Raw genomic sequence first — 144179 nt, 5'->3', positions numbered from 1 at the left:
CTACAGGAATGTTGAACCAGCACCTCAAACACAAGAGATTGAAAACAAAACTTGTTCTGCTCCATTTACAAGCCTGTTTTAAGTTCACATTCTCCCAATCATACAGGCTAACCATCATATCACCTTATATTCACCTCTTACTTTCCAAATTCCTATTAATTATTTCGGTCTAATGTAATTTAGCAACACTCTATTGCTACCCTCCTAATTCAAATCCTTCACATTCTGACAAAAAACTCTTACACAACTTCTTTATTAATCCTATGATTTCTTTCCAAATTCAATTCATCCTCTAAATCATTGGATATTCAAGCTTTAATTTAACACTGATTATGACCTTTCAAGGAACAAGAACTCCAATTTCATAGCTCCCTAGCACAACCCAAACTCCTGGCCTAGCACTGAAAGTCTTACATGTTCTAAGCCAAACCAAATGTTCCATTCTTTATCTTCCCATTATTCCTCATTATATACACTAGAGCATTCTTTCTACATCTGCCCTTCATCTTACCTGGTAAATATTCTATACTCAACAAAGCTAATTCCCTTCCACATGAGTTAACTATAGTCTGTGTGTCTGTCTGTCTGTCTCCTCTCTCTCTCTTCCATTTCAGTTGACAGAAATCCTATCATTCTATTTATCTGATCTTCACCCAGGAAATTAAAATGTTTGTGGGAAAGCCTATGAAAATCTAGGAAACATATATGGACTAAGGGAGAAGGACAGTATGATTGAGCTCCATTGTCAAAGAAAAAGACAGCAGTAGGCAAAATGTCATAAAGAAGTAAAACATTGAAAACTCAGAATCAATACACCTGAGATGGATCCTAGATGGCTTTCCTAGAATCTAGATTCTCTAGCCTGTCACACAGTAAAGAAAATTAATACAAATGAACTTAACTAACATACAAGGTCTCACCCACGGGATAAGATATAATAGAAGCAACAATGAAAATTTCACCATCTGACAAGAGGTCATGAGGATTTCAACTTTTATAAGGGAAGAGGTCTAGGCAGCAAAAATAGCCTAACCTTATGAATTATTATTACTTTAACTATTTTTATTTCAAATGGCTCCATCATTTTATGTAGTCTTAGTGAATTAATCTTAAAGAAATATTTGAGCTCAGTATTATATTCAGTTAATTCCTGAAAATATACAGATGATTATCTACAAAACAAATTCATGGTTACCAGACAGAATTTTTACAATTCAGTCACACACCAAGCTTATAATTTCCAAGTGTGGCATACACTCAGCTGACCCCCACCCACCCACACACACAGGCTTCCTCTTTAGCATTTCTCCAGCAGAATGATTTGGTGCCCTCCTCGAGTCCCATGAGGGTATTTCACAGTTCTATACACACTGCAACCAAGATGATGCTGTACATTTTAAAGACTAATCACCCCAAAACATAACTGTAAAATTAAAACTCAAATTATCTAAATGGCTGACTACATGGATAACTGTAAAACTGGATGAGACTTTCAAGTAAATGTATCAACCATGCAACTTAAACTATGTATCAGGTCCTTCTTCTCAAGAATGTAGACCAGACACTCAGTTCTTTTGGCTCTCCTCATGCTTGAAACCAAGGGACACTTATGGGCTGCTGAGCAGCCACCTTCAACCTTGAAAAGCAGTAACAACAAAAAAGACAAAAAAAATAAACAGCCATCAAAGAAAACAAAAAGAGGGAGGGCTGGAGAGATGGCTTAGCAGTTAAGCACTTGCCTATGAAGCCTAAGGACCCTGGTTCGAGGCTCGATTCTCCAGGACCCACATTAGCCAGATGCACAAGGGGGAGCATGCATCTGGAGTTCGTTTGCAGTGGCTGGAGGCCCTGGCATGCTCATTCTCTCTTTCTCTCTCTATCTGCCTCTTTCTCTATCACTTTCAAATAAATAAAAATAAACAAAAAAAATTTAAAAAGAGGGAGAGGTGAAGAAAGGGGAGAGAGAGAAGAAAGGAAGGAGGAAAGGAGAAAGGGAAGAAGGGAGGAAGGAGGAAGGGAGAGAGAGAGGAGGGATGGAAAACTAAAGATAAAGAATGTTGGTCTTAGGCCCTGTAAGGTCTATCTGTCCTTGGCTTCCAATGAATTCCTTCCCTCCTTCCTTCTTTTTGCTAAAACACATTCATATTCATTTGTTATTACAACATAAACTTAAATGAGGCAACAATCAAAGTCTTTGATAAAGTCAATAAATTCATTATTGGTCCACTTTTTCAATATTTTTTTATTTCTTTAGTTTTATTTTCTTAACAGCCCCAAATATTACTTCACAATGCAAATAAGCACATGAATAGGGGCCAGGGACTGTGCTGAGCATTTTAAAAGGAAAATGCATGATGCCTATGAAGAAAATATAGAAAATTCAAGGTAAACTCTTGAGAGCTCCATACAGCAATAAGAAATTGTTGATATAATAGTCAATTCAATGGCTGACTACCCAACGATTCAAAGGAAGGTTAATGATAAATAAATAAAACTGATAGATGGGAATTCAGTCTTCCATAAGGTAGAATCATAAAGTGATACCTCAGTCTAGGGAACTTCATTCGGAATGCTTCCAGGTACTAGCCACAGCTTTCCAAACCACAGGGAAGTCTGGGCATTCTGTGGTGTTACTCATAACCCAGGCACTAATACCCAAACTGAACTGCCAGACAGTGTTAGGGCCTGAGCTTAGTTACTCACAGACACCAGCCAAACTTTACATATGACATAACTAGAACTTTCTGCTAGTGAGGAAAACGAAATACATACGCTTAATTTTAAGGAACGCTGTTCAGGTGTGTGACAGGTAGCAATGCAATCCTGAGACAGATGTGGTCACCCTACAGCTGTAGCCACACCCATCAGATCTGACTACACACAGACCTGTTTAACACATGCAGCAAGTCACAAACTGACAGAAGTTTGAAGGAGCAGTAGTAAGTGGCTCTGCCGGGTTATATAAACAAAAACAGTATTATAGGAACATGGAGTTTGAAGGCATTTACAAAAACAGCAGATAAATGTTAGAACCAAATCCCTAACTGTAATATGTCATGCAAATAAGGATAAAGTCAAAGGGATTATAATTTGATTATGATAATTAATGTTTTTTCTTAAAGTTGGTCTTTCATGATTTTTAAGGTGTATGTTTGATTAGTAAGTGATAATTCTATTGGAAAAACTTATGAATCTTAATTTTATTCCTATTACTTAAGCAAAGCAGCACGGATTTCTGATCTAATAGTTTTTGTTGTTGTTGTTGTTGTTTTTTGGTTTTTCGAGGTAGGGTCTCACTCTAGCTCAGGTTGACCTGGAATTCACTATGAAGTCTCAGGGTGGCCTTGAACTCATGGCGATCCTCTTACCTCTGCCTCCCGAGTGCTGGGATTAAAGGAGTGCACCACCATGCCCAGAAGTTTTAACATTTTAAAATACTGGAACAAGCATCTTTAAAAGTTAAAAGGTGTACTGATTCAAAATCTAAATGACATATGTTATAACCTTGGCAAATAGGCATTTCTGGCACTGTGCCAAATTCTAAATGCCAAAAGGCTACTTATTTTAATATAAATATTCCTGATATTCACCTAATAAAATTTACCTAATAAAAATTCACCTAATAAAAGCACCAGATAATAGATTCATACTCATATCGAGATTAATTTTTTTAATTGTGTTTAAATAGTCCAAATATAAACGTAGTGTTCAAAATTACTGGCAAGAGGCAACCATAGAGATGATATTGGTCTTCAAGGGCTCTTTTACCATAAGTATTAGGTAAGTCAGCATATCATTGAGGCAAGGAAAAAAAGTGTACCCTGTAGTCCTTTCAGTACAATCTACGCCTTTATTGGCACTTTTAGAATCCCATTGATAAAATGTGAATTCAGAATCCAGTGTTTGCCAGGAAGGGTTATTAAAGCTACTCCTAGAAACAAGTAGTCTTAGAAAAACAGCATTCAGAAATAAACACAAAACTGGCATTGTTTAAGTTAGTATTATACTCTGGTTTCTCTTCATATCATATGTCTTTAGCCTTTTAAAGTTAGTATTTTCAAAATGCTCATTCAATAAACTTGGGCTGGATGGAAGTCTCAGCGGTTAAGGCTCTTGCCTGCAACGCCAGAGGACCCAGGTTCGATTCCCCAGGACCCACATTAGCCAGATGCACATGGGGGCACTCGCGTCTGGAGTTCCTTTGCAGTGGCTGGAAGCCCTGGTGCGCCCATTGTCGCTCTCTCTCCCTCTCTCTCGGACTCTAATAAATAAAAAGAAAAAGGAGCCGGGCGTGGTGGCGCATGCACTCGGGAGGCAGAGGTAGGAGGATCGCCATGAGTTCAAGGCCACCCTGAGACTACAAAGTTAATTCCAGGTCAGCCTGGACCAGAGTGAGACCCTACCTCGAAAAACCAAATAAAACTAAAAAAAGAAAAAGAAAAAGAAAAAGGAAATCTTTTTTTAAAAAAAATTAAATAACTGCCATTGGTTTCTATCACCTTTGTAAGTTCAGAAGATTTTATTATAGATAAAACAAACTTTAGAATCTAGTTGCCACCTATACTGCAACCGATGCTTAGAAGAATCAGCTGTCAAGTAATTTGAGCATCACAGTTAGCCAGTCTACTGATGGCAAAGACAGCCACCTAAAATCTAAGTAACTCGGCACTTGGTAATTAACAGTTCCAAGAAGTTTTGTTTCTCAGAAACGTAAGCGTCCCATGCAATTTCACAACTTATCTTAAACCCTACACTTGTATTTTCAAGAAACTGCTTTTTTAAAATGACACTCAATTTTTTAGGGGGGAAAAACTCCCTAATATTTTCCACAAGATTGAAAGCTCTTTTTAAAACCTTCCTTGTTCCGAGACTTCAGAATAGCCACACTTACCGCACCAACCTAAAAAGACAGCACCAGCACTTCTCATTCAAATAGCTTTCACTTGAAACAGCCCAGTTCAAAACTTATTTTTAAAAAAAATTTTTTTTCCCTGCTTAAAAACAAAACAAAATTGGTACCTGCTAAACTCAGGTTCTGTTCAATTTTGGCCTATGAGATGCCAGCCAGAGGAGGCACGGGGCGGACGGGCAGCGATGGCTTGTGCCCTGGGGTGCGCACCCCCCACCGCGGGCGCCCCACGACTCTCTCCGTGCACAGGGCGCGGCCGCCCGTTCCCACGCCCCAGACCCGTTATGTGGGCGGGGAGGCCTCCCCGGGGTCGGAGCGAGCCCCGGCTGCGGGGACGTCCGGGCCCGGGGCCCCGCGCGCACGCCCCCTGCCCGGCGACTCCCGCGGGGCCCGGGGCTCCGCCCTCCCCCGGGGACCCCCCCCCCACCCCGCGCCGCGGCCGGCGGGCGCCCGGAGAGAGGCTCCCGCGGGCTCAGGTTCGCTCCGGGGACACGGGATAAGGTGTCAGTGAGACGCGCGGCGGCCAGACGCCTCGGCTCGGCCGGGAGCTGGGGGATGGGGGCCGGGAGCCGGCCGTGACCTCGTTCCACGCGGCCCCCCGCGACGTGGGCCGGCGGGGTGGGGGCATGTCGACTCGGCAGCCCCGGGGTGGGGGGGCGCGCGCCCGACGCCGCCGCCGCCGCGGCCGGGGCCCCGGGTCACACCCTGGCTCGGCGGGGTTCGCAGGGAGGGAGGGAGAGAAAGACGAACTTACCGGAGCGCTCGGCGGTGACAGCGACGGCGACCGCGACGGTGACGGCCGCGGCCAGGCGGAGGCCGAGCGAGAGGGGGCGCGGGAGGGTCCGCCGGGCGCTCATGGAAAAGCGAGCGAGCGAGCGAGCCGCCGCCGTCCACGCTCCCTCCTCCTCCGCCTCCCTCCCGGCTCCGGGCGACGGACGGGGCGGCGGGAGGCATGACGGGAAATTCCTGGGCACGGGCAGCCGAGTCCAAATATGAGCATAGGAGACGAGCGAGGGAGGACCGACCCGGAGAGCGCGGGCCAGCCGCCGACTGGGGGCCCGCTGCCCTGGGCCTCGGAGGCTGCCAGCTCCCGCCTCCCTCCCCCTCCTCCTCCTCCTCCTCCTCCTCCTCTGCCAGCGCCACCGCCGAAATCCCCCTGCCGGAGGGCAATCCCTCTTTTCAGAGAGAAAGGAGACATGACCCCCTAGAGCGTAGGCGGCGTGCAGGAAGACGTGTCGGGGTCCAGAGCTGTGATGCGCGCAGGATAAAAAGTTCTGGCGTGTGCCTCAAAGTTGTGAGCGTGGCCAGTTTAAGTACCAGGGAGCCCTCCGCTCCATCCAGGACAGGCGTTATGAGACAGGAGTGGGTCACAACACCGCCTGCGTGGTGGGGAGTCAGAATGGCCAAAGGGCTTTCTCTGAACTTCTGTTTAAACGCCATATATGGAGTCAAAGCAGACTTGATAAAAAATAATTTTTCCCAACAGCTAAAAGCTGAAGTTTATAGCAGCCATTCTCTTCACCTTCAACCTTTCTTCGTCTCCCTCAACGCACACTCATTTTGTATTCATTGTAACTTGCCTCAAGTTCAACTTGGAAACTGATTCAAAAGGTGCTACCTCTGATGATCAAAATGACAGGGCCAGATGTTTAATTACAGGCTGGAGTTAGTTTCCTGACTTTTCTTTTGGCACTAATTCCATGAGTAATCAAATCCAAATGACCCTTAGCTTGTCAAGACAATGTAATTAAGTCTTAATTACTTTTTTTTTTTACTGAAACAAATGGGACATGACTGCAGATGTATGATGTTATATGATTATTTCTGAACATAGTCCTGCACTACAGAAGTGATTAATTGATGTAAAACACTTAGGGGGTCAATGTCAAACAGATTTAGAGGGTGGATTATTCTAACATGAACTAAAGGGAGGATAATTTGTATATCACACTATGTTTAAAAATAAACAAAGACAGAAACCTTATTTCCAAACAATTTCAATTCTGGCAAAGTACTCAGGCCCATAAGCCAAAATCCAATACATTTGCAAGTGGCTGACGCCAAAACATCTGGTATAGAAAAATATTGTGGCCCATGAATTATGCCCAACAAACTAACGACGATAATCGACATAAAGAACAAATGACTGAAGTACGCTGTCATATACCTAAAAAAGGACTTAAAGGAAGGAGGACAAAGGAGATGGCTCAATGAGCAAAGTACTGGTCATACTAGCATGAAGACCTGAGCCCAGGTCCCCACGTAAAAAGCCAGGCGTGGCTGTGCGCACCTGTAATGCCAGTGTAATGCACTAAGGTGCAAAGTACCTGAAAAAGTCATCCCACATTGATCTCTGGCCTCCTCACATGCACCCACACATGTAAATGCCCTCTCACACACATACAAACACGCATAAATAAAAGATTTAAGAACTCTACAACATTACAATTCAATTAGGTATCTAAAATCTGGGTAGCTGGAAGGAAATACTCAGGAAATTTGCATATTACCTCCTTTCCCTCCTTCCTTACGTTTAACCTCGTTTATATAAGCATTTGGGTATTCTTACTTTCCCAGCAACACCTAGCATAGTTCTTTGCCCATAATCTAAATTTTTAAAACAAAAATAAAATGAGCACATCCAGTTTTAGACTGGAATACAGGAACTCCCTACATAATAGGGAAAAGTATGTTTCCAAGGATAGTAGTATTATGACTATCTTTTAAAGTGTTTCTGTCAAATGATGTTAGGTGAAAAATGGAAAACTGTAAAGAATGCAGCATCATTACAAAGTGCTTCAGGTTGATGTAAATGGAGAATTAGCTGATCATCTTTGCAGAATTACCTGTTAGGGGCTATTCTAAAGGCTTAAGTATATTAAGGAGTTGAGGAAAAAGCTAATGCTCATGGGTGTATAGTAAATATCAGACACTAGGCAAGATGTTCTGTACCTGGTGTTTCATTTGAATCCTTGAAAATATCTGAATACGTAATATTTTTGTCCCCACTCTACAGAGTCTGATGTATAGGTACCTGTGTAGCATGCTACCAGGAAGAAGAGAGGAAGTATCGGAATTCAAACCTCATACTTTTTGCCACATTAATCTGGTTTACACTCTTGACATTAAAAAAAAAAAAAAAGGCATTCAAAAACTGTCCTCCTTGAGCTTTTGTTTCCTTGTGGTTTTAAGTAACTGGTAGGCACTCAGGTTACCTCAAAGAATATGTGTGGAAATAAAACCAGAGGCTTAGCTTGTCAGATTATCCTTTCTGGGCCTGGCATGCTGGTCCTGTAACTTTGATGGCTGGGGGAGGAGGAGAGGTGCCACCTTTAGACCAACATACTATGAGTTTTTTAGATTTGACCACTAATATTTTTTATGAGTGAGAAAGAGAGAGAGAGAGCAAAAGAGAGAGAGAGAGAGAATTGATGCTCCAGAGACTCCAGCCACTGCAATGGAACTCCAGATGAATGCATCACCTTGTGCACATGTGCGACCTTGTGCATGGGTCACCTTGTGCATCTGGCTTATTATGCAGGATCTGAGGAGTCAAAGTGGGTCCTTAGGCTTCACAGGCAAGTGCCATAACCGCTAAGCCATCTCTCCAGCCCTGACCACTGATGCTTTAATCATGTATTTCATGGTGCTTTCTCGTGTGTATCTTATCATAGCCTTAGTGACAATCATTTTAACATATTAAACAGTTTGTTTCATTTTAAGAAAAAGGACCCCATAGAAGTTATTGTTTCCCCTTCTTCCTGTGTCATCTCTCCCATACCCCAAAGGTATGCTGAGAAACAGCTAACATGCAGAGATCTTGATGCAGAAGTCTGGGAGGACCAGAGTGGAAGCATTAGCTAATCTATGTGATGTAACGGTTCCTACTGATGTCTCTGAAGTCAGAGTTGGGAAAGGACAAGATGCATGTAAGCAGCTCTAGGGTAGCAGAGCCAGCTGTAACATGCTGGGCTCTGACTCCTCATGAAATCTAGAACACAAGAATAATTAAGTTGCACAACCATAGATCTTTGTCTCTTTGTCTGCCTTCCCACTTATACTCCCATGACCAGTTGCCAACCTTCCTCATATATCTCAAAATCCAATGTCCCACAGGGAAAAATCTGATTCTATCACCATTCTGTCATAAACCAGTGAACAGCCTACAGACTGACCACTCCTCCTAGTGCTTCATCTGTGGCTCCAGCGGAAGAGTAACATGCCACACAAAATAGTGGGCTAATATTGTAAAGAACAGACTGTGGCTGGGCATGGTGGTGCAAGCTTCTAAGCCATGGAGTTAGGAGAGGAGGATTGTCACAAGTTCAAGGCCAGCCTGGGCCTGGATAGCTAACCCCCATCTCAAAAAAAAAATTTTTTTTAAAGAAAGAAACAGACTTTGGAGTTCTCTTTATATGAGGCAGTGCTTGGGTAGGTTAGGTAGGCATCCAAGCAGGGACCTTGCTAGTATACTATTCTAGGCACCTTAATAAAATTCCCCCAGCCATTGCACAAAGCTTCCCTCTCCACATACCCCAAGGAATTGGATTTGTGCCAACTACTGCAGTGGAAACTGGGCACATTAAGACTTGATATCCCCCAGTCAGAGCAATAATCCCTAAGTTAGTACTTAAGTTCAATGAACTTCTATCAAATGCTATTATTTTAAAATATTTTAGTTAGTTAGTTATTTGAGAGAGAGGGAGAGAGAGAATAGGCATGCTAGGGACTCTAACCACTGCAAACAAATTCCAGGCACATGATTTATTTTTAACTATTTTATTTATTTACTTTAGAGAAAAAAAATGCTATTGTTTAAACCAGTTAGTTTAAATCAGTTGGGAGAGTAGGAGTAATACTTTTATAGATGTAACACTCTCCTGGGGAAGATTTTTCCAAAGTCAAAATTCTATGTTCCATTTTCACTCCTGGTGAGAACAATATTTGATGCTGATCAGGGTGTGCCTCTTGCCCCAGTTTCCTGCAATGGGAATAGGGCTGAAAAGAACTCTTTTCAACAGCATGTAGGACACAGGTCAATACTAACTGGCTAAAGGGAATTTTTGTCTCTGATCCTCAAAAAGAGTACCATTGCCATGATTTTCATCCCCCAGTCACCAAATGACCTAAAACACTGGGAGCAGTCTGCCAGGAAACCAGGTGGGACTTTTAAACACAGACAGATGACTGAACTAAAAGGGAGGCTTTCCTCCTTTTCATGCTGGTACAGTGATTTGCTTGTATCTTGGATGGCACTTGTTATTTTAGAGCTGAAGTCTTCCCTCTCTGTTGATTAATTCTGGAGAGATTTAAAGTGATTGACAGACTGTCTAATTCTAGAAGCTTTGCCTATGGATGTACTACAGCAAGCAATAATATTTAACAAGATTTCCAATGTTGTGAAGAATTATATAACCCTCTCTAAGCCAGCAAAGGTCCTTGACTTTTGATGAGATTTTAAAAATATAAAAAAATATGTGCAAAATCAACTAATACAAACAAGGAATAAGGGGGAACAAGAATTAACTTTTTAAGTGAGCCATGAAAATTCTGATGAGAGACTTCATTCTACTCTTTTTCACTCAGCCTGTTTTTTCCTTGACAATTTTGTTGAGAATTCAGTACATGAACATACTATAATTTGATTGTATTCCTGTCCCATTACTTTCTTTTATCCCCCTTCCTTCACTCCTATTCAGTTGAACACCCTATTCTTTCCAAGTAGTCCTCCTGTTTCGATGTTTCATTCTTTTTATCCTCCATTCTCTATGTCAAAATGTTCATGAGCACAGAATTGTGCAGGTTTTATGAGGGCTAACAACCACTGTAAGGTCATGAATGCACTGGTCAGTTCAGGTCTGGATAACAGTGCCCCAAATTACTCCTTACCACTCTGTGGCTCTAACATTCTTTCCATCCCCTCCTCCACAATGTTTCCTGAGCCTTGGAGGCATGACAGAAATGCCTCATTTAGTGTTGAGCTTTACAGCCTCTGACTTTCTGCTTTGATGAGTTGAGTCTCCTCAGTGTCTACCACTACCTCCATAGAGAAACTTCCCTGGCTAGCAGTAAGAACAGCACTTATATCCTTTTTTGTCATTCTTTTTTTTTTTTTATTTGTTCATTTTTATTTATTTATTTGAGAGTGAGAGAGAATGGGTGTGCCAGGGCCTCCAGCCACTGCAAATGAACTCCAGACACGTGTGACCCCTTATGCATCTGGCTAACATGAGTCCTGGGGAATCAAGCCTCAGACCGGGGTCCTTAGGTTTCACAGGCAAGCACTTAACCGCTAAGCCATCTCTCCAGCCCAGCAATTATATTCTTTCCACCACTTCCCTTGCAATGTTCCCTTAGACTTAAGTTCTTCTCATAGTAGGAGCATCTCACCCATGGTATGTATGCCCAATGTCCCTAGCTGCAAACCAGCTCTGGCACCTGTTGTTTAAAGGGCTTCAATCTGAGCAGGTGGTGGTAAACAATGCCTATGTTGGACTTTCTAGGAAATGGTTTGTTGTTCTCCAAAACTATGACTCCTTCAGAGGTTTTCATAGTTTTATCCCTGCCTTACCTTCACTCTTGTGAGCTGTTGCAGATTCCAATCCAATAAGGATGCAGCTCACTCAAGGTCAGGAACTACGGCTTTGGCACTGTCAAAAACCCAAATATGGGAAAAAGCCAGACGTGGTGGCACATGCCTCTAATCCCAGCATTTGGGAGGCAGAGGTAGGAGGATCACCATGAGTTTGAGGCCACCCTGAGACTACATAGTAAATTCCAGGTCAGCCTGGAACAGAGTGAGACCCTACCTCGGAAAAAAAAAAAAAAAAAAAAAAAACCCTCAAATATGAGGCTGGAGAGATGGCTTAATGATTAAGGCACTTGCCTGTGAAGCCTAAGGACCCAGGTTCTATGTCTCTCCAGATCTCACATAAGCCAGATGCACAAAGGTGACATAAGGGCAAGATATACATGTGCACTAGGTGGCACAAGCATCTGGTGTTCAATTGCAATGTTTAAGGCCCTGGCGCACCAATTCATTCTATCTCTCCCTCTCTCTCTCTCGCTGTCTCCCTAAAATATAATAAAAATAAAAATTCAAGTATGACTTCTACCACCTGGAATGGTGGGCCTTAACCTTGATATTCTTGTCTATAAAATAGAACATAAAGGTTTCCACAACACCTGGTGCTTTGCATTTAGTCCTCTTAGCATTTATTAAGTCCATAATAATTCAATTCAACATTAATATTACTAACTTGTATCATCAATCACTAACTCTCAATCACTACAAAGTCACTCTGCCTTCAAGTCTTATCTGATTTAATTCCCTCAGTCTCCAATGACTCATAGTTTCTCTTCACAGTTCAACATCCTACATTTGTATTCAAAGTCACTGCTTAAGGAAGGCTATTCATATTTAGTAATTGTTGCTACAACTTTTTCAGAATTACTTTTTATATTTATACTCAACATAACAGTGGTTATTTTTGAAATGTTGACTTTCTCAAAGTATTCACATTATAAGGCTACATTCATACTTGAATGATTGTTCAAGCTATTTTGTGAAAACCATTTGCCACCAGAATATATGATGCCAGGTAAAAGACAAATTACAACAAAGGAAATTTACTCTTTGTATTTATCCATTCAAATATTTAGTGAATGTCTGCCATATGTAAAGTAAACCTTTGTGGTGGTTTGATTCAGGTGTCCCCCATAAACTTAGGTTTTCTGAATGCTAGGTTCCCAGCTGATGGATATTTGGGAATTAATGCCTCCTGGAGGGAGTGTATTGTTGGGGGCGGGCTTATGGGTATTAAAGCCAGTTTCCCCTTGCCAGTGTTTGGCACACCCTCCTGTTGCTGTAGTCCACCTTATGTTGGCCAGGGGTGATGTCCACCCTCTGCTCATGCCATCGTTTTTCCCTGCCATCGTGGAACTTCCCCTCGAGCCTGTAAGCCAAAATAAATCTCTTTTTCCCAGAAGCTGCTCTTTGCTGGGTGATTTCTACCAGCAATGTGAACCAGACTGCAACAACCTTAAACAAGATGAGTTGGGAAGATATTTAGTATGTTAAGGAGTTATAACAATTAATATGAAAAATATGGCAAGGGAGGTTGCTGACTCTTGGGGAAGTAACATGAAAGAAGCAAATATTGAGTGAGGAGGCACCAGCCAGTTCAAAGACATGCCCAAGACAGAGGCAGACCTATTCTGCAGAACTATCATTCAGGATGCCAGGTTAGAGAGAAAAAGGTGAAAGCAGGGCAGAGTGGGAGAGCATTAGGAGATATGTCCAGAAAGGCAATCATGTAGGATCTTAAGGATCATTAAAAAGGCTTTCATGGTGAGAGGAGACTCTATCATAGAATATTAAGCAGAGTAACGACATGATCTAACTTAAATTAACAAGAACTCTGACTGCACTGATAAGAAATGTACAGACAGGAAAGACCAGACAGACATCTCTTGACATAATCCATGCTCACTTGATGGTCATCTACAGTAGGGAAGAAGAGGTCAAACTGGTGAGAATGATAAAGCAGATATAATTTGGAAGGAGGGACCCACTAGATTTGCTGACAGGTGAAAGGTGGCATAAGATGTAAAAGTTAAGAAAAATAGCTATACTTTTTACCCTACCTGAACATTATAGAATTGCCCTTTCCTTTGATCAGGGCATAGTTCTTAGGCACTGAAGGTAGTTCAGGCAATTAAATAGAAAACTCTTAACTATAGAATAATGTCTGGGCTTCAGGCAGTGTAAAGATGATATTTAAAAGAGACAACCACATAAACAACAGAAAAAGGATGAGATATGGCTAAAGAAGTAGGGAGAACATCAGGCTTGAAAGGCAGATGAAGTTCTATTTTATTTTATTTACAGATAGGGAGAAAGAGAGAGAGAGAGAGAGAGAGAAGCAGACAGAGAGAGAATGGGTGTGCCATGGCCTCCTAGCCTTGCAAACTAACTCCAAATACACATGCAGCCTTGTACATCTGGCTTACATGAGTCCTAGGGAATTGAACCTGGGTCCTTTGGCTTTGCAGGCAAGCACCTTAACTGCTAACCCATCTCTCCAGCCCCAAATGAAGCTTTGTTTCACATTTTAATAATATATTGGACTTATGTGAAAAGCCAAATTAATACCAAGGTGAATATATATAAATGGCCACATAGGGGCTGGAAAGATGGCTTAGAGGTTAAGCACTTTCCTGTGAAGCCTAAGGACTCCAGTTAGAGGCTTCATGACCCAGGACCCACGTAAGCCAGATGCACAAGGGGACACATGTGTCTGGAGTTCATTTGCAGTGGCTGGAGGCCCTGGTGCACCCATTCTCTCTCTATGCCTCTTTCTCTCTCTCTCTCTGTCACTCTCAAACATATAAACATAAAAAAAATATTTTACAAAGGCCACTTAGTAGTTTTAAAGGAATATAAAATATTAAAATGATTTTATGACTATAATACTACTCAAAAATTTATTCTGAAATATGGCCACTGAAATACATGAGGAATGGCATCCCTGGAATATAATTGTATCTTCCCACTCATTGTACAAGCCTGATGGTCAAATAGTCAATATGTATGGTATGTTTAACAGGAGGAAGTACATCTCTTCCAAGATAGAAGACAGTCTTTGTGAGGTTGAAATATGTATATGAGGGGAGGGGGAAGAGTTAAACCTTTTGCTTAGATATTATTATTAGCTATTTCCTCTAAATTGAAACATTTCCTGCTGGACAAGGAAGGGAGGCTTTGAAGACTTAGGAAGCTATCAGAACTAGAAACTCAGGCAGCTCATGAAATTTACAAGGTTCAGAAAGTTACAAGATCCACAAGGCCCCTCCCCAAGGCTATATAAGGAGTAAACAATTGCTGGGAAGAGAGGGGCTCTCTTGACCAGGTCAATTGTCTGCTCTTGGGCATGGAGCTCCAAAGATATGGTTTAATTAATGGTTACCCATGCTGGGGTTGGATTTTCAGTAATGCAGTTTCCTCTGAGTCACTTTGGCTTCTGTAAGATACCCCTCATCTATACTCTTTTACATAACCCCAATAAACTCATTGCTTCACCAAGCTAGACTTGGGTGGAATTATTTCTTTTGCCTGGCATCAGTGCCTTATCTTGAGTGAACAGACATTTGTTCCTATCTCCCCAGGAAAAGTAATACAGTTTGCACTAAAAGGCAAACTGACAGAGCCAAAGAGAAGTTGGGGAAGGGTTGTTACATGGCCCTGGGATGGTGCATGGAACTCAAACTGATTTATAACCATGAGCTTTCTTCAGGGCCAAATCTAATATGGCTTCTTTTCCCCTTGTGGTGTGGGATGGTATACCTTCTAGTGGCAGTTACATGCTTTCTGCTATAGGCAAGATATGTAGCCAAGGCTGAGTTCTCTCAGAGTGGAATGTCTTTGAGGAGAATCCCAGAGTGGCCATCTTCCTTTCACATGGTACAAGGTGGTATGCCCTTTTGATGAATGGGGGTATGCCATATGAATACAGAGATGCCTCCTAAATAACTGAAGGATTGGAGTCCCTGAAAGTAGCACATGTGGGATGGGATAGTAAGCAGGCTGCGGTGGCAGTTGTGAGGCCTTTGCTGTGGGCACTAAGACACATAACTGCGGCTCAGCTGTCTACCCAGAAAGAACCTGCCTACACAAGGGAGGGATTACAACAAAAGACACTGCAGATTCTGTCCTCAACACTTGTCTCTGATTGGACAGGAAAATGAACCAAAAGAAAGGGGGAGATGGAAGAGTTGGCTTGACATTTCTTAACAGCTAACAGGACACAAAGGTTAAAAAGTACAAATTACATCTATCCTAAAGAGCCTTTCATGAGATCCAAAACTTGGAACCCATAGGAAGAATAAGATAGTAAGGAGACAGGGATGTAGAAGTGACAAGAGACCCCTCTCAAATGACCTTGAATACAGAAGAGTATGATAGTTTGAATGTAAAGTGTCCCCTCAAGTGTTTGTGATTAAGCCTCATCCTCAGTCCCAAGCTGGTGGCACTTTTGGAGGTACAGCCTCATTGGATGAGGTGTGATGCTTGGGGTGGGCCTTGGGGTGTTATAGCCCAAGAACCCCCTTGCCAAAGCTAGCTTATTCTTGCTACTTACCTCCTAGCTGTCGTGGCAACAAGTAATGCCCAGCCTCTGCCCTGCCATGCCATGATGAAACTTGCCCTCAATGCTCTAAGACAAAGTAAACCTTTTCCTTCTGTCCACTACTTCTGGTCAGGTGTGTTGTTCCAGCAACAAGAAGGTAACTGGTATAAAGGGAAAATCCATGAGTCATTCAGTGTGCATGTAGAAGCCTTGACAATAGCCCAGATGAGGAAACTATATTAAGCATGGAATACTCTACATCTGAACTGCTTGAGTTGGGGAAGACTTTTCAATAAGAAATAAAAGAGTCCCTCACAGCTTGGCTGATGAGGCTGAGGGAAATTGGGGGCAAATAGGATCACCTGAGGGAGGGAAATCAGTCTCTGATGTAAGGCATTAGGGACACTTGATTATTGCCAGCTACAGTCCACATGAATCCCAGGGACTAGAATGGCCAGATGTTACTGAAGATGCAAGAGGTGATGTTTGATGCCCACATCACCAGGCCTAATAGGACTGTGTTCACAGGAGAAAAAAAGTTAATTCAGCAGAGAACTCAAGATTGGAATGGGAGAGCTGGAGAGATGGCTTAGTAGTTATTCCGTGTAGGCCAGACACACAGAGGTGAGGCAAGCGCAAGGTCACACATGCCCACTAGGTGGTGGAAGCATCTGGAGTTTGATACCAGTGACTGAGGCCCTTGCATGCCAATTCTCTCACTGCCTCTCTCTCTCTCTCAAAAAAAAAAAAAAAAAAAAAAAGATTAGAATGGAGGTTTAGTGGCTTGGCTTAGCACTTCAGTGGGATCTTTATGAGATGGGAAAGGCTCTGGCAACACTGCAAATTGGGCTCGTGAGTTATGACAGCATTCAAGGGAAGATGAAAAAGGAAAAAACAAACAGAAGATGGGACAGTCAGAAGCTCATATTGCAAGATCTGTGATGAGCTGCATAATTATTTTTTTTTTTAATTTTAAAATATTTTTATTTATTCATTTGAGAAAAAGAGCAAAAGAGGCAGACAGGTAGTGAGTGTGTATGGATGTGTCAGGGCCTCCTGCCACTGCAAACTAACTCCCAATGTATGCATCACTTTATATGAGCACTGGAGTAATGATCGTGGTTGTCAGATTTTGCAAGCAAAAGCCTTTAATGGTTGAGGTATTACTCAAGCCCTCATGGAACACTTTTTAAAATACATATTTTTTATTGGGCTAGAAAGGTGGCTTAGCAGTTAAGGCATTTGCCTGCAAAGCCAAAGGATACCAGGTCAACTCTCCAGGACCCATGTAAGCCAGATGCATAAGGGGGCGTAAGCATCTGGAGTTCATTTGCAGTAGCTGGGGGCCCTGGCATGCCCATTCTCTCTATCTCTCTCAACTAAATAAAAAAATAAATATATTTAATATGTATATATGTGTGTGTGTGTGTGTGTGTGTGTGTGTGTGTGTGTGTGTGTGTACATACACATATAATTCTAGCACTTAGGAAGATTGCCATTAGATCAAGGTCACCCTGTGAGACTACATAGTGAATTCCAGGTCAGCCTCAGCTAGTGTGAGACCCTACCTTGAAAAACTGAAAAATAATACATTGTTTATTTGAGGGACAGACAGAGAGAAAGAAATAGAGAGGAGCTAGACATGTCAAGGTCTCCAGCCACTGCAAATGACCTCCAGACATATTGGCCACCTTGTGCGACTGGCTTTATGTAGGTACTGGGGAATTAAACCCAGGTACTTAAGCTTTGCAGGCAAGTAAGTGCCTTAACTGCTGAGTTATCTCTCCAGCACAAGAAGTTTTGGGTTGTTTTGTTTGTTTGTTGAGGTAGGGTCTTGCTCTAGCAGAGGCTAACCTGGAATTCACTATGTAGTCTCAGGCTGAACTGGAACTCATAGTGATCCTCCTACCTTGGCCTCTCAAGTGCTAGGATTAAAGGCATGTGCCACCAAATGGCTTCTTTCTTCTTTTTTTTCTTTCTTTTTTGATAAGCTATCAGGATTTATAGATGACATGATTTTATACATAAAGGACCCTAAAGACTGTACCAGCAAACTGTTACAGCTGATTAACACCTATATCCATGTAGCAGGATACAAAATAAACACACAGAAATCAGTATATACTAACTACAAACACACAGAGGATGAAATAAGAGAATCACTCCCATTCACAATTGCATCAAAGAAAAACAAAAAGTTCCTTGGAATAAACCTAACCAAGGAAGTGAAGGATCTCTATAATGAAAATTTTAAAACACTCAAGTGAGAAATTGCAGAAGATACTAGAAAATGGAAAGACATCCCTTGTTCTTGGATTAGACGAACCAATATTATGAAAATGGCAATTTTACCAAAAGCAATCTACACCTTTAATGCAATCCCCAGCAAAATTCCAAAGGCATTATTCACAGAAATAGGAAAAACAATCCAAAAATTCACTTGGAAGCACAAAAAAACCTCAAATATCTACAACGATTTTGAGCAACAGAAATAAGACTGTTGGTATCACCAAACCTGATTTTGACCTATACTACGGAGCCATAGTAACAAAAACAGCATGGTACTGGCACAAAAGCAGACATTTAGATCAATGGAACACAACAGAGGACCCAGATGTAAGTCTGGGTAGCTATAGCCAACTCATCTTCGAAAAAAATCCCAAAAATACTCCTTGGAGAAAAAGATAGCCTCTTCAGCAAATGTATCTGTAGAAGAATGAAAATAGATCCTTATCTCTCTCCATGCATAAGAATTAATTCCAAATGAATCAAAGACCTTAACATCAGACCTGAAACTCTGCAACTGCTAGAGTAAAAAGTAAGAGAAACCCTTCAACATATTGGTCTTGGCCAAGACTTTCTGAATATAATCCTAGTTGCTCAGGCAATAAAACCACAGATTAAGCACTGGTACCTCATGTAATTACAAAGCTTTTGTATGGCAAAAGACACTGTGAATAGAGCAAATAGGCAACCTACAGAATGGTAGAAAATCTTTGTCAGCTATACATCTGACAGAGGATTAATATGTAGGATATACAAAGAACCCAAAAAATTAAATAAGAAATCCAACCACCCAATTAAAAAATGGGCTATAGAACTAAATAAAGAGTTCTCAGAAGAAGAAATACAGATGGCATATAAACATCTTCCTTTCTTTCTTTTGTGTGTGTGTGTGTGTGTTTGTGGAAGAAGACCAAGCTTACCCTAGGGGTAGTTACTTCTGCACAGTGTGACCAGTACAGTTCTCTCTCAAAAGTATACTGGGGATGGAGGCTGTTCACCCAGCCCAAGGCCCTTTTAGCAGCCAGGTGTGGCTGATGGAGAAGTGATGGCCACAGCACCGCTCTGAGCCTACCAGAGCCAGAGAGTCTGCAACAGTGGCAGGCAAAGCAGGTGACAGGCAGTGTAGCCTTGCTGCTCTTGACATCTAGCTAAGCTGAGCAGCACAAGCCAGCCCCACCAAGCCCATCACGGGTGGGAAGATGAATGGACATCCTGGGATAAGGAGGCATGTTCATGGAGAATGACTGGATTATGGGAGGCTTGAGAGCAGTGTCCGTCATCCACACCACTGTCCCAACATTGTTCTTTTAAGAAACAACTGATACAAATGATGGGATATTTTCATGATGTATTGGGCATTGGTAATATTTTTCAAGTTATCTCCTTAGCTACTTACACCAAGATAAATTGGGACTTACTGGACATAGATAGGAATGGGTGTTCAGGGATGCTGTTCATCCTTTATTAATAAAAAAAAAAGCTGGGCGTGGTGGCACACGCCTTTAATCCCAGCACTCGGGAGGCAGAGGTAGGAGGATCGCAGTGAGTTCAAGGCCACCCTGAGACTACAGGGTTAATTTCAGATCAGCCTGGACCAAAGTGAGACCCTACCTCGAAAAAACAAACCAACCAAAAAAAAGTTTCAGGCTCACGTGATGGCTTAGGGGTTAAGGCATTTGCCTGCAAAGCCAAAGGACCTAGGTTCAATTCCTCATGACCCACATAAGCCAGATGCATGAGATGGTGCATGCATCTGGAGTTTGTTTGCAGTGGTTGGATGCCCTGGCACACCCATTCTCTCTTTCCCTCTGTCTGACTCTGTCTCTCCCAAATAAATAAATAAAACTAAAATTTTTTTTTAAGTTTCATCATATAATGCTAACCCTTGAGCATCTTAATAGAATTGGAAATACACCTGCAAAAAAACAGTAAAAACGGCAGATAAGGATTATGAGTGAAGGGACCATGCATGGTTGTAAAATGGTACTACCAGGAACCATACGGTTGTTGGGTGAAAATTCCAGTACCAGGGTTACCTCCCAAAGGGCCACACACACTATCAAAGCTATTGCCACTGCTGTTGGTGATATGCCAGAACTAGCTGGTAAGTCCCTATTGCTTAAGATACTATGTACTTTGGCTTCAGGACATGGAGAAATTAGGCTGGTACCAAACTAGAAGTTCTCTCCCTTCTTGCTTTTATAGTTCTGAAAGATTCTATGCAGGCTGCTGAAGAACTGTCACTGTTGGGTTATGGACTCTGTGGTAGTTTGAATCAGTTGTCCCACACAGACTCATGTGTTTTGAATGCTTGGTCCCCACCTGATGGCAATTTGGGAGGTGGAGATTGCTAAAAGAGGTGTATTGTTAGGGGTGGGTTTAGGGATGTTAAGAGCCAGCTACTTTTTTTTTTTATTTTTATTTTTGTTCATTTTTTATTTATTTGAGAGCGACAGACACAGAGAGAAAGACAGATAGAGGGGGAGAGAGAGAATGGGCGCGCCAGGGCTTCCAGCCACTGCAAACGAACTCCAGACGCGTGCGCCCCCTTGTGCATCTGGCTAACGTGGGACCTGGGGAACCGAGCCTCAAACCGGGGTCCTTAGGCTTCACAGGCAAGCGCTTAACCGCTAAGCCATCTCTCCAGCCCCCAGCTACCTTTTGTCAGAGCTTGGCTCACTGTCCTGCTGCTGTTTTCCACCTACTGTGGCAGTTATATATAGTTTCTGCTCATTGCCATACTTTACTCTGCCATCTGAAGTTTCCTCCTAAGACTGTAAGCCAAAATGAACTTTCCTTCCATCAGCTGCCTTTTTACTAACAAAGAGAAGGTAACTATAAAAGACCCTATATGCTCCACTACCAACATGCCAGGAAGATGTACCTGCTTGCTGGTATAATAGGGGCACAACTGCTTTCCAACTAGACTTAAGGCCCATGCCACAGGACCTCATATCTAGTACTATAATCCTGAGCAAATAACTATAGCTAGGGAAGTCATAGGTCTCATTGAAAAAGCATATGTGATGTGCTTACCAAAATGTCATGTAATCATTTGGGTATATGCTCACAGATTATAGCTGCTGCCTACCTCAGTCACACAAGGAAACTTCTTTTTCAATGAGCAGTGACTACTACTACTCAACCAAACAGTATGCTGCTGAGGATAAGTGACTTGCTGTGGCATAGTAGCCCAGTGTTCAGCCACAATAACCAGACATCCATATTAGCCCCTCAAAGGCTATGGGAACATTGTGGAAAAGAGGAAGGGTAGGGAAGGGTGAGAATATTGCTACTTCTTTCAAATTTAATTGCAACACTCCCTTCTGGAGAGAGGGGTTCATAAGACTCTGGAAGCTTACAGAGGTTTAGAGGATCAGAAAGCTTACAAAAGATGTAAGAATCAGAAAGTTACAAGATTCGCCAGGCCTTTCAGCATTGGTTGTGGGGCTAGAGGGTGGGGAAGATCTCATGTAGCCCAGTCTGGCTTTGAATTCCTGATCCTTCTGCTTCGGCCTTCAGAGTGCTGGGCTTACAGACAAGCACCATACACCCAGCACCAATATTATCCAAGCAGCAAACCAACAGGGAGCCAAGAGGCTCTACAAATCTTGAAAACACTTCCTTAAATATCTTATGAAATTAAACACACCCCTAAAGTTGTATATTCACACATACACAGAGAATTTAGTATATAAAGTATGATGACTAAAAATCACTTTGGAGAGCAGTAAGAATCACCATGTTTCTCATATGAAAGGTAAACATAATGAAAATAGCTTCTAAAATGGTTGAGTGTGCAGCAGGCAACAGAGGCAGATGAGTGTGGGGAAGGCCACCCAGGTAGGTGTTGCAGAAACCTGTGCTGGAGGTAATGAGGACCAGGCCTAAAATGGCTCTTAAGACTACAGGTGAACAACAGAAGATATGATAGAAATATAGTTGGCAGATACAAGGTAAGATATGAAAGAAATATGAATCTTAGACACATACCAAACAGTCTTTTGCACAAATATATCTTAATTATTATGTGAGGGATACCTAATTCAGGCTAAAACATTATTCATGGTTTATCTGAAACTCAACTTTCAGCATTAATTTTTATTTGCTAAATCTCACAATCCTATAGACTCCCAGGCCATCTTTGTATTATTCCTATAGATACATTCTGAAACAAGTGTGTGCAGTATGACCACAGTGAAAAATCAGTCACTGCTACAATAATAATGTATTTATATAAGTGCTATAATTATACATAATTTACCAATATCTGCATATGATAGCGTTCTGTTATTTATTTATTTCATTATTTTATTTTGGTTTTTCAAGGCACAGTCTCACTCTAGCCCAGACTGACCTGGAATTTACTATGTAGTCTCTCAAGGTAGCCTCAAACTCATGGCAATCCTCCTACCTCTGCCTCCCGAGTGCTGGGATTAAAGGCATGCGCCACCACGCCCGGCTGTTTTATTTATTTTATAGAGAGAATATGTGCACCAGGGCCTCCTGCCATTGCAAAATCCATTAGACTTCGCAAGCAGTGCCTTTAAACACTGAGAAGCAATCTCCCCAGCCCAAAATTCTGGGGTTTTTTGTTGTTTTGTTTTGTTTTTGTATTTTCAAGGTAGGGTCCCACTCTAGTCCAGGCTGACCTGGATCTCTCTCTAATCACAGGTTGGCCTCAAACTCAGTGATCCTCCTACCTCTGCATCCCTAGTGCTGGGATGAAAGGTATGCACCACCACACTTGTCTATAATTAGTGTTTTAAGTATAGTGACCAAGACTTGGGAAAAACCAAGAAAAGTAATTTTGTTTATTCCATGTAATCAAAGCATAGTAGAAAAAGAAAATAAGTTTGTACAAAATTAGAATGAGTTTAATTTAGATATGAGACAAAGCAACTTTAAAAATTCACTTGTCTTTAATGTAGTATTAAAACACAACAAATTTAAAGGTAAAACAATGTAGAACTTATAACAATGAATAAATGATCAGCCTATCCACAAGTGCTCTAAGGGTAGGATTCCAAGCCCCACACACCTGCTTCTAGAAACAGTAGGTCTTGATCACGTTGGCTTTCCTCTGCTTCCACTGCTCCTTGTAGTCTACAGATGTCCACCGTATAACTGAACAACATTGTTACATGGTGCATGTCATGTAAAATTCATTTTAAGGCTTGTTGATGAAAGGACTATGCCAGCATTATCTGCTTTGAGGGACACTAAGAAATAGTTGAGTAACAGGGCAAATTACAGATAGCCATCGTCAAAGTTGAATGTTTCCTACTGGAATGCACAATTATTTCACCCTGATCAGGCCAACACCTTTCTCATGACTGAAACTAATGATGGTAATTTATTTATTTGAGAGTGACAGAGAAAGAGGCAGATCGAGAGAGTATGGGCGCGCCAGGGCCTCCAGCCACTGCAAATGAACTCCAGACACGTGTGCCCCCTTGTGCATCTGGCTAATGTAGGTCCTGGGGAACTGAATCTCGAACTGGGGTCCTTAGGCTTCACAGGCAAGCGCTTAACCACTGAGCCATCTCTCCAGCCCATGATGGTAATTTTTTGAAAATAGTCATTCTTAGGATCTGATCACTGAGGAACTTATTGAGAATAGCAAAGTGAATAATTAAGATTAAAAATGATGGGCTGGAGAGATGGCTTAGCGGTTAAGCACTTGCCTGTGAAGCCTAAGGACCCCGGTTCGAGGCTCAGTTCCCCAGGTCCCACGTTAGCCAGATGCACAAGGGGGCACACGCATCTGGAGTTCGTTTGCAGAGGCTGGAAGCCCTGGCGCGCCCATTCTCTCTCTCCCTCTATCTGTCTTTCTCTCTGTGTCTGTCGCTTTCAAATAAATTAAAAAAAAAAAAGATTAAAAATGAACAATGCATATAGTTTTTCAAAGCCAAATAAAAAAGAGAACACAACAGTTCCAAAAATAGTTAAGTCAAGAAAAATGGAATATGCCAAACTTCCAAGCAACCAAAATTGTAAAGCCAACTGCAATTCGAATTGTGACAGCAGAAAATTACACACTTGTAGATCTTTTGCTGTTGACTTTTGGTTAAGCTTATATCATTGGATTCTACTGACTAGAACCCTAGTATGCTAAGAGTTCCTTTTGGGAAGGAGTTGCATATATGCAGAGCTTTGCCAGATGCTTGCATTGCATGTATTTAGGATGGCTACTTATTTTTGTAAAATACGTTGAATTATATTAATTTCCTAATGTCAACCTAAATCTATACTCCTGGAATTAATTTAACTTATTTATAATGTGCAATTCGTACAATATACTGCTGGACTTGTTCAGCGATCAATGTGATTTGGGGGAGATGCTGCCATCTCCATTCAATGAGACTGGCCTAAAGATTTTTTCCTTGCTCTTTGGTGCTAGCATCCAGGTGGTGTTAAGTCAGGAGCTTACCCCTTTCCTACTTGCTGCAACAGGGACAATTTCAGGTTTTAAGGAGGCAAAAAAGGAGCTGACACATTTCCAAGTTACTCTCATGTGTGAACCTATGGAGGAGGCCCACGATGGAGGGAAAAAAAGATCAAAAGATTTTATTACAAAGTATTTTCACAGCTCATCTTAGGAAAAGTGATATTATACAGTAGGCATTTTAATGCTTTTGTTAATTTGTGCAAATAGTATGCTCACTGAAACTATGTCAGACTATTTAAATAATGCCTGAAGTCTCACGGTCAGTATGTATCAAAGCTGAAATGTGAACACTGTTCTAACTCCAGAAGCCATGCTCTTAACCATGCCTGCATTGTCTCCCTCTCAAAACAAGAATGAGGGTGTTCAGGAGACTTCTCATATACCTGCTAACCATAACAGCTCCTGGATCCAAAGCCAAAATAAACGTGGCCCTTTTCCAAAGTGCTGAAATGATAAGACTAAATGTCAGAGCATCATTACCACAGGCTGGTGATGATTCATAACACACAGCCAAGAAGGGCAATTTTAAAAATGGAGTAAGACAATTTTAGGAGTCCTCATTAAGGTAAACATTTAAATATATGTAACAAATGCACATGGAGAAATGTTATAAAATAAACATGTAAGCCAACAGATTGCTCTCTACTGTCAAATTTTGGGGGATTTGTTTCTTTTCAGTTTTATATGTCAAATATTATAGTATTCACTCTCGACACAATTTCTCACCCGCAACCACAGATTCAGAAATCCATTTTGTTATTTAGTTTTGCCTCTTTTTTTGGAAATAAGGTCTCACTCTAGCCCAGGCTGACCTGGAATTCACTATGTAGTCTCAGGGTGGCCTTGAACTCAAGGCAATCCTCCTATCTCTGCCTCCCGAGTGCTGGGACTAAAGGCAAGTGCCACCATGCCCGGCCAGAAATCCATTTTGGAACAAATAGTGCCTTAAAATGTTGTCAGTTACAAAAATAAACAAATAAACTATTACCTACTTTAAGGCCCATTTCTGCCAGGGCATTAATGTTTTCTACTTCCTAGGGAATACCCACCAAGAGTGCTTTAACTCAAATCCTCTTCACTTAAATGCTCCAGGACAATGTTCTAAGCAGGAACTGAAACTATAAGACAGGCCTATTTCTCATTTACCCTGACTCTGAGACTCACTGTGCCCACTTAATTACTTAGAATAGTACTTTCCAACCTTTAAAACAAATAATGGCAAAGAAAAGTATAATTGTATAATACATGATGAAGTGGAAAAAGATATACAGGAGGCCAGCACTCCACCACATTCTGCTACTATTCCAAGTATTATGTTGGCATTTCTGTAATACAGCCATGACACAAGTTCCTAAGTTCTGTTCTCTACTGACATGTTATTAGGACATTGTAAGTTATATACTTATAGACTGATGTAGAGGAGACTGTTACATAGAAAACAAAGTATCAACAAACCATCCTCCTGCCCCTTTGCTCCTATAGTTTGCCACAGTAAACAGAAGAGATAGACAAGCACTCTCTCACTCTCTTACCCTTTCCCTGAATACTATGCTATTAATCTTATGTTTAGATCTAGGTTTAAATCATTTAACAAATTCCAACTCTGCTTCATTGTGAAATTCTTTATTGTGGCACAGTGGAGAATCCTGGCTTCACCTAAGTACAGTTATTTGTAAAGAACCCCACAGGTTGCTATAAGCAGCAGCATGGGGCTGTACCTCTGGCTCCCCGCTGGCCCACTGCTGTTCACTAGTCCTAGAAGTAACAGGACATTAAGATTCATCTAATTCAACCTGAAGGGTCTGGACCTCTTCTAAGGACACAGTTCAAAAGACATGGGCCCTGACACTCTAAATACCATAACTCTAATACATTAGGGCCCTTGTCTTTTCCTTAAAAATTATTTTATAAAATGATTTTACTTTTCTTGAACAACCCACCTTCCACACTAGTTTTATACACATACCACCTTCTCCATATATTAAGTTCTGATATAATAGAATGGCCTTATGTTGTTTATAATTTGTTTTTTATGTTGTTTATAGTTTACAAAGTATAATTTATAATTATGAAATACTCTTAAAAGTTCTCTTTAATAGTGAATTCCAGGTCAGCCTGGGCTAGAGCAAGACCCTAACTCAACCAACCAAAAAAAATGTCCTCTTCAAAACGTCAATGTCCCATTGAATGTTCTCTGCCTCATAGTACTATAATCCTGACTACTGTCATCAAAATATTTTTTTCAGGCTGAAGAGATGGCTCAGCAGCTAAAGGCAGTCTGCAATGCCTGCTGGCCAGGGTTCTATTCCTCAGTGCCCATGTAAACTAAGATACACAAAGTGGGGTACCCATGCATCTGGAGTTCATTTGTAGGGGCAAGAGGCCCTGGCATATTCATGTTCTCTCTCACACAAATAATAAAAATATTTTTTAAATGTATTTACACTGTTTTGCAAATTATCATTCAAAAATACAAGTGCAATGGAAATCCACTTACAGAATGAATTCTCCAGCCTCTCAAAATGCATAGGATTTCATGAAGCCAATAAAAATGACAGAAAACGTGAAATTCATGAAGGACAGAAAGTATGTCAAGGTCTGCCTAGGTAGTAATATAAAACTGACAAGGATTAGACAATGAAGCATGAAGTCACATTTGAATAGCATAACTAAGAGACTAACAAAAATGGTTGCAGTCTAGGATAATTAATTGTTCAAAAAAACCAATTAGTTGACTATAGAAAAACACAAGCTGAGGGCCGGGCATGGTGGCACACGCCTTTAATCCCAGCACTTGGGAGGCAAAGATAGGAGGATCGCCAAGAGTTCGAGGCCACCCTAAGACTACATAGTTAATTCCAGGTTAGCCTGGACCAGAATGAGACCCTACCTCGAAAAATAAAAATAAAAATAAAAAAAAGAAAAACACAAGCTGAAAATTATTACATCTTCAAATGATTGACAGAAAAAAGGCAAGAAATTCTGAAAGTTAAAATACATAAAATCTAACTTCTGCTATATACAGAATAATTTATTTAGTTAGTTAGTTAGTTAGTTTTGGTTTTTCGAGGTAGGGTCTTACTCTGGCCTAGGCTGACCTGGAATTGATTAGGTAGGCTCAGGATAGCCTCAAACTCACGGGAATCCTCCTACCTCTGCCTCCCAAGTGCTGGGTTTAAAGGAGTGTACCACCACACCCGGCTTGTTGGTTTTTGTAATTTTAATAGAGTAATTCAAGTTATAAAGTGCTAGTGAAATTATGTACTATCAAAATATGGCCTTACTCTAGCATCAGTTACACCAGCTTTCCCCTTTATCTGCTATGTATTTTTTGATAACAATGTATCAGACTTAATTTGCTGTAACATCAGACAAGCCTTTATTTTGTTTTTTTAATATTTTTGCTTATTTGAGAGACACATAGAATAAATATGGGCATGCAAGGGCCTCCAGCCTCTGTAAATGAAACCACATGCATGTGCCACTTTGTGCATTTAGCTTTAAAATGGGCACTGGGGAATGAAACCAAGGCTATCCGTCTTTGCAAGCTCATGCCTCAAAACACTGAGCTCTCTCTCCAGCCCTTAATCAAATTTTAAAACTTCAACTTGTTAATTCTTCAAGCTGATATTCTAGAGATTCATTTAGAATTCTTAGAAATTAATTGACATCTATGAGAACATTTGCTAGAATTTCATCAAGCCTTTGAATTAAAGAAGAATCAAATCCATTTGCTATATCCATCCTATCAAGGAAAAATGGCATTTGTCTTCCTTGAACACATACGAAGATTTTCTCATACATCTTTTCCATATTTCTTGCTGGACTTATTCCCAGAAATATCTGTGTATCTATCCATCAGCATTTAAACCAGCGTCCCTGTTAAACACTAGGTACTAATCACCAAGAATATAACTGCTTTTCCTTAAAGAAAATGATTTTTGAATGATAGAAAATAGTATACCAGAATATAATGGTATAAAACATCTTCAATGTCTCAGAAAACTAGACTAACCATGAAAATATCTACATGAATTACTGATCTGGCGGTAAAAGGAAATCCTGAAGTAAGAAAATAAACAAAAGGATAAGTCAATGATATAATCAGTCAGTGTAGGCACCAGTGGTGGCCTAAAAGCAAATGCTTATTTCTGGTGACCTGGAGAGTCAACAGGAACATACACATTCTCATGTCCAAATGGAATGTTACTCAGAATGCACAGTGTCTCATGCACCTGGAGTTTATTTGCAGGGGCTGGAGGCCCTAGGGCACCCATTCTCTCTCCCTCCCTCCCTCCCTCTCTCTCTCTCTCCTTGCAAATAAAATACTTTCTCTAATGAATGCAAACAGAGTTATAATGTAGCAAAACACAGAATGCAGCTAAAGGAGAACTTAGAGCTAGGTGTGGTGATGCAAGCCTTTAATCCCAGCACTTGGGGAGGCACAGGTAGGAGGATCACTGAGAGTTCAAGGCCACCCTGAGACAGCAAAGTGAATTCCAGGTCAGCCTGGACTAGATAGAGTGAGACTCTACCTCAAAAAAAAAAAAAAAAAAAAGAGAGAGAGAGAGAGAGAAACAAATGTGTAACTTTAAAATCAAGAATGAAAAAAAGCTGCCATTACTATGACACAGAACATAGAAGTAAGGATTATAAAGAGATTGTGTAAACATTTAATAACCATACCAGAGCTGGACAAGATGGCACACACCCTTTTTATTTTTATTTTTTTAATTTACTTTATTTGAGAGAGAAAGAAGCAGATAGTGAATGGATACACCAGGGCCTCAGTTGCTGCAAACAAACTCCTGAAGCATGCACCACTTTGTGCATCTGGCTTACATGGAGTCCTGGAGAATCAAACCTGGGTCCTTGGGCTTTGCAGGCAAGACCTTAACTGCTAAGCCATTCTCCAGCCTAATGGCACACATCGTTTATTCTAGCACTCAGGAGACTGAGGTAGGTGGACAGTCGTGAGTTCATGTCAGCTTGAGACCACATAGTGAATTCCAGGTCAGCCTGGACTACAAAAAACCAAAATTTTTAAAAACAGAAGACATATGAAATGTAAAATTCCTGGTAGGACACAAACTACTGTGTACGACTCAAGAAGAAATATCTGAAGAGACTCCAACAAGTAAAAAGATTGATTTAGTAACCAGAAAACTGTCCACAAAGGCCCTGACCCTGACGACTATGCTAGTGTATTCTACCAGACATTTTAAAAGTCATGCTGATTTTTCACAGCACTTCCAAAAGATTAAGGAACACATTATTATCCTGATTCCAAATCCAGACAAGACCACACAAGAAAACATTAGTCATCTATCTGTTATGAATATAGAAGCAGAAATACTCAACAAAATACTACCTATATGAATCCAGCAACATATAAAAAGGACTATACAGCATAAGCAGGGAATATTTATCCCAAAAATGCAAGGTAGATTTAGCCCCTGAAAATCAATCCTCATCAATAGACTAAAGGACACAAATCACATCATCTCAATAAAGAAAGAGAAAAACACAAAAGTCCAACATACATTCAGGTTCCACTTGACAAACAGAAAATACCACATGATGAATGAGTACATCCTCACTGCTAAATATTTAATGATCAACACAGATCTACTGGGAAGAAGAGAAAGCTTTGGGGGATGCCTATGGGAGTCTGTACCAAAGGGTTCATGCTCTCATGGGGGCTTTGGAACTCTGGCCTCCTCTTTTCTTTTGCTCTGCTTCCTAACTTGTGAGACAAAAACTTTACTGTCATTGGCTTCCACCATGATGTGCCACTCTTGCCAGAAGTCCAAAGTTATGGTACTGCTTGCTCTATCTTGGACTGGAACCTCTAGATCCATCAACTAAAACAAAACTTCTCTAAGTTAATGGCCTTAGGTATTTTGCTATTGTAACAAGAAGCTATGTTGGTATAAAGTAATTATATCTTTGGATCACATGACAGTTCCATTTTTAAAAGTAGTACATGTATGTCATGATGTGTGTGTGGAAGTCAGAGGGCAACTGGATTAGATTTTTGAGATATGGTCTCTTGCCACTGCAAACAAACTGTCAGCATGAAACAACAAACCAGCTGGTCTGTGAGCTATGGATTCTTCTGGCTTCACCTCCCACTAACATAGTGGAAGCCACTTTGCATCTGACTTTATATAACTGATAGGGAATTGAACCCAAGGCAAGCAAGTGCCTTTACCCACTTATCCATCTCCCCATACCTAATTTTTATAGTATTTTGTATTTTGAGGGACCTTCATATTGTTTTCCATAGTGGCTGTGATGATGTATATTACTATCAACAGTGTATAAGATTCAACATTTCTCTGTATCATTGCTAAAACTTAATGTTAATGGGTTGAGTGAACCTGACTATGATAACTCATTTGCACTTCTCTAGTACACAAGATTTTTGGGGGGGAGGGGTGGGTTTCAAGGTAGGGTCTCACTCTAGCCCAGACTGACCTGGAATTCACTATGTAGTTTCAGGGTGACCTCAAACTCACAGTGATCCTCCTACCTCTGCCTCCCAAGTGCTGGGATTAAAGACATGTGCCACCACGCTCAGCTCAATGTGGAGAATTTTCATACTTGTTCACTACTTGAAGAAGCATTTTTGCTTCTTTGTTATTGTTTGAATTCCTTACACATCGTGGATACAAGATGTATACTTTGAGCTGGGTGTAGTGGTACACACCTATAATACCGGCACTCAAAAGGCTTGGGCAGGGGAATCATGAGTTTGTGGCCAGTCTGGATTGCATTAATACATTGTAGTCCACACCCTGGGCTGCACAGTAAAATCCTGTTTCAGAAAAACAAAGAATGGGGCTAGAGAGGTGTCTTAGCAGTTAAAGACACTTCCCAGGACTCACATAAGCCAGATGCACAAGGTGTCACATGTGTCTGGAATTGATTTGCAGTGGCTGGAGGCCTTGGAGAACCCATTCTCTCTCTCAAAATAAAATATTAAAAATAGAAGAGTCTGCAAGTATTCTTTTCTGAGTGCTTAGGTTTCTTTCTCACCACACCTTTTCTTATCTGAATAAATGCTTACTTTATGTGTCTTTTCACAGCTCCCCAGCCAAACCCATGCAGCTTCTACTCTGTTTGCGTCCAGTATTTTCAGTGGCTTCAATGTTTAATGCACCTTGAATAGTTTTGTACAGTGTGCAGTAAAGGCCTACCTTTTCTACATGTACATGTTGTTTTCCCAACACGATTTATTGAATATATCCTTTCTCCATGATGTACACTTGGGAAACAGCTCTATGCGCCTTTTCACACTAGGCCATGCTATTTTGATTACTAAGGCTTTGAAGTATGTTTTGGTCAGGTAGAGTGATGGCTTCTTGTTTTGGTTTTATTTTGGATTGCTTTGGAGATTCAGGTGTTTGTAGTTCCCCACAAATTTTATAATTTTGTTATTTTGTAAAAACAAATTAAAAAAAAACATTTTATAGAAATTGCGCTGAGCCAATTGTGGTACAGGATTCACTAGACCTAGCATGTGGAAGGTGGAATCAGAAGGATCAGGAATTCAAGGTCATCCTAGAGGTCCTGGCGTGCCCATTCTCACTCACTTACTCTCTGTCTCAAATAAATAAATAAATATAAATTTTAAAAAATAAGGTGAAGAGTGACTAACATTGAGGAAGATACCTGACATGTCCTCTGTGGGCAAGGACACACACACACACACACACACACACACACACACTATACAATATCTACAAAACAACGAAGTGGTCATGTCTGAAATGATAATGTTTAAAATTGGTCATAAGAAAATTCATTATTTTCAACAATGAACATGTTAATGATTATCCTAAATATAAAAATGTAAAGGTGTTACTTTCTTCAATCAAAGGACATATTGGCTAAATGGACAGAAATACAGGACACAATTATATTCTGTCTATAAGACTCACTTTACCGTCCGAAACATATTGAAAGTAATAGGATGGAAAAAAGATATTCCATGCAAATAAAAAAGGGAACATGAATAGCAGCACTTATATAAAATTAAGTCAAAATCTATGAAATGAGCCGGGCGTGGTGGCGCACGCCTTTAATCCCAGCACTCGGGAGGCAGAGGTAGGAGGATTGCCATGAGTTCAAGGCCACCCTGAGATGACAGAGTAAATTCCAGGTCAGCCTGGACCAGAGTGAGACCCTACCTCGAAAAAAAAAAAAAAAAATCTATGAAATGTCCCACTATAAGTAATGTACATATCACCTACAACGGAAATTTTATTCAATAAGTAAGTTTTTCATCAATGAAAAGCCTAGGATCTGATGGCTTTCCTATTGAGTTTTACCATACATTTAAAGATTAACTAATACCAATCTTTCTCAAACAATGAAGATATTGAAGAGGGAAATTTTCTATTGAATTTTATATGATCAGAATTATCCTTATGCCAAAGCCAAACAAGTGCGCTAGTTGAACACAGAGCAAAAATCCTCAAGAAATACCAGCAAACTGAATTCAGCAGCCACCCACCATGATCAAGTGGATTCATCCCAAGAATGCAAGAATACTGGAATATACAAAGGTCTACAAGTGTGACACACATTAACAGAACAAAAAACAGAAAGCATGTGATCATGTCAACGACATAGAAGAAAAAGCATTTGACAAAATTTAACATCCATTCTTACTAAACACTGAACAAATTAAGTATAAAAGAGATGAATCTCAACATAATAAAGGCTACATATGACAAATCCATAGTTTACATTCCCTTTAGCACAGAAAAATATTTAACTCTTCAGGGAAAAAAAAAACCATCTGAAGAATTAATTTTTGAGGTATCAATATTCTCCACAGGGTTTATGGAATCTGTGCTTAATAATTAGTTTGAAAAATTTCTAAAAATTTCACAATCAGCTCATGAAATAGGATAAGCCAGTTCTAGTAAACTACTGATCTAGATTTTCTTTCAGAGAAGGCAGTGGTAGAAAAAGTACAACTAAAAATTTTTCTTAGGCACTCATGTTTTCTCCACTCAAACAGTTTAACAGTAGGTGTCAACTGCATATGCAACTTACAATATGCTCCTAATATAACTCCACCAGGTAACTGCTCAAACTTTAGTCAATAGGGTTGTTCTTAGCCTAAGTTTTAGATAGTAAGACTTTTCATCTTTTATACTATAATATATAAATATATATATATAATACCTTTTGCAGGTGTTTTAGTAAAAGTGCTTGCCACTGTCTTGACCTAGAAACATCAAGATTTTATATATATGTGTGTGTGTGTGTGTGTGTGTGTGTGTGTGTGTGTGTATAGTATGTGTTTTTTTACTATTTCAGTGACTTACATTGCTAACTTGTCAATGTTTTGAGGCAAATAAGAATATTAAATACAATGCACAACTTTCTAAAGTGAATCCCTTTTGTTGCTGTTGATATGCACATCCACTCCTCTACATCTCCCTGCTCCCATGCCCTAATTCTGACATTCTAAGCCTAGCATTTCCCTTCCATTTTCATATTCCTCTCCTTACTCCCTTCCCCTTAAGGTCTTTTCCCCCTTAATGGGCCCCTTTCTAGTTTCCTGACTTCTACCTAAGCATGCTCACTGTCACATAAATACACTCTATGTAATCTTAAAAGCCCTCATGACACTACAGATAGGAAATAATATAGATAGGGACTAAGTATAAAAGGTAAATTAGTGAACATTCTAATCATGTTATGAAGAAAACAAGATTACACATTTTCCAACATGACTGGAACTTCTAATTCCTGCTAAGATGATGTTGCAGAAATGATATTCTCTGAAATAACAAAAACTAAAGAAAATATGTTAAATATTATTTTTCCAAGACAACAAAGGTAAGACTCCTGAGAAACATGAGGTAAATGGATGAGATCTGATTGTCTCAACTTACTGCCTTATGAGCATTTTGAGGCCATGTGGCAAGAAAGGAAAAACACAAGCAGTGTCACAGCAGCTACAGTTCACAGAAGAAAAATGCCCACAAAGGTGAGACTCCTGAGAAACATGAGGTAAATGGATGAGATCTGATTGTCTCAACTTACTGCCTTATGAGCATTATGAGGCCACATGGCAAGAAAAGAAAAACACAAGCAGTGTCACAGCAGCTACAGTTCACAGAAGAAAAATGCCCAAAATGAGAAAGCAACAAAGAACTCCCAAGATTTAAAAAGGATTCTCTCAAGTTTGCAACAGAGTACAGACAAATACACGTGTGAAGAAATTCTAAACTGGAAGAATTAAAAAAAAAAAAAAGACTAATGGTTAAGGAAGAAAACGGGGCTGGGGACATGGTTTAGCATTTAAGGTGATTACTTAAAAAGCCTGATGGTGTGGGTTCAATGCGCCAGTACCCACATAGGCTAGATACATAAGGTGGCACACGTGCCTGGAGTTCGTTTGTCATAGTAGGAAGCCCAGACACACACACTTGTGCATGCATGTGCACACAAAATCTCTCTCAAATAAATAAAAACAAAAATCTTAAAAACAGTGATAGTAGTACCTGCCAAAAGCAACCTCCCAAAATTGTTTTAACACAGTACGGTGGCACCTGCCTAGCACACCCTGGGTAAAAGCATGAGGATTCTAAGTTCAAGGACAGACTGGAATATATAGTAAGTTCCAGGCTAGCCTGGGTAACACAGACCCTGTGTCAGACTTCTTTTGGTTTTTCGAGGTAGTGTCTCACTCTAGCCCAAGTTGACCTGGAATTTACTATGTAGTCTCAGGGGCCTCAAACTCCCAGCGATCCTCCTAACTGCCTCCCAAGCACTGAGATTAAAGGCACGTGTCACCAAACCTGGCTCAGACAATTTTTAAAATAGGATTTCTGAATTAATTCAATAAAAATATAATGAATTTAAAGTCAAGCATTATTCCGGTCGCTAAAAATTGAGTAACCAACACAAATATGACCTATTTTATGAGATTTATAATGCAGAAAGAAAATCGGTATTAAATACAAACAATTTCCATCCAAGTAATAATAAACTACCTTAAAAAATAAAACAGCAATTTGAGAAAGTTCAGAGAAATGCTCTGTGAAGGTACAAGCTAAAACTTTAACAGAAAAGAGCACATCATGTGACCATGAAGGTTCAAAGAAGTGTTTCAGAGGAGTTAGTAGGTGATTCCCCCTAATGTGGGAAGTATATTGGAAGAACACACAGACAAATGTGCTAAGAAAAAAATGAAGTAGGAAAGATGGGAGAAATGTCAGTAGAGACTGAATGGAATAGCATTTAGGTGTGCATAAGAAAGGCAAGCTTGGGCTGGAGCACAGGCAGCTGATGAAGCTGAACTTCACTAAAAGGGGTGGTGGGTTTGTCGAGATTTACACACCCTGATGTTGGCCACTGGCACAAATGACAAGTACCTTAACTTTAGCAAGTACATTTGAGGAAGTCAATTTTGTTTTGACTTATTTTGAATTTAACAATCTATTTCAATAATGATGAGGACTATTTCAAGTATAGATTTAATCTAAATGTAGACTGGTATTTCTAATTTGGTGTTTTACTATATGATATTGTTGGAGGGGCAAAAAGGGATTTTCTTTTTTAATTATTATTTAGAGAGAGAGAGAGAGAATGGGCACACCAGGGCCTTCAGTAGCTGCTAACAAACTCCAGGCGTGTGCACTCCCTTGTGGCACATGTGTGACATTGTGTGCCTGTGTCACAGTGCATATGCTATGTGGGACCTGGAGATTTGAACATGAGGTCTTAGGCTTTGCAGGCAAGTGCCTTAACTGCTAAGCCTTGTCCCTAGCCCAAGAGGGATTATCTTTGAGAACTGCTGTAGTACAAAGTAATTAACTGCATGATGTTCTGTAAACTGTGATTTTCTAATATTGATGAAAAATTTCCCAGATTTATAGAAAATGAGAAATTAAGAGCACAAAACCTGTGATCTCAATGTTTCATAGGCATCTCACACTCAAAATATCAAAAAATGGGGTTGAGAAGATGGCTCAGCAGTTAAAGGTACTTGCTACCAAAGCCTGCCATCCTGGGTTAAATTCCCCAGTGCTCATATAAAGCCAGATGCACATAGGGGCACATGCATCTGGAGTTCACTGTAGCAGCCAAGAGGCCTTGGTATGCCCATACTCATCACCTTGCCTACCCAGCATGCCTCACACAGTCTAAATGTTAGGAATTTAGATTTCTCACACTAGAGAATTAAGACACTAGTTTCTTTTTCAATATCCAATTAATCACCAAATCTTTCCCATTATTCTTTAAATTCTTTATATTTGTATCCCAGTATGTCCTCATTAATTTTGTAACTGAACTCTTATTTAATTGTCAACTCCCAAACTTTGCAAGCTTCAAACATACATTATGAGATTTGCTTTGTTCCCATGTTCTCTATACCTAAATTGCCCTCTTTCCAATTTCAGAAGAGTATGCAAGTCTCTGTCTACTCATGGAAGAAAAATACTTCAAAGTACACAGGCCCTGTTGGTTTTAAAATCCAAGAATCAACAACATGAGTCTATCTTGCTGTCCTAGTAGAGGTGTGCAGGTACTTAAAACCCTTTCTAGCCAGTTTCCTTAATTTTGAATAAAGGGTGAGAGAATGAGTCACGAATATTTCACTGCCTTAAAACACACCTTTTGGTTCCTAACTTGCTCTTCTTAGGTCTAAAGTACCTGTTATTGAGCATCCTTCCCAAGACTGGCTGCCAGACTGCTTGAGTTAGCTTCCTTCCAGGAGCCATCTGGAAGAAGTGACTCGCCAAGATAGGCCTAGGAGAAAAGGGTGAAGAAACCATGTAGGTGACCTATAATAATCTGATAACACTAAAAGAAGGAAATAAAAATTTCAAAGTAAACCTTACTAAAGGAAATTTTCTGAGCTCCTGAAATATGAAAATATTGTCCACTTAGAAATCACAAGTTCCAGTGAATACAATGTATGGAAAATATAATAAAAGTCCAATGACAGGCTTTGATACTCACAGTATATTCAAGAATCTACATGCCAATGAATATGAATATAGACTAATTTATGACGCAGGTTCCAAACACTGATTTTTATATAATCTCATCCCAAGAACAGCAGCTCTCCCAAGAGAGCTCAAAGGAAGGACTCTTATCATTACATACTAATTAAAAAATGCTTAGCAGATGTTGAACTCCATTAAAATGTCGCTTAGCTGTTACCTTACCTGTCCTGGTATCTTCTCTATTAAGTAAGATGCATATGGTGTTTCTCTGCATCCCAGAATTCTGCCAATTTTTCCACATGATCTTATCCTAACTACCCTACATTTTTCCTCCAGACCATGACTGTCTTCATGATTAGACTATGTGTTTCTCATCTTGGCACCCCAATACATACTAGTATGAACATTTGAAAGCAGTCCAGTCTATCCTATGACTAACAAATCTTGCTTTTGAAAAAGTGTCTAGCTGAATTGAAGAATTTAGTAGTATAATTGGTTTAGATTCTTGCCACAATTTTAAAGCCCAAGAAAGACATTTCCACTAAGAAAAGCAAGATGCTAAAAAATAGTCAAAATCAACTTTGGAGCTGGGCATGGTGGCTCAGGTTTGTAATCTCAACACTCAAGCCCTGGGGGGTAGGGATCTCTACAAATTCTAAGACCCACCTAGGCTAGAGCAAGATTGATCTGAAAACAGTCACCACTAATAATAACTAACAAAATTAACTTTAGGGTCTTCATCTTTATAAACACATATATTCATAAATCCTCAAGTTTACTTTGTTGGTGAGAAGAAATAAAGACACAGGGCACTTTAAAAGTTTCGTAAGAGCAAAGAAGTATTTTTTTAAAAAAACTAATAAACTTTTAATTCGAATGTTTTCCTTCTTTTTTAAACAGGACAAGTAACAGATTACATTAAATTTCAGAACTTCTCAAATATCTAATTATTATACACATTCCCATCTGTTTTGTAGGAAAGATTTGAGTTGGCTTAACAGTTTCAGGTGAAATAAGCTGCATAATAGTATATATTACAATAATAAATGTACAATGTTTACATGAAGTATGTTTTAGAAGCAAGAAAAAGATGCATCTGCATCCAAAGGTGACCTTTTAAAATGCCACAACTATTTTTTACATTCACTCTTGCAACAGGTTACAAGATGGGGTCACTAATCTCAGATATATCACTATGATGCACAAAATACAGAAGAATGGTTACTTTATATATTATGTATTTATATTTTCACACGTTAGCATCTGAGACATAGATTGAGAATTTAAAATTTATTCTCTTCAGATAACAAATCATTTTTTATTCTTCATAAACATGGTGCCCACAAAAGCACATAGGTAAGGCACAATAGGGTTTTCCGTTACAGAATAGTGTGCATCATGTTTACTTAACCAGAAAACGTGCATTATCTGTGCAAGTTCATGCTGCAAACCCAATACACATACAAGAAAACAAAAAGGAAACTATTTGAAACAAAATCAAAATTGTAGAATTCCAGCTGTTTTACATATTCATTTGGATTGATAATGATATATCCAACAGGTTATTTTCAAAATACCAAATTTTAGGTTACAAGTAAACCTTGTTAAGCAACTATTTTAATCTGAAATCATAAACAGTAATAAAGGAACTTTACGGAAACAAATTAAATACTGAGGCACAAACCAATGGTCATTCATGCATTTACTAATATTGCAAACTTTCATGACCCAAAATTCCAAGTGTAATTTGTCTAATATGTGTTGCTGCAACAATGTGCCCTGCTTTAAACTTGACATGTAACAGAGGCACTGACATTTCATTAAATTATAGATTGGGACTTAGTCTCAATAATACTATGTCACAGCCCTGCTATTTATAATAAATACAGCTTTTCACAAAATATTTTTTTCAGTATCTGCCAATTGCTTCTTTATTGCTCACATAAATTTGAACCCATTACAACTGGTGTCAGAACTTCCACACAAAATCATACTCAGGCGTTTTTATATAAAATCTATAAAAGGTATTTTAAACTTGTATCGAATACTTCCAGGTGTTTGGCTGTTTGATCATCTATGACAGTACAGCCATATGCATACATGTGTGTATATGTATATGTATATATACACATATACACACAAATATACACATACATATGTATATACACAAATTATGAATAAAATAGAAAGCTTATTTTACTGCTTATGCAGACATTCTCACAAAACAAGACTTTCACTACCATAAGCATTTATACATATATACAAAAGCCAGTTTAAGTACATATACATCCACTTACACATATAGGTAACCATTAAAACCAAATAAATTTTCCCATATTCCAGCTGTAGCAAATGAGTCTCTTACAAGCAATAGAAACCTAGGTTAAATTGGGAAATGAACAGTTTTACCACAGCCTGTAAGGAACTAAGACTAGGCAGTTGACTGTATACAAAAATTCACATTAGTTCACATAAAATTATGGAAATACAAGAAGCCTCTTCACCATGCTTTTATGTGGTTATCTAAACACTTTGGTGCAAAAATATAACCACCATTATCTGAAAATGCTTAATAAAGTCAGTGTTCCTCATGCAAAACTTTAAATGCATTGGCTTAACTGAGCTCCAAACATTGAATGAAACACTTATTCTACCTACTCAGCACTGCTGCCTCACTGCTAAATCCCTTTGGAACCTTAAGATTTCTGGAACTTTCAAACAGAACTGTATTCCGCAATAAAAATATTACATACAAAAAGCACTTAAAAGGAAGACAGGAAGCCAAACAGGAACTTTCCTATTTAAATAACAGTCCTAGGAGAGAAGAAAGTCTTTTCAGGAACCTCCTTGAGAATTGGCTAGGCCAGTCCGAAGGCGAAGATGAGACATAGAGTTCATATGTTTATTTGATGGCTTCAAGGGAGTGTTGCAAGTAAGAGCTTGGGGAAAGCGATGGTGGTATCTATCTAGTCGTAAATATTTTACTGTAACCAATTTCCCTGTTGTAAGATAAAAATAATATTTAAAATCTGTAAAACTATATAAAATTAACTATAGTAAAGACATACAAACACAAAATATAAAATCAATTAAAAGTATCATTCAAAAGTACTAACCTAAAATTCTTCTAGTTAAAATGTAGGTATATTTCAAAACTAAACTAATTATCCTTCCAAAATCTTGTAGTACTCAAATTTCTTACCATCAAACCAAGAGCCATGCAATGCCTTGAAAGCCTTTCCAGCATATTCCGGAGACAGACATTTAACATACACACAACCCTGTGATATACAAAACAACAAAAAAGAAAGAAAAGGAACAGTCTTAGTTTAATAGCAACATACCCAAATATGGAGTTCAATACTGGAAGTTACTTTACCTCTCGTGAGTTTTTGTCTACAGCAATGTGAACAATGCCATCATTATCACTGCATTTTTCTAAGATTGCTTCTTGAATCGCCAAATGCCACTGATCCCCTATTTCCCTAAACATTAAGAGAAATGAAATAAAAAACTATATTCCTACTCAGGATTCTCTTATATCAAGGAACAAAAGGATTCAATCATTGCATGTTTCTAAGTACTTAAAAACTGTTTCGGTTTTTCTTTCTAGACTAACAGTAACCCAGAGTTGCATTAGTTGAATAGTTTTATTTTTTAATGGCATCTTCAAACTGTTAAACTTAAAAATTTCTTAGTAATATTCTTCTTTTCCCAAACAAAGGAAAAGTAGTATAGGAAGACTTTTTTTTTTAAAGGTAGGGTATCACTCTGGTCCAGGATGACCTGGAATTCACTCTGTATTCTCAGGGTGTCTTCAAACTCACAGCAATCCTCCTACCTCTGCCTCCTGAGTACTAGGATTAAAAGTGTGCACCACCACACCCAGCTACAAAAACATTTTGTATTTACTATTAACAAGAACTTTAAGATTTTTGGTACAGTATATATAGACACATTTGTCTTACCTGCAAGCCATACAGGGTACCTCAAAAGGAAGAGCAACTTCACTTTAAATTGCAAATCTACATCTAATGTAATAGAATACTGGTGCTAGCACTGATTTCCTAACTAGTAATGCATGCAATAAGAAGACTCACTGTATGGTATCACCACACTGCTCATTGTTTATATCTCTGCAATGCAGATGTACACGTGTATGCGTGCACGTGTGCATGCATCAGGGCGTGTGTATGTACTGACAATGCCTTTCCCTATTTCCAATTCGGGTATCAATGGAACTTCATAAAAAATGGACTATCTGATTGAATCAAGAGGCATTCTATATTATGAAATACAATTTCTACTATTTGGACTAAAACAAAATACTAGCATTTGATTCATCATACCAGTGGACAACTAAGTAGCAGCCTCTACACTGGTTCTTTTTAAAACTATTACAGCTTTCAAGTGAAATATCATGGATTCTAAGGCAGTAATTTTTTTGTTGTACCATTCTCTGGATGTGTATGTTGTAGTATATAATCAAGAAAGTTCCCAAATATTACACTGACAAAAATATAGGACCTAATAAAATAAAGTAGGTATATCTATGTAGGGATTTTTTTAGTGACTAGAAATTTTCAAAAAGCACATACATGTGTATGTGACTAGATTACTGAGGTAAAGTTATTGAGTCTTGTGTAAAATAAATTATACATCTAATAAAGATTACTGTATTATTAATTTGTCTCAAGTATGTAACACTATGAGGACTCAAAACAGTACAAAGATTTGTGAAAGTTTTTAAATACTTTTATTTCAGTGTCTTTAGAGCAAACCTCTGCTTGAAATTTAACACAAGACAAAAAAGAGCAACATTTCTATAGTTAAATATTAAAGTTGGCCGTGGTGGGCTATGCCTTTAATACTAGCACTTGGGAGGCAGAGGTAGAAAGATTCCTGTGAGTTTAAGGTCAGCCTGGGCTACAGCAAGACCCTACCTTGAAAAACAAAACCAAACAAAAAACCCTATAGTTAAGACATTTATAAGGAAAACAGATTTTTAATTATACATACAATTATATGATTATCATGCATGTTAAATCCAAATATTCACAATAAAAATTACATATATGCCTTATCATAATACTTACATAACTGGGTCAAACATATTTCGAATCTTTAAGCATGGTGTCAAACTATTTGGTGGTGAATTTCTTCTATCTAAATGAAATGCTACAAAAAAAAAGATGTCTTATTACTTGCCAATGTTCCATTCTGTTGAAAGGTAATCAGTCATTTAGTTCATTCAAAACATAATCATTGTGTGCTTTTACGATGTGCCAGACCCGGTATTAGTTGTTCAAGTGAATTAAGATATTATTCAGACTTACTAGGAAAAGTAGATGACAAGTTTCATCTTAGATAAGTCCTAAAAAACGAGGAAAGCTATAAAACTAATATGACCTCATCTGAGACTATCAGGTAAGACTTCTCCCCCAAAGTAAAATTTATTCTGAGTATTGAAGATTAAATTACAATTAGGAGGGTAAAATTAGTGTAAAGGACATTCAAAGAGAAAATCATTTGTCCAGTCCTTGTGATAAGAAAAAACATGACAAATTGAGGTAACTAAAAGACAGACCTAGAGAGGGAAAGGCCCACGTATTCAGAACCATGTAGATCACATTATAAAAATTCCAACACTGTCTTAAGAGTAACAGAAAACCATGCTCGTGTTTAGAGGTGAGTAATCATACACCAAGCTCTATATTTAAAACTCAGTGTGAGACCAGTCAGAAAATTACTAGTTTTCAAGGAGGGAGATGACAGTGATGTTGATAAGCCAGACCTAAAGTGCCAATATACATGGATTAAGGATGACTCCCAGGGCTTATGAAAGAACCAATTGAGGAATTAATATTATTAACTAAACTAGAGACACTTGGGGAGTCACTTTGGGAAGAGATGATACTGAGTTTGCATCTGTGTTTGATTTGTAGTACCTATCTTCTAGAAAAATGTATGAGCTATGTACAAAAAAAATCTGAAAACAGAACATTAGACAGTGCAAGATAAAAATTTGAGATATGGCACATATAAATGAAGTCATGGGAGGAAGCTGATTGATGAGTAAAAAAGTAGATGACTTTGAGAAACTATAACACCTAAAGACTTAGTAAAAGAGGAAAATCTAATCCAGGTGTGGTTGTACATGCTTTTAATCCCAGCACATGGGAGGAAGAGATGGAAGGATCACTGTGACTTCAAGGCCACCTGAAACTACACAGTTAAATCCAGGTCTGCCTGGACTACAGAAAGACCCTACCTCAAAAAAAAAAAAAAAAAAAATTAAAAGTAGCAGTGAGGAAACATAAACAAAATGCCACTCCCAAAGTCTAAAGAGAAAGTTTGAAGGAGGACTCAATTGCAGAACAGTAAGTCTCATAAAAATGTAAAACAAGGAATTGTTTACAATTTCATAGGACCCTTCTGCTTGTATGTTTCCAAGGAGGTGAATTGTTTTAGTGTTTGGCAAACAGTAAAGCTTCATTTTTATGCTATGAAAATCTACTTATTCAGGCTTTTAGGGGTCATGTGTATGTGTGGTGTCCATGTGTGTATGTGTGCAGGGGTGCTTATGCACATGTCCTCAAGTCACTCTCCAACTCTTTTTTTTTGTTGTTCTTTTTTTCAAGATAGGGTCTCACTCTAGTCCAGGCTGACCTGAAACTCACTATGTAATCTCAGGGTGGCCTCAAACAGTAATCCTCCTACTTCTGCCACCTGAGTGCTAGGATTCAAGGCGTGTGCCGCCACGCCTGGCTCTCCATTTCATTTTTTGAGACAGGGCCTTTCTCTAAATGTAGAATTCAGTACTTCGACAAGATCACTAACCAGTAAGCCTCAGGGATTTTCTTGTTTATGCCTTCCCAGTGCTAGAATACAGGCACACAAAACCATGACTGGATGGCTGGCATTTTTCTGTGGGTGCTGAGAATCTGAACTCTGTCACCAGGCTTGTGCAGCAAGCATTTTACTCACTAAGTCACCTACCCAGTCTCTGTTCCAAGCTTACTGAAAGTGAAAAATGTCTTAAGGGTAAAAAGGGAATAAATGAATTGTATATATTATAATTCCAAAACAAATTACTTAACCTTTTCTATGAATACTAGATTTGGCAAATATTAATAAGCATGACTTTACAGGTGAAATTTTCCATTCATAATTTTCTTATATATTATTTCTTACTTCTGGTGTTATACAGGGTTGGCCTCATAAGGCAGCCCAATACACCCTATACACACACATACACACACTCATCTCTTCTGAAACTGCATGGACATTTAAGAAAACTATGGACAGATACCTACAAAAGATATTTGGAAGGTAAGATATGCAAGTGGAAGGGTTTTTGTGACAAAGAGGAAGGCAAGCACAAACTGAAAGAACAGTGAAAAATGAAGGTCATGGGGCTGGAGACGTGGTTTAGCGGTTAAGGTGTTAGCCTAAGAAGCCAAAGGACCCAGGTTCAATTCCCCAGGACCCACATAAGCCAGATGCACAAGGGGCAAATGTGTCTGGAGTTCATTTGCAGTGGCTGGAGGCCCTGGTGTGCCCATTCTCTCTCTCTCTGTCTCTCCTCTCTGCTTGCAAATACATAAATAACAGAGCTGAAGAGATGGCTTAGCATTTAAACGCTTGCCTGTGAAGCCTAAGGACCCTGGTTCAAGGCTTGACCCATGTTAGCCAGATGCACAAGAGGTGCATGCATCTGGAGTTCTTTGCAGTGGCTGGAGGCCCTGATGCGCCCATTCTCTCTCCCTCTCCCTCTCTGCCTCTTTCTCTGTCTGTCACATTCAAATAAATAAATAAATAAAACAAAATTTTTTTAAATGAGTAAAAAATTATTTTTAAAAGGTCATGATTCCAATTTCATATTTAATGTATAAATTACATGTGTATTTTATATGCATTAGATTAATTCTATGTTTATTTGCACAAAGTTAGGAGAAAAGAGTAAAGTTATAGGCTGGGGAAATATAGACATCATGTAGCATTTGCCTAGTAAGCACAAGGTCCTAGGTTCAATTCCCAATACTATAAAATGAATAAAGACATTTTAAAAAGAGTATAGGTAGATGCATAACACTAAATTGCTTTGTTAAATGAAAAAAGAAAAGAAAAAAATCAAAAGAACATGTTTTCATTAAAGATAAACCACTTCCATTTGCATTAGCTTTTATAAAGAAGCAAGCACTAATAAAAATTGTGAAAAGAAAAAGAAGCAAACACTGATCCCTCTATGGAACGGAGCTATAAACACAATGCCTTCACTTATCTGAATGGCACTGTTTCACTTAAACACATATTATTTTGAAAAACTAGGAAAACTGTAACTTTTTTGTTTAAAAACACATACCTTGACCTTGCCATACTTTGGAAGGTATTACTAATATCTTATCACAGGATGCAGAAGGCTGTATCCAGCGCCAGACTAGAAAATCTGCACCACCTATTCTTCGTGTTTCCGTGCGCACTCTCGACTCATTAGCAGCAAGGAAGTCAACAGCTCGATCCCACACTTTCTTCATTTTTTTCCTGTTATGAGAACAAAATAACAAAATCGCTATCATGTTGGCTCGTCATCTGCTTGAATGTTAGTTATCCAATTTCCAAGTCTCACCACTCCTCCTGAGTTATTTCTAGAAAGATTTAGAATAACTGTTTCACCTCAAATTTCCTGAATTCCTCTCCCGAGATGTGAAGTATGTGCATAGATTGTTTTTTTTTTTTTTTAAATTCAATACACACTGGTGATGATGGTGTGCTGCTAGAGTTAAAAATGTCACTTTAGGATAAGGCATAATCTTTCATTTTCAAATTTCAAAAAGTGTCTTAGCTTCTAGCTTCAGTGATAACAAAATAGTATCTAACATTAATGAAACAGAACTGCTAGTGTCTGTTTCTGTTCTCAGTAGGATGAAATTAAAGGAAAAAGAGGAAGATGATGAAAAGTCATTAAATATATACATAAATGAGAATGATTTAGAAATCCAATGGTCTATTCCATTAAAATTCTAGAGGCCAACAGAAAATTTTAAAAAGAATATAAAATATTTTCAAAAGACTTCAGTAAATCATGTCTAGATGAGAAGAGTCCCAACTCTAAATATAACTCTAAACTGCAGTAAGCACCTACATTCTGAAGTCACAATGCTCTAACCATACCTGTCATGAGGCTGTATTAAAGAGTCTCGTACATGTGGAATAGGCATATAAGGCTGTAAATCTTTGTTTTCCTGGCAAGCTTCATTATGACTTCGTAAAACATCTGAAAATAAATAACTTTGTATGTAAACCAATTCCTGAAGATTTTGTTGTACCATTATATGACTTTTAGAAAATTTCTTTTTTTTTAGTAATACAATACCTATAATCTTTACCACCATATCATACATCTGCCTTGTTTCCTCCTCTTCCTTAGTCCATCGATATTTCATATAACGCAGAACAACACAAACCATCACTACACCTGCAACATTCACATATTAGGAGTTTTAAAATTGTGGTCAGTGACAATAACATTGTGAGCAGTTTCTACAATGATTATTTCAACTGCCCTAATTGAACATGGAAGTGTGAATTAGCTATATAATAAAAGTACATAAAAATTAAAAGCATTTTCTAGTTTCACTTCAACCTAAAAATTATTCCATTAATTTTCACAAATGTATTTAAAATAAATTTTGAAAAGCTTACTTTATCTTTCTCTTAAAAACAAGCCAAACTTTTATATTTTTACAATTTTACTTTCTTAATGGATTTATACATATATACCAATAATATACTTGCAATTTTTGACATTCTTATAACAGAATTTTCATTCTACAGCTCATTATATTATTATTTTCTAAGCCCTTACTCTAGTAGTAGCAACATAAAAAGAACCCTCAACTTTTCCAGTATGGTTTAAATATGCAATGTCCCCTACAGGCTCACGTGTTAAAGCCTGGTTTTCTAGCTGGTGATACTACTTTGAGAGATTCTGAAAACTTTAGGAAGTAGGCCTACGTGCGAGAAGCTAACTGGGGACAGGTCTTTTTGGATATGCTGTTCCTGGCCCCTCCCTTTCTCCCTCTCTCATTCCTGGTTGCCTTGACAGCAAGCTACACTGCTCTAACATACCATCCGGGCCACAATGTACTAACAACTCTAAATTGTAAGCCAAAGTAAATTCTTCCTGTTCTTTAAGCTGTTTCTGTCAGGGATTTGGTCACAGCTAAACAAAAGTTACTAAATTCATTTATTTAGTGAAGACTTCTAAGTATGATTACAAAACGTATATCATGGAAATAAGAAGTGAATTCTCAGCTCTGACATTTAATGAAAGAAATCTTTCTTACCCTAACAACTTACCTAAGCATAACAACAATAACCTATGTGTCACAGTAATGAAAGCACGTCGAAAACGACACCAGAAAGACATCTGTGGTCTTGTGGACTGTAAAAACTGCACATCAGTGATATTTGTCAGTTCTTCCTCAGGTCCATAACCAACACACCTATTTAAAAATATTGAAGGTAGAGATCAAAATTAAAAACTACTTTTTATAATACAAATGATCAAAATGAAAATCAAATCCTTTACCTTATTCCTACATCTTTCCCATTTTTTAAAATCCATAGTAACGAAGTATTAAATATGTCTTCATACTCAGGACCTAAATCCTAGCAAGAAAAATAGAGAAAACAACCCATGAGTAATCCATATTCAACTGACTCTTCAGTAACTACTGTACAAATAACATTCTGAGCTGGGTGTGGTGGCGCATGCCTTTAATCCCAACACTAGGGTAGGCAGAGGTAGGAGGATCACCATGAGTTTGAGGCCACCCTGAAATTGCATAGTGAATTCCAGGTCAGCCTGAGCTAGAGTGAGACCCTACCTCAAAAAAAAATCTGTGTTTTCATTTTAAGTAGATAATGAAATAATGAAAATGTATGATTCGGCACAGGAAAATAAAAAAATTAACATAAGACACTATTTCCTCATTATAACAATGCTAACAGTATGTTATGCAATCTTTCTGGCTTTACTACATTTACAGATTTGGGAGGTTTTTACTAAGCTTGCTTTTAAATGCCATTTTGATGAGTGGATAAATTGCTTTTTTTTGGGGGGGGGGTTTAGAGGTAGGGTCTCACTGTAGCTCAGGCTGACCTGGATTCACTATGTAGCCTCAGGGTGGCCTTGAACTCTGCCTCCCGAGTGCTGGGATTAAAGGCGTGCGACACCACGCACGGCTAAATTACATTTTTAAAAGGAATAGTAATTCTAGAAGAGCAAATGGCAAATGATTCAGACTTGGATGCCTCATTTTCTCAACAAGTAAATTCATCAAGCTTGTCAACACAAACAACCAGACCGTAACCAATGCTAAATTCAAGCTTTCAAGTTAAAACCTAAAAGTTAGAAAAAACTCATATTTAGTACTAAGATTGTGATAGGTTCACATATTTGAAGACATTTCTAAGAGCCTAGGTGTGATATTAACATACTTTGATACAAAATAACAAAAAGGTAACTAGAGGAAGATCTTGGTAACCCAGTAAAACCACTATTTTTCAAAAAGCCATTTTTTTTAAACTGAGGCAAGGTCTCACTCCGACCTCAGTCTCCCAAGTATTGGGGTTAAAGGTGTGAAGTACTACTGGAGAGATGGCTTAGCACCTAAGGTGCTTGCCTGTTAAGACTAAGGACCGAGGTTCAACTCAGAACCCATATAAGCCAGATGCACATGGTGCACATGCGTATGGAGTTCACTTTCAGTGGCTCGAGGCCCTGGCATGCCCATTCTCTCCTCTCCCTCTTTCTTCCAAATTAATTAATTAAATAAATTTAATAAGTATCTGGCCTGGAGAGATCGCTTAGCAGTTAAGGTGCTTGCCTGCAAAGCCTAAGGACCCAGGTTCTATTCCCCAGTACCCACATAAGCCATATGCACAAGGTGGTTGCAGTGGCTGGAGGCCTTGGTGCACCCATTCTCTCTCTCTCTCTCTATCTATCTATCTCTATCTGCCTCTTTCTCTCTCTATCACTCTCAAACAAATAAATAAATAATGAACAAAAAAAAATTAAGTGTGAGACATAACACTTTGCAAAAAAAACCAATTCTTGAAGTTACAGAACATCACCACATAAGTTTCAAAGTCCAAGTTAGAGCAAAGGACTTTATAAAATAGAATACAAAGAGTCATGACATCATTTCAAATTCCAAATTGAAACTATTTTTTTAACTATTTACAGACGTTAATTGTATTAAAAAATACCTGAAAAGGTAACTAAGATATTTTATGTTTTGATTTTATTTATTTATTTATTTGAGAGCTACAGACAGAGAAAGAAAGAGAGAGAGAAATGGGCACGCCAGGGCTTCCTGCCACTGCAAATGAACTCCAGACACTTGTACACCTTGTGCATCTGACTAATGTGGGTCCTGGGGAACTGAGCCTTGAACCGGGTCCTTAGGCTTCACAGGCAAGTGTTTAACCACTAAGCCATCTCTCCAGCCCTGTTTTGATTTTATATATCCACATAAAGCTGGGTTTTCTTGATGCGTTTAACCAAAATAAATCATAAAATACAAGAGAGACTCTATTTGACTTTTTTTTAAAGGTAGACATCAAAGTAATCTGCAATATGGAAAACAATGCCACTTTTCTCAAAACTGTATTTTTGAAAACAATTTTTTTCAAAAATTTTTAATTAGCCATGTAATAATTCATTATTAATCTAAATAAATGTTTTATTCCTGATGTGATTAAATATACTTTCCACATCAGAATAAATGTATAGAATATATATTTATAGTCAGTTATAGTGGCATATGCCTGTTATCCCAGCACTCAATAAGGTGAGGCAAGAAGATCCTGAGTTCAAGGCCAGCCTGGGCTATATATGCAGCTCTTTACTAGCCAGCCAGCCACACATCATAACAAAATCCCAACTCAAAAAATATATAAACAAAAGCTGGAGAGATAGCTTAGCAATTAAGAGTACTTCCTACACAAACATGAGGGCGTAAGGAAAGCCAAGACCACCTGAATTTGACTCTAGAACCCACATAATCAGCTGGGTGAAGCCAAAGGTACTTATGTTACCTCAGTCCTGTGGGGAGAGGAGCATGGGGAATTGCTGGGACTCTCAAAGGGCAAACTTATGAATAAGTAAGAGACCAGGCAGATGGGTGATGGAAGGGGACACCTGACACTGTCCTCCAGCTACTACAAGTTAATGCCTCAGGCACCACATCAGCACATACACATGCATACACTACACATACTGAATACACACCCCACATACTAAGCAGGCACATGCCTTTCACTCTCCTTATTATAATTGTGTTGTTTTATTAGTTGTCCTTCCACTTGACATCTTCCTGCTTCTGGAAGACTCTGGTGATGGGTTTATTGGTGTACACCACCACAACTAACATTGGTTTTTTACATTGAAACTTAACCTATGTTTGAAGCATCTGACAAGGCCTTTAAAATACATTCTTGGCCAGCTGTTTTGAAAATAAAGTATATATGGAAAAATGTGTAAGTCCACATGTGTGTGTGTGCATGCAAACACACACTGTATTAAAATATATACAAGTAGCCGGGCGTGGTGGCGCACGCCTTTAATCCCAGCACTTGGGAGGCAGAGGTAGGAGGATTGCCATGAGTTCAAGGCCACCCTGAGATGACAGAGTGAATTCCAGGTCAGCCTGGACCAGAGTGAGACCCTACCTCGAAAAACCAAAAATAAAATAAAATAAAATAAAATAAAATAAAATAAAATAAAATAAAATAAAATAAAATAAAATAAAATAAAATAAAATAAAATAAAATAAAATAAAATAAAATATATACAAGAATTAGAAATCTAATGTGGATGGCTCATGAAATGACTATTACAAAGCAAAATTAGTTACATAGTTTTCTATTTAGTGAATATTCTATTTGTGAGGTGATGCACAGTGGGTGGCTTGATTCAGATGTTCCCCATAGACTTATGTGTTCTGGATGTTAGGTTCCCCTGGTAATGGCAATTGGAAATTAATGCCTCCTGGAGGGAATGTATTGTTGAGGGCGGCTTATGGGTGTTAAAACCAGCTCCCCCTTGTGACTGGTTGGCACACTCTCCTGTTCCTGTTGTCCACCTGATGTTGGCCAGAGGGTAGTGTCCAACCTCTACTCATACCATCATTTTCCCTGCCATCATGGAGCTTATCCTTGAGCCTGTAAGCCAAAATAAACCTCTTTTTCCCACAAGCTGCTCTTGGTTGGGTGATTTCTACCAGCAATGTAAACCTGACTACCTGACTGCAACAGGAAAGTGGTACCGAGGAGTGGGGTTGCTGCTAGACACCTGACTGTGTGGCTTCGGCCTTTTGGAGCTGATTTTCAAGAGGAATGTGGAAGGATTTGAAACCTTGGCTAAGGGACGCCTTACAGTGCTGTAAGTACAGCTTGATGGACTATTCTGGTCAGAGTTGAAAGACCTGAATGTAGAAAGAACAATGGACTGTGAGAGTTGACTTATGAGGGTGAAAAAGAGCTTTGCTAGGACTGGGCTAGAAGCAGTTTCAGAGGCTTGCTGTTATGCCTGCGTCCTGAGAAGTTGTGCAGGGTTGCTGTGCATAGAAATGGACTGGTGTATGCAGAGGGATATGGCACAGAATAAAATCTTTGGGTGAATTGCTGCCCGTTCAGCTGTAATTAAGAAATTATATCCCTTTGAGATTGGGCCAGTTGACCTGCCCTGGGACAATAGGAAGAATCTAAACTCTTCTGAAGGGGGCTGAATGCTCAAGGAGTGTCCTGTTCTTCAAAATCTGTTTTAACTGCATTAACAAACTGACACCCTACCTGGTATTGTGGAGTACAAGAAATGCAAGAAAGAGAGGGTCACTGAGTTTGCAACACGGTCTTGTGTTTCAGAAATGGCCATGGGCAGTGTGAAGCAGGTTTGCTGGATGCTTGCATAGAGACCCCATGGGGCCATGAGGATGAACCATGGATTGCAGTGGAGACCCAGTGGAGAGGCCAGGACCACGAGATGGCTGCTAAGGAAAGCTGCCGGCCCCAGATAAAGTTTTCAAGGACTGTGAGTAGCCTACCTGGAGAGATGGAATTGAAATACCAGAGACTTGTTGCTGATTAGAATTATCAGACTTGGAGATTTGTGATTGATTAGACTTGTTGGAATTGGAGCTACAGAGTTTGATGTTTGCTCTGTCCAAATCCTGTATTGGTTGAATATTTATTTGCTATGCTAATGCCATCTTTTGCAGTGTGTTTACTCTGTGCCATTATGTGATTTTTGGGAGGAATATATATATAGATCGATCGATCGATCTATCTATCTATCTATCTAGATCGATCAATCGATCTATATATATACAATGGCTCAGTTAAAAGATCTTGAACTGTGGGTATGTTTGAACATCATTAGGATTGATAAAAACCATGGGGACTCTTAAAGTCATACTGAATGGATTGTACTTTATATCATGAATAGGTATCAGTTTATGGGGCCCAGAGGCAGAATGTGGTGGTTTGATTCAAGTGTCTCGCCCAGAAACTTAGGTGTTCTGATGGCAATTGGAAATTAAAGCCTCCTGGAGGAGGTGTATTGTTGGGGGCGGGCTTATGGGTGTTAAAAGCCAGTTCCCCCTTGCTAGTGTTTGGCAGACTCTGTTCCTGTTGTCCACCTGATGTTGGCCAGGGGGAGTCCACTCTCTGTTCATGTCGTCATTTTCCCTGTCACTGTGGAGCTTCCCCTCAAGCCTGTAAGCCAAAATAAACCTCTTTTTCCCACAAGCTGCTCTTGGTTGGGTGACTTCTGCCAGCAATGCAAACATGACGGCAACATATATGCTCTATATCAGAAAGCACTTGAAAAACTATATCACATAGGAATTACACTGAGTTATCTACTATGAAGTCAATGGAATATTGATTTTTACTTCTAGGAATGAAAAGTATGGTTTTCACTTTCTTTCTAGTGGGCCTGGAACTAGATCCCAGAAACTGTATCATCTATGAAGATCACCTTTCTAGTATGCTCCCAACTGTCAACATATACAAGATTTGGAGCTAAGGGTTAATAAACTGAAGTCTGTTCAGAACTATAATGAGAGGGCAATTACTCTGGCTCTGCTCCCAGTGTGATAAAATACTAGCCAAGTAACTCAGTAATTAAAATCCTCTGAGCTTCAGTTACTTCATAAATCGGGTTTGGTATCACCTACCTTGCTGGATCACTATCAAAGTAAAAGTAAAACATGGGAAATGCCAAAATTAATTGTACCTGATTAGCTCGCAATTATCACAACACGGTTTCCTCGCTTCATTAAGAATACTTACTTTATAACTTTACCACCAATAATTATGATTCCAAGGTAAACTATAAAAGTCAACTGGCCCTATAACTTGACACATTTGTACCTATCTACTTTCCTATTATACTCTTCACAAACTTTAAATATGTTCATTGTGTCAAAAGTTAATTGTGTTGGCTGGAGAGATAGCTTACCAGCTAAGGCGCATACCTACAAACCCTAAAGACCCAGTACCCATGTAAGCCGGATGCACAAGGTAGCACATGCACCTGAAAGTTCACTTGTACTAGCTAGAAACTCTGGCACACCCATTCTCTTTCTCTCTGAAATAAATAAATAAAATACAAATTTTTTTTAATTTAATTGAGTTCTGAAAGCAATTTATGAACTTAAGCACCCACCATTCATTACCTGATTCCACAGGAAAGTTAGCATACAAGATGCTCCAACCATTAAATAGTAACATATTTTTCACAAAAAAAATGCTATGTAGTTACTGAATGTTCCACTAGAGGGACCTCTTTCCACAAATAAGTTTCCAGTATCAAAAATTATGAAAAGAGCATAACAAAAGCATTAGGAGTGTTAGAAAAGTATATACCTAAATAAGTGTAATTAAACTTCCTATGAAGGATAAAGTGGAATAAATAAATGAAAATAAATTCAGCAAAAAAATTTAGCCTTATTCATTTTCCTCCATTAAACGTTTAGTTAAAGTACTTAAAAATGCACTAGAAGCTAGGGGAAATTAGTTTGCACTTACAGGAGTTCTACATTTTTAATTATTTGGTGTGTATGTGTGTATGATGTGTGTGCTTGCCTGTTTGTTTGGTCTTCACCTTCCACCTCATTTGAAGCAGGGTCCTTCACTCTTCACTGCTCTGTTTGCCAGTCCTGCCAGGACATCTGTCTGTCTCTGTCTCCTTACTTACTAAGTGTACTTGGATTACAGTAGTCTGCCACAGCTTTTGGCTTTTACTTGAGGCCTAGGGTTTCAAACTCAGGTATTCAGAGTTGTACAGCAAGAGCTTTAGCCACTGAGCAATCTCAGCAGAAACTGACACTAACTTAGAAAGAAGGCAGTTCTTCCATACTTACACTACAACATAGAAAAAAATAAAACAGCCAAGTGAGGCTATATTTCGCTAAAATTGTGCTAATGGGAAATAATTTGCATATTGTCAAAAACATTTTAAATCACTCATCTGCTTATTTGAGGTGCCTCTGTGGTCACTATATCTTTGCCAGCTATACCTCAGACAGGGTACTATAGCCAGAATTTAGAAAGAACTGCAAAATCTAAACACCAAAACAATAAAACTGCTGATCAGCAAATGGGCTAACAAAATGAAAAGACAGTTCACAAAAGACTAATACGTACTTTAAAACTATTCAAGGAGCTGGAAATATGGCTTAGGAGTTAAGGGACTTGCCTGCAAAGCCAAAGAACCTAGATTTGACTCCCCAAGAACCCACATAAGCCAGATTTTGCACAAGGTGGTGCATGCGCCTGGAATTCATTTGCAGTGGCTGAAGGCCCTGGTACACCCATTCTATCGGCCTTTCTCCCCGGCCCCTCTCTCTCTCAAAGTTTTTTAAAAAATACTCAACATTCCTAGCCATGAGGCAAATGCAACTAAAACCACCTTACCCCAGTCACAGTGACTATTAAGAAAACTGACAAATGCTGGCAAAGATGCAGGGAAAGAGGAACTCCTATTCACTGTTGGTGGAAATAACTAGGACAGCCATTGTGGAAATCATTACAGAGGCATCTCAAAAAGTTAGAAATATACCTCCCATACAACCCAGCTATAGCACTCCTGGGCACATACCCCCAAAACTTCACATTCTACGGGGATACTTTGCAAATCCATGTTTACTGCTGCTATTTGTAATGGCTAAGAGTTGGAATCAGCCTAGCCGCCCAATGACAGATAAATGGACAGTGAAAATGTGCTATGTATATATAATAGAATTATATTCAACAGTACAGAAAAATGAAATTGTGAAATTTTCAGGCGAATCATGGACCTGATATTAACTGATATGACCAAAGCTCAGAAACACTGAAACTGCATTGCATGTTCTCTATGACATGTGGATCTTAGCTTGTAATATTTATCAATATGTACTTATAAGGGGAAAGGGAAATGAGGAAGGGAAAATGGGGAGAGAAGGAGGTTGAGGAAAGGGTGGGGGATGAGAGTCAATGAATGGTACCTAAATCTCTGTATGCCAATTAAATCATTTTTTAAAAAGTTTATAAAGCCATTTTTAAAAGCTCATGCTCTTTGACTAATTCCTTTCTAGGAAAATTTTCTAAGAAATTGATTAGGAAGGGGCTAGGGAGATGGAATTGGTAAGAACACTAGACATTCAAGGATGAAGACCTGACTTGCCTTGAGTTCAATTTCCTAGCACCCAATGTAAACAGCTGGACACGGTCATTTACCACTGTAATCCCATAGGATTAGTCCTATAGGAAGTGGAGACAGGAGAACTGCTAAGGCTCATGAAAAATGGCAAGCCCCAGTATCATGAGATTTGTCTCAAGGAAATACTAGAGGGGGACAATGGACAGACTCTTCTCATCTACACACACATGTATACACACCACAACACACACACCAAAAAAAATCTTTAAAAAAGAGAGCTGGAGAGACGGTTTAGTAGTTAAGGCGCTTGCCTGTGACACCTAAGGACCCATGTTCCACTCCCCAGATCCTATGTAAGCCAGATGCACTAGGTGACACATATCTGGAGTTTGATTCCAGTGGCCATAAAAAAAAAAAAAAAAAAAGGCCAGTCTATTGGACTTGCCTTAAAAAAAAAAAAAACCTTAAAAAGGTGACCAGAAAAATCTGAAACTATATACAAAGATTCTTTCAACACAGTGAAAAAGCATTCACATACTAATATGATATAATCACATAAAAATCACCAATGATTTTAAAAAACATTTTCAGGGGCTGGAGAAATGGCTTAGAGGTTAAGTGCTTGCCTGTGAAGCCTAAGAACTCCGGTTCAAGGCTTGATTCCCCAGAACCCACATTAGCCAGATGCACAAGGGGGCACACGTGTCTGGAGTTCATTTACAGTGGCTGGAAGCCCTGGCATGCCCATTCTCTCTCTCTCTTCTCCCTCTCTCTCTCCCTCCTTCTATCTGTTGCTGTCAAATAAATAAATAAAAGGAAACAAAAATTTTAATAAATAAACATTTTCAAAGTCATTACAAACAAATGTACTGAAGTTCTACAGGCATATATATGAATATTTATAATGTGAAATGATAGTGACATTAATTCTAAAGACATATTTTAGAAGACTAAATAAGTGGAACAAAATGCTACCACCAGCTATTCTTCTGGAATGAATTTTAAACTTTTTTTTATTTTCCATGTAAGTAATATCATGATCATAAATAAATTTTATTCTGAAAACATTTCAAAATATTAAAGGTAACTATCTGGATTTTGAGGCTTTATTTTGAGAGAAAAATCCCATTTAATGTTTTTTGTTCTTGGTTCGTAAGTTTGGGGGTTATTTTTGAAGGCAATCAAAATTGTTATCGATAGTATAACAGCCAAACCAGATTTCATAACTTCTGAAAACCTGCAAAAAAAAGGCTGACAAACACATATGTGTGTAAATTATCTAAATGTATATATACTAATGTTATGATACATGCTATTACGTGACATATACAATATTTTATGCAAAAAAAGGGCTAACAAACACATATGTGTGTACATTATCTAAATGTATATATACTAATGTTATGATACATGCTATTACGTGACATATACAATATTATGATATATAATGATATAATGATACCAATAAATAATACTAATATTCTACATAGCATGACTCCAGTTCATAAGAAATGGCATTAAGCCAGAATCACTGATAATATGCGATAGGAATTCTACTGACTTGAAAGTGAAGGTAGAGGGCTGGAGAGATGGTTTAGTGGTTAAGGTGATGGTTTGCATAACCTAACGACCGTGTTCAATTTCCCAGTACCCCATAAAGTGGTGCATGCATATGGAGTTCATCTGCAGCAGATGAAGGCCCTGGCATATCCATTCTCTCTGTCTGTCTTCTATCTCTCTGCCTGCAAATAAATAAATATATGCTTTTGAAAAATGCAAATAAAGAGCAAAACACAATCTGAAATATCAAATAAGAACTAGAAATATAGCTTAGGGGTACAGTACTTTCCAACATATGCAAGGTTCTGAGTTTGAGATACAATCCTCAACACTGCAAATAATAGATTAGAAAGATAAACAGACAGACCAAGCCAACCAAACAATAAAAAGCTCCAATTATTTTGAAACATAAAATAATTCCCAGAAAAACATAATGAAACTATTTTGAATGTTTCGGTTTACTTCTATCCTTTCTTCCCAAACATACACAGGCTTCCACCTCAGCTCATGACAGATGCTTCCAATAAATTCTCTTCACAAAATTTGGTAGAACAAACCTCACACATCCTATCGTTGCCTAGTTTAGATCTCAATTTGTACCAACTCTGGCTCTATGCCCCTTCTTACTTTGTTCTACTGTTGACTCACAGCTACAATCTAATGGTTGAGTGGGAAAAAAAAGGAAGAAAGGTTAAACAAACCTAGCACACCAAACCCTGCCTCTTGTTCAATTTCAACTTAGGCCCAGGTTAGGCCCTATCTTGTCGTCAAACACTATTCCATCTTTAGTCTTTTAAATGCAGTGGATAGTCAATTTTAGGAGATTTGAGATTCTTCTGAAATATATATGCATCTTACTCCCGGAATTTATGCCCAACCACAATCCATATCTGTGTAATCACTTCTCTAAAAGATTAACTGGATTTTCATTTTTCATTTTATTTTAGAGAGAGCAAGTAAGAGAGAGATTTGGTGTGCCAAGGCCTCAGCCACTAAAATCAAACTCCAGATACTTGTGCCACTTAGTGGGCATGTGAAACCTTGCACCTGCCTAACCTTTGTGTGTCTGGCTTACATGGGATCTGAAGTCTTGAACATAGGTCGTTAGGTTTTGCAGGCAAATGACTTAACCACTAAGCCATCTCTCCAATCCTAACTGGATTTTTAAAATAATAAAACATTTTTTAAAAAGCAGTAGCCAGGGGCTAGGGAGATAGCTTAGCATTTAAGGTGCTTGACTGCAAAGCCAAAGGACCTAGGTTCGATTCCTCAGGACCCACATAAGCCAGAGGCACAAGGTGGCACATGCGTCTGGAGTTCGTTCATAGTAGCTGGAGGCCCTGGCGTGCCCATTCTCTCTCCCCCTCTCTGCTTCCCTCTCTCAAATAAATAAATAAATTGAAAAGCAGTAGCCAGTGGATGAGATCACACTGTCCTACTGCTGGCAATACAAATACTGTCCAGATCTTCTGGAATCCTGACTCTCTGGCTACCCAATCTAATCACTATTAGATCATCCACAAATGGACAGACAAGTCAGCACCAAGTTCAAATAAAAATCCAGACACGGGTGACAGAGCATCCTGAAGCAGCTAGTAGAGACCTCTCTAGAGCAGCACTAATATAATCAAACACATAAGTAAAATGTGCAGAACTACTAGGATAATTGAGCATTGAGCTAAGTTCTTTATATACATACTTAAACCTCCTAACAACTTCATATGTAGCATGTACACATGGATATATAGATGCACACATTCCCATTCACATGCTGTGGAAGCCAGAGGAAGACAGCTAGTATTCTCTTCTCACTCTTCCACCTATTTCCCTGAGACAAGAGGCTCTCCCTACACCTGGAGTGCATAATTTTTCAGTCAGGCTGGCTGACCAGGGAGCCCTAGCATCTTCCTGTCTGCTGCCCTCAGTGTTAAAGAACAGGCACATATGGCCATGCCCAGCTTTTTGCGAGGGTGTTGGTTTCGGCATCAAATCCTCATGCTTGTGCAGTAAGGGCTCTTACCAGCTGAGCCATCTTCCTTAGCCAACCCCCCCAACAACATTTTCACATACATATAACAACTGTACTTTCACAAAGACAAACAGGCTCAGAAAAGTTAAAGGACAATACCAAGAAATAGTTCAAGAGCTTGATCCAAGACCTAATCTCCATCATATTCCATTGCTATAGTATCTTTCTGGTATGTACAAGTAAGTTATGTATTGATTTAAAACCTCAGTCTACATTTTTTTAAGCAAGACCAAAAGACTGGCCTTTTTTATTTTTTTATGCAAGAAGATGAGAGAGAGAGAGAATTGGCACACCAGTGCCTCTAGCTACCATAATCGAAGTCCAGACGTGTGTGCCACCTTCTGTACATGTGCAACTTTGCACACTTGCATCACCGTGTGTCTGGCTTACATAGGACTTGCAGAGTCAGGTAAGCGTCTTAACCAGGGAACCATCTCTCTAGCCCTACTTTTTTTTTTTTTAAATGAGACAAAGATATCATAGGAACCTGGCACCAAAATCTTATCAAAAGCTTTAGAACGTACAGTATAGTCCAAATAGCAACCCAAGACATCCCTTCTTCCATGAAGATGCTAACAAAAATTAGGGACAAACTCCATGTACCAGAAATCAGTTAACAGGTTCCTGCAATCCACCTAAGTACAAAACTGCTGTAAAAACAGGTTAAAAAAACTCATGGCACTATTGCAAAGTGTCACCACTCTCCTATAGCTCAACACATTTAGGGAAAATCTCCCAACTCTTGGCTTTCAACTGGTGGATAAAAACAGTAGATGGGAATATACATCTGGAGGCCAGGCTTCTGGAGCAGCTACCAAAAGGAAGTGTTTTCTGCCTTGCCTGATGCTAACTGTTGACATGAAAAGGCACTGGGCTAGGTGCTGCTAAGAGTAAGAGGGTGTCAGAACTACACACTCTCTTGCCACCATGCTCCACTCCTACAAAGGAGGTTTGTAAAGACTGACTTACCTGTTAACTGAAATCCACACAAAGAAACAATAAAGAATGGGCCAACCCAAGGAACAGTAAATTCCAGGTCAGCCTGGACTAGAGCAAGACTCTCCCTTGATAACAACAAAAAAGAAAAAAGAAGAAAACGAAGAGAAAAGAAACAAAAGTACCAGAAAGTGTGACCCAGGTTTAAGTGAAAACAAAAAAGAGGTATGTAAAATGCCCAAGAAATAAAAATGGTCAGGAAAATGATGCAACAAAACTAAAAAACTCACATAAGCTCAAGAATCAGCAAACACTGTATCTTATTAAATACATGAGGTAAACAAGCATAATAAGTGAGAAATGGACAAAAACTATCTGAAATTACAATAGTCAAAAACTCCTCAAAGTTGGATAAGGAAATGGGCATTCATATTTTTAAAACACCAACGAGCCCCATGGAAAGATAAACCTGAGTATGATCCTTCGAGAGACATTATTATTGCATTGTCAAAATACAGAGGCAATGGTGAAAGCAGCCAGACAAAAGCTATTCATTGTGTACAAAGAGGAAATAAGATTATCAGCAGAGTTTTAAGCAGAAACTTTGAGACTAAGATAATATATTCAAAGTGCTAAAGAGGAAGTAATTGTCAACAAATAATATTCTATCCAGAAAAGCTATCCTTCAAAAATGGAACTCCCTGACAAAGGTGAATAAAAGGACAAATAGAAAAAGCTGTAACTCCATAATAGGATACAAAGTCACTCTGAACGGTGGCATGCAACTTCTTTTTGAAACTATAAAGTGTTATCAAGACACACTATAAAAGACACAATCCATGGCACTAATAATAAAAAGTTAAGGAAAGATACAAAAACAGACTCGTGATTAAAGTTAAGGTGTCACTAGGTAAAAACACAATATTTTACATAATTTCCAACATTACCCACAAAGAAATTGACTAAGGAAGATAAACAAAAAAGAATCAAAGCAAAAGGAAAAAATAAATAAATAACACTGAAGCGCAATAAAGAAAGTGTAACAGGAAAAAGGCTACCATACAAAAGAAAATAACTGAGAAACAGCAATGCTAGTTTTTCTCCCATCAGTAATTACTTCAAATATCCTAACTCAATACAATGAATGGCTGAATGATTTTTTTTTAAAGATCCTACTATATTCTGTGTGTAAGAAACATACTTTAGATTCCAGGACACATACGGGGGCTGAAATGAAGAAAAAAATATATTACAGTAAATAATCCAATTTCAAAAACAGCAAAGGATTTAAAAAGTGTTTCTTCAAAGATGACATACAAATGCCAAAAGACTATGCTTATACTGATGTATATGACATTCAGAAATGCTATATGAAAAGATGTTCAGACTAATCAGCAAAGAAACCAAATAAAAAGCATAATGAAGTCAGGATAGTTACTATATATAGACATAAAAAATACCATGTTCAGAAAAGTGGAACCCTTCTACACTGCAAGTCGGAATATAAACTCATAAAACCATTACAAAAAAACAGTATGTAGGTTCCTCAAAAAATGAAATCTTGTCAGGTGTGGTGGCACACACCTTTAACCCCAGGACTTGGGAAGCAGAGATAGGAGGAGTATTATGAGTTCAAGGCCACCTTAAGACTACACAATGAATTCCAGGTCAGTCCTACCTCTACATAATTGTACAAAAGAACTGAATACAAGAACTTAAAAGATATTCGTGTTCTAATGTTCGCAGCACTGTATTATTTATAAAAGACAAGAGGACAGAGCAATGTAGAAAACTTAAATGAATACTACTCTGCCTTGAAAAAGAATTCTGTTATTATATGCTACAATAGTAATAATCCTTTAAAAGTGTATTTTACTTTTGATAGAAAGTAAAACTGGTAGAAACAGAAGGTAGAATGATGGTTATCAAGAATATAGGGGAGAGGGCTGGGTGTGATGGAGCACGCCTTTAATCACAGCACTTGGGAAGCAGAGGGAGGTGGATCACTGTGAGTATGAGGACACCATGAGACTACACAGTGAATTCCAGGTCAGCCTAGGCTAAAGTGAGACTCTACCTCAAAAAACCAAAAATAAATAAATAAATAATAGAAAAGAGGAAAATAGAGGGTTACCATGCAATGGGTATAGGGTTTCAGTCCTACAAAATAAAAATGTTTTAAAGGTCTGATGTGTATATTGTTACCAATATTGTACTGTACATTTAAGATCTTAACAAGGTAGATTTTGTGCAACTTTTCCTTAACCATAATATTTAAAGCGATAAGAAAAGGAGAAAATGACACTTAAGTGGTTTGTCACACTAAACCCATGTAGCCTCTAGATGCTGGATCAACATAAGGCTTTCCAGTACTGCTTTCCAGTTTCCTCTTCCTCTTTCAGAAATCAGAATGACACTTGTCTATCTTTAACCTTCTATCACCTTTCTTTTCAGCTGTAATTTCCCAGAGAATACTTATAATAGTTTAGAAAATTCATTTGCAAGTCTTCTTTGTACGCTAAAAGGAAAGTGTTCTAGGGCAGAGGATCTGAAGTGAATGGCTAGATACTCATTTGCCGCCCCCCCCCCCACATTCATGGTAGGATCTCACTCACTCTAGCCCATGCTGACATGGAGGAAATTCACTCTGTAGTCTCAGGGTGGCCTTGAATTCATGGCAATCCTCCTACTTCTGCCTCCTGAGTGCTGAGATTAAAGGCGTGCACCACCATGCCTAGCTTCATTTGCTTTCTTACATGCTACACATCTACCTTATTTCCCAAATGACTTAATCTTATACATTAGTTGGATTTTGTTTGTTTCTCTGTTTATTTTCAAGGTAAGGTCTTGCTCTATCCCAGGCTGACCTGGAATTCACTGGACAGTCCCAGGGTGGCCTTGAACACATGGTGATCCTCCTGGCAATCCTCCTACTTCTGCCTCCCTGGGACTAAAGGTGTGCACCACCATGCACTGCTTTCTTTTGTTCTTTTGAGAAAAGGTCTCAGTAAATAACCCAAGCTGGCCTCAACCTCCCAAGAGGCTGGAATAATATGCAGGTGTCACAATGTCCAGTTCTTATCAATGATATTAGACCCTTTCTCAAATTAATATGCATCTTTATACAGAATGATATAAAAACTAAAACAAAGCTAAGAAATTCTACTTCGTCTTTTTTTGTGTGGGGGTGGTTTTTTGAGGTAGGGTCTCATTCTAGGCCAGGCTGACCTGGAATTCACTATGTAATCTCAGGGTGGCCTCCAACTCACAACAATCCACCTACCTCTGGAACCCAAGTGCTGGGATTAAAGGCATGCACCACCACCCCGGCTTACTTTATCTATTTAAATTAGTCCAAGCACTAACCCTGAGTTTTCAAAAGTACAATTATGTATAATGCTTTAAGTACAAGTAATGATTGATATAAACTTTAAGAATATAAACATTAAATTCTAATTTCACTGCTTACTTTTAAATATGAAGCTGCTTCTTGGACAGAAAGTGTTCTCTGATTTGAATTGCCACATTCATGATCTCCTGAAAAGATTAGCATATTATTAATTTTCAACCAGTACATCAAAAAAATCAAAATGTTTTTAAAAATTATACAATTATATTTTATTATATTCAGTAAAGATAGATGAACATTATTTATATCTTCTATAAACAGCCCCGGTGCTTAATATAAATGAACTACCTGTACATAAACCACCATGTAACATGTACTTCAGATTATATAGGAATATCTTCCTCAAGTTCTAAACTAAATTGTAAGCAAGTACTGTATCATGTCACTCTGATACCTATACATGGATTTGTGCACACAAAGGTCCTCGAAAGATGTATTATTCCCAAAGGAGAAAGCCCACCCATCTCTCTCTGTGCTAACTTACACTTTACCTCTCACATGTTAGTCAGCTGCTTTACCACTGAGGGGTATCACCAGGCCCCACAGAACTGTTCTTAAAGCTAACAATCCAGCAACTCTAATAAGTTGAACTTATTATTGCAGTGAAACATGTGCATTTACATGGTTTAATTAAGTTCATCTTTACCACTGAATATACATCCTCGAAAAGCTATTTTAACAGATCAACGGGAAGATTAGGCAGAAGTTTCAACCTATTTTCTACAGATGGATCTCTTACAAAAGTTTGGAAAAACTACCTTTTTTGTAAATGTAACTGATTCTAAAAAATTAAAGACTTTTCTTTAGGCTACATAGGGTTATTAGAGATAAATTTTCTTCATATTGAACTTCAGTTACAAGTTTTTCCTACCCTGTTTCTTTCAAGTAGTTTAAAAACATTTTAACATAAAAATATAATAATTAAAGTAAAATCCTTTGGAACTCTTTCCACAATAAAAAATTGCCCCCCCCCCAACAGCTTTGTTCAAGAAGCTAGATTTTAATGATGGCAATTACATAAGAAGGGGAACAGAATCTATTAGGTAAACAAGCCTTCAAACTGTATTATGGACCTGACAAAGATTAAGTCTCCATAGATGTAGAGCAAAGGTCACCAAAATAAAGCTGAGGGTCAAGTATGGCTTACCACTGGTATTTATTTCATTGATTTACACAGTATTTGTGGTAACTTTCATGCTATAATGGCAAAACTAAGTAGTAGCATCAGAGGCATTCTAGCCCTCCAAGACTAAAATGTTTAGTACTACCTGACACTTCATAGAAAAAAAACTTTCCAACAACCTACACTAGAGGAAAAATAATCTATATTCTTAAAAGCAATCCAGATTACGCTGATTTAATGAGCCACAGACTATACTTCATCAAACTACTACACAGAGCTATATATGTTTACATTAGCAACACAGCACATGTTTAACCTATTTCTGGTGCTAAAGCACACCAAATAAATCTCATTAGCATGTCGTAAATGATTATGGCAGCAAGTTAGTCAATGCAAAGAAGGCTTTTATGAATTTTAATGTTTGTCTGTGCAGGTATGCATGTGCATTCGTGTGTGTGTGTGTGTGTGTGTGTGTGTGTGTGTGTGTGTAGGTGTGCATGTGAAGGTCAGAAAACAACCTTGAATGTCACTGTCAGGGACACCACTCATTTCCTTTGATACAGAGGCTCTCAATAGCCTGGAGCTCACCAGTTAGGCCAGATTAGCTGGCTAGTAAACCCCAGGGATTCTCTTGCCTCTGCCTCTCCAAGGCTGAGATTACACTCACTCATTACCATGCCCAGCATTTTACTTGGGTACTGAGGATCAAACTCAGGCCCTCATGCTTGTAGGGCAAGCACTTTACCAGCTAAGGTACCTCCGCAGTCTCCAAAGAAGGCTTTTTAGGATGTATTTGGGATTATAAGCCTTAAAACCTAAACTGAATTACAGACCCAAAAATTTAAAAAAAAAAAAAAAAGATAAGTAAAAGATGGAGAAACTATCAGGACCCTAAATATTCCCATTCAAAGAACTTACATATTTGTATACTAGGCTTCTACCTATGATTTTGTTTTCACAAAACAATCACCTAAGGTTTGAAAAGCCACAGTTTTTATGTTCTTACAGCTTCTTTTAAGGGGGAAATCCAAAGCATCTGTTTTCAGATTTTATGTAAAAACTGAGTAACTTTAAAATGTTAAAAGGATAAAAAAGAGGTATATTTGATATGAATTCATTTATAATAAATTATTCTAATGGTATGTGTGTTGGTACCTGAGAGCTCACAAATACAATTTAAAAAAATACAAGAAAAATCCTTTTAGAACAGATTAATACATTAACTTTAGCCAAAGGAATGACACACATATAACCACCAAAAGATAATCTATAGTTGTGTATTTCATTTCAGATTTTAATTACTTGCCCAATCCAAATGATATTTCAGTATTCAGAATTTATTACTATTAGTGCAAAAAAAAATTAAACTGGGACTGGAGAAATGGGTCAGTGGTTAAGGAGCTTGTCTGCCAAGCTAAAGACATGGGTTTGATTCCCCAGCACCTAGGTAAAACCAGATGCATAAAGTGGCTCATGCATATAGAGTTCACTAGGAGTGGTTAGAGGCCCTGGTACACACATTCTCTCTCTCTATCTGGCCCCCCCTCTGTTAAATAAATATAAATTAGATTGACCTTAAAGTATGGCATAATATACATGTATTATATAGCAAATATATCTAGATATACTGCAGGCAGGAAAAGGCGTGTGTGTGTGTGTGTGTGTGTGTTGCATACGTGCACATGTATACATGTATATACACATAAATATAAAAACCTCTGTGTAGGTAACAAAACTTCTAAAGAAAAGTCTTCCACAAATGTAACACTGCACTTTGAAAACATTATTTCTATCAATATAACATAGAATGCATGCCAATTAACTGTTAGAAACATCTTAGAGACTACATATGCCATATTAATTACCTGCAAGTTGTGCCAGTCGATCATGAAGCTTGTATAATGTGCTCATCATAAGATTTTTTTCACTTTCCTAAAATTAAAAGGTTATTATGAAATACCAATTCTAAGAAAAAATGTAAATATTTAAAAATCAGAGGAAATAAATTAAAAAATAATTAAAGCTACATAATCTGAAAAGATAAATTCATATTTAAACAATAGTCACCATAACTTAAGGGACCTTAATAATCATTTTACATTAAAATCCCCTAGCCACCTAAGTAACACCTCCAATCCTGCATTATACAATGCATGATCATCTACACTGTTCTTCTGAGTTCTTTTTCCATCAAGATTGCCTTGTATTTTCTTTTAATCTGATTCAACAACATATAGCTAAAGGAATGAGCAGTCATGTCAACATGCATCCTTCCTTAGACTTTCAAGATGATTCTGTAGAAAACTATGAAACATAGGCTGGAGAGATGACTTAGCAATTAAGGCACTTGCCTGCCAACCCAAAGGACCCAGGTTTGATGACCCAGGTTTGATTCCCCAGGACCCACGTAAGACAGATGCACAATGTGATACATGTGCCTGGAGTTCATTTACAGTGGCTGAAGGCCCTTGTATGCCCTCTCTGTCTATCTGCCTCTTACTATCTCTCTGTGTCTTAAGTAAGATTATTAAATAAATAAATAAACTATGAAACATTACACTGAAACAAGCATTCAAAGCAGAACATGGAGTTAGAATTATTTTCTCAAAGCAAAGTGAACAGGGGCAAAAGAAAAAAAAAATTAAATGCCATACTCAATGCAAATAGAGAAGACAGAACACCAGAGTTGTGTTCCAAAGAAAGAATATAATTGGACAGCATACCAGGCAGAAGGAATAGCAGATGCAGACAAGCCCAAAAGCATTAGTTATATTTTTTATATAACCAGTAGCTGGATCTAACCAGCAGGTCACCAGGAAAGTAATTCAAAATTAACCACCAGAGAGCCCTAAACATGAAGACAGAGTTTGACTTTAATCTGGAAAATGAGGAGTATAAAAGTAAACCAGACATATGCAACTCAGGAATAATCCTCTGACCAGAATGTACAGGATGGTGTAAAGACAGAAGTAACAGTTGAAAGGAGTCCAGACAGGAGGCTATGGCAATGGTATAGTTTATGTAACATGCCAAGCAGTCTAAAACAATTACACCCTCAATTTAACAGCACTTGTAATAAAGATAAACCAATTTTAAGTCAGGAGAATGGGAAGGGGAGTTTAGGAGAAGGAGTAATAACTTTTCATACTATCTGAGATAAATTCATGACTTTCAGAAGGCTGAGTCTTAATTTCTAGATCAATATCCATGCAGGAAATTCAGGCAAGATTAAAAGGCTCAGAATGACACTTAAAGGTGTAATGATATGCACCCTCATCTTTCCATGTTTTCATAGTCTATGCTCATCAAAAGAACCAGTTTGTACACTATGGGTAACATGCTTTGGCAATGCACTTTTAATCAGAGACCCTGGAAAGGATACTCAAACACTACAAGAGTCTACTACTACCAAGTTCTTGGTTTTATGTCTTATGGTCAACAGGGATATTTATTACTACTTGCCTTCCAAGCATTTTGCCACTATTATAATCCTTTTATTGGCCCCATTTCTGTCAATTCTGAATCAAGTCAATCCTTATTTTCACATAAAATAAAAATTGACACTACAGAGCGTGGCATGGTTGTTCATGCATGCTGATAATCTCAGCAGTTGGGCAGGAAGACAGCAAGTTCTATGCCGGCCTGGACTACACAGCAAGACCATGTCTTACATCAAAAAGTAAAAGTAAAACCAAAAACTCAAGAGTCTGAAAGCTCTGCACTTGTTATATTATGAATTATGAACAAATTTCAATAAAAATGTTTATCATAATAAAATGAGCAGAAGTCCCTAAGATAATGCAGTATATGGACTTGATAGATATAATCAAGGTGAATCTGCTCAAGCTAAGGAAATAAAGTATCTGAAAGTTGTGACATGTTTTTCTGGTCTGGGAAAAAAGGCAGGTGGTTTCCTTTTTGGTTTAGATGTCCTGATCATGCCCATGCTCACACCTCTTCCAAAATCAAAACAAAATTTGAATATTTAGCATCTGTCCTCTGTGATTACAACTTCAATCAACATCAGAAATGAAGGAATAAATGTTACCCAAGGTAAAAAGAGTAAAAAATCTAACCTGACAGAATTGATATCTACTAGATCACATATAAAGTGGTTAGGTTCTCATGTAAGGAACTTAAGCACTCAAAAAGCTAAACCATAATTTTTTCCCTAAGGTTTTCATAATGTATAAGTACACAAATCAAGCTTAAGAAAGAATCAGAAAGGCTTTGGTTCAGTTATACTCGGTACAAGGTATACTAAATTAGCAAATCTGAAAATGTTTAATTTTTTGTGTGTATGCAGATGCATGTGCCCCATACACACATATAAAGGTAAGAGGAGGACACTGTCTTCCTCTATTGTACTTTTATTTGAGACAGAGCTTCTGCTGAACCTGAAGCTCACAGTTTTTCATTGAACCCCAGTGGTCTCCTGTCTCCACCCCAATCAGTGCTGGAGTTACAGGCAGTGTGTGGTCATGCTTAGTTTTTTGGTTTATGAACATGTGTGCTAGGGATCAAACTTGAGTTCTTGTGCTTGGAGAGCAAGCATTCTTTCCAGCCCCTCAAATCAGTTTTTAAAGTAACTTTCATATTGGTTTACAAACCATCCACCCTGTTTCTCAAAATGTCTCCTAACATTTCAGTTTGAAATCCATCTTACAATTGGCTTCCCTAACTGCCTTGCTAATTAAAGACCTATAATAAATACACAAGTAATCAATCAATCAAGTGTTTATCAATCAAAAATAGTTTTATAAAGCCAGGCTTGGTAGTATATGCCTTTAATCCCAGCACTCAGGAGAGGTAGGAGGATCATTGTGAGTTCAAGAGCATCCTCCTGAGACTGTAAAGTGAATTCCAGGTCAGCCTGGGCCAGAGTGAGCCCCTACCTCGAAAAACCAAAAAAAAAAAAAAAAGAAAGAAAAAGTTTATAATTCAAATTAGCTATCTTCTTCCAATTTCTTGTTTTAGTATGATCAAGCTTATGTATACATATCATCCTCTAAAGCAAATATTTTATTCTTGAGATTAAAAAAATAAGGTAGGACTGGGTGTGGTGGTTTGAATAGAATAGAAGGCCCTCAATATATTCAGTCATTTGTAGTTTGCATCTGCTGGCTACCTGGCTGGAGGCAATGTCACTGGGTGATGTTAAGGTGTGGTGGTGGGTTTCTGATTTCAATCTAAAGATATGCAAAGTGTGCCTAGCTGGAGTTCCTGAAGTGTGCTGTGGCTTTTGACCTTTAGGCTTGTGCTTCTCTCTGTCTGCTTGGGCATGTGAAGGCAGGCCAGCTTCTTCTGCCATTATGGAACTTCCCCTGGATCTGTAAACTTCCATAAATCCCTTCCTCCATAATTGTGCCTGGTCTGAAAGTTCATCTCAGTGAATCTGAAGCTGTCTGCTACACTGGGTTTAGTCAGTAAAGTGCATATCACATAAAGCTGAGAACCTGGGTTGGGATCCCAGCACCAACATAAAAGCAGGCACAGCAGCATGCATCTGTAATCTCAAGGCTGAGGAGTCAGATTTATGAGATGACTGGACTTGCAGGCTAGGTAGCTTAGCTGCATCAGTGAGCTCCACATTCAGTGACAGCCTCTGTCTCAAAAAATAAGGCGAGGACGCAACAGAGGAAAACACCAAATGTACATCTCTGTCCTCCACACAGAACTGCACAGATGTGTGGACCCACATATATATGAACATGTATACATACACACCCCAAATACACAAACACACAAAGTTAAAAAATTAAAAAGTGACTCCATCAAATATTCTCATATAGTGTCACATTTAAATATTTCCCACTTTTGTCAATGTTCTCTTCAAATACATGTTTAACTGTGCCATGTCTTTGATTAAATGACAATGGATTTTCAACACTCAGCATAGGGTCTGAAACAGATAAAGCTCTTAATGTAAGTGAATGTCCATTATCTTCATTATAAGCATTCAGAGGTTCAGAACTTCTTCCATGGGGAAAAAAGTAACAGAAGAAAAATAAGACTTGTTCTTTGAAAACTCAATATAATGCACTAAACTTAAATATGATGCTGCAGTAGTAGAACTCTAAATGTCATCATTATCTTAAACAAATGTCATCACTAGAGTTTATTACTGAACATAATTATTTCAAAGTTCCACTCAATAATTTAAAATGATATTCTGAATTGGGGAAATATTTCAGCATCTAAAAGCACTTGCTTACATAGCCTGCCAGCCAGGGTTCAATTCCCCAGCACCTATGTAAAGCTGGATGCAAAGTGGTACATGCTTCTATGATTCTTAAAGGGCCTATGAACAATGGAAGGCAAAGCCAATGGGAGGTAGAGCCAGGAGAATCTGAAGCTCATAGGCCAGCTAATATGATATTTCTTTGCAGTCTGACAATTCATTTGCAGCAGTAAAAGGAGATCCTGTTTCAAAGAAGGGGAAACACAGAAATCTCAAAAGTTGTCCTCTGACCTCCACACATGCACTGTGTGTGGCACATGTAACCATACATACATACATACATACATACATACATACATACATACATACACACACACACACACACATACACACATATCAATCAATCACTAGATGGATAAACAAACAAATCTATGGATCTTACTGCACTTTATTACACACCCCTTAATAAAACAAATAGTTTTCCATACAGGTCTAATAGCCAGTTCCCATTAAAAAAAAAGCAACAAATATTTTGATATAAGTAAAATTTAGGCTAAAGTTATTATAACTTCCTCTGAAAAGAAAAAGAACCTTTAAAACACCTTGATATTTTCTTTCCAAATCTTCCTGATGGTTAAAAAGGCCACCAAGCAAAAATATCTAAAGAGTGGAGATGTGGACAAAGGGGAAGAACCCCACTAAAGCACCAGACAACTTAGGATAGCACCCATTCAAGTACACGACCAAGATCAAGGGAGGATGTGCCACTTGCATTTAGCTTGGTAGTTGGCTTTGCACTGAAGTGATTAACAATGCAGCTTTTAAAGTTATATTACAGCTGGGAATATTCAGCAAAAGGAAATGCACTGCCTCAAACTACCAGGATCTGAATGTTACTTTCCTTCTATCATCTTAATACTTTCATCATTTAAAACATGACATAAAATGTAAGCATTATGATCTTTTACTTACTTGTATATTTCCAAATGTTTCATCAAAGGGGTTTTTTACTATCAAGGAAAAGAAAAAACAAAAAACAAAGAGAACTATTAGCATCACTTAAGAATTTACGTCCCCCTAAACATGCACTCTGAAATGCCAGCACATACTCCCCTAAAACTGGATGCAAATATACATACAAAAGGTAAACAAACTGATGGTAATCAGAACTGGGAAAGTAATTTTTCAGAGTCACTATATTAATCATTCTCACTGAATTTGTGATTTTCTCCATAACCATTGTGAGCAAGAGCTCTGGTGTCAGACACTGAATTCAAGTCCCAGCTCCAGAATTCAACAATATCTCCTACTACTACTTAGTCACTTTAGGTGGCAATTTCCCCCATAAAGGAGGGATAATGATGATACCTACCGTATGTATACAGCTGCTGTCAGGATTAAATGAAATGATCTATATAAATGCTTGGCATACTGTCTATATCACTATGTTGTCAATAATAATGTTTATGTATTTATTGTTACTATTAATAATTATATACCAGGTTTGTATCTTAGCTTGCATTCTCTTCTCAGTTGTTCTACAAGTTATTCCTTTAGAATTCTAATGATTAAAAAGAACCCTGTGAATCTTTGCTACCACCAAGAAAAATGGCAGGAAAAAAATATACAAGTTAGCTAAGAATTGGAGCCCAGTATTTGACAACTCTGAATTTAAAAAAAAGAAAAAAACTAGTATAAGGAAAGGATTTATAGTTTTTCCATACACCCTTCTTCTTCTAACTCTTCCCCAAATATAAGAATAACTATACCATGTCTCTAACAATTATTCAGAACTTCTTCCATATCATGCTTTATTATATGTAAAAATGCTCCAATATTCAAATTACTCAAGATATACAGATTCTACATCACATAACCCAGGTCACAACTAAACTATCTCACAAAGTAGTTCACAATGACCAGGTTTCCTTTCTGTGATGCTTTTCTATTTTTATTTGAGAAAACAGGAAGTCCCATAGGAACCAGGAACTGCCTGATTCTAAGAAAGTCCATGAGAGAGACCAGTTTAACAAGATACAATAAAAAAGCAATGAAAAAAATGTATCCTGTTATCATCAAAAGATATTTAGACATTTCTCTACACAACAAACGGGAAGGAAAATTTTTTTGAAAGATAGAAAAATCAAGTTCTCAGAAGGAAGTAGAATAGAATAAATGTTAAGTACATTTTAAAAATCATAGCACATGGATTGAAAAATTAATAGCTTAATAACATTAATTTTCATGTGATATTTGTACACTGAAATAAAGCTATATTTAGCACAACATACTACCAAAAATGTCATGTCAATCTTATAATAAGTTGGCCAAATGATACTTGCTTCTACATTCATAGAAATATAAAAGCATGCAGTTCTAAACCAGCAACTTCTAAAGTCTATGAAGAGAATGCATAATAGGATTATTTTCAATTTTAATTAAATTATTTTTGTCAGAAATATCAAATGGAACCCAGCTCTTCGAGTGTCTGGATAAAAACATAGCTGTAAATTACAGATGCTCTATGTTCTACTATGAGCCTCACAACAGGGACCAGGAGTCCTCACACTTGTGTGTATGTAGCCAAGTATGGTACTAGACATACAACTGGTGCTTGAAAATGTTAACTGTGCTATCTAAGCTAAATGCACTCCTAATTTTTCTACCTTGTGTGTTAATACCTGAAGCAAAAGTGTTAAAATTTTGCAAAAAGATGGAGAAGATATGTCCCAAACCACTGGGAAGGTAGAAGGATGAGATAATAAAGAAAAAGTTAAGAGAAAAACAGTTCTGTTGAGAAACATTGTTCTTTTTTTTCTTATCTTCTGAGTTCTGCCAATTAAGTTGGCTGAGATAACTGAAAGCACAGCCTATCTATAAAAGCCAAAAAGAATGCCCTATTCACCTCCTGATTAAATAAATATATATCCTCCCCAAATGTTAACAACCCCTGTCACCTACTACAATAACAGACAAACCCAACAACAGCAGAAATAAAATATAGTCATGAGGTTAAGTTTTAAAAGGAAGCTTCTTCAATCCATAGTGCTAACAAATTCCAAGTCCTCAAATTTATGTCAAAAGTATCTTTATACATCTTTCTTCCAAATCATTTTAGTATAAAACACTAACAGTCCTCATTCAAGTTATCTAGTCTGTAATGAAAATGACATATTACCTTTAATCCCAGCACTCCAGAGGCAGAGGTAGGAGGATCGCCATGAGTTTGAGGCCACCCTGAGACTACATAGCAAATTCCAGGTCAGCCTGGACTAGGGTGAGACCCTACCTTGAAAAACAAAACAAACAAAAAAGACATCTTACTACTAGGAACAGTATAAAACATCCCTTTCCAATTTGGCAATAATGGAAAAGAAAGCTTACTTCAAGAGCAGGTGACTACAAGACTTTGTCACTTCATTTATTATTCCACCTTATTTCTAGGCAGACCTGAGAATGAATTACAGGTCCCACCTTCATCTTATGACAGTGAAAATGCCGAGACAGCACTTATAACTTACTCTTCCATTCCTGAAAGCACAGCTTTGAAGTCTACTGTCTTCGACTCTATAGTTCCAACAATTTTTGCATTATTGCTTCTTCTCAAATTTTCCTTCTTTGACTATTTCTTCATCAATTTCCTTGTTTAGGTTATTTCAAACTGAAAATACACCAAAACTTTGCCTATGTACATCCTTAATCTTCGTTTTTTAATTTTTTTATGAGAGAAAATTGGCGTGCTAAGGCCTCCAGCCACTGCAATGGAACTCTAGATGCATGTGCCACCTTGTGTGCATATACAACCTTGCACACTAGCATTACCTTGTGCATATGGCTTAGGTGGTACCTGGAGAGTTGAACAGGGCTTAGACATCACAGGCAAGTAAGTACCTTAGCCGCTAGGCCATCTCTCTAGCCCCCATCCTTAATATTTTGACTTAGTTTTCCTTTAAGCTACACTGATGACTAAATATCAAATTCCTAAAACAGTATTCGATTACAGCTTCAAAATCCTCCAGTGGTTTCCCACCATGTTTTGCACTTAAAACAATGGTAAAAGCCGAGCAAGGCAGAACATGCTTTAGTCCCAGCACTTGGGAGGCAGAGGTAGAAGGATCACCATGAGTTCAAAGCCACCCTGAGACTACATAGTGAATGGATTAGAGTGAAACCCTACCTCAAAAAAAAAAAAAAAAATAGTAAAAGAAAGCAATATTAACTACATTTGAATGGTAACCTGAAGAAGCAGAGGGAACATACCACACAGACATCTGAAACTTGAAGTTGATACACTAAACACCAGCCAAATATAGTAAGACTGGAAAATTGGTAACATTTCTGGTGGCTAGATCAAAAACAGAGCAAGCAGAAGAAACTATATTATACTGATTTCTTTTTAAATTTTTTAGAAAGAGAGGGCCTCAGCCACTGCAACTGAATTCCAGATGCATGTGCCACCTTATGCTTCTAGCGTACATAGGTCTTGGGGAATCACACCTGGGTCCTTAGGCTTCTTAGGCAAGTGCCTTAACCACTAAGCTATCTCTCCAGCCCATATTGTTAAAATTTTTTAAGGTTGCAAATAGCGTAGGCCCTTAAATATTCTCTGCATTTTACTCAAAAGGAGAAAACTTACAAAGCAGGGAGCATGTGTTTTGAAACAAAGGTGCATGTAGCAAGAGGCAGTTCCTACTGCCTCAAGAATGTGAGATTAGGAAACAAATTATCTCTCTACAGGTCCAGGAAAAGAGGTAAACAGTTTATTTATGGTGCTCTTCTCCAGCTTTCTCTGGATCAACAAAAGCAGCTTCAATGTGCACTTTTTTTGTTCTATATATCTGGATCTACTGTTTTCTGGTCCTCTTTATACGTGAATGTTCTCCTTCCTTTTCTTGAGGGTCCAATTTGCACTAGGCTAAAGCCATGAAGAATGATTAACAACTGTAACTTACTGTGACCTTCCTCTTTGCATACGCCTTGTGTATTTATTCTTAATATCACTGCACTACTATATATTATAATTTTACTATTTGGTGTTTTTTTTCCAAACAAGACTACAAAATCTCTTCCTATCCCAATTCCTTGAAGATAATGGGGACTAAGAACATGCCAAACAAACTGAAGCATGAATGCAGAAGTCTTCTAAAGTAAAAGCTTCATAATGTCAGGATAGCATTACAGTCCTAATCACTGTGTAATGAATGCTCTCCTTGGAACAAAAATAATATACTATGGCCAACCAGGCCAAATGAGCCAACGGGTGCAATAGTGGCACATCTGTTATGGAGGAAACCAACTACCCTATAATTGGACTGAAGGCCCACTCCATGGGAAGGGAATACATCCCTGATACTGAAAAGTTAAAAGAAGGGTAATCATGAGCCCTAGGGGTATAACATCTGCTGTTGTCTGGCTAAATGTATATACTATGCTTATCAAACTGCCCAGTAAGCACTTTTGTTAATGTTCACACCCTTATAATAATGCTACTTTCTCTTTTGGTAGAGAATCTTCTCTTTTCAGATGGCAGTGAACTTCGGAAGACTCAGAAAGTATCATGGTGATGGAAAGAAATGACCACAGTGCTCAGTACTGCAATATCTCTATCACACCTTCCAAGGCCCAGGATCTAATGCATAAGAGGTGGCGAAAAGAATGTAAGAGCCAAAGGAAGGGACAGGGCTCCATATAACATGCACCTTCCAGACACAAAATGGCCTGGATATCCATGGCTTCACAGTGCCTGAGACTACCTGCATAAGACCATCATAAGAGGAGGAAAAGATCATGACATCATAAGTAAAAGACAGACTGGTTGAAATGGGGAGGGGTGTGATGGTGAGTAGAGTTTCAAAGGAGTAAGTGGGGGGGGAGGGTATAACCATGGTGTATTTATTTTTTATAATCATGGAAGTTAATAAAAATAAATAAAAGAATATACTACATGTACTAAGCTCTTCTACCAAGCTGCTGCCTCAAGTACCTCCCTCCATACTCCAGTACCACCATTTCAGAGAAGATATTATTCCATTTGTGTGTATGATACTGGTACATGATATGGTTAGGGTGTTTCCATGAGGTAAACATGTTTTAATAAGCTGGTATCCAAGCTGACATGATTCAAAGCTATCTCCATCTGATTCTTAAATCTATATCCTACTTAATATAGAAATAACTAGGCAATGCTTTTCTACATGGTTTAAGGAAAGCATTTTTCTCTGGATCTTTCAAATTTTTAACCATTAATTGCAATCTCCTTATAATACATCAAAAACAAAAATGTGGATGTGGGAGCGGACACTGTTCAAGAATATGTGGTGCCTTTTAAGGAAAGTTTTTTAAAAATATTTTATTTATTTATTCATCTGACAAAGAAAGAGGGGGAGAAAGAGAGAGAAAGGGTATGCCAGGGCCTCCAGCCATTGAAAGCAAACTCCAGATGCATGTGCCTCCTTGAGCATCTGGCTAACATGGGTTCTAGGAAATCAAACCTGAGGTCCTTTGGCTTTGCAAGCAAACGTATTAACCGCTAAGCCATCCCTCCAGCCCTGTGTTGGCTTTTAGATGAGGAAAAACTCTTGAAACAAGTTCTCTAACTGGAATCTATGAAGATTTATCAGTAGTGCCCCTTGACTACTATGGGCAGAATTAATTCCAGTCATTCTCTTTGCTCCAAAAACACTGTTCATAGGACTGCTTTGGCATCAGTTTTAATTGGCCATAATATCTAATTTAGTACCATACTGCATTTGAACAACATTTTCATTTGGCTTCATCTTGCAACAGATGAGGGCAAACAAGTAACACCTACCTACTAGTTGCAAGAGCTAAGAAATGAATAAAGCTTGTCCTATCTTCAAGAGGTTCCAGCTGGAGGGCAACACCTCTACAAACAGGGACTTCTAAAGGCAGCCTCTTACAATTCCAAGACTCAAACTTTAAAGCCAGACATTAGTTAGGAAAATTGAAATATAGGGACTTACATTCAACGGCCTGAAAATGACCATTTTCTCTCTGGGTGATATATTTTGTATATAACACTCAATTTTACAAATCCCATTCCTAGCATTAATGACTTTAAGCAGAGAATAATTTTTATGTAAAGAAGACAAGGAAAGGGCTGGAGGGATGGCTTAGCGCTTAAGGCATTTGCCTGCAAAGCCAGAGGACCCTGGTTTGACTCCCCAGGACCCACATTAGCCAGATGCACAAGAGGGCTCATGTGTATGGAGTTCGCCTACAGTGGCTGGAGGCCCTAGTGTGCCCATTCTCTCTCTTTCTCTTTCAAATAAATATATATATGAAGGTAAGGAGAGTGGGAGGAATGAGTAGGAATGTTGGTAACAGCTGTACAACACTGCACCTGTGTAGCAAGCACTTCTGTATTTCACCATCAGCCAAACTGATCTAAAAATGGACAGGGTGAGCAAGGCAGGACATTCTTTTGCAACATAGCACTCTACCCATTTGTTTTTCAAAGTACTGCAACTATTCCATGGCCTTATTAAATATGTTTGTTCTACAACACAGACATATTTATTCAGTTCTTACATTTGTTCGCCACAAAAATAAGATTCCTGGGTGTGTGGAACACACCTGTACTCTCAGCATTCAGTAAACAGAGGTGGGAAGATGAGTTTGGCCATCTTGGGAGTAAAACCCTGTTTCAACAGGGGGGTAAAAAGATTCCTCGAGAGATAAAACTGCTATCAGACTGTAACTGAAATTATTTATTGCTACCGAACATTAAATTCACATTATAATTATATCCAAGTTTGGAACCTACTGAAAACAAAACTACATGAAAGATGTGTAGTCATAGCTATTTAGCAAATGTTTATAAAGCATAGTGTATAAGCCATGCTCTGAATACATGTTGCTGTGAGAGTAGTGGAAGTAAGTATGACATGTAAAATGATTAATAACACCAAACCTAATCTATACTAAAAACAGAACAATAAATAATACTGTGTGAGCATAAAGAAAGCTTTATCAGGAAGACAACATTCTACATCTGCAGGGATTTAACTTGTGCAGCTGTATATTCTTGTCAAAATATGATGGTATATTAAAGATTCAGACATACAGCTGTAGGCTCTTATCAAAACCTATCTGATCACATATATTAAGGACCCAAAGATTTCACTGTATGCAAATTATACTTTTTTTTTTTTAACTTATCTGACAAAGCCACAGTGACAGCGATTAGGAGTGGGGAGTCTTCTTTTGTGGATGGTTGTTATGGACACATGACCAAAAGACCATCAAACAAAAGAACCTAGCCTGGGAAGACTAAAAGTCTGCTCAGAACCTCAACCTGATTCATCAAGATGACAATCAGGGCTGAATGTTTTACTTCCTGGTTCTTACTCCTAAGACTTTTGCAATAGCTTGCCTATGCCCCCAGTATAGGACTCAAAGTCTCTCTCTCTACTCTCTCTGACTGACAAATCAAGATCCTCCACATACACTTAAATAAACTTAAGCTGTAAAGCTCCTCCCAACTCAATAAGTAACTTATATTTCCAAGCTTTTCTGCCTTACTTTCATTTTCTTTTCTAGTAAACCTTTGTTTAACCTATCATGTCTGCACTTGTCAATCCTTTCAAAGTCTAAGAACACAGACACAAAGCCACTGGCTTGAGAGGCTCCACTGCTCTCCAAACTAGTAACAACAAATAAAAACAACATGATACTGGCACAAAAACAGACATGTCCCAGAAATAAAATACCCAGCCATAGCTTCCTGATTTTTGGCAAAATACTAAAAACATACATTGAAGAAAAAGACAACCTCCACAAATAGGGTGAGAAGACTGGGGAGTCATAGGTAAAATGAACCTAGATTCCTTAACTCACTCAGTAAGAAAATCAATCCGAATGAAGCAAAGACTTGTAGTTTGAAACTATTAAAAGATAATAGGCATAGGCAAGAACTTTATCTGAAAAGGACACCAATAGCAAGTAAGACCAAAAATTGACAAATGGGATTCCATGAAACTGTAAAGCTTCCACACAACAAAGGAAACAAGTGATGAGACAGCCTTTAGAATGGGAGAAATGTTTTGCTAGCCACAACTGACAGAGTAGTATATAGAATACATAAACAACTCCAAAAACACCCCCAAAAATATCTATAAATGAGCCACAGAAATAAAGACAATTTCCAAATTATTAAGTACAAATGGCTAATAAACATGAAAACATGGTCAACATCCTTAGCCATCAGGGAAATGAAAAATTAAAACTACATTAAGTCAAAACACCAGAGATACTTAAACACTCATGTTTACTGTGACATCATTCACAATAGCCAGGAAATGGAGCCAGCCTAGATACCCATCAACAGATGAATGAAGAAAATATGGTACATATATACTCAATGGAATTCTATAAAGAAAATCATATCATATTTGCAGGAAGATGAATATAAGTGAAAACCATGATATTAAGTAAAATAAGCCACGTTCAGAAAAATCAAATACCACACATTTTCTCTTATATGTGAAATCTAGATTTAAGGTTATGTATGTGGAGGGGTCAAAAAACTAGAAAAAAGACCATGAGCCAGGAAGAAGAATAAGGAGATACATATAATAAGAAAGCAAAGAGGTGTCTAAATGGAAAAAGAGCCAGATGGATGACGGGATGGGGTGGGGGGACACAAAGGGACAGTGGGAAAAAGGAACAAATGAGAACAAAGTATAACATGTAAGTATGAAAATGATATAATGAAGACTGCTTTGTGTTCCATTCTAATTTTTTACACTATATTAACTTTTCATCATTCCGGTCAAAATCGTTATTAAGAAAACAAGTAGCACACATGTTGATGAGGATGAAAGGAGAGAAACCTAACACAAACAGCTGGGAAAAAAATATAAGTTACTCCAGCCACTATGGACACCAGTATGGTCAGAAAACTAAAAATCGGGGCTGGGGAGAGGGCTCAGAGGGTATACTTACGTATACCAACTTGCCATGCAAGACTGAAGGCCTTAGAGGGCCTGACTTAGTCTGAGTTAGATACCCTAGCACCCACATAAATAGCTGGGCACATCACACACACCTATAAATCACAGTCCTGTGGAGAAATCAGAGAATTGTTTGAACTCACTGGTGAGTCAGTCTGACCAGTAAACCAGCAGCTCCAGGTTCAGGGAGAGGGTCCAACTCAAAGAAACAAGCTGGCAGACAAGTGCTAGAGGAAAACTCTCAACATTCTCTTCTGGCCTAAACATATGCCCCCATGGGGTGCACGCATCTCCATGTACACCCATGAATACATTCAACCACACAAAAAGGGAGGAAGGGAGGGAGGGAGGTAGGGAGGGAGGGAAGAAATGACACACTGGACCAAATGGTATTTATCTCACATGTACAGGGTTGAGTCAACATGAAAATGGTCAACTAATCCATCAAAGCAATAGACCAAAGAAACACCATCTGATGATTTTAAATTTTCTCAGTAAATAAGAAACAGGGGGCCCTTCCACAAATTCATAAATACTTGCAAACAAACAAACAAAAGCCCTGCAGTTAGCACTGCCTGTAACTATGAGAAATTCAAAGCATTCCCACTAAGATCAGGAAAGAGGCAGAGATATCCTTGTTCTGCACTGTTCCATAATTACCATACTAGAAGTCCAAACAAACATAAAAAAAGGAAAGGAAAAGAACAAAAAAGTAGAGATTGAAAGAAATACAATGTTGTAAATTTACACAGTAATTTATGTAGGAAATCTAAACAAATCAGAGATTCCTGGCACTTTACATATAGCCATTTCAACATGAAAGATTAATGCAAGTAAGTATGAGCATATAACCAGGGAAAATAAAATCAGTATGTAAAAAGCATGATGTTAAAAAATATATATACTTTTAAATTAATTTATTTATTTGACAGAGAGAATGGGAATGGGTGTGCCAGGGCCTCAAGCCACTGTTAATTAACTGCCGGCCCATGTGCCACCTTGTGCATCTGGTTTATGTAGGTACTGGGGAATTGAACCTGGGTTTTTAGGCTTTGCAGACAAGCATCTTACCAACTAAGCCATGTCTCCATCTTCTGTCTGATAAAACTGGGTTTCATGTATTCCAGGCTGTTCTCTAATTGGGTATGTGTAACACAGGATGACCTTAAACTTCTGATCCTCCCACTTTCATCTCCAATATGTACTACTATATCAGGTTTATGAGGTACTGGGGATTGACACAGGGCTTCTTGGACACTAAGCACATTACCACCAAATTAAATTCTTAGCCCCTCAAAGCCATTTGTATGTTTATGTTTATGGCAACATTTTCATAACAGTCAAAAGATAGAAACAACTTACGTATTCATCAGAATACTACTGAACCATAGAAAAAGATGAATTCTATCATTTTGACAACACAGACAAATTGGAGATCCCTTATGTTACATAAAAAGGTCAGGCAAAGTGATGGGATACCTTCCAGTGAGTTGTTGGCCAGGGAGGTCCACGATGCCCCATAACATTATAGGCCATTGCCAAGGCCCTGGTTTCACACCAGGAACAGATAGATGGGAAGACCCTATGGCTGAAGACTCCACATACCTGGGCTGCAAGGCCACTGAAAAATCCTGCTGAAACTGAGTTTATAACCTCCTCCATGTAGACCAGATGACAGAAAGCTGGAAGAAGTCATTCTGCATTCAGCTCAATGGGAGAGAGAGAAATCATCAGTGAAGGTAAAGATACTCAACAGCGGACACTGCAAGCCTTTTATTTTGCCAGCCAGGCCAAATGAGCCAATGGGTGCAATAGTGGCAAGTCTGTCATGGTAGAAACCAACTGCCCTCTAATTGGACTGGAGGCTCACTCTGTGGAAAGGAATACATCCCTGATACTGAAAACCTAAATCAGGGGCAGTCATGAGCACAAGGGGTGTTACGTCTGCTGCTGTCTGGCTAAATGTCTATACTATGCTCATCAAACTGCCCAGTAAGCACTTCAATGTCCATACCTATATATTAATTCTACTCTCACTTTTGATAGAGAACCTTCTCTTTTCAGATGGCAGTGACCTTGGAATGACTCAGAAGGCATCATGGTGCTGGAAAGAAGTGACAGGAATGCTCAGCACTGCAATATCTCTATCACACCTTCCAAGGCTCAGGGTCTACTGTGGATGAGGTGGTAGAGAGAATGTAAGAGCCAAAGGAAGGGGTCCTTACAACATGCTCCCCCCAGACACAAAATGGCCTGGATATCCATGACCTCACAGTGCCCGACACTACCTACACAAGCCACCATAATAGGAGGAAAAGATCATAACATCACAGTAAGAGAGAGACTGATTGACAGGGGGAGGCAATATGATGGAGAATGGAATTTCATAGGGGAAAGTGGGGGTAGGGAGGACATTATCAGGAGATATTGTTTATAATCATGGAAGTTGTTAATAAAAAAATTTGAAAAAAAAAAGGTCAGGCAAAAGATCTAAAAATGAAATAGAGAAATCTCATCTCACAGAAGATGAGAGAAAGAATGGTGGCTAGGAGAAGCAGGGAAAGAAACTGGGAGAAATGAGGAAAGGCTACTCAATGGGTATTAAGTTACAATTAGATAGGGTAGAGTGACTACATATGACAGTGTGCTGTGTATTTCAAAAGTCTGGAAGAAAAGATTTTAAATGTTTTTAATATAAAGCAAATGGTTCAGTTATCTGAATTTAAACATTACACAATGAATGTACATATTGAAATATGACAAGTACCTCGTAAACACACACAAAATTTTGTCTTACCTAACAATTTAAAAGAATTCTAAGCTGGGCGTGGTGGCTCACGCCTTTAATCCCAGCACTTGGGAGGCAGAGGTAGGAGGATCGCCATGAGTTCGAGGCCACCCTGAGACTCCATAGTGAATTCCAGGTCAGCCTGGGCTAGAGTGAAACCTTACCTCGAAAAACCAAAAAAAAAAAATAAAAGATAAATTAAAAACAAAAGAATTCTAGTAAGAGAAACCAGAAAAAAAAAAAGGAAAAATATTTCATGCCTGCTGATAGAAAGACTTAACAGTGCCATGAAGCTTTTCACAATTTCATTTACGGGTTCATTGTAAATCCTCAAAATCCTAAATTATTCTGTAGATAGGATTCTACTGTTCATACATAAAAGCAATAGTATACCCAAAAGACTATACAATATTCAAAAGCAAAGGTGGAAGTCTGACACTGCCTTACTTCAAAACTTATTATAGGACTTCCGGTTAAGATGGCGGCGTAGGTACCTCGCCAAAGCAGCTTAGGGGGGAAAAAGACCAAAAAAATTCAGCAAAATACACACTTCCACTAAAAAGTGAGGTGTATAGGAAATTGAGGCGGCAGCGGAGAAGTAGAAGAGTTATAGAGCATCCAGAGCCCGCACAGGCGGGAACAGCGGATCCGGGTCAGCTCGGCCAACCGCTGCAGCCGCGGCGCGGCAGAAAGCCGCCGGACTCTCGGCTCGAGCTGCAGGACAAGCCAGGTGCGGGATTTTCCCCTCACACCACGCTCTCCGCAACTCGGGAAACGTGAGGGGAGAGCGGCAGCGAGCAGCGGAGGGAGGAGCAGACCGCGAGGTAGAAGCACACGTGGAACAGCGATACAACCAGAGCAGCCGCGGCTCCCACCCCTCTCCCACCGCCTGAACCCAGCTCCAGCGAAGACAGCAGCGGCCCGGGACCGGCCACGCCAACTTGGGCTGACAGCAGGACCCAAGCAGGAGCAGAGTTCGGCAGCAACTTCAGCGGCTCCAGCAGCGGTACCAGCGGCCCCAGCAGCAGCGGACCCAGAAGCGGCAGCGGCGGCAGATCCCACAGCAGCGGATTCGGGGGAGCAGCGGCGGTGGACACGGCAGCGGCAGCTTCAGCAGCGGTGGTGGCTCCGGTGGTGGCAGCTACAACAGCAGCAGAGGCAGCAGCAGCGGCTCAGTTTGCCCCGTAGGAAAAGCAAGTGCCCAGCTCCAGAAATCAGAACAGCAGCCCCACGACCCAGGCAGCAACTTGACTGAGACCACAATCACCCAAGGTAACTGGGACTGCACCAGGGAAGGGACTTACTTGGTCACAAGCTGACTTGGATACCTCAACAGACCAGAAATCTAAACCTCTTTGTTGATAGAGGATCTGGTCATTATAATAACTACTCTTGCATACATACTCGGGGCTGTTTTTGATGGAATGGGTACAGTGTTTAGTTAAATTTTAGAATCTACCAGTATATTATTCCACTCAGCCTGCTTGAATACTCCTATAGCAGGGAAACTCAACCCCTAAGAACATCTTTGTAGATACTCTGAGAGTCTTAAGAGCCACACCTAATACCTTAAGGTCCTACCCTGAAAATATATTACATCAAATCAATTGATACAGCTAAGAATACACAGCTAGCTAGAAAATCCAAGCATTAACTTAATCCAAGATGCAAAAATATATACATTATAACACAAGAAACACTAAAAAGCAAGACGATATAAATCCACCTAAAAATATTAATGCATCAGAAATGTCCTCCAGTGAGAAAGAGTTAGAGGAAATGCCTGAGTAAGAGTTCAAAAGAATAATTATAAATATGTTCAAAGAGGTCAAAGAACACATGAAAACAACCAAAGAAGAAATCAAAGAGGAAATCAAAGGAATCAAAGAAGAGGCAGGACACCAATTTAACGAAATAAAGAAGGCAATACAAGACATAAATAGGAAAATAGAAATAATAAAGAAAAACCAGTCAGAATTACTAGCAATGAAGAACACAGTTAATGAAATAAAAAACTCTGTAGAAAATCTCACCAGTAGGATGGATGAGGGAGAGGACAGAATATCTAAGCTAGAAGATCAGGTGGCAGACCTAATGCAGTCCAACAAAGAGAAAGACAAACTTATAGAAAAGTATGAGTGGGAATTTCAAGATATTCGGGACACTATGAAAAGATCCAATATAAGAATTCAGGGCATAGTAGAAGGAGAAGAACTCCACTCCAGAGGCATAGTAGGCATCTCAACAAAATCATAGAGGAAAATTTCCCCCAAATTGGGAAAGAGGTGCCAATACAGATACAGGAAGCCTTTAGAACCCCAGCCAGACAAAACCCAGAAAGAACCTCTCCTCGCCACATTATACTCAAACTTCCAAACACACAAACCAAAGAAAAAATATTGAAAGCAGTTAGAGAGAAAAATCAAGTTACCTACAAAAGCAAGCCCATCAGGATTACACCAGATTATTCAACACAAACTTTTAAAGCCAGAAGGGCTTGGAGTGATATATTCCAAGTTCTGAAAGATAACAACTGTCAACCAAGGTTACTTTATCCTGCAAAGTTATCCATTCAAATAGATGGAGAAATAAAGACATTCCATGACAAAAGCAGGTTAAAGGAGTATTTGAAGACAAAACCAGCTCTACAGAAAATACTTGATAGAATCCTCCATGCTGAACAAAAGGAAAAGCACACATATAAGGAACCTAGAAAAAACCAGCTATACTCAAATACCAGTTAAAAGAAGAGAGAACAGGTAGAACAAGTAACACACACACACACACACAAATGGCAAACATAAATACACACCTTTCAATAATATCTCTTAATATCAACGGTCTCAATGCCCCAACGAAAAGACATAGATTTGCAGACTGGGATAAAAAGCAGGATCCTACAATTTGTTGTCTCCAAGAAACTCACCTTTCTACAAAGGATAGATATTATCTTAGGGTGAAAGGTTGGAAGACGGTGTTTCAAGCAAATGGGCCTAGAAAACAAGCAGGGGTTGCTATCCTAATATCAGACAGGGTAGACTTTAGTCCGACATTAGTCAAGAAAGATAAGGAAGGTCACTTTATATTGATTAAGGGCACACTCCAACAGGAGGACATTACAATCCTAAACATATATGCACCTAACATGGGGGCTCCCAAATTCGTCAAACAAACACTATTAGAACTAAGGTCACAGATAACACCAAACACAGTGGTGGTGGGTGACTTTAACACCCCACTCTCATCAATTGACAGGTCATCCAGGGAAAGAATAAACAGAGAGGCATCTGGACTAAATGAGGCCATAGAAGGAATGGACCTAACAGATATATACAGGACATTTCATCCAAAGGCGGCAGAATATACATTCTTTTCAGCAGCACATGGAACATTCTCTAAAATAGACCATATATTAGGACACAAAGCAAATCTTAACAAATTCAAGAAAATTGAAATAATTCCTTGCATTCTATCTGACCACAATGGAATTAAACTACAAATCAGTAGCAAGAAAGGCTATAGAGCATACACAAAATCATGGAAACTAAACAATACACTACTAAATGATGAGTAGGTCAATGAAGAAATCAAAAAGGAAATCAAAAAATTTATAGAGTCAAATGATAATGAGAACACAACATACCAAAATCTCTGGGACACAATGAAGGCAGTTCTAAGAGGTAAATTTATAGCCTTAAGTGCCTATATTAAGAAATTAGAAAGGTCGCAAGTAAACGACCTAATGCTTCTTAAAGCCTTGGAAAAAGAAGAACAAGGCAAACCAAAAAGTAGTAGACGGGAAGAAATAATAAAGATTAGGGCAGAAATTAATGAAATAGAAACAAAAAAGAACAATCCAAAGAATTAATGAAACAAAGAGTTGGTTCTTTGAAAGGATAAACAAGATTGATAAACCCTTAGCAAATCTGACCAAAAGAAAGAGAGAAGAGACACAAATTAATTAAATCAGAGATGAACAAGGTAACATCACAACAGATTCCAGAGAAAGTCAAAAAATTATAGGGACATACAATAAAACCATATATACTCCACAAAGTATGAAAATCTGAAAGAACTGGATGATTTCCTTGATCTATATGACCTACCTAAATTAAATCAAAATGAGATTAATCACTTAAATAGACCTATAACAAACATGGAGATCCGAGCAGTTATCAATAATCTCCCAACTAAAAAAAGCCCAGGCCCGGATGGATTCACTGCTGAATTTTACCAGACTTTTAAGGAAGAGCTAAACACCATTGCTTCTCAAGCTTTTCCAGGAAATAGAAAAAGAAGGAATTCTACCAAACTCCTTCTATGAGGCCAGCATCACCCTGATACCAAAACCAGGCAAAGATAGAACAAAAAAAGAAAATTACAGACCAATCTCCCTCATGAACATAGATGCAAAAATTCTCAACAAAATATTGGCAAACAGAATACAAGAGTGTATCAAAAAGATCATTCACCCGGACCAAGTAGGCTTTATCCCAGAGATGCAGGGATGGTTCAACATACGCAAATCTATAAATGTAATACATTACATAAACGGGTTGAAGGACAAAAATCACATGATCATCTCATTAGATGCAGAGAAAGCATTTGACAAAATCCAACATCCCTTCATGATAAAAGTCCTACAGAGACTGGGAATAGAAGGAACATATCTCAATATAATAAAGGCTATTTATGACAAGCCTACAGCCAACATATTACTAAATGGGGAAAAACTGGAAGCTTTTCCACTAAAATCAGGAACAAGACAAGGGTGTCCACTGTCTCCACTTCTATTTAATATAGTTTTGGAAGTCTTAGCCATAGCAATAAGGCAAGAGACACACATAAAAGGGATACAAATTGGAAAGGAAGAAATCAAGTTATCATTATTTGCAGATGACATGATTCTATACATAAAGGACCCTAAAGACTCTACTAGCAAGCTGTTAGAGCTGATCAAAACCTACAGCAATGTAGCAGGATACAAAATAAATACACAGAAATCAGTAGACTTTGTATATGCTAACAACAAACACACAGAGGATGAAATCAGAGAATCACTCCCATTCACAATTGCATCAAAAAAAATAAAATACCTTGGAATAAACCTAACCAAGGAAGTAAAGAATCTATACAATGAGAACTTTAAAACACTCAAGCGACAAATTGCAGAAGACACTAGAAAGTGGAGAAACATCCCTTGTTCCTGGCTTGGAAGAATCAATATCGTGAAAATGGCAATCTTACCAAAAGCAATCTACACATTTAATGCAATCCCTATCAAAATTCCAAAGGCTTTCTTCATGGAAATAGAAAAAACAATCCAAAAATTCATTTGGAAGCACAAAAAACCTCGAATATCTAAAATAATACTGAGCAACAAAAAAGAGGCTGGTGGTATCACCATACCTGATTTTAACCTATACTACAGAGCCACAGTAACAAAAACAGCATGGTACTGGCACAAAAACAGACATGTAGATCAGTGGAACAGAATAGAGGACCCAGATGTAAGCCCAAGTAGCTATAGCCACCTGATATTCGATAAAAATGCCAAAAATACTCATTGGAGAAGAGACAGCCTCTTCAGCAAATGGTGTTTTGAAAACTGGATAAATATCTGCAGAAGGATGAAAATAGATTCTTCTCTCTCGCCATGCACAAGAATTAAGTCCAAATGGATTAAAGACCTTAACATCAGACCGGAAACTTTGAAACTGCATGAGGAAAAAGTAGGGGAAACCCTTCAACATATTGGTCTTGGCAAAGACTTTCTGAATACAACCCCAATTGCTCAGGCAATAAAACCACAGATTAACCACTGGGACCTAATGAAATTACAAAGATTTTGCACCGCAAAGGACACAGTGAAAAAAGCAAAGAGGCAACCTACAGAATGGGAAAAAATCTTCGCCAGCTATATATCTGATAGAGGATTAATATCTAGGATATACAGAGAACTCAAAAAGTTAACTAATAAGGAATCAAACAAGCCAATCAAAAAATGGGCTAAGGAGCTAAATAGAGAGTTCTCAATGGAAGAAATACGAATGGCATATAAGCACCTAAAAAAATGTTCTACGTCACTAGTCATCAGGGAAATGCAGATTAAAACTACATTGAGATTCCATCTCACTCCTGTCAGATTGGCCACCATCATGAAAACAAATGATCATAAATGTTGGCGGGGATGTGGAAAAAAAGGAACCCTTCTGCACTACTGGTGGGAATGCAATCTGGTCCAGCCATTGTGGAAAACAGTGTGGAGGTTCCTAAAGCAGCTAGAGATTGATCTACCATATGACCCAGCTATAGCACTCCTAGGCATATATCCAAAGGACTCATCTCATTTCCTTAGAAGTACATGCTCAACCATGTTTATTGCTGCTCAATTTATAATAGCTGGGAAATGGAACCAGCCTAGATGTCCCTCAACAGATGAGTGGATAATGAAGATGTGGTACATTTATACAATGGATTTCTACTCAGCGGTAAAGAAAAATGAAGTTATGAAATTTGCAGAAAAATGGATGGACCTGGAAAGTATTATACTAAGTCAGGTAACCCAGGCCCAAAAAGCCAAGCGCCACATGTTCTCTCTCATATGGGGATCCTAGCTGCAGATGACTGGGCTTCTGCGTGAGAATGAAAATACTTAGTAGCAGAGGCCAGTAAGTTGAAAAGGAGACATAAAGGGTGGAGAAAGGAAGGGAGGAGGATACTTAATAGGTTGATATTGTATATATGTAATTACAATGTTTGTAATGGGGAGGTAATATGATTGAGAATGGAATTTCAAACGGGAAAGTGTGGGGGTGGGGAGGTAGGGAATTACCATGGGATATATTTTATAATCATGGAAAATGTAAATAAAAATTTAAAAAAAAAAAAAACTTATTATAGGGCTACAGAGATAGCTTAGTTGTTAAGGCAATTGCCTACAAAGCCAGAGAATCCAGGTTCAATTCCCCAGGACCTCCGTAAAGCCAGATGCACAAGGTGGTGAATGCATCTTAAATTCAAAATAAGGAAAAAAAAATAAAGATAACATAGTCTTAAGCCATAATTTACATTGTCAAATCAGATTTTTATTTATTCAGGTTTTAGTTATTTATGTTTAAAGTAACATAAATTTAGCACACTGGAAAATAGTCAAAATATATATTTTTTGCATCTAATAATTTTTAAAAGTAAATATTCATAAATGTTTTAATAATCTGTGTGAGCTTTTATATGTGCAAGTGCATATGTGTGTGTGCAAGTGTGCATATATGCCCATGTGTGGAGATCCAAGGACCACCATCCACCTTTTTTTGAGACAAGGGCTCTCACTAGACTGGGGCTCACTGATTAAACTAGGTTGGCTGGCCAGCCAGCCCGGGAATCCTCCTATATCTGCCTCCCCAGTGCTAGAATTACAGGAATGTGCTGATATACTTGACATTTGTTTTATACATGGACACTGGGAACCAAACAAGCACTTTACCTTAACTAAGCTATCTCATTAGCCTCCCATAAAGTAGTTTATGACATACTTATTAATATACTAAGCTATAGGTGATCCACCTACCAAGATTTCATAAGACACTTGGTATGTTGAAATAAAGTATTGCTAAAGTAGAATCAAGAAGATTCCAAAATATTACACATGAACTTTGGTATCTTCACAAAATATCCACAACTCAAAAAGTAACTAAAATTGAAGTTGCAACTCAAAAATTATTTAAGATTTTGAAACTTTAAGAAAATCTTAACAATTTACACTAAAGGAAAATATAAATTAATAATGAATTTACTGCACCTTCCTCCTCAAAGACAAAACTCAGTGGCTCCAAAACTCCAGGGGAAACCCACTGTTACCACCATCTAATTTTACCAGCTAAAGGCACCCTTATGGTTTACCCTGATGCTGAGTAGATAGGTACTAAAAGGAATATATTCACAAGACAAAGATGTCAACTTAAATCATGGACCTTTGTCACATTATACTGCTCAAAGCTCAGAAGTCTGAGTGATCCTGCTTTTCAGTACATTCAACAAATCTTTTTTAAAAAATGATTTCTGTACATACACCACTTACCACAAGTAAACAGAAAAATAAAGGTGAAATTCACAAAAGTTAGATGCAAACCTATAAAAAATAACAAGCATCTGTGCAGACATTAACTTATCACCCAGAGAAATTTAAGCTAATACTATAATTTATTAAACATAACAGCTTACTGGTCAAAGAAATTTTCAACATTAACTGACACACTAAACTGACTATAGATAGCATTTCCTCAAGGTTTATATTACAAGATTGCAAGCATTAAAACAAGGTCTGATCCAAAAGAGCACTGTAAAATGAGAATTTGGGCACCCGAAAGGAATCTGGGGTACAGTGCCCCCTCTAGCTGTTAACGCAATACATAAAACTGGTCTACTTAATAACTGCTGGTTTGAATGTGCTGCCACCCACTACAAATTCATGATGAAAATTTAATCCCCAACATACAGTCTTGAAAGGTAGTACCTTTTGAGGGTGATTAAGTAACAAGGTCTCTGTCTTCATGAATAAACTAATGTCATTATCTTGAGAGTAGATCTGTTCTCACAAGAATGGATTTGTTCTAAGATAAGTCAACCTTCCTTTGCTCTTTGTTCTACTTTCTGGCATAGAATGGTGCAACAAGAAGGCCTTCCAGATGTGGATCCTAGATTTTGGATTTCCCAGCCTTCAGAACGGTAAGAAATTTATCTCTGTTCTTTACAAATTAGTTAAATATTCTGTAACAGCAGTACAAAACAAACTAAGGCTTTGACACTATAAATTACATTGTGTATCTTTAACATTTTCAATGACTATCACCATTTAGTTTTGTGTAACACAATGAAAATAATCAAGTGAGAAAACTGGAGATAAAAAATCTATAAAAGAATAAAGAGGCAAGACTGGGGAGAAAAAAGCCTAAATGGTGGTTTTTATTCCATTCATCAAATACAAACAAGCAACACTGCTATGGTAAAAAGAAAAAAGCATATATAGAGAAGCAAAGACTGAAATGTGACTATAACAAACATGAACATCATTAACTTTATGAGAAATTAATTCAAATTACATCTGTCTTGACTTTAGCTCTCAAAGAAAACATACCCAGCTATAAAGTCCTTTAGGAAGTAGAGGCATTAAACTATGTCATGTATAGATCAAACCCAAGTCCATGAAACACAACTATTTACACAGCTATAACATGTATTAACACATTTTTTGATTGCTTAATATATAGAATCTTGAGAGTAAAAACCATGTTTTCATATGAAGACAATGGATAGAATGTACAGCATTCAATATAAATTCTATCAGATTCTCACCTAACATCAACAACCCCACCTCTAAGGTTCATGCATGTTATTTAAATGCCCCATAGCCTTCTTTTTACTTTCTAAGAGGATCTCACTAAGTTGCCCAGATTGGCATCGCCTAACACCTACTTCCACTAACTTCTACAATTTCTACTTGAGCAAAATAGAATAAGTATGTGTGAATGAGTGAAAAATAAAAATAAAAATTGACACATGCAGTTACCCAATACCATCCTACTTGCTGTTACAGTTAATAACCTAGAGTTACTTTGAGATTATTAAAGCAAATGAAATCATCAGGCTCAAGTTATCACTGTGCACAACCAAAACACAATTCAGGGTAATCAGGGAAAAAGAATTTAAATTTAATCAGTTGGAAACTGCCAAATAATTTCTAGCTAGGGAGTTTCCACACTTACTAACTCCTGTTTATCTTACTTCCTCTTTGGGCCTATAAATGTTCATTGTCCATGCAACTGTGGAGTGCAGTGCTCTGAGTCTCTGTCTCTTCATGCTGCCCAATTCATGAGTTTAAAAAAAAAAAAAAAAACTTACTTTTGTAAAAAGCTTTATTCTTTTTTTAAAATTTTTATTAGGATTTTCCATGATTATAAAAAAATATCCCACGGAAGTTCCCTCCCTCCCCCCCAACACTTTCCCCTTTGAAATTTCATTCTCCATCATATTACCTCACCAACTCAATCATTGTACTTGCATATATACAATATCAACCTATTAAGTACCCTCCTCCCTTCCTTTCTCTTCCCTTTTTAACTTACTGGCCTCTGCTACTAAGTATTTTCATTCCCATGCAGAAGCCCATTCATTTGTAGCTAGGATCCACACATAAGAGAGAACATGTGGCACTTGGCTTTCTGAACCTGGGTTACCTCACTTAGTAGGATCCTTTCCAGGTCCATCCATTTTTCTGCAAATTTCATAACTCCATTTTTCTTTACCACTGAGTAGAACTCCATTGTATAAGTGTGCCACATCTTCATTATCCACTCATCAGTTGAGGGACATCTAGGCTGGTTCCATTTCCCAGCTATTATAAATTGAGCAGCAATAAACATGATTGAGCATGTACTTCTAAGGAAATGAGATGATTCCTATGGACATAGGCATAGGAGTGCTATAGCTGGGTCATCTGGTAGATCAATCTTTAGCTGTTTTAGGAACCTCCACACTGATTTCCACAATGGCTGGACCACATTGCATTCCCACCAGCAGTGTAGAAGGGTTCCTCTTTTTCCACATCCCCGCCAACATTCATTTGTTTTCATGATGGTGGCCAATCTGACAGGAGTGAGATGGAATTTCAATGTAGTTTTAATCTGCATTTCCCTGATGACTAGTGAAGTAGAACATTTTTTTTAGATGCTTATATGCCAATCGTATTTCTTCCTTTGAGAATGCTCTATTTCGCTCCACAGCCCATTTTTTGATTGGCTTGATTCCTTATTATGTAACTTTTTGAGTTCTTTGTATATCCTAGATATTAATCCTCTATCAGATATATAGATGGCGAAGTTTTCCCATTCTGTAGGTTGCCTCTTTGCTTTATTCACTGTGTCATTTTCAGTCCAAAATCTTTGTAATTTCATGAGATCCCAGTGATTAGTCTGTGGTTTTATTGCCGGAGCAATTGGGGTTGTATTCAGAAAGTCTTTGCCAAGACCAATATGTTGAAAGGTTTCCCCTACTTTTTCCTCATGCAGTTTCGGAGTTTCCGGTCTGATGTTAAGGTCTTTAATCCATTTGGACTTAATTCTTGTGCATGGAGAGAGAGAAGAATCTATTTTCATCCTTCCACAGATATATATCCAGTTATCCCAACACCATTTGCTAAACAGGCTGTCTTTTCTCCAATGAGTTTTTTTTTTTTTTTGCATTTTTATTGAATATCAGGTGGCTATAGCTACCTGGACTTACATCTGGGTCCTCTATTCTGTTCCACTGATCTACATGTCTGTTTTTGTGCCAGTACCATGCTGTTTTTGTTACTATGGCTCTGTAGTATAGGTTAAAATCAGGTATGGTGATACCACCAGCCTTATTCTTGTTGCTCAGTATTATTTTAGATATTTGAGGTTTTTTGTGATTCCAAATGAATTTTTGGATTTTTTCTATTTCCATGAAGAATGTCTTTGGAATTTTGATGGGGATTGCATTAAATGTGTAGATTGCTTTTGGTAAGATTTCTATTTTCACAATATTGATTCTTCCAATCAAGGAACAAGGGATGTTTCTCCACTTCCCAGTGTCTTCTGCAATTGCTCACTTGAGAGCTTTAAAGTTCTCATTGTTGAGATGCTTTACTTCCTTGGTTATGTTTATTCCAAGGTACTTTATTTTTTTTTTCTTTGATGCAATTGTGAATGGGAGTGATTCTCTGATTTCATCCTCTGTGTGTTCGCTGTTAGCATCTATGAAGGCTACTGATTTCTGTGTATTTACTTTGTATCCTGCTACATGGCTGTAGGTTTTGATCAGCTCTAACAGTTTGCTAGTAGAGTCTTTAGGGTCCTTTATGTATAGAATCATGTCATCTGCAAATAATAACTGGATCTCTTCCTTTCCAATTTGTATCCCTTTTATGTGTGTCTCTTGCCTTATTGCTATGGCTAAGACATCCAAAACAATAAAAGTGGGGACAGTGGACACCCTTGTCTTATTCCTGACTTTAGTGGAAGAGCTTCCAGTTTTTCCCCATTTAGTAATATGTTGGCTGTAGGCTTGTCATAAATAGCTTTTATTATATTGAGATATGTTCCTCCTATTCCCAGTCTCTGTAGGACTTTTATCATGAAGGGATGTTGGATTTTGTCAAATGCTTTCTCTGAGTCCAATGAGATGATCATGTGATTTTTGTCCTTCAACCCGTTTATATAATGTATTACATTTATAGATTTGCATATATTGAACCATCCCTGCATCTCTGGGATAAAGCCAACTTGGTCAGGGTGAATGATCTTTTTGATATATTCTTGTATTCTGTTTGCCAATATTTTGTTGAGAAGTTTTGCATCTATGTTCATGAGGGAGACTGGTCTGTAATTTTCTTTTTTTGTTCTATCTTTGCCTGGTTTTGGTATCAGGGTGATGCTGGCCTCATAGAAGGAGTTTGGTAGAATTCCTTCTTTTTCTATTTCCTGGAAAAGCTTAAGAAGCAATGGTGTTAGCTCTTCCTTAAAGGTCTGGTAAATTCAGCAGTGAATCCATCTGGGCCTGGGCTTTTTTTAGTTGGGAGATTATTGATAACTGTTCGGATCTCCATGTTTGTTATATGTCTATTTAAGTGATTAATCTCGTTTTGATTTAATTTAGGTAGGTCATATAAATCAAGGAAATCATCCATTTCTTTCAGATTTTCATACTTTGTAGAGTATATGCTTTTATAGTATGTCCCTATGATATTTTGAGTTTCTCTGGTATCTGTAGTGATGTTACCTTGTTCATCTCTAATTTTATTAATTTGTGTTTCTTCTCTCTTTCTCTTGGTCAGATTTGCTAAGGGTTTATCAATCTTGTTTATCCTTTCAAAGAACCAACTCTTTGTTTCATTAATTCTTTGGATTGTTTTTTGTTTCTATTTCATTAATTTCTGCCCTAATCTTTATTATTTCTTCCCATCTACTGATTTTTGGTTTGCCTTCTTCTTTTTCCAAGGCTTTAAGGTGAAGCATTAGGTCATTTACTTGCAACCTTTCTAATTTCTTAATATAGGCACTTAAGGCTATAAATTTACCTCTTAGAACTGCCTTCATCGTGTCTCAAAGATTTTGATATGTTGTGTTCTCATTATCATTTGACTCTATAAATTTTTTGATTTCCTTCTTGATTTCTTTTGACCCATCCATCGTTTAGTAGTGTTTTGTTTAGTTTCCATGATTTTGTGTATCCTCTATAGCCTTTCTTGCTACTGATTTGTAGTTTAATTCCATTGTGGTCAGATAGAATGCAAGGAATTATTTCAATACTCCTGAATTTGTTATGATTTGCTTTGTGTCCTAATATGTGGTCTATTTTAGAGAATGTTCCATGTGCTGCTGAAAGAATGTATATTCTACAGCCTTTGGATGAAATGTCCTGTATATATCTGTTAGGTCCATTCCTTCTATGACCTCATTTAGTCCAGATGCCTCTCTGTTTATTTTTTCCCAGGATGACCTGTCAATTGATGAGAGTGGGGTATTAAAGTCACCCACCACCACTGTGTTTGGTGTTATCTGTGACCTTAGTTCTAATAGTGTTTGTTTGATGAATTTGGGAGCTCCCATATTAGGTGCATATATGTTTAGGATTGTAATGTCCTCCTGTTGGAGTGTGCCCTTAATCAATATAAAGTGACCTTCCTTATCTTTCTTGACTAACGTTGGACTAAAGTCTACCTTGTCAGATATTAGGATAGCAACCCCTGCTTGTTTTCTAGGCCCACTTGAAAAACTTTATTCTTTAACATTAAGCTATTCCATCAGCTGTTTTTAGTTCCCACAGAGGTTTCACAGTATAATTAAGAGTATGAATTTAATGTTTAAGGAAGTTTAACTATCCCAATGCTTTATTCTTAACACTGAAGGAAAACATGGCCTCTTTGAAAGAACATAAGGGAGCCTCCATATGTAAGGGTTTTTCATTTGCATTTTTGACACATTCAATTTCAACTTTATTCTCTAACTTCTAAAGCCAAACTCTGTGCAACTACTACACACCAGAAATTGAAACAAAAGAGTACTCTGAAACAAGCCAACAAGGAGTCCTTAATACTTCTCTGAAGCAACCAATCAAAGCATCTTGAAACTAGATAAGAAGTACTTTCAAGTTTATGTCCCTTTACACCATGTACTAGGGTTTGGATGTGTCCCCCAAAGGCCTCTTTGTTACAAGCTGGCTTCTCAGCCTGTAGTGCTATTGGGAGGTGCTAGGACCTGTTAGAGGTGGGGTCCAGTAGGAGGCAGTCTGGATTTATGCCCTTGAAGAGGACACTGGAATCCTGGCTCCTTTGTCATACTCGTCATTCTTCCCTTTATATCCGAGACATTAGGTCAATAGTTCTCCCTCACCACACTCCGTGTTGCCTCACTACAGGTCTAAAAGCATCAAAGCCAACAGTGATGCCCTGCATTTTTATGTGGATATTAGGGACTGAACTTAAATTCTTCATGTTTGTGTGACAAGCAATTTATCTCCTCAGCCCCACAAATGTGATATGAAGAATAAGGCATTTTATTCATCCAGTGTAACTTTCCTCCACAACTAGTATTTATTAGCAAAAGGAACAAAAAGAAAAGCACAGGAGACTTGTAATTCATTGGCAGAACTAACTGTAACAACATATGGGAAAGGCTTTGTAAAGTACAAAATAAGTTACCTATTCATATTCACGAAACATCTTCTCTAGCTAGTAAACTTGCTAGATTTCTTCCACTTTACGTGGTTTGTTACTTTTTGCTCAAATTGTTTGCCCTACTACATACCATTTAATGTTTTTTTAAACATTCAAACTCATTTAGCATGCTCATGTATTTTGCTTATTTTCCTCCAGTACTTGTACAAGTAACTAATTATTGATGATATTTGGTATCTATTATATTCATCTCCACAGAAAGTATTAACAGAAAACAACACTGAACAAGATAGATGTTAATTTAAAAAAACAACAGAAAGCAGTAAGCTATATTACCCTAACAAAATACTGTTACTCACTCCCACACACACTCCTTTTCTGTGGTGCTGAGATCTTGAACCCCAGGCCTCATGCATACTAGGCAAGCATTCTACTACTGAGTTCCATTACAAAGTCCAGTATTAGACTTAGATTGACATCCTATTCAAATCAAAATTCAGAAGGTAAAGTCCATGTATCCATTTATTAAATCACTTTGGCTTCTCTCACTTTCTATCCAATCATTACAGAACTTTTTAAAGATACTAAATATCTTCAAACTAACTAGGTAATATTTTCACCATTTTCTCTAGGATATATATGGTACTTATAACTGCTTTGTATTCATTTCAGTCTAGTATAATTTCTTTTAAATAATGCTTGCTCAAGTTATGATTTAGGTGAATGAAAAGTATCTCTTCACACTAAAATGGAATAAGATAAAAAGAAAAAAACTGGAGCAAGGAATATTATTCTCAGTATTCATACTTTATGATCTTAGACAAGTCACACTCACTGGGACTAATGGGGATGTTTCATATTACATATAGCTTATGTGGGGAAAAGGGTACCAGTAAGTCCTTTTTCTTATTTTTCCCAATACCAGAATATAATAAAAATAGAGACCTGGGGCTATGGGAGAGAAGAGAATGGGAAAAAAAGAATACACAACATGCATTTCACAAAATAACACAATATACTGCTCACCTGTCACTGCCACAGAACTAGTACTGGGAAGAACGAACAGTTCGCAGAAACAGTAAATTCCAGAGCTGCCCCTCCAACCAGTGTCTTATGACTATAAAATGATAATAAAACCTACATCACGGGCTGGAGAGATGGCTTAAAGGTTAAGCGCTTGCCTGTGAAGCCTAAGGACCCTGGTTCGAGGCTGGATTCCCCAAAATCCACGTTAGCCAGATTCACAAGGGGGCGCACGCGTCTGGAGTTCATTTGCAGTGGCTAGAGGCCCTGGAGCGCCCATTCTCTCTCTCTCTCTCTCTCTCTCTCTCTCTCTCTCTCTCTCTCTCTCTCTCTCTGCCTTTGTCCCTCTGTCTGTCACTCTAAAATAAATAAATTTTAAAAAATGAAAAAAAAAAAACCCTACATCAGTGTTTACCAGAAAGATTGTTAAGTTATACGGAGCACAATACATGACACATTGTAACCATTCCAAAATTAGTAGTCATTCAATCTACTTAAACCAGTAATATAACTCTATAACTCAAGGCAGTCTAGATTTGAGCTGTCCCAATAGGGAAGCCAGTACCCACATATGACTGAGTTATTTGAAATATGACTAGAACATCAGACATTTCATCAATAGTTTTCACATTGTTTATGTCAAGATTATAGTCTAACTATACTAGACTAAATAAAATCTATTATGAATATTCATTTTACCTGGTTCTTTTTATATTAGAAAAATTCACTAAACACATACACACACACACATTTTGTAACATATTTCTACTAAATAGCTCTGGTCTAATGAGTCACATCACTGATACAATGTCAAATACAAAATGGGATAAAAATTCCATTATGTGCGCCACATGAATTATCTAGGAAACTGAAGACTGTAATGCACTTTAAATTCCTCCTCATTTAAAGTGATTTTAATATCCTATTTATCACATACTCCTTGTCTCTTCATTAGCCCCATTTAATCAACTGCCTATTCTTAGGAACACAACTCATTTTTCTACTTGGATAATAATAATATTCATTTTATTATACAAATTAACTGAATAGCAAGAGACAAGTCATTCTTCTCTACCAACTACACATACTATTCCTCAGCTGTTAACAGAAACTTAACCTAAGACTACTCTACTTTAAGTATAATATTTTCTTGGCGCTGGGGAAATGATTCAGCAGCTAAAGGCACTTGCTTCTAAAGCCTGCAAGGATGAGAAGTCCCCATCCATCTACATAAAGCCAGGTACACAAAATAGTGCATGCACCTGGAGTTCATTTGCAGCAGCCAAGAGGTCCTGGTCACCCATTTGTGTGTATGGGTGTGTATATGCATATATTTGTATACATAGCAAAGATTAAAAATGTTTAAAAAAATGTTATTTTCTGCCCCAAATTCAGTCTTACATTTTACATTACAGCAATATATCACATATTTCCTATCAGCAAATCTACCTTCTGGTGGTCAGCAAATTTAAACAGCTATCATATTTATACAGCTACAAATTTGTTAAATAAGAAAGGCATTAGCCAGGCGTGGTGGCATACACCTTTAATCCCAGCACTTTGGAGGCAGAAATAGGAGGATCGCCTTGAGTTCGAGCCCACCCTGAGACTACATAGTGAATTCCAGGTCACCCTGGGCTAGAATGAAACCCTACCTCGAAAAAACAAAAAAACAAACAAACAAAAAAAAAGGCATTAATTGGGTAATATTTTTAAAACCTCCCTTTTATCTGCTCACACAACTTAAAAGTATTGACAATGAATATAAATGTAACCAGCTCTTCTGATACTTATTAACATTCCTAATGAAATACGCCACAGTACTGAACATGCATTCTCTGCTTAAATTATACTGTTAAAGTAGAGAACCCTCACTTATAGTTATCAAAAGTACAGCATTACCAAATGACATTATAGTTAAAGAACCCTAATTTACAGTATCAAAAGTACAGTGTTCCCAAATTACACTGGTATAGCTAGAGAACCCTCATTTACAATATCAAAAGTATAGCATGCCTAAATTATACTATTATAGCTAGAGAACCCTTATTTACAGTATCAAAAGTACAACATGCCTAAATTACTGTTACAGCTAGAGAACCCTCACAGTATCCAAAGTACAACATGCCTAAATTATACTATTATATAGCTAGAGTATTCTCATTTACAGAATCAAAAGTACAGCATACCTAAATTACACTGTTATAGCAAGAGAACCCCCATTTACAATATCAAAAGTACAACATGCCTAAATTACTGTTACAGCTAGAGAGCCCTCACTTACAGTATTGAAAGTATAGCATGCCTAAATTACACTATTATATAGCTAGAGTACCCTCATTTACAGTATCAAAAGTACAGCATGCCTAAATTACACTGTTATAGCTAGAGAACCCTCACAGTATCAAAAGTACAGTGTTCCCAAATTACACTATTATAGCTAGAGAACCCTCATTTACAATATCAAAAGTATAGCATGCCTAAATTATACTATTATAGCTAGAGAACCCTTATTTACAGTATCAAAAGTACAACATGCCTAAATTACTGTTACAGCTAGAGAACCCTCACAGTATCCAAAGTACAACATGCCTAAATTATACTATTATATAGCTAGAGTATTCTCATTTACAGAATCAAAAGTACAGCATACCTAAATTACACTGTTATAGCAAGAGAACCCCCATTTACAATATCAAAAGTACAACATGCCTAAATTACTGTTACAGCTAGAGAGCCCTCACTTACAGTATTGAAAGTATAGCATGCCTAAATTACACTATTATATAGCTAGAGTACCCTCATTTACAGTATCAAAAGTACAGCATGCCTAAATTACACTATTATAGCTAGAGAACCCTCACAGTATCAAAAGTACAGTGTTCCCAAATTACACTATTATAGCTAGAGTACCCTCATTTACCATATCAAAAGTACAGTGTTCCCAAATTATACTATTATAGCTAGAAAACCCTCATTTACATTATCAAAAGTACAACATGCCAAAATTACACTGTATTATAGCTAGACAACCTTCACTCACAGTATCGAAAGTACAGTGTTCCTAAATAATACTATGATAGCTAAAGAACCCTCACAGTATCAAAAATTCAGCACACCTAAATTGTACTATTAGAGCTAGAAATCCTCACCTCAGTATCAAAAGTACAGGGTAAAAAAGAAAAAAGAGGGAAAAAAAAGTACAGTGTCAGGCACAGTTGAGGGCTCCAGGCCTCTGGAGGATTTAGCTATCAGGAACCAGGAGACCAGCAGGAGTGAGGCTGCTCCCTCAATCTCCCCCCCACACATACACACACACCTGAGGCACCTAGACATCCTGATAAGACTTAGGTTTCTGTTTCCCTGTGGTCAAGTGACCCGTACCCCCTCCCTAACCCTATATGTTAATAAGGTATCAGCCAGCAGCTTTCACATAGCCAACCACCCTGTGAGGCACACCCCATACCTTTTCCCGCCACTGCATGAACACTTATAAGCCCATTCCCCTAACAAATAAACAAGCTATCCTCTGACAAAATCTACCAGATGTTTCTTCCAGTAGCACTCATGGCCACTCAAGACCCTGCTCCAGAGTTGCCTGGACGCCCCTGGGAAACCAATGCTCAGCAGCCCCAGGGCAGCCAGGAACCATAGTACAGCATGCCTATTATAGCTAGAGAACCTTTACTCACAGTATTAAAAGTACAGTGTTCCTAAATTACACCATTATAGCTACAGAATCCTTATTTACAATATCAAATATACAGCACCCCAAATTATACTAGTATAGCTAAAGAATCCACATCTGTAACAGTAAAAGTACAGTGTTCCTAAATTGCACTATTATAGATAGAGAACTCTCACAGTATCAAATGAACAGTGTGCCCATTGAGAAATCCTGCTGGAACTGAGCTGATAACCTCCTCCATGTAGAGCAGATGACAGAAAGCCAGAAGCTATTCTGCAATTCAATGGGAGAGAGAGAAATCACCAGTGAAGATACTCAACAGTGGACTCTGCAAGCCTTATATTTTGCCAGTCAGGCCAAATGAGCCAACGGGTGCAATAGTGGCACATCTGTCATGGTGGAAATCAACTGCCCCCTAAATGGACTGGAGACCTACTCCATGGAAGGGAATACATCCCTGATAATGAAAACCTAAAACAGGGGTAGTCATGAGCCCTAGGGGTGTTACGTCTGCTGTTGTCGTCTGGCTAAATGTCTATACTATGTTCATCAAACTGCCTAGTAAGCACTTCCCTTATAATGTTCATAACCATATATTAATGCTACTCTCACTTTTGGTAGAGAACCTTCTTTTTTCAAATGGCAGTGACCTTGAGATGACTCAGAAGGCATCATAAGAGGAGAGCTCAGCACTGCAATATCTCTATCATACCTTCCAAGGCTCAGGGTCTGTTGCAGAAGAGGTGGCAGAAAGAATGTAAGAGCCAAAGGAAGGGTGGGAATCCTTACAACGTGCTCCTCCAGACACAAAATAAATGGCCTAGATATCCATGACCTCACAGTGCCTTACACTACCTATACAAGACTATAATTGGAAGAAAAGATCATGACATCAAAATAAAAGACTAATTGAGAGGGTGAGGGGATATGATGGAGAATAGGGTTTCAAAGGGAAAAGTGGGAGGAGGGAGGGCATTACCACTGGATATTGTTCACAATCATGGAAGATGTTAATAAAAAAAAAAATAAATAAAAAGTACAGTGCGCCTAAATTACACTACTATAGCTAGAAAACCCTCACAACATTAAAAGAAAAAAAAACACATTTTAGGTTTTTTCAAAGCATTTTATATACACGTACTAGTTCCTGATTAAAAAAAAAAGATGACTGGCCGCAGGTAAGGTTCATTTTGCTATGCTCTTGACAGACAGAAAAATCAAGGCCAAAGAGTTATAAGCAACTTGTTTGCTCAAAAGGATAAAGCATAAATAATTTATGCTATCAGAACAGACTGTTCAAATGTTGACGCTAACACTTACCTGCAAGGTCTTGGACAAGCCACTTACTATCTTATTTCTTCAAAGTTTTAGTTTCTCACAGGGATATTAGTAGTTATGCTTATAAAAGTTTAAGTAGCCACACACAAAAGATTTTTTAAATTTTTAAATTTTTTAATCTGCAAGACAGCACATGGGGTGGGGAGAATTTGGGTGCTCCAGAGACTTTTGCTGCTGCAAACCAACTCCAGATCTATGCACCATTTTGTGCATCTGGCTTTAGGTAGGTATTGGGGACTGGACCTAGATTTGCAGGATTTGCAAGCAAGGGATTTTAACTGCTGAGCCATTTTTCTAGCCCAGAAACTTCTTGATAAATGTTTCCTCTTATCAATTAAGATTTTAGATTCTTAAAGAAGAACATTTGGAGATGATGAGACATTTCATTTTAAGGATAACTAAGAATACTTCTAGAACATCTTGAACCACAGTCATAAATGTCCAGATTTTTTCATGTTTGGCAAATTCATTAATGTCTCTTCCCATTTTGAAAAAAAAATACGTTTTAAAACTTATAAGAAATAATGCCTAAAGCTGTGAGAAAATTGCAATACAAAAAAAAAAAGGTATAAAGAATGATCAACCCACGCTAAAATTTAGCACTGAAATTATCTACTTCTTTAAGTAGAATATATGCTGTGGCAAACTTTAGCAGAGGACATAATGTTTTACAAGTCACAATCAATGTACAAATCTGAAACATTGCTGCACAGTAACCAAATACTAAATCTTAAAGGCTAGCCACCACATAAATATTTCGTAAAAAAGAATGCCAGCCACATGTGGAGGGGTAGGACTAGAGTTTCTGAGCATAGTGTCATTCCTACAATTCTTAAAGTATATGCACGTGGGGCTGGAGAGATGGCTCAGCAGTTAGGGTGATTGCCTGCAAAACCTAACAATCCTGGTTAGATACCTCAGTACACACATAAAGCCAAATGCACAATACGGTGCATTACTCTGGAGTTCATTTGTAGCAGCTAGAGGCCCTAGAATGCCCAGTTTCTCTGTCTCTGTCTCTTTCTCCTCTCCTCCCCTCACCTCCCTATTTGCCTGTCTCTTTTCTGTCTCACCCTACTTACAAACAAAATGTTTTTTAATACTTTTACTTATTTATTTGAGAGAAACAGGCAGAGAAAGAGAGAGAACAAACAAACTCCAAATGTATGCTCCTCCTTGTGCATCTGGCTTACATGGGTTCTGGGGAAATCACAACTGAATCCTTTTGCTTTGCAGCCAAGCACCTGAACTGCTAAGCCATCTCTCCAGCCCCAAACAAAATGTTTTTAAAAGTATATGCTCAATTTATAGTAATGCACACAGAAGGTACTTAATAACTTAAATGAGTTAAAGTAATAAATAAAAAGAAGAAATAAAAAAAGTTTCTACATATGAACTAAATCAAGAAGGAAACATCTGTGACTTCATGGGAAATATTTGAAACCTAGAAGTCACTAATAAGGCTGACCACAACTAAGGTTCCAAACATACCCCAAAGTACTCCAGAACAATGCTCCCTCCTAATTAACCTCAGGTAATTTCCATAAGTAACCTCTGAGATTTTACCTGGGTAAATTCCTACAAAGTAAAAGATTCCTTCAGAAATATAAAGTTCTTTCAGGAATTAGCCATAATCAGAAAACTCCCACTTGAATATAGGCTTTCTAACTGAAAAACTGATTTTCTGCTATGGGTGATAATGTCCATTTGTCCCAAAAGGCTTTTTTCCCCTGTTTCGGTCACATCTATGGCGAGAGCAATTGTTGGTGCACTCACCACTCAGTTAGTTCAAGACAGCTGAACTAAACTCTTGCATAGCTTTGACTTTAGCCTGCCACTTGCTATCAACACATGTGTGAAGAATTCAGAAGTCATCTTGCAAAAAATATTTTAAGCAAAAAGCTATGGGAAAGCACAAAGCAATAAATCTGTTACTGAGACAAAAAAAAAAAAAAGTATAATTTTAAACTCTCTACCTCTGAAAATAAAGACAAAAGGAACTGAAAGGTAATCCAAGAGGGCTTCCACATGACAGATGTATTATTTTATTTTCAGACACTTGTAATCACTGGGTTTAATTTTTATAGCTTTTGCTAATTTCCTCAGAAATATATTTTTAAAGTATAAAATTTTACTGTGAAATGTTATATAAATAAATATTAAAACTTAAGTACTTTCTCTCTAGCTAGCTATTTAAAAATGACTTTTGAAAACACTCAGTAAAGATTAGTAAGATTAATAAATATGGTTTGTTGTTGCTTTGATGCCAGTCATGTGATTCAAGTTAACACACAGATTAGTAAATCAACAAAACAGACTACTAATCATACATACTGCTACTGGTTCCCTTCAAACTTTATTAAAAACTTCTAAGTATAAAAGTCAAAGCCAAGTTATAAGCTAATAAAGGTGTAATGAAGATCAAAAGTTAAATGTGGGCTGGAGGGATGGCTTAGTGGTTAAGTTGCTTGCCTGCAAAGCCAAAGGACCCAGGTTCGATTCCCCAGGACTCATGTTAGCCAGATGCACAAGGGGGCACATGCATCTGGAGTTTGTTTGCAGTGGCTGGAGGCCCTGGCACACCCATTCTCTCTTCTGCTCTCCCTTTTTCTCTGTCTAATAAATTAATTAATTAAATATTTTTTAAAATTTGTTTTAAAAAAGTTAAATGTAACATTAATTTTTTTTATTTATTTTGAGAGAGACAGGCGGGGGGGAGGGGTATGGGCCCACCAGGGTCTTCAGCCACTGGGAAGGAACTCCAGATACTCCAGATACCTGTACCCCCTTATGCACATGTGCAACATTTCATGCTTGCACCACTGTGCATCTGGCTTATGTGGGACCTGGAGATTTGAACATGAATTCTTAGGCTTCACAGGCAAGCAGCTTAATCACTAATTCATCTCTCCAGCCCCTAAATGTAACATTCTAATGTATATTAAATAAATGTGGTGTTAGGATATATATCAACTGTAATACCAATTTCAAAAAGTTTTTACTACTTACCAAAGATTTTGGAAAAAGTTTTTTTTTTGAAAGAGATTTCTAATCATTTAAAGTGTGCTTCTCTTTAAAACTACTTATGAACTAAATGTTTGCCTGAAGTTATATCTTATATTTATAAAATATACTGGAGATTTCAAAGTCAGTATAAAATAATTAGCATGGAGAAGGTAACTTCACAATTCTGAGGAATCATGAAAACACCTAATTTTACATTGAAACTGTAGAATGGTTCATGCCCATTAAATCAAACATGAGAATAAATAGGCAATACAGTTCATTTAAAAGGATAAACCAGTGTGCTATATACCTGAAGGTGTTTACCACTGAAAAATAAACCCTGAAAAAAAATAAGCTTCACACTGGTAATGCACAGCAGAAGACTACTTTTCTCACCAGTTTCAAAGCTGTACAAAATCTTGTGAAACTTAGAAATAGTATATTGCTCTATAGTTTAATATATTGTATACTTTAAGTTTGTAACAGCAGATGCTCCTTTCCACATAAATCTAAGAATCTAAAGCCTAAGTGAGAATAAATAGTTCAAAATAACTCCTAATTTTTGAGCTAGTATAAATTCATGCTTTCTTTTCATGGATGTTTCCTAGCAGTTATAGGATTTCAGCACTTATGTTCTCTACACTTCACAATGTTCTGGATTACAATCACAGAGAATATACACTGAATCCTCATGGATGTTCATATATTAAAAGGCAGTCTAGCATTGTGATACTTTGAGTCAGATATCAGATGTCATGTGATCTGAACATTTGTCCCCAGCTAGTAGCAATTTGGGAGGCAGAGCCTTGCTGGAGGAGGTGTGTTGTTGGGAACCAGTTTAGCCAGAACTGGACTCACTCTCCTGCTGCTATTGTCTCACTGCTATGGCCAAGGTGATGTCCAGCCTCTGCTCATGTCAAGCTTTCCCCAGTCATCATGAAGCTTACCCTTCAGACTGTAAAATAAGCAGCTGCTTTTGGTCGGGTGCTTTGTTCCAGCAACAAGAAGGTAACTGTAACATGCACAGTAGTTAAAAGCCACTATGAGTTCAAATACTGCCTTAGCACTACTTTTATAACCTGAGCAAATTCCTTAACTTTCCCCCTATCTCTTCATTTCTAAAATGAGTATGTTCTTACCTCATGAGGATGAATAATTATTCAGTTCAATGCCTATCATGTAGTACTACATAAGGGTTCACTGCTGTTTTCATTACTAAGGGCTACATAATATATAAATTTTGCTTCACATACATGGCATCATTTATCCCCATTTCACAGATGAAGATACTGAGCTTTTTAGTGCCTAACAATTTGTCTTTAGTTTAAAAAGCTAACAAGAAGACAGGCCAATATTTATACCCAGGTTCTCTATCCCAATATTTCCTCAAACTAGCAATCACTCTGATGATTTCGAATTTCAAGTTACTCTAGAAATAATGTCTTTCAAGTGAGAGACATCTTCATAGACTTAAATTATCAAACTGGCATATCATAGACTTTTTTAATCATCAAACTTATAAAATTTACAGGAATATTCTTAGAGGCCTAGAAAACTTTTTTCTTACAAAGTGATCAACTTTGAAATTTTTAAACATAATACTTAACTTTCATTCTTCCGGAATGAAAGCAACTAATTTCTAAAATTCTAAGCTCCACGTTAATATTAGATAGCAAGCTCTAGATTTTGGCTACTTTAAGCAGTGAAAATATTTTAAAAAATGTCATAAAATGTCATATTAGACACACAATTTTAACACTTAGGGCTTACATTTTTAAAAATACACATTAAAAAAGGAAATGTGAAATAGTAGTTAAATTAGTTAAGACCCTGAGACTACATAGCAAATTCTAGTCAGCCTGGGCTACAGTGAGACCCTACCTTGAAAAAGAGAGAGAGAAACAGAGAGAGACAGAGAGACAGAGAGAGAGAGAATTTGCATTCTGCACCAGTAACTTGTCTTTACTCCAAGTATGTTCCTACAGTAGCTCATAGAATATTTCCACTTTGCAATATAAACAATAACCCTCCAAAAAACTCATTGTTTACTACCTTTCTCCAAGAAAGATCCTTCTTCAACATATCTATTTCCTCTCAACAGTATCTACATTCCCAGTCACTCCAGGTTCATGAGCTTTTGAGCATGAACATAGTAAACAGAGAACAGTCACTAAGCATATTTTTCTTCAGAGGAATTGTAAGCCCTATCAACCTCCTACAGGTTTATTAACACCACACTTACAAGTCACTTTCTCTCTACTCCTGCCACTCCATTACCTAGACTGTTTGCTTGTTCTTCAGAAAAGACCAATCTGAGAATGATGGTTCTCTATTCTAAATCCCAACTGTTCCACCTACAGAATTGCCCAACCTTAGAACCTAGAGTTTTTGATAACCTGATTGATTCAGCTCAATGAATTCTCCCCTTTTACTTTAAAAATTTAAAAAAAAAAAGTGTGCCATTCATCACATAATATCCTGTAGGTTTCTTAACTACTTTCTGTGACAGATCTTAGTGGAATGCATTCTTCTGTAGGGATGAAATATTTTTGTATATCCTTATCAGTTAGATTAGGCAACTATGTTATACAGTAAGCTGATCAGTATATATGTATAGTGGTTTGTCAGTATGTATGAAAAATAGGTTCTTGACCTTTAACAAGACACCTAAATTCAAAGATGCTGATATCTCCTAGTATTTACATATATACTCACTTCATGCTCCCATCTACTTTAAACAACCTCTATATCATTTATAATACAGAACACTAGGCAAATGCTATGCTAATAGTTGTTTTATTATTTAGACAATAATGATCATGACAAAAAAAAGTCTATACATGTTCAGACACAAATGTTTTTCAAATTTTTTGATTGGCTACTCGTTGAATCCATAGATATGGATCCTACAGATAAAGAAGGCCTATGTTGAGTGCTTGATAGGTGATCATTAATTCAAAATTTACTGACTAATAAATTTGTGCCAAGGATCCTAAACTGATTTCCGTTTTCTAAGACTGCCATGTGCCAGGCAATGACACTAAATAGTTCACATGCAGTATCTCAGTGACTGCTTAAAGCCATTCTCAGGCAGGTATGTGTATCTTCACTTTTTTAGGATATGTGTTCATGTATAGGCGTGCAAGCAAGCACAAATGTGAATGTCAGAGAACTCTGGGGTGTTGGTCCTTTCCTTCCACCTTAAGACAGGGTCTCTCTTACAGTTGCTTACTGCTAGAAAGGTCAGACTAGCTGGCCTACAGGATTCTGTCTGCCACTGTAGTAGGCATATTGAGATCAAAGATACATGTACCACTTATGTCCAGCTTTATGTGGGTTCTGAAGATCCGAACTTCATTCATCAGGCTTACATAGCAAATGTTGTACTGAGCCATTGCTCCAGCCCAGCATCCCCATTTTTAACATACAGCAATTGTGTTTCTAGTAAAGTGATAGAACAGACAAAAGACACCTGAGATTTAAACCCAAAACTTTAATAAAAACCCTGTACCTTTATCACTGCATTCCCTTACAAATTTAATTTGAGTATAATCATAATCTGTCTGGCATGTTAAAAGTTATATAATGAGAGCAGGAGAGATGGCTTAGTGGTCAAAGTGCTTGCCTGCAAAGCCAAAGGACCATGGTTTGACTCCTCAGTACCCACATAAAGCCAGATGCACAAAGTGGCGCATGCATCTCGAGTTGTTTGCAGCAGTTGGAGTCCCTGATGCACCCATTCTCTCATTCTCTTTTTTTTCTCTCTCCTCCTCTCTCTCACAAATAAATAAAAATATTTTAAAAAGTTATATAATTACACAGTGTGACAAACTACGTAAGACATAAAGGACCTTAATTGAGCACAAAATGATGATACAAATTTGAAAGAGTAAAGAGGATTGGGGAATCCGGAAATCCAGAGGGGAAATTTTTAAGAATGAATTTCAAGTAGCTGGAGTTGAGAGTAAAAGACAGTATTCCCAAAGAAGGGAATGACATGGGCAAAGGCATAAAGGCCCAAAATTCCATTATTTAAGTGAATACCACCAAGTAATTCATTTTTCCAGAAAGCAAATGAGAAAGACTTGGAGGAAAAGAAGATCCACACAGGCATGCATAGTCATCAGGAACAGTTTAAGCTTAGATTTGGCCAGAAAAAAAAAAAAAAGAACAAGAAGCCACTGAGTAATTTTAAGACAGAATGACTGTCATGTATGCCTTAGAAATATTGCTCTGACACTGAAAATGGACTAGAAGACCTACAGTCTGGAAGCAGAAACACCTTTTAGACTATCAAAAGTGGGGCAAAAGACTAACCTACAACAGTGATTAACAAAAAAAAAAAAAAATTACAAGAGCTATAGACAATAGCAGCATAGGATGTGGTAATCAGGATGAAAGATAGTTAAGAAGGGAAAGGAAAGGAAAGAAAGAATTTAGGTTTCAAGTTTCTCTCTTGAGCTTGAGCTCTGGATATATGGAAGTACCAATGACAAAACAGGGATTGGGGACAGGCAAAAACTAAGTGAAGGAAAGAAAAATGTCAAATTCTACTGGTACATCTAAAATATGTTCAGTAAACAAATAGTAAGTCTAGAATTCAGAACAGAACTTCATGAGAGAACAAAATTGAGAGGTATTACCCAAGAGAGTAAATGAAACTGCCTAGAGAAATGCATACAAAAGGATTTCAACAAAGATAAAAGTTCCAAAGACTAAAAATATGGAAAAGAACAGCAGATGGGAGCATAACTATGAGACAATGGTGACATACAAGCTTGGAGAGTTGCATAATGGATATAATACAATGTCACTTAAAATTCATGATTCCTTTCAAGGGCCCTTAAAGCCCTTCAAAAGTCCATTATGACTGGCCCATGCCAAATTTGACCATACATCATTCTCCCTCTATTTCATGCTGCCCCACTGAGTTGATAATTCTTTATGATCCTTCAGTAAACAGTTGTTCTTGCTTTGGTATTACACATCTACCAGAATGCTCTTCTTGTCAATGGCTAGATCCTTCAAGTCCAACAGAAGTTCAAATGCCACCTTCTCAAAGGCCTGCCTAGGACTTGTATATACTGTTCCATACCTCTCCACGCTGTCCTTCAAAGTTTACCAGCATTTCCTTGTACTTAAAAGTTAGTACTACTACCTACAATTTGTATTTATTTGTCGATTTTTCTGCCTAGAATGTAAGCTCTGAAAGAGAGATCAATTTTTATCCACATATTTTTCACCACATATCACTACTGCTTCGAATAGTACTTGGCAGAATAGGCCCTGTACAACTGAATGAATATCAACATACACATATTTAAATGAAAAATATTATGAAAGTTCTGAAAAGATTTAGTATTATACCAGGAGTGAGTGTGAAACCAGGAAGGGGGGGGGACATTTTTTTTTTTTTTGCTTCATCCCCCTCAAGTTATCTACAAAAACCCTGTCATCTACATCTGAAGGATTTTTTTTAAATTATTAAGTAGAAACTTTGTATGGACACATCATATGTTGGTACCATCATTTCCCTCCATCTACCACCACAGCACTGAGTGTCATCCTTAGTGGGATTGCTGGTATTCACCATGGAGTTATGGGTTATGTGTTGTAAAGCAGCAATCAGTCATGGGGTGGGAAGGCAATGTCTCTAGATCTTCCCTCCCACTCTGTGGCTCTGACATTCTTTCTACTCACTCTTCTGCAAAATTCCCTGAACCTTGAAGGATAATTTTTTAAATAATGACGAGTCTACAATAACCAGTCCATTCTGCTTTTATCTTTTCTTTTTGTGAGCTGTCATGATTTAATCACCTAAGGAACAATCTGATTCTAAGCTAGTCTTTGAGTTGTCTTGATAGGTAATTCAAAGCTACAATGTTAAAGCTCAGACTTGCCCAAGAACCTATATAGATAATCTAGTCCAACCTCCTAACTGTAAAAATATGAATGCAGACTCAGTAATTTAATGAAAAGTAAATTAATAAAAATGATGAAAAACTTCCAAAGATCAAAGTGATTAAAAACTACTTATTTTTAAAAAAGAACTCCTTAAAAAACTGTTATACATTATGCATAATTTAAATAGTAACTAATAAAAGCTTATCCTCATACATAACCCACAATCTGGTGAAATTACTACTAAAAGTAAAACTTAAACATACTATTTGACCAATGAATCCTATGGTTAACTTATATAACAAAAGATTCATAATAAAACTATTCACTCTTAAAAACCTAACACCGTTAGGTGACCAGACTAAACTAGCGGATTTCCCACCGTGGTTCACAACATATCCAAGTACACTTAAGACTTCATTATACTTGAATTTAAACTTCTACATCTATGCAAAACATATACATTTCTATGTGTATCTAATGGAATTAATAAAAATTAAATGTTAAGCAGCTAAAAATAACATCATTTACAGAAACAATTATTTCACTGAATATATACTGCAATTTACCAGAAATAAACCAAACTTCATTTGAACTTCTAAAAATATGTCGCTTATGTTTGTTTAACAAATTATCTCATTTAATCTTCACAATGACCTTATGATCAGCAGATAGCTACTACCATATAGTATATAAGAATGAGACTCAAAGAGTTAAGTAGCTTGAATTATTCAGATGAGTTCCCCACCCTCTCAACCACTTAGCCCTTGTTACCTCCACCAACCCAAACCATCCATTCATTTACTAAAGTGGAGCCCCTTTAAGATTCCTTTCCTTCCACATGGATGAAAGTGAGACCATGAAAATCCTAGCATTCCTAATTAATGTCATCTACTAAAATTTCAATAAGTGCCTTAAAGTGATGAAAAAAACAAATACTCATCAACAATTCCACAGAAAGTTCTACCAAATATTCTATAATTTTTATAAATTTTCTTTTCTTTTTTGGTTTTTCGAGATAGGGTCTCACTCTAGCCCAGGCTGACCTGAATTCCCTTATGTAGTCTCAGGGTGGCCTTGAATTCAAGGTGATCCTCCTACCTCTGCCTCTCAAATTCTGGGATTAAAGGGGAACACCACACCCACCTATAAAGGCATCTTCTTATCTATAACACTCTACAAATGATACACAAAAGTGTTAAGAAAATGGGCTTTGTAGTTAGAAAAGAATCTTTGTTTGGTTACTTGACTAAGTGCCCAGTTGTGGGTACACGTCTTAACTTACTTGAGTCTCATTATCCTTGTCCATAAAATGAACAAGGCTTAGATCTCAGATAATGACCATATCACATAATTGTTGTTAGAGAAACAGATTCAGGTAAGTACTGCTGATAGTGGTATCATTTAACTTATGGAAGTCTGTTCAATTCTAAAATGCTCTTATTCTTTCCCTCCCCAATATTTAGGGGGCAGGACACAATACATCACTCTGGATCACAGAGAACCAGATAAAGCGCTTTTCTAATAACCCCTGTAAATATGCAATACTGTAATAATCTATTTTTTTACCATCATGGAATTGGCTACCTAAGCCAAAGCTTACACTATTTTGAGTATGTTAACTGCACCTTTCACACTGTTGTGAAATAAAATGTATAATAATAAACCAACTTTCTAAATCATAATACTGTGAATTCCATTTGAAAAATCTTCAGGGGGCATATACTCAGCAGTTGATTATACAATAATTTATTTTCAGTCTTGAAAAGCACATTCCTAATCACTATTAGCATGATTTTACAGATTAGGAAAGGGAAGCTCACTACCTCACTACCTATAAAGACACTTCTTGCTCAACATATAGCCTTTTCCCCTTCTTGTGATCGTTGCCCCCCAAAAACTGTTTCTCTACAAAACTTTTCTTCAGCTCAAGACTCACCTCAAACAGTACCTCCTGTGACCATACAATAAAAGTAATGCAAAGGAATTACTCCACCCTTGTTTTCTTCACAGCACACAGTACTATTTAACTTCTTTGAATAACTTGATTTAGTACTATTGTGTCCTGGTTGCCTTACTGAATGAATGAACACACCTGCCTATGGTTATTTAGCAGTAAATAGCAGGGCACTATAATCAATTCAAGTAAATCAACACCAAGTGCCTGCACTAGCCTCCCATGACTTTTTCCTCAGGTGGGAGGAGAGGTTCTTTGGGCTGGGAAATCAAATAGAAGGTATAGGGATATTCATTTTTTAAACAAATCACAAAACTACCTATCCTGTACAAAACTGCACTTGAACTTCACGACAGTGCATTGCCTTTTAAAACTAAAAAGCAAAGACAAATGCATTTATTATAATGCTTAAAAATGGTACTATCTGAAAACTCATGAGTAATTAGCATCCTCTCAAATACTTATTTAAGGATAAAAGAAAATTAGGACATACACATGCCATTTCCTAACCACCTTGAAAATAGGCTTTTCTTTTTTTCCTCCTAAATTGTTTCTGAATTTAACAATACACCATGCCAAAACACGGCAAATCCCAGCTATGATGAGATACTCTGATAGTGGTAATGCTGTTCTTTCTCAATCATAACACTTGCATGCTGTCGCATTTCGGCGTTCGATCACGTTCTTGCAGGTAGAGGTCACCCCTGAAACAGGCCACTAGCAACGTTCCCTTTGTTACCTGACCCACAAGGGTTTAATACTTACTGAGTCTTCCATCCTCGGGTACTCCCGTCCCTCTCATTCCTAGGTAAGTCAGTCCCAATATTAGGAAAAATAGGCAGGCAGCAGTTAGGAGAAACATGGACAGATAGTGAGCACTGAAACTCCCCGTGGGAGACACCTCCTCGCGTTTGAACTGCTGGAGAAGTTCCTCCTCGGGTTCGGAAAGCTTGGGTTTGCCGTACGTGTTTTTCAGGTAGGTGTGATTGGAGCCCGTGTGGTTGGCGTGGTTGATCCTGAGTGCGCTCGGGGCGGCCGCAGCCGCGCCGGGAGAGAGGCTGTTGGCATAAATCCTGGACGAGTCCACACCGAAGGCCCCGCCGCCGCCGATATGATTATTGATCTTGAGTAGGGAGCCTGGGGACGCCTCCAAGGTGGAGTCCATGTCGGGAAGTGACGGGGACAGCAGCGGGGCCAGCTTCTTAGCGCCAACGCGGTATCTGGGGTTGGGGCTGGAGTCGGCTCGGTCGCACCCTCCTCCCGGCTCGGCCGCCGCCGCCTCGTCTAGACTCCCGGCGGCCGCCGCCCTGTCATTCATCGCGAGTCCTCCCCCTCCCTCCAGCCGGCTGCCCGCGGCCGATTTCGCCGCGAGCGGGGAGAAAGGCTTACTGTGGCTCCGTCGGGGTCGGTGCCGGGAAGCCGAGTCGTCCTTTAATAATACCTGTCGGCCGGCGACCACGTCTTCTTCGTCGTCGCCGTCGCCGTCGCCCTCTTCCTCCGAGTCCGAATAGTTCTCCCGGCAGCTGTAGGGAAGCAGCCGGCTGCCATTCACGGCGCGGCTCGTCCACAACGGCTCGTCGAGCTCGGGCTCCCGGTCCTCCCCGTCCTGTCCCTCGTCGTCGTCGTCGTCGTCCTCGTCGCCGTCCGCACCCCCGTCTCTCCTCCCCGCCGGCGTGTGCAGTTCGGGGCCGGCCGGCCTGCGGGTCCCCCACCACGAGTGAGGCGGCTTCCTGCGCTCGGCCGGCTGGTGGTTCGTCACCTCGCTGGCGGCCGGCGGGGCTCGGAGCCCGCGGAACTGGAGCGCAGCCCGGTCTCGCCTCCCGCTCCCGCCGCCGCCGCCGGCCTGCGCCCGGGGACTGGCCTCCGCGTCCGACTCGTCCGAGCTGAAGCCCAGCAGCACTTTGCTGCCCGCCGCGGGGGTGGCCGACGCGCCCTCGGGCCCTCCTGGCGGGTGGTCGGGGAGGGGGGCCGGCAGCCGGCCCACACCCGCCGGGGTCCGTAAGTACGACAGGTCGCCCGACACCGGCCGGATCCCCATGCCCACGGCCGCCGCCGACCCCGGTCCCGCGGCTCCGACCGTGGCGGCTGCCGTGTTATTGTTATTACTGTTCCGCGTCTTGTTGCCGCGGCCCCCCGACCGGTGCTGCTGCTGCTGCTGCTGCTGCTCTTCCTCTCGAAGCTTCTTCAGCTTCTTGAGGTACACCGGCCGGGTGCTCTCCGTCACTGGGCCCGGAGACAAGCCGTAACGACGGAGCTGAGAGAAAAGCTCTTCATCCGAGAGCTGCTGAGGCGCCGAAGCCGCAGCCGCCGCCGCCGCCGCCGCCATTTTCTCTCCAGGGTGTTTTACAAGCTCCGCGCTACCGGAAGTGACGCGCCGCCCTAGACCCTGAACTAGACCCGGGCTGCGTCGCCCTTCTAGCGCCACGGACGCCTCGGCCAATGGGAGGCGCGGGAGGAGCTCACCTGAGCGGGAAAGGCCACCTGAGCGGCCCGCGGCGGCCCGGCCCCGGCGGCGGCGGCTCTCCCCTCCCGCCCTGGGGTTGCCAGCGCCGCCGTGTCCCCCCTCCTGCCCACCTGTCTCCGCCTGGTCCTTCCAAGGGCCATCCACAGGGCTGACTGTGTCTAGACCACACCTTGACCTCTTCCTCCCAAGCAGCCATCAGTGAAAGGACTCGGCCATGAAGTTCATGGGATTAATTTTCTTTTCATTCAGGATCCTGCAACTGAAGAAGTCCAGAGGAAAAGAAATCCCCAGAGAGGCGCCTTTGGGCTGGCAGTTTTGCTGTCTGACCTTGGGTGTTTTGTGTGTGTCTGTCTGTGTGTCTGTGTCTGTCTGTCTCTGTGCCCCTCTCTCTCTCTCTCTCTCTCTCTCTCTCTCTCTCTCTCTCTCTCTCTCTCTCTCTCTCTCTCTTCCACTTCGTCTTTCTGTTTCATTTTTAAAAGCGACTGCCTCTTGCTGCCTTTCCAAAGCCTCTCTCTCCTCTTTCCTTCCTGAAAGAAACCTAATAAGCCAGCCACGGTGTAGTTTTCAAAAATGTAACCACTGGGTTGTATGTTTAAAAAGTTTTTCCCCTTTTTAAAAAGGTGATGATCGCACAAAGGTTTTGGGAAATGAAGGAGTCTATCACCTGGTTTGTTTTAGGACTGAAGAAAGACACACTTTCCATTCCACTCAGTTCCTTCTTACCATAGCATCTTCCTAACCAATACTCAATTATTGATAGGTTAGTGCTCGTTTTTATTTAAAATATTACCACTTTGCTTCGATGGTTTGCCACGCTAAAAGCTCAAACTTTCGTTGAATGAGTTAATGAACTGCAAAACTGTCATAGAATGAGTATAATTGACAAGGGAAAAATGAGTGGTGAGATGGAAAAACTTACACGAAGAAATAATAGTACCTGAAAAATCCTACCCTCTCATTCACACACTAGGAAATGAATCCCAGAGGGAGAAATTTGCAGATTTGGTAAAGATTGCTTCCTTTCTCCATAAACCCCAACAGAGCTAATACTTAGTGCGTAGTTTGTAGAAACTACAAAACAGCACCTAGCACTATCACTGAAACATTAACAATTTGTCACTTTACCTATTGCATCATACACATCTGTGCAGAAGGATATGTTAGTCGAAAGTGTAGATAGTAGCTTCTAAACTTCCTGAATTCAACAGCAGAAAAATTCTTAGTAGCTTCAATTTTTGACTTTTGGAAAATTTTGCCTTATTCTCAAAAAAAAAAAAAAGCTTTTAGGAGGAGGCTTGCCGTGAGTTTCAGGTGAGTCTGGGCTACAGAGTTAGTTCTAGCTAGGTCACCGTGGGCTACAGGAGGAAAAAAGCTTTTACATGGAGGACCACCACTTCTTTGTCCTTTATCATTGAGACAAAATTTTACAAATGTTCATGAGTCTATTGACTGTTGTACTTTTAAGAATTTTGGCCCCAAAATTTATTACCATAGCTATCTGGGTAGGAAGTCAAATTGTTACAACTTTACTAGACATGGGTTTAGTATAGCAAGGCAGTTAAGCTGAGAACTTTGGAGTTAAATAGAACTGGCTTAGGGCCCTGCTCTTTGTTTTACCTTTATTCTTAGCTTGTCATGTGTTCTCTTCTCTATAGGGGTCACAGTGGTCTATTAGTTCCACCTCTGATTTTCATGAACCTTTAAATGTCCTCCTGGAAGGATTACTGGACAATTTATATTTCTGTCTGTAACTCTGAGTAAATTACTTGATCTTTCTGAATCTTCATTTCTATATATACAAAACCTTCCTCAGGACACTATCTTAGGCATTAAATAGCATGGCATTCATATAATGCTTGGTTCCATGACTAACATAGTGTATATTCAGTATATATTAATAATATAAACCCATCCTTTGTGTATCAATTTCAGTTATATGGTTCCTGAGAACTCCCACATAACCACAATCGAAATGCAGTTGCTGTACAGACAGAAATAGAATCAATCAAACTCTCCCAAGATATTAAATAAACATAGGCATGAGTTAGTGATGATCAAGGGCTTTAATAATAATAGTTGTTAGTCATTTTGATCCTTGGGGGCAGCAAGGTTTGGAACGAAGTAGGTCTCCAGTCTCTAGGCTATATGCCTTAGGGCAAAACTTAGGCTCTCAGAATCTCAATTTATACTTTCATAAGTTGGCAATATTGTCTTCCCTACTTGCAAACAGTATTCAAGAAATATCTGTTAAGGAAAAATGAATGCATATGCTATGTGCAAATGACAACCAATATGTTGTTAATGTCAGTTATTGCCACTCATTAATAATAGTGACAACTACATCATATACAGCTTTATACTTCATGAAAATTTTTGTGTACATGATCTCCTTTGACCTAAAAAAAAAAATCTTACTCCTTGAGGATATTGTAGACACCTATACGGGGTTGTAATTCCCCTTAATTTGGATGCTTACAAAAACAAGGCACTCTCATTGGGCTGGAGAGATGGCTTAGCAGTTCAGCGCTTGCCTGTGAAGCCTGAGGACCCCGGTTCGAGGCTCGACTCCCCAGGACCCACATTAGCCAGATGCACAAGGGGGCGCACGAGTCTGGAGTTCGTTTGCAGTGGCTAGAGGCCCTGGCGCACCCATTCATTCCCTCTCATTCTATCTATCTGCCTCTTTCTCACTCTGTCGCTCTCAAATAAATTAAAAAAATAAAAGACACTCTCAGGAGAACCTTCTCAGCCTCAGCCCTGTCATTGCTCATGTCTGACATTCTCTTTGAGTAATAGATTTTTGTTGTTGTTGTTTTGCTTTTTTGAGGTAGGGTCTCACTCTAGCTCAGGCTGACCTGGAATTCACTATGTAGTCTCAGGGTGCCCTTGAACTCATGGCAATCTTCCTACTTCTGCCTCCCCAGTGCTGAGATTAAAGGCATGTGCAACCACACCAGGCTTGGCCCCTAGATCTCCCTCTACTTCCAGACTGCCTAACTCTTAAAGCATGGACTCTATCTTAACCACACCTAGGACTTGACAGGGACTACAATCACAGGCTTATCTCTAGTACATAGCTTCCAAAATTTTGATTAAGGAAGGCATTTATGATATAGGCTGCCCTTTAAAGTCATGCCATCAGCTTACATGGAAGAACTTTGTATAGAATTATATGAAACCCAACATAATAATCAAATAAAGGTACTGCCAGTGGTTTATTTCCTTGAAGAATAATCTTTTGGGCTGAAGAGATGGCTTAGTGGTTAACCCTTGCCTGTGACGCGTAAGGACTCCGGTTTGAAGCTCAATTCCCCAGGACCCACATTAGTCAGATGCACAAGGGAGCGCACACATCTGGAGTTCATTTGCAGTGGCTGGAAGCCCTGGTGTGTCCATTCTCTCTTTCTCTCTGCCTGTTTCTCTCTGTGTTGCTCTCAAATAAATAAGAATAAAAACAAAAAAGATTTAAAAAAAAATAATCTTTCTAGTCTTAGTACTAGAATAATACTAGAAATTAATGTTTTCCTAGAGCAATATTTTGGCTTGGATTTTGCTCTGTATTATTTTTTATTGAGATAAAATTCATGTAACATAAAATTACCTATTTTAAAGTATACACATAACATGCAGTACATTTACAATGTTGTATAACCATGACCTCTGTCTAGTCCCGAAATATTTTCATTATTCCCAAAGAAGTCCCTTCACTCTTTAAGAAACCACTCCATATTTCCCTCTCCCTCTACCTCAGGCAACCATTTCAAGTTCTTGTTTCTATGGTTATAACTTTTCTGAAAATTTCACATGAAAATTGAATCAAACATTATGTGACCTCTTATATCTGACTCCTAACTTAGAGTAAATGTTTTCAAGATGTATGCATATTGTGACCTGTATCTGTACCTCAATTCTTTTTTTTACAATATTTTATTTTTATTTATTTATTTGATAGAAAGGGAGAGAGAGGCAGGAAGAGAGAGAGAGAGAAAATAAACATGCCAAGGCCTCTAACCACTGCAAACTCCAGATGCAGGTGCCACCATGTGCATCTGGCTTACAGGGTTCCTGGGGAATAGACTTGGGTCCTTTGGCTTTGCAGACAAGTGCCATAATCTATCCAGCCCACCTCAGTTCCTTTTATAACTGATTAATATATTGGGTTTTTGTAATGAAGAAATATTTATTTTATTTTATTTATTTCATAGAGACAGAGAAGAGGCCAAGAGTGAGAGAGATAATGGGTGCACCAGGGCCTTCAGCCACTGCAAACCAACTCCAGATGCATGCGCCCCCTTGTGCATCTGGCTAACGTGGGTCCTGGAGAATTGAGTCTCAAACCGGGGTCCTTAGGCTTCACAGACAAGGGCTTAACCATTAAGCCATCTCTCCAGCCCTTTTTAAAAAGAGTTTTAAAAATTCATTTATTAGAGACAGAGAGAAGGAGAGAGGATGTGTGACAATGGGCACACCAGGGCCTCTAGCCACTGCAAATGAACTCCAGATGCATGTTCCACCATGTGCATCTGTCTTACATGGGTCCTGGAGAATCAAACCCGGGTCCTTAGGCTTTGCAGACATGCACCTTAGCTGCTAAGCCATCTCTCCAGTTGAGTTCTTGCTTTTGATAAAACTGATTTATATACCTGGAAAGCACATTACTTAAAGGAAGGTGACCACTCTTGTTTCTCTGTGTATGCTTACTAGCCCTTCTCTTTTTCCAGTATTCATGGAGCAGCACGAGACACTCACCAGAAACCAAACAGATGTGGTCACCTTGTTTTAGACTTTTAACTTCTGAGTAATGTAAATCTCTTTTCTTTATGAATTGCATAGGCTCAACTGCTCTGTTATAGCAACAGAAAATAGACCACAATGCTGACATGACAAAAAGAAAATGATCAAACTCAGCCAATCCAAACCAACCAGCAACCCAACTGGCTACATAACTAGGAGCTTCCGCTCAAATCATAGCCAACTAAAGCAAAACCTTAAGACTTCCTGTTAGACCATACCCAACTAAGGCCAATGCTTAGCTGTAATCAACCCAATTCTTTACATACTCTACTTCCATATTCACCTATAAAAGCTCCCTGCTCTTGCTGCTTAAGCCCACGGCTTCTTTTTGGCTCTGGTGCTTCTCAGATCATGAATGACTGCCCTGCTGATATCCTGCTAAATTTATTATGTCTGAAATTTTCATTTTCACAGGAAGACCCTGTTGGTTTGGTTATTGTAGCAGACAGCTTCAGGTTCACTGAAATGAACCTTCAGACCAGACACAGTTATGGAGGAAGAGATATTTATTGAAGCTTACAGATCCAGGGGAAGTTCCATAATGGCAGAAGAAACTGGCCTGCCTTCACCAAGCAGAGAGAGAGAAGCACAAGCCAAAAAGCCAAAGCCACATAGCACACTTTAGGAACTCCAGCTAGGCCCACTTTGCATATCTTTCGATTGAAATCTGAAGCCCACCAGTACACCTTAAGATCCACCCAGTGACACTGCCTCCTGCCAGGTAGCTGCAGAAGCAAATTACAAACAAATAAAAAATTGAATATATTGGGGGCCATCTATTCAAACCACCACAGTTATTTACCTGTTTCTCTCTTTTGAGATTATGGTTAACAAGCTCAGACTAAAATTTGTGATCCAGACATAGCAAGTTTATAGAACTACATAATATAAATTTTGTAAATTAATCCCATTATTAGAACCATCTAAATGTTTTGTGTGTAATTGCCTCATTTTAAAAACTGATTTTATCTTCCTAATATCATACACATCTGTGGTGGTTTGATTCAAGTGTCCCCCATAAACTTATATGTTCTGAATGCTAGGTCTCTAGCTGTTGGCAATTTGGAAATTGTAGCCTCCTGAGGGAGTGTATTTTGGGGAGCAGGCTTATGGATGTTACAGGCAGCTTTCCCTTGCCAGTGTGTTTGGAACACTCTCCTGCTACTGTTAGCCTGATGTTGGCCAGGAGGTGATGTCCACCTCTGCTCATGCCATTATTTTCCCCCTCCATCATGGAGCTTCCCCTCAAGTCTGTAACCCAAGATTAACCTTTTCCTCCTACAAGCTGCTTTGGTTTGGTGCTTTCTGCCAGCAATGTGAAGCCGGCTACAATGACATCTTTTCAACTATCATAAATTATTTGATAAATGTGATATAATTCCCCTGACACTTGAGTGGGTAGATTTTCATTAGATTTTATGTCTTATTGATGAAGAAACTGAAAGTTAGAAAAAGTTACTTGACTCAAGTCCCATAAAAATCAAGGGGAAAACTGAAGTCCAAGGACATCTGAGTATGAATTCCATCTTCTTTCCATTGTTCCATACTAACTCCTGAGTATTTTTCAAATATCCTTTGGTAACATGTATAGCACTAAACTGTGTGCCCACTTTCCTTGCCCACCCTAAAGAGAAAGGTGTCTGTAATGTAGCAAGGAAAAGGACAGAAGCTTTTGTTCTTAACCTGTTTCTTGCTCTTGTTGCTACATGTAGGAACTGGAAAGAAAACTCAAAAATCTAAAACTGATTATATCACTTATTTTCTAGCAGATCAAAAAAGTGACACAATATTGTATTGATGTTATCATTGAAATTCTCTTAAATGTGCCTCAAGGATGTGTTCACAGGTTTTTAATCTACAAAGTTCCTGGTATTTATTTTTCTTTTTAATTGCTTAACTTCTATTCAAAACTAACACCTCTTCTAAGGAAGAAGCCAGAATAAGCAGCCTGAAAATACAACATGGTATTGAGAAATGTTGGACAAAATTCTCATCCTATATTACTGTGAGAATTAGTCAAGAACATTTTATAGTGAGAACATCTGTTTTCTTTTTCCATATATAACTCAAACAGGTGAGAAACAATCATAGGATTCAAGTAAACAACATACATATGCCATGCTTGATAGTTATATCCTACTGTAATTATGCAGCCAAGTGATTACCTAAAACAAATGAAAAAATTTAGAAACATCATTTTGTATTAACATCTGATAGATGAGGGTCTCAAAGGTAGGAAATATGTATTCTATTCCCATTTCTTCAATTGTAGTAATATTGTATGTTCCCTCACAGTTTACAAAACCTTTAATGATCTCATTTGATCTTTATACCTACTCTAGGGGGAAGGTGCATCCTATGTCTATAAAGGAGAATATTTGAGCTCATAAACTTTCTGTCATTTGTCTGTTGTGAGAGCTAACAAGAGCTGAAATTCAAAATTACTTCTATACTGTTCATTTTAGTTCACAATATTATCTCATGTGAATAGATTGAGCCATTGAAACTTTTGTCTTTTGGTTATTCATCAATAAAAGGTGTAAGTAAAGCAATTTGGCCATTAAGGTAACTTCCAAATCTAAAATAACTGAAAACACTTTCTTATAACATTTGTTATTATACTTATTATTATGGCTCTTTATATACTTGCTTGGTTTCCACCCCTAAACTTTATGTGCTTTTTGAAACTTCTATCCTTACCATCTCCTAATTTATTGTCTGCATAGTAGATCATCATGCAAATGTGTTGCTCAATACAGAATTCATACAGAGACCCTACCTTAACAGAATGGCATTAGGAAGATTCTCAAATGGCCCATGAAAACATATAAATGCATCAAAGATCGGCCTACTATGGGATTGTCTAGAAATAGGGAAATATGTCTTTGAATTGAGTGTGAAGTCTAATGTATATAATTGTAAGAGAATCATGGCTCAGGAAGTTTAGTTTACATACTCCAAAAGTTTAGTTTCATTAAGCAGCAAAAAAGTGTTTTAATAACAATGTTTCCCAGTCTCACATCATGTGGGCAGGACAGTAAACAAAGGGAACTGAACACTTCCAGTTATGACTACAGGTTTTTTCAATGAAATCCTTTCTTTAAACCCCATTTTATTTGTGGTTCAAGAACTTCATATAAAACAACCATTTTAAAAAGATCACCAGAGGCCTGAAGAGATGGCTTAGTTGTTAAGGCACTTGCCTGTGAAGCCTGAGAACCCAGGTTCAATTCCCCAGGACCCACACAAACCAGATGCATAAGGTGACACATGCATCTGGAATTTGTTTGCAGTGATTGGGAGGCCCTGGCACACCCATTCTTTCTCTCTCTCCCTCTTTTTCACTCTCTCATAAATAAATAAATATCACCAGGTGTAGGGTATATAATATTTAAATTCTCCACATGTCTCCTTTGATGCTTCTTAGCTGTTTTCCTCTGAAGCTTAAGCATGGATAGGAAGGAGGGTATTGTTAGTTATTATTAATGGAATAGAAAGTTTCTTCCATTACTCAAGACTGAAGCCTTTCAGATAAAGTTACTTTTGAACAGGCTTCTAAACAGAATAATGGGGGAAAATATAGGCAGCTATCTAAGGAAAGAGGCAAGTGCTAAAACCCAGAGTGGGAGAATGCAAAGGAGATCATGCTTTGAATAGAAGGACTCAGTATAAAAGGCATAAGGAGGGGAGTGGGACAAACCCTAGAAGATGAGATCAAATCAGTGGTAGAAAAAGTAGAGTATATGTCTTGTTGGGCCTTTGATGTCATGGAAAGGACTGTGAATTTCATTCTGAATAGGATAGGAAGCCATTATAATGTTTTAAGGAATACAGCAGTGTCATTTAATTCTGATGTGTGTAGAGCAGAAAGAAAAGAAACAAGTTAGGAAATGCAATAACTCACGTGAAAAAAAAAACTGATATAGAACACAGTGGTAATGGGAGGAAGTAAGAGGCATTTGAATTCTTAACATGTATTATCTTATTTTACTATTACTTAAAAAAAATAGTTCTGAGAGCCAATCTAGCCATATAGTCCAGGCTGACTTCAAATTTACAATCCTACTAAGTCTTATTTCCAGTCTTGTAAATTATAGGATTAGATATGCCCCACCATGCCTAGGTTTTTGTTTCAGGTTTTAATTTTTTATTATTTTGGTTTTTGAAGGTAGGGTCTCACTCTAGTTCAGACTGACCTGGAATTCACTATGTAGTCTCAGGATGGCCTCAAACTCTCAGTGATCCTCCTACCTCTGCCTCCCAAGTGCTGGGATTAAAGGCCTATGTCACCACGCCCAGCTTTAATTACTTTTTAATTTTTTTGTTCATTATTTATATATTTATTTAATTGAGAGTGACAGACAGAGAGAGAAAGAGGCAGATAGAGAGAGGATGGGTGCTCTAGGGCCTCCAGCCACTGCAAACGAACTCCAGATGTGTATGCCCCCTTGTGCATCTGGCTAACATAGGTCCTGGGGAATCAAGCCTGAACCAGGGTCCTCAGGCTTCACAGGCAAGCGCTTAACCGCTAAGCCATCTCTCCAGCCCAGCTTTAATTATTTTTAATTAATACATAAACATTGTACACATTCATGGGGTAGCATATGATGTTTCATTATGTGTATACATTGTGTAATGTTGAAGTCAGGTTAACTATATCTCAAACATCATTTCTTTATAGTGAAAATATTCAAAATCCATTCCTCTAGCTTTTTAAGATGTACAGTACACTATTGTTATCTACAGTCCTCCCTGCTATGCAGCAGCACACAGAACTCATTGCATTTAATTGTAACTTAACACTCATTGAGATTCCTTTCGCTGTCCAATCACCCACAGTTTTTAGACAGAGCTAAACAAGACTTACTTAACAATTGGATTATGGATATGAGGAAGGGATATCATAGGAGGAAATTGATAATGACTGTATAGTTATAGGCTAAGCATCCAGAAAAAAACAAAGCTATTTCCTGAGATGTGGTAGCCTAGGGATACAGTAAACCTTTGAGGAGTCAAGGGATGCATATGGATATGTGTTGCTTGTGGCTTTGAAGGAAACGAGTCTAGGAATCACTGTTTATGTGAGTGTGGAGTTCAGGGGGAACTCTGGATTAATCTTGTAAGTGTGAATGTCAGTAGCAGATAGATGGAAATTAAAGTCATGGAAATCATGCAAAAGAGATATCTGAGAGCTGACTCTTGTTCTATGCCAGCATTTAGAGATCAAGAGGAGACTGAAAACTAGCTGGTGGTAAGAGGGTGATGTGTTGAAAGCTGTTAGGTCAAGTGTTGACAAGCTCTCCAAAATCATGTACTTTCCTGTATATACTGGACACTCTCCATGAAGGCACAAGGGTGGTGATTCTTAAAAATATTAAAGAATTCTAATATATCTCTATTGAGTAAGAAATGATAAAAATTAATCATAACATTGTGGTAGTAAAATTATAAGGAAAATATTTAATTATCCTAAATATTTCACCATGTTTTAAATAAAAATAAGCTTCACAAAAATGTCCCAACTTATCATTCTTTTCTATCAATCATCACTTGGTTTCTCTTCTTAGCATTTTAATATTTTTTTCATAAAAGTTCACATGGCTCAAGTTTTCTAAAGGAAGGAAGAAATAGCTGATCACTACTGTCTATTTAAAAAAAATTCATATGAGGGCTAGAGAGATGGCTCAGTGGTTAAGGCACTTACCTGTGAAGCCTAAGTGCCCAGGTTCAGTTCCCCTGTACTCACATAAGTGAGATGCACATGGTGGTGCATGCATCTGGAGTTTATTTGCAATGGCTGAAGGCCCTGGCACACCCATGTTCTCTCTCTCTCTCTCTCTTTCCCCCCTCTCTCAAATAAAAAAAAAAAAATTTTAAGAAAGTCCACATGGCTCACATTTTCTAAAGGAAAGGAGGAATAACTGATGGCTTCTATTTTTTTTAAAAAAAGTCCTTATGAGGGCTGGAGAGATGGCTCAGTGGTTCAGGCTCTTCACTGTAAAAGCTGACAACCTGGGATTTATTCACCAGTACTCATGTACAGCCAGATGCATAAAGAGGGGCATGCATCTGGAATCCATTTGCAGTGTCTGGATGCCCTGGTGCGCCCATTCTCTCTGCCTGTCTGTCCTCTATCTGTCTCTATGTTTGCAAATATATTAATTATTTGTTTAAATTTATGTGAAAATAATAACTTTTGGGCTGAAGAAATGGTTTAGTGGTAAGGACACTTGCCTGAAAAGCCAAAAGACCCAGGTCTAACTGCCCAGTAACCATATAAAGCCAGATGGACAAGGTGGTGCATGTGTCTGGAGTTCATTACAGTGGCTGGAGGCCCCACTCTCTTTCTCTTTCTGCCTCTTTTTAAAAATTTTTTGTTTATTTTTATTTATTTATTTATTTGACAGCAACAGACAGAGAGAGAAAGAGACAAACAGACAGAGGAGAGAGAGTGAGAATGGGTGCACCAGGGCCTCCAGCCACTGCAAATGAACTCCAGATGTGTGCACCTCCTTGTGCATCTGGCTAACGTGGTTCCTGGAGAATCAAGCCTCGAACCGGGGTCCTCAGGCTTCACAGGCAAGCGCTTAACCACTAAGCCATCTCTCCAGCCCTCTTTCTCTCTCTCAGATAAATAAATAAAATAAGCTAAAGAATAACTTTTGATTTAAGATGCATGATTTTTAGTAAAGTCTTTAATACCACAGGTTTTGGGTGGGGATCTGAGCAACAAAACTTATACTCAATAAACAGAATATTTTTTCTAGCTTAATATAAGTGGTTTGGATTATTGGAAATAATTTCTTGGTTTCAATTATGAATTTGGGGATTCCTTTGCAACTTTTACAGGGGTGCACCTCTGTTTCTATTTGAGATGCAACCTAAATATCTTAATGATTATCAATGGATTTGATAATCCAGCAGATACGATGAAGACAGATATAAATAAAGTGCATGTTTTTATTGGGTAAACCGTGGCAAATTTTTAAAATTTCAAGAGCTGAAGCTGGGTGTGGTGGCACACACCTTTAATCCCAGCACTTGGGAGGCAGAGGTAGGAGGATTGCCAAGAGTTTGAGGCCACCCTGAAACTCCATAGTGAATTCCAAATCAGCCTGGACTAGAGTGAGACCCCACCTTGAAAAAAAAAAATCAAGAGCTGAAAACATCTTAGTGTATTGGTAAATCTTAACATTTTTAGATTAAGGAAATAAAGGTTATCAGGTTATATTATATGTCCAAACCCACTTAACTTGATATTTATAATTAGGGTTAAACCCCAGATACATTAGTTTTGAGACCAGTACTCCATCCTATGAAGACATACTTTAAAGAATACAAGTAACAAAACCTAGTCAGATTGCAACTCAATTATGGGTCTCAATTCTGGTCATTTTTCTTAATTTTATATCAATACAACTTTAGCACTTCCATGATCTCATTGAACTTTAAAATAATACTATTGAAATTCAAGTAATCATCATTCTAATGTTATACAGGTAATGAAATTAAGGGAGAGTTAATTTACTTCTTAAACCTCACAAAACTGGTAGGTAGGTTAGTGCCTTAGGTTTTTGAAGATTGATTAACTATTCTATTTTAATTAATCATTTTAGGAAAAAATATCAAAATGATATATCAAAATAACCTCTACTAAAATACACAACAAAGGGATGAGGAAATGTATCAGCATTTAAAGATGCTTGCTTACAAGCCTGCAGGCCTGAGTTTGATGTGTCACATAAAGCCAGATGCAAAATGCTGCTTCCAAATGGGATCCCAACATGCCTACAGCAGTGGAAGGTGGAGCTCAAGAAAATATGGAAGTGCTTGGCTAGCTAGTCAGATGCACATGGGGCCAAAAATCACAAGAAAGACCCTGTCTCAAAGAAAATGGAAGGAGAGGACAGACACCTTGAGGTTGTCCTCTGACCTCTGGTATGATACACACACACACACACACACACACACACACACACACACACAGTCTAAAAACACGTAAAAACTTTTCTGTTACCAGTTGAAAAATAAAGTGGGATTTCCAGGTAAGATGACAGCGTAGGAACCACACCAAAGCAGCCAGGGGAGAAAAAGCCAAATAAAATAAAACCAGCAAAATACACTCTTCTAAAAAGTGAGGGGTGTAAGAAATTAACAATGGCAGCAGAGAAGTAGGAGAGATCCAGAGAATCCAGAGCCCACAGAGGCCGGCAGAAGCGGCTCCAGCAGCAGCGGCACCAGGTCCGCAGGGCCACAGCGCAAGGCTCAGTTTGAGCAGCAGGAAAAGCCAGGTGAGGGGATTTTCCACTCACACCGGAGCTCTTGCAAACTCAAGAAATGTGAAGGGAGGACTGCAGGGACCAACGGGAGTAGCAGATCAGGAGGTAGAGGATCATGTGGACCAGTGGGAGAACCATCTACAGCCTGGCCTCCCCCACCGCCAGCGCAAGTGCCAGCAAGCACCAGAGTCCAGGGGAAGGGAGATCACGGCACCCAGCACTGGTGACCAGAGCAGCGATCCAGTGACACAGCCAGCCCACTTGAACCCAAAGTGCACCAAAAAGGGACCCAATCAGCAGCGCAGCATAACTGAGACCAAAATCATCCCAAAAGGTAACTGGGATTACACCAGGTCAATACCCACCAAATAAGCCTGTTATTTAGGCTTAAATTCAAAGGGTCATGAAAACAAATGACCATAAATGCGGGTGAGAATGTGGAAAAAGAGGAGCCCTTCTACACTGTTGGTGGCAATGCAATCTGGTCCAGCCATTGTGGAAATCAGTGTGGAGGTTCCTAAGACAGCTAAAAATAGATCTACCATATGACCCAGCTATAGCACTCCTAGGCATATATCCTAAGGACTCATCTCATTACCTTAGATATACTTGCTCAACCATGTTTATTGCCACTCAATTTACAATAGCTGGGAAATGGAACCAGCCTAGATGTCCCTCAACTAATGAATGTATAATGAAGATATGGCACATTTATACAAAGGAGTTCTACTCTGCAGTAAAGAAAAATGAAGTTATGAAATTTGCAGGAAAATGAATGGATCTGGAAAGGATTATACTAAGTGAGGTAACCCAGGCCCAGAAAGCCAAGCATTGTATGTTCTCTCTCACATGTGGATCCTAACTACAGAAGATTGGACTTCTGTGTGAGTAGGAAGAAAACTCAGTAGCAAAGGCCAGTAAGCTAGAAAAGAGATACAAAGAGAAGAAAAAGGAAGGGAGGGGGGTACTTAATAGGATGGTATTGTATATATGTAAGTAGAAGAATAGATTACAGGGAGTGAAAAGGCCCAAGTGAGGTCAGGAAAAGAGATTGAATAAAGGAAAGATGGAGGGAGGACTGATCAAAATCTAAGAGGATATAAATAAGTCATATGGACACCTACTTTCTTGGACACTGGAACACTAAGGAGCTTCTCTTTTCAGATTGCAGTGACCTTCGGATGACTTGGAAGGCATCCTGGTGCTGGGAAGAAGTGACAGGAGTGCTCAGCACTGCAATATCTCTATCGCACCTTCCAAGGTTGAGGGTCCAGTGCGGAAGGGGTAGTGGAAAGAATGTAAGAGCCAAAGGAAGAGTAGGAGTCCTTACAACATGCTCCTCCAGACACAAAATGCCCTGGATATCCATGATCTCACAGTGCCTGACACTACCTACACAAGACCATCATAACAGGAGGAAAAGATCATGACATCAAAATAAAAGAGAGGCTGGTTGAGAGGGGGAGGGGATATGATGGAGAATGGAGTTTCAAAGGGGAAAGTGGGAGTGAGGGAATTACCGTGGGATATTGTTTATAATCATGGAAGTTGTTAAATACTACTACTACTACTACTACTAATAATAATAATAATAATAATAATAATAATAATAAAGTGGGTATCAGTGATTCCTAACTTGGAACAGCTAGAGTTGCTGCTATACCTGACAGGCAACTCAAGGGCCAGACTATTGTCTGGATGGAATGGAATGGTTGGGGAAAGGGGAGTGGGAGGCTGGGGGGAAATAAACACAAAACTAAACCCAAATTGAACTGGTACCACAGAAACCATTCTCCTTGATAGAAGAGTAAAATATATAACCCCCAACTGGAGTATGGAGGAATCATCTGGTAGGAAGAGCCCTGGAGAGGCTAGGATGAAGCCTAACCTTAAAATACTTGGCTCTGGCCTATAACCCCCAATACCAGAAATTGGTTGCTACCCACATTGAGCTGTAGATCAGAGAGAGCTATAAGGTCCTCAAAACAAGATAGCTTATGTCAAAGCACTTGATTACCTTCCTGAGGTAAAAGGTAAGACCCTATTGCTTAAGACACTACATGCTGCCCACACAGAGCACTGAGAGACCTTCTAGAATCCTGAAGGGAATCAGTTACAAAGAGGAAACCCATTTAATGAGGGAAAGTGCTACATGAACTATTGGGGCAAAGTGGCCGGCAACTTTGTGAGCAAGCCGGGGTCACAGCTACCAAAAGCAACCATCCTGACAAGATTTTTCCATCTGTACAATGGTGGCACGCAGCCTTGGTTGGTAACTGAAGGCTTTCTGATTGGCTAAGAGACCTTAGGGAAAAGGAACCCATAGCTAGAATTGGGAACCAGGTCAGAATCCCATGGAGACCAAGATTATGGACTCCAATGACAAGCTCCCACTAGTCTTTAGACAAAAGAGGGGCTATGTCCATGAAAACCTTTCTTAATTAACAATGCTTATCCCATGTGAATATACTGACTGTACTCTCTGTTGGAAAATATGTTCTTCATTTTCAGAAGAGAGTGTGACCCAAGGAGATAAGCCAAGGCCCAGGAGAATCCACAGAGGATTTTGTGAGATGAACAAGAATGCTGCTTCCATGTTGAGCTTGACAATATGCACCAGGATGACAGAGACAGATGCTGAGGATACTCAACACATACCCAAACAGAAATCCAGAAGCCCCTGAGAGCATTTCACTAAAGTAGACTTAAAAAACACCCACCACCAATCATGAAATTTTGCGGAAGAGGGGCCAGAAAGATTATAAGAGCCACAGTCTGGAGGGCAAACCCAGAGGCATCCCTGCCCCAATGACTGACTTCTGCTTTTACAATACATAACTCAGAACCCATGGGTAACATCAGCAACCCCACTGAGGTGGGCCCTTAACAAATTGGGGGCAGGGAGGAGGGAAATGGTGGTAACAGTACATGATATGCCCATACAAAGCACATTATTAATAAAATAAAATATCACCCCTTTCATTCCCACTCAGTGCCCCACAGCCTGCGAGCTGGCTGCCAAGGCGGTGCCATCCATCTACACAGATGATGACATGCTCCCTGCAGCATGCACCTAGATACTGGCATGGCTTCCTGATGGCTCTGCTGCTGCCTGCACTCCCACCAGGCCCCAGCACACCATGCCAAGCCAGCAGCCCTGCCACTGCCCCCACCAGGACACAGACTTCTGGTTAAGATGGCAGCATAGGAACCATGCCAAATCAGCCTAGGGAAGAAAAAGAAAAAAAAAACAGAAATGAAAATAAAAACAGCAAAACACACTCTTCTGTTAAAAAGTGAAGGTATAAAAGAAATTATCAATCACAGCAGGGAAGTAGAAGAGATCCAAAGAATCTACAGACCACAGAAGCATGCAGAAGTGGATGCAGCAGTGGCAGGACCAGGTCTTTGTGTCCATGGCCACCAGACTTGGCTTGAGCCACAGGAAAAGCCAGGTGAGGGGATTTTTCACTCATACTAGCCTCCTTAAAACTCAAGAAACATGGAAGGGAGGATGGCAGGAACCATCGGAGCAGGTCATGAGGAAGAGGATCACAAGGACCAGTGGGAGAACTTCAGCCACTATCCACAGCCTCCCCTCCGCCACACCAACACAAGCAGCAGCAAGCACTAGAGACCTGGGGAAGGGAACTCACCTACACAGCACCTGGCACAGGTGATCAGAGCAAGCCACCAACCCAGCCACCCTACTTGAGCCCACAGCACAGCAAAGAGAAACCTAAGAGGGTGTGCAGCATAGTTGAGACCAAAGCCATCCCAAAAGGTAACTGGGATTACACTATGTCAGTACCTGCCAAATAAGCCTGGTATATAAGCTTACATCAGAAGGGATAATTGCACCTTCATGTCATGGTAAATTATATGTTAAATCTATATATGATGGATGGTCAGATTTGTCATTCTTAAATAAGCTACATTTTGGGCTTGTCATTTGTTGCTTCCTGATTTAAGATGCCTTTGTCTCTTCCTCCGTCATTCATTGGGGATTGCACTTGGTCACAAGCTGACCTTGGAACCCTCTACAGATCAGAAATCTTAGCCTTCCAGGTGACAGGATTAAGGTTGTGGGGCAACACACATCCTTAGGGACTGTGACTTTGTTAGAGGGTCATAATACCTACTCTTGCATAAATACTCTGTGCTGTTATTCATTGAATATATATATTGTTTAGTTAAATTTTAGAATTTACCTGTGTTTTGTTCCACCCAGCCTACTTGAATACTTTCATAGCAGGCAAACCCAACAACTAGGGTCACTTTTGTGATTACTCTGAGAACTTTTTAAAATTTTTTATTAATTAGTTTTGTATTCAGCAAATACAGTCAGTTTGGTACCATTATTAGGCTCATCTGTGACCTACCCCCTCCCCATTGCCCCTCCTTGTTGAGGTATATGGGTCATACATTGTACTCTGAGAATCTTAAGAGTCACACCTAGCACCTTAAGCTCCTACCCTGAAGATATATAACATCAAATTGATCAATACATGTAATAATAATGCAGATAATTAGAAAACCCCAAGCATTAAATAAATCCAAGATGAAAAAAAATCTCTACATTATAATACAAGAAGCACAAAAAAAAATCAAGACAATATAAACCCACCAAATGACCTCCAGTGAGACTAATTTAGAGAAACTTCCTGAGAAAGGTTTCAAAAGAATGATTATAAATATGTTCAAAGAAATCAAAGAGGAAATCAAAGAAAACACGGGAAACCAATTTAATGAAATAAAGAGGTCAATATAAGACATGAATAAGGAAATCGAAATAACAAAGCAAAATGAGGCAGAAGTACTAGCAGTGAGAAGCACAGTCAGTCAAATAAAAAACTCTATAGAAAATCTCACCAGTAAAATGGATGAAGGAGAGAACAGCATATCTAAACTATAGCAGGTGGCAGATATAATACAGTCCAACCAAGAGAAAGACTAATTAGAAAATATGAATGGGAATTTCAAGATATTCAAACACTGAAAAGATCAAACATAAGAATTCAGGGTATAGGAGAAGGAGAAGAATCTTACTCCAGATACATTACAAGTATTTTCAACAAAATCATAGAAGAAAACTTCCCCCCAAATTGGGGAAGAGATGCCAATGCAGATACAGAAATCCTTTAGAACACCAAACAGACAAAACCTGGAAAGAACCTCTCCTCGCCATATTATATTTAAACTACCAAACATACAAACCAAAGAAAATATATAGAAAGCAGTTAGAGAGAAAAATAAAGTCACATACAAAGGCAAGCCCACCAGGATAATAGCAGATTACTCAACACAAACTTTGAAAGCCAGAAGAGCATAGAGTGATGTAGTCCAAGTTCTGAAAGATAACAACTATCCACCAAGGTTACTTTATCCTGCAAAGCTACCCACTCAAATAGACAGAGAAATAACAACATTCCACAACAAAAGTAGGCTAACAGAATATTTGAAGACAAAACCAACTCTACAGAAAAGACTTGAAAAGATCCTCCTTGCTGAAGAGAAAGAAAAGCATACATATAAGGAACTTAAATAAAACAAACCATTCTCAAATACTAGTTAATACAGGAGAGCAAAGGTAAAACTGGAAGAACTATAAAATGAGAAAAATGGCAAAAATAAATACATACCTTTCAATAATAACTCTTAATATCAATTGCCTCAATGCCCCAACCAAAAGACATAGGTTTGCAGACTGGGTAAAAAAGCAGTATCCTTCAATTCGTTACCTCTAAGATACTCTCCTTTCTACAAAGGATGGACACTATCTTAGGGTGAAAGGTTGGAAAATGTTCAAGCAAATGGGCCTAGAAACTAAGCAGGGGTTGCTATCCTAATATCTGACAAGGTAGGCTTCAATCCAATATTTGTTAGGAAAGATAAGGAAGGCCACTCTATAATGATTAAAGGCACACTCCAACAGGAGGACTTTACAATCCTAAACATATATGCAGCTAACATGGGGGCTCCAAAATTCATCAAACAAATGCTGTTAGAACTAAGGTCACAGATAACACCAAACACAGTTGTGGTGGGTGACTTTAATATCCCACTCTCATGTATTGACAGGTCATCCCAGCAAAAAAATAAACAGAGAGGCATCTGGATTAAATGAGGTCATAGAACAAATAGACCTAACAGATATATACAGGACATTTCATCCAAAATGCTGCAGAATACATTCTTTTCTGAAACACATGGAACATTCTCTAAAATAGACCATATATTAAGACAAATTTTAACAAATACAGGAAAATTGAAATAATTTCTTGCATTCTGTCTGATCACAATGGGATCAAACTACAAATCAATAGCATGAAAAGCTATAGAGCATACACAAAATCATGGAAATGAAATGATGCACTAGTAAATGATGAATGGGTCAATGAAGAAATCAAGGAGGAATTTAAAAAATTCATAGAATCAAATGATAATGAGAACATAACATACCAAAACCTTTGGGACACAATGAAGGCAATCCTAAGAGGGAAATTTATAGCTTTAAGTGCCTATATTAAGAAATTAGAAAGGTTGCAAGTAAACAACTTAATGCTTTACATTAAGGCCTTGGAAAAATAAGAACAAAGCAAACTGAAAATCCATAGATGGGAAGAAATAATAAAGATTAGGGCAGAAATTAAGGAAATAGAAACAAACAAACAAACAAAAAACAATCCAAAGAATCAATGAAACAAAGTGTTGGTTCTTTGGAAGGATAAACAAGATTGGCATACCCCTAGGAAATCTGACTAGAAGAAAGAAAGAAGAGACACAAGTTAATAAAATCAGAGATGAAAGAGGCACCATCACAACAGATACCAGAGAAATTAAAAGAATCATAGGGACATACAGTAAGAACATATACTCCACTAACTTTGAAAATATGAAAGAAATGATTTCCTTGATTTGTACGACCTACCTATATTAAGTCAAGATGAGATTAACCACTTAAATAGATCTATAACAAGTATGGAGATCCAAGCAGTTATTTAAGGAAAAAGTCTCCCAACTGAAAATGTCCCTGCCAAATGGATTCACTGGTAAATTTTACCAGACCTTCATGAAAGAACCAATATTAATGCTTCTCAAACTTTTCTATAAATTAGAAAAGGAAGGATTCCTACCAAACTCCTTCTACGAAGCTAGCATCACCCGGATACTAAAACTAGACAAAGATAGAACAAAAAAAGAAAATTGCAGACCAATCTCCCTCATGAACATAGATGTAAAAGTTCTCAACAAAATATTGGCAAACAGAACACAAGAATATATCAGAATGATTATTCACCCTGACCAAGTAGGCTTTATCCCAGTGTTGCAGGTATGATTCAACATATGCAAAAAGGTAAATGTAATAGATCATGTAAATGGACTGAAGGACAAAAATCACACAATCCTCTCATTAGATGCAGAAAGAGCATTTGACAAAAATCCAACATCCCTTCATAATAAAATTCCTACAGAGACTGGGAATAAAAGGAACATATCTCAACATAATAAAGGCTATTTATGACAATCCTATAGCCAACATAATTCTAAATGGGGGAAAATTCGAAGCTTTTCTACTAAAATCAGGAACAAGACAAGGTGTTCACTGTTCCCACTCTTATTTAATATAGTACTGGAAGTGTTAGCCATAGCAATAAGGCAAGAGACAAACATAAAAGGGACACAAATTGGGAAGGAAGAGATCAAGTTATCGTTATTTGCAGATGATATGGTTCTATATGTAATGGACCCTAAAGACTCTGCTACCAAAGTGTTAGAGCTGATAAACACCTATAGCCATGTATCAGGATACAAAATAAACATACAGAAATCAGTAGCCTTCCTATATGCTAACAGCAAACACACAGAGAATCACTTGCATTCACAATTGCACAAAAAAAATTATAAAGTACCTTGAAATAAAACTAACCAAGGAAGTGAGGGATTTCTACAATGAAAACTTTAAAACATTCTCATGAGAAATTATAGAAGACACTAGGACATGGCAAGGCATCCCTCGTTCTTGGATTGTGAGAATCAATATTGTGAAAATGGCAATCTTGCCCAAAGCAATCTAAACATTTAATGAAATCCTCATCAAAATCCCAATGGCATTCTTCACAGAAATAGAAAAAAACAATCCAAAACTTCATTTGGAAGCACAAAACCCCTTTAATATCTAAAACAATTTTGAGCAACAAAAATAAGACTGATGATATCATGACACCTGATTTTAACACATATTACAGAGCCATAGTAACAAAAACAGCATGGTACTGACACAAAACCAGACATGTAGACCAATGGAACAGAATAGAGGACCCATATGTAAGTCCAGGTAGCTATAGCCACCTGATGTTTGATAAAAATGCCAAAAATACTCACTGGAGAAAAGATAACCTCTTCAGAAAATGATGCTGGGAAAACTGGATATGTATCTATAGAAGGATGAAAATATATCCTTATTTCTCTCCTTGCACAAGAATTAAATCCAAATGGATAAAAGACTTTAATATCAGACCTGAAACTCTGAAACTGCTATAGGAAAAAGTAGGGAAAACCCTTTAACATATTGGTCTTGGCAAAGACTTTCTGAATATAATCCCAATTGCTCAGGGAATAAAACCACAGATCAACCACTAGGACTTCACAAAATTACAAGTCTTTTGCACAGTAAAGGACATTGTGTTAGAGCAAAGAGGCAAACTACAGAATAGGAGAAAATCTTTGCCAGCTATACATCTGACAGAGGATTAGTATCTAGGATATACAAAGAGCTCAAAAACTACATAGTAAGAAATGAAATAACCCAATTAAAAAATGGATTATGAAGCCAAATAGAGAATTCTCAAAAGAAGAAATACTGATGACATATAAACATCTAAAAAAAAGTTCTACATCCCTAGCCAACAGGGAAATGCAGATTAATACTGCATTGAGATATCATCTCACTCCTGTCAGATTGGCTACCATCATGAAAACAATGACTATAAATGCTGGCAAGGATGTGGAAAAAGAGGAACCCTTCTAAACTGTTGGTGGGAATGCAATCTGGTCCAGTCATTGTGGAAGTCAGTGTGGAGGTTCTTGACACAGGTAAAGATAGATCAAACATATGACCCAGCTATACCACTCCTAGGCATATATCCTAAGGACTTGTCTCACTGCTCAATCATGTTTATTGATGCTCTATTCACAATAGCTAGGAAATGGAACCAGCCTAGATGTCCCTCAACTGATGAGTGGATAATGAAGATGTGGCACATTTGCACAATAGAGTTCTACTCAGAGGTTAAAAAAAAAAAAGAAAGAAAGAAAGAAATTTTCAGGAAAATGGATGGATCTTGAAAGGATTATACTTATTGAGGTAACCCAGTCCCTGAAAACCAAATGTCACATGCTCTCTCTCATATGTGGATCCTAACTACAAATGATTGGACTTCTATGTGAGTAGGAATAAAACTCAGTAGCAGAGGCCAGTAAGCTAGAAAGTGGACATAGACAGAATAGAAAGGGAGGAAGGGGGGACTTAATAGGATGGTATTATATATATATAAATATATGTAAGTAGAAGAACAAATTAACAGGGGTGGAAAGGCCTAAGTGAGGTCAGGGTTTGAAAAGATTGAGTAAAGGAAAGGTGGAGGGAGGACTAATCAAAAGCTAAGAGGATATAAATAAGTCATATGAAAACCTACTTTTCTGGACACTGGAACACTCAGAAGCCATAGACTGTTGCTAGAAAATTTTCAGTGCCAGAGATGGGATACCTTCCAGTGAGTTGTTGGCCAGGGAGGTCACTGATATCCCCAAAACATTACAGGCCATCGCAGAGGCTCTTGGTTTCCCACCAGAAATAGATGGTAAGACTCTATTGCTGATGACACCACTTACTTAGGCTGCAAGGTCATTGAGTAATCCTGCTGGAGCTGAGCTAAAACCCTCCTCCATGCAGACCAGCTGACAGAAGGCTGGAAAAAGCTACACTGCATGCAGTTAAGTGGTAGAGAGAGAAATCACCAATGGAGATACTCAACAGTGGACACTGCAAGCCTTAAATTTGGCCAGCTAGATCAAATGAGCCAATGGGTGCAATAGTGGCATGTCTGTTATGGGGGAAACCAACCACTCTCTAATTGGACCAGAGGCCCACTCCATGGGATGGAATACATCCCTGATATAGGGGTGTAACATCTGCTGGCGTCTGGATAAATGTATATGCTATGCTCATCAAACTGCCTAGTAAGTACTTCTCTTAATGCTCATATCCATATATTAATGCTACTCTTTCTTTTGGCTAGAGAAGCTTCTCTTTTCAGATTGTAGTGACCTTGGGATGACTCAGAAGGCACAATGGTGACAGAGGAGTGCTCAGCACTGAAATATCTCTATCACATCTTCCAAGGCTCAGGGTCCATTGTAGAAGAGGTGGCAGAAAGAATGTAAGAGCCAAAGGAAGGGTAGGACTCTTTACAACATGCTCCTCCAGACACAAAATGACCTGGATATCCATGAGCTCACAGTGTCTGACACTACCTACACAAGACGATCATAATAGGAGGAAAAGATCATGACATCAAAATAAATAACACCCTAAATATCTGTGTGTCCAAAGGACATCACTAAGACCTCCAGAGAAGGTGATAAGGAGGGTGACTGTGGGAAAAGGGGATTTGCCACAGTTGGTAATACGTTCCTAAGGAGAAGAGAAACAAACAACATCCTGTGGGTGTCACTGGTCATCACTGCAACATATTTCTCTTGTTCTAATGTCAACATTATGATTCAGGGACATGGGAGAGGAAAAGGCTCATAGCTATCAAAAACATGACTTCAAAATGCTCACAAAATTAACAATATAAATCACAAGACATAAAATCTGTAGCATATTTGTTCTGCAATACTATAAAAACAAGATTTGTCTTATAAAATAAACAAAGGAAAAAGAATGACTAAAACCTACCTCCAGCTCAAAGTACCATTTCCAAGTCATTGAATAGATACCACCTCCTCAGGTCCTCATTTTCTTTTTTCTACAGCTATAAACACGATATAAGTAATAAAAAATGATCATGAAAGTTGAATATAGATAAGTGCTTTTATCTCAGAATAGTTCAATCAAACATTAAGTAGTTGGGCCATATGGACATATGCCATTTGGGGAAGAAGAATAGGAATGTGGCCTGAAGCAAAGATTGCATAACAGCAAGGCAGCTGGGCATGGTGGCTAGGCATATAGTTCCAGCTTTCAGGAGGTTGAGGAAGGAGGATCAGGAGTTCAAGGTCAGCTTTTGTTGCATTGTAAAATCCTGTCTCCAAAAATCAACAAAGGAGAACTCAAGATACTAGTGCCTAAGACATTGGTGAAGCACAGCCTTGGGGGTTTCTGTGAGTTTGTTTCCAAAGAGGATTAATTAAGAGGAAAGGACAGCCCTAAACATGGGCAATACTCCCAGAGACTGGGTCCTAAGTGAATAAAATAGGAATAAGTAGGGGCTAGTAAGGTGGCTAAACAGGTAAGAGTACCTCGATATGGATATGTGAGAGCCTGAGGAGACCTGAGACCTCCTGAGTTTTATTCCACAGCACCCACGTAAACAGCTGGGGATGGACACACACGCATATAACACTGGGCCTGTAAGGAACAAACACCAGAAAACTGCTGAGGCTTATGAACAGCACAGTTGCAGGTTCAGTGATGAGACTGTCTTAAGAAAATATGTGAATGAGCCACTCTGGCCTCTGTACACAGGCATCTACACACATACATGTATATACTACACACACTCAACACAACACACACACACACACACACACACACACACACACACACACAAGAGAAAACAAATTGGGCAAAATAACCCCCCTTTCTGTTTCCTGGTCTACTGAGTTGTAAAATATCTCAGCCACAGAATCTCACTCAAGGTCCAATGAACTCTGCCATGCCTCAGCCTTCTGCTATGATGGACTGTACTCTCTAAAACTGTAAGCCAGAATAAACCTCTCCTCCCTTAAGTTGTCAGGTCATAATAACAACAAAAGTAATACAGTATATAGTTAGCCAAATCTAGTCTCCATACCTGGTTTCATGAAAGCATAGCAAGTAAAGTTCCTCTCTGGTTCCCAGTGTGAGGCTGGGGTTGGGGGGAACCCTTACTGATCTTCTACTAAAAATCCGTATGATGGAAGTGATGTAATTTTATAAGTAGAATAATAGGGTATTTTGTGAGAAGGAATAGATGTCAATGACTCTTTGGGATGGTATAAGTATCAAAAGATGAGATGCTTACTTTCATAAAAAAAAAAATATAGAGAAATAATTTGGTCTTTTGTGGTGGTTTGGTTCAGATGTCCCCATAAACTTAGATATTCTGAATGCTAGGTTCCCAGCTGATGGAGATTTGGGAATTAATGCCTCCTGGAAGTAGTGTATTGTTGGGAGCAAGCTTATGGCTGTTATAGCCAGTTCCCTCTGCCAACGTTTGGCACACTCTCCTGTTCTTGTTGTCCACCTTATGTTGGCCAGGGGGTAATGTCCACCCTTTGCTCATGCCATTGTTTTCCCTG

The 144179-nt window shown here is 38.6% G+C and overlaps 2 protein-coding genes across 2 annotated transcripts in view; both read right to left on the bottom strand.

Moving 5' to 3' along the window:
- The window catches only part of Msrb3 (methionine sulfoxide reductase B3), a 151044-nt gene extending 145263 nt beyond the window's left edge, over window positions 1–5781 (bottom strand). Inside the window, exon 1 of the mRNA XM_045152860.1 lies at window positions 5664–5781. Coding sequence (XP_045008795.1) covers window positions 5664–5766 — 103 coding nt within the window. The 5' untranslated portion in view covers window positions 5767–5781. The remainder of the gene's footprint in view (window positions 1–5663) is intronic.
- A 32797-nt stretch (window positions 5782–38578) lies between these two features.
- Lemd3 (LEM domain containing 3) lies at window positions 38579–118416 on the bottom strand. Its single transcript, XM_004650062.2, has 13 exons — window positions 116841–118416; window positions 72678–72715; window positions 67390–67456; window positions 64462–64529; window positions 48347–48426; window positions 48115–48260; window positions 47129–47230; window positions 46927–47029; window positions 46118–46296; window positions 42849–42930; window positions 41132–41237; window positions 40955–41033; window positions 38579–40751 (listed from the first exon to the last, which is right to left on the bottom strand). Exons 1-13 carry the CDS (start codon window positions 118399–118401, stop codon window positions 40588–40590), a joined length of 2775 nt encoding a protein of 924 aa, XP_004650119.2. The 5' UTR covers window positions 118402–118416; the 3' UTR covers window positions 38579–40587.
- Window positions 118417–144179: the final 25763 nt, after the last annotated feature.

The sequence above is a fragment of the Jaculus jaculus genome, chromosome 6 (genome assembly GCF_020740685.1).
Source record: "Jaculus jaculus isolate mJacJac1 chromosome 6, mJacJac1.mat.Y.cur, whole genome shotgun sequence".
In the NCBI taxonomy this organism is placed as follows: Eukaryota; Metazoa; Chordata; class Mammalia; order Rodentia; family Dipodidae; genus Jaculus; species Jaculus jaculus.
This window is presented reverse-complemented; position numbering and strand designations above follow the sequence as displayed.

Bases quoted from the DNA above. Each gene is read 5' to 3' on its own strand.
- Lemd3 (XM_004650062.2), bottom strand. From the start codon at position 118,401: ATGGCGGCGGCGGCGGCGGCGGCTGCGGCTTCGGCGCCTCAGCAGCTC. The intron at 48,261-48,346 runs GTAAAGGATTTG...ATTTTTAAATAG, and splicing joins GGGAAAGATGTAGGAATAAG to GTGTGTTGGTTATGGACCTG. The intron at 47,231-48,114 runs GTAAGTTGTTAG...TGAATGTTGCAG, and splicing joins GTTATTGTTGTTATGCTTAG to GTGTAGTGATGGTTTGTGTT.